Raw genomic sequence first — 144,179 nt, 5'->3', positions numbered from 1 at the left:
AGCCAAGCATATATACAGAAAGGGAAGAAGCGGTAAACAACGTTCTTAAAAGTACCATTGACTGGTTTTCTGCGTTGTCTCCCCCACAATTTAAAAAAGGCACGGCATATTTAGTTATACACGTGTAGTTTTTACTACACCGTTGATAGGTGCAAGACACGATGAGGAAATAGTTTTTATTTGTTTATTTTATTAATTCCATAACTTCTTATGTGTAACAAAGGGCTGCAACAAAGAATCGCCATCTTGATCTGTCTTCTGCTAATATTTTCACTTCTTCCCATCCCATTCCTTGCTGTGATTTTCTGCTTCAGATGATCGTCTCAACGTCATTTTGGACCTGCCTCATCTCCGTCGTCCCTGTGGGGTCCAATACAATGCTTCCTTCGAAATATGTTCATTTGGTTGGCTCAAAAGGCTGTGAGCACTATGGGACTTAACATCTGTGGTCATCAGTCCCCTAGAACTTAGAACTACTTAAACGTAACTAACCTAAGGACGTCACACAACACCGAGTCATCACGAGGCAGAGAAAATCCCGGGTTTTTCATTTGGTCTTTTATGTGTATGTCCTGCTTCTTACTTGTAGCTCAGTTGGCTTCTTGTTGGTTCTTCCCCAGAGTGTTTCGTTGGAGATGAGATTTGGCCATCGTATATCCAGGATGTTCCTCAGACATCTGTTGTTGAATGTCTGAAGCTTACAAATCAGCTGCTTTGTCACTTCCCATGTTTCACATCCATATAGAAGCATAAATTTTACATTACATTCAGTTTGGCAGTCAGTGTCATTTCCTTCGATCCCCGGATGGAGCGGAGAGTTGTAAAAGCGCTTTTGTCTTTGTTGATGCGGTTTCTAGTGTCCTCTGTGGCACCACCGTATGGTGCAATCATGCTTTCAAGGTAGCAAAACTTATCCACCCTTTCGATTATCTAGCTCCCAAGCTTAAGCGGTGTTGTTTTATTTGCCCGCACGTCTTTTGTCTTGTGGGCATTAATTTTCCAACCGACTTCAGATCTTCTACTTTCTCTTTCATGTCTTTGAGGCTGTGGGACAGAAGGCAGAAGTCATCTGCGAAATCTAGGTCTTCGAGATGTTTTTCTCTGCACCATTTTATTCCTTTCATTTTATCCAATGTTTGCGCAATTACAATATTCAGTACTGTGTTACATAATATTGCTGAGAGCATGCAGCCTTGCTTGGCTTCTGTTTTCACTGTTACTGGATGTGAAAGCAGACCTTGATGTTGAACCTGGCACTTGTAATTTTCATATATGCAACTGACAAGTGCAATTGTTTCCTGGAAGTTCCAAAAGTTTCCATTGAACTCCATATTTTAGTTATAATTATACTGTCGAAGGCCTTTTCAAAGTCTACCAACAGCATGTAAAGCGGTGACTGATGTTGGTATGAATGTTCAGCTATTATTGTCAAGGTGTTTATCTGGTCAATGCCAGAGCGAGCTTTCCTGAATCCTGCTTGTTCTCTTCTTATTTTCTTGCCTACATATGCTTTTATCCTATATAGGATTATTCGCGAGAGTATCTTGCTTGGGGCTGACAGCAGGGTGATGCCTCTCCAATTATCGCAAACGGGTAGGTCTCCTTTCTTGGGGAGCTTGACGAGCAAGCCTTTGCTCCAATCATTTGGTACCTTTCCATTCATCCACATGGCTGTCAGCAGTGGATATAAAATTTCTGCTGTTATACAGGGATGTACTTAAAGTAACTCTGGACTGATGTTATACGGGCCTGGAGCTCTTCCATTGTTTATTTGTTGGACGCTTCAGCGATTTCTTCTTTAGACGGCGGCTCTAAGTTAATTGACGTATCTTCTGGGCGTCCTTCCACATCTACATTCAGTTACGTTACACTGAAATCTGTAGTTTCACGGTTAAGAGCGTTCTTATAATGTTGTTTCCACTTTGCACGTGGTCTTCTCGATTTGTGAGTACTTTTCGTTGCTTGTCCTTGATGTGCAGCAATGTTCTTGGGTAACTCAACTTTGAGAATGTCTTCATTGTTTTGAAAACGTGCTGGAGGAGTAATATGTTGTGCTCACCCATGATCGTCTTGCAACATGTGTTAAAGAATGTGGGCATTCTGATACTGCTTCGCAGTACATTCATGCCCTCACGAAATTCGTTGTATATAACCCACTGCAGTTCCGAAGGAACAATGATGTACGCAATTACATCACCAGGAGGAAAAATAACATCCATTACCCTACGTCAAGATTGTCTTAAGCACAAAAATGATTGCACAATAATGCAACAAATGTTTTTGATCACTTGCCTAGTGATATAAAGTATCTCACAGGCAGCAAAATTTGAAAACAAATTGAAAAATTTTCTCCTTGATAACTCACTCTACTCCGTGGAAGAGCATCTTACTAACTGACATCCGTAGATTTAAAAATTATAAGACTGGTCGTGGGAGTAGAATTCACGCACTGAGGGTTCCTTACAAACTTTATATCAATATATAGACAGATCAATCATTCTGGGAACCGAGGAAACTGACTATACTTGCCCGTTATCGACATTTATACTGGCAAAATGTCTGTCCCAGGGATTCCAAGACTTTCGAGGATGTTTTAATTTGAAGTTGAGTGACAAATAAAAAAGAAATATTTTTTTGTGTTATATGATTAAAAGCTAAGAATTCCGGTTTTTTTCCTTTGCTTGTGTCCTTCGAAGCCTTGCTTCTAGCAAAATTTAATGAATATTAGAGAACAGGAAGTTTTTGATGAGGAAATTTTCGAGTATAGAGACGTGTGACATGAACTGACTTTGAAGCTTAAAAGTTTACACCACTGAGGGACCGTACACCTTACTATACACCCGAATGTGTGATATAAATCTGAAGTTGATACTCCAAACTGTTCCAGATAAACGCGTATAAACAGGCGAACAGACAAACTGATAGAGGGATGAAAAATGGCATGAAATTATATGTCTATATTTTTCGTGTTATATAACCACAAATTAACAATTTTCAATTTTTTTTTCTTGTGCTTGTACTGTGAAATATTGCTTCTTGTCAAATTTCATGATTCTAGATAAACGGGAATTAGTATATACGTTTTGCTGAGTGAGAGTTCGAGTATCAAAATACGTATGTGACAAAAATTGCTAATTTTTTGCACCTTTCAGATATCTTTTCCTTATCGTTTTGCGATTTGTCTTAATTTTCTGATGAATTTCCTAGATAATACCGTTCTGACAGGAAATCACGAATCCCGTCACATAACTGAGACGATATTCCATAATCACGTAATGTCATTGGAAGCCTGTTGTGCGGTACAGTGTCAAAAGCCTTTGGGAAATCTAAAAATACCGAATCAATTTGAAATCCCTTGTCAATAGCACTGAACACTTCGTGATAGTAATGAGCTAGTTGTGTTTCACGGGAATGATTTTTTTAAAATCCGTGTTGACTGTGTGTCAGTAGACTTTTCTCTTCAAGGTAATTCATAATGTTCGAACACAATATGTGTTCCAAAATGCTGCTGCATATCGAAAGATGACATGGTCCTGTTATTTAGTGGAGTACTCCAACTGCCTTTCTTGAGTATTGGTGTGACCTGTGCAACTTTCCAGTCTTTGGTTACGGCTGTTTTGTCGAGCGGTTTTGTATAATTGATAAGTTTGGAGCTATTGCATCAGCTTACTCTGGAAAATGGTTCAAATGGCTCTAAGCACAATGGGGCTTAACATCTGAGGTCATCATTCCCTTAGACTTAGAACTACTTAAACCAAACTAATCTAAGGACATGACACACATTCATGCCCGAGCTAGAATTCGAACCTGCGATCGTAGCAGCAGCGCTGTTCCGGACTGAAGCGCCTAGAACAGTTCGATCACAGCGGCCGTCTACTCTGAAAGGAACCTAATTGGTGTACTGTATGGATCGGAAGACTAGCTTTTATTAGGTTATTTTAGTTGCTGCACTACACTGAAGATATTTACTTCGAAGTTACTCAATTTGGCAGCTGTTCTTAATTCGAATTCCGGAATTTTTGCTTAGTATTCTCTGGTGAGGGATAAAATGTAATCAGCGAATCTTATGATCGATATCCCTTCACCTTGAACGTTGATTCCTCCCTTGACGCATTCTTTTATTCCCGTCACTGCTTCTCCGACGTGTATATTGAACAGTAAGGGCGATAAACTCGCACTCGTACTCTTTATTATTCCCCATTGGTTCTTGTACACGTTATATATTACCCGTCTTTCCCTGTTGCTTACAACTATTTCTTCTCAGAATTTCGAACATCTTGTACCGTTTGACACTGTCGAAAGCTTTGTGCAAATCCACTAGTCCTATGAACGATTATCGATTTTTCTTTAGCCTTGCTTCCATTATCAGCTGCAGTATCAGTATTGCCCCTTTGTTGCCCTTACCTTTCATGAAGCCAAACTGATCGTCATTTAACACGACCTCAATTCTCTTTTCCATTCTTCTGTGTGTTCTTTTCGTCATAGACGCATGATCTGTTAAGCTGATTGTGCAATAATTCCCGCATTTGTCAGCTCTTTTAGTCTTCGGAATTGTGTGGATGATATTTTTCCGAAAGTCAGATGCTACGTCGTTAGGCTCATACATTCTATGCTGCAAAGTGAATAATCGTTTTGTTGCCACTTCCCCCAATGGTTTTAGAAATTCTGATGGAATGTTACCTGCTTTATCTGATTTTAAATCACCTACAGCTCTTTTAAATTCTGATTGTAATATTGGATCACCTATCTCTTCTATATCGGCTCCTGTTTCTTCTTCGGACACATTATCATACAAATCTTCCCCGCCATAGGGACATTCAGTGTATTCTTTTCATCAGTCTGCTATTTTCTGTGCATTTAACAATGGAATTCCTATTGGAGTCTTGATGTTACCGGCGTTGCTTTTAGTTTCAACGAATGTTGTTTTGACTTTCTAATGTGCTGAGCCAATCCTTACGACTATCATTTAGTTTTTGATTTGTTCACTTTTTCATGCAGCCATTTCGCCTTAGCTTCCCTGCACTTCCTGCACATCTTAGTGACTTGTACTTGTGTATTCCTGAAATTTTGTAATTCCTCCTTTCATCGATCTACTGAAATGTTTCTTCTGTTACCAATGGTTACCTTCTTTGTACTGACGGTTTTCTTTCCAACTTCGGTGATTTCCCTTCTTAGAGATGCCCACTCACCTTCACCTGAACTGCCTAATGACCTATTCCTTATCGTAGTATCTACAGCTTCATAGAACTTCAAGCGTACTTCTTCATTCTATAGTACTTCTGTATCGCACTTCTTTTCACATTGACTCTTGCTGACTAGTCTCTTAAACTTCAGGCTGCTCTTCATCACTACCAAATTCTGATGTGAGCCTGTATCTGCTGCTGCTGCTGTGGACGATCTGATTTCCGAATCTCTATCTGACTATGACATAATACAACTGAAATATTACCGTACCTCCTGACCTATTGCAAGTATACCTTCTCCTCTTGTTATTCTTCAACAGAGCATTCACAATTACTAGCTGGAATGTATTGCAGAACGCAATTAATCTTTCTCCTCTCTCATTCCCCGCACCAATCTCATAGTGTCCTGTAACAATTTCTTCTACTGCTTCTCTTACAACAGTGACTATTAGATTTACGGACTGACTTTCTCGTTCGGTGTCCTCATATACTTTCCCTGTCTCCTCATCTTCGGCTTGCGACGCCGGCATGTATACCTCAACAACCGTTGTCGGTGTTGGTTTGCTGTGGACTCTGATGAAAACAACGCTATCACTGAACTGTTCACAGTAACTTACTCTGTATCCTGCCTTCCTATTCATAACAAATCCTGGTCCTCTTAACCCATTTTCTCCTGCTGCTGATATTACCCTGTACTCATCTGACCAGAAACCCATGCCTTCTTTCGTTTTCACTTCCCTGGCGCCCGCTATATCTTGACTGATCCTTGGCTTTCACTTTTCAGATTTTCTAAGTTCCCTATCACGTTCGAAACTTGTGACATTCCACAGCCATCTCGTAGAAAGATATCTTTCCGTTGGTTACTGAATCTTTTTCTCATGGTCACCTCCCCATTGTCAGTCACCTCCCGGGTATCTGGATGGGGGATTAGTTCGGGATGTTTTACCAGTGGAGAAGTTATCGTCACAAATACTGTGGATACCCATTCCGTGTCTTGACCACAGTGGTTTCCATGGCCTCCTGCATTCGCATACCGTTGATCATTGCTTTAAGGCAGTTTTCCACCCCAAGCGCAAGAGAGTGCCCTGAACCATTGTCCGCTCCTCCGCCATCTTTGACAAGACCGTTGACTGAAAGAGGGTGTCCCCGAATGCCGAAAGTCTTCGTTCGCCATTGCAATTGATATTTATTCAAAATTTAAGCCATGGCTTGGTTCTAGTGCGTTCCGATTACCAACCAAAGACGCTACCCCGAGACCGCGGGTGTACAGGGCACAAAATATGCGATATAAATAGCGGCATCTTTTGACTGAATTCATGTAGAGGCTTAAAAATTTCACACTGCCAAAGGATCACAAGCCTTCATACGTGACATAAATGTGAACTTGATACATCTACTGACTCCTGAGAAAAAGTCTCTTCAGAGTCGGGAGGACAGATAGACCAGCAGGTGGACAGCTAAACGATCCTATAAGAGTTCAAGTTTTGCAGATTTGGGCATCGAAACCTAAGTTTAAATGTTCAGGAAGAAGCCACGTCACGTTTAGAAATTAATCACCGACGTGAACGCAAAATGACTCGTTTCACGTCATATAAAATGACCAATGGATAGTGAAACGAATTAACTTTCTTTCTCATTAAGTTTAGGAGCCACGAGTGGAAGGAGGAAAACTGTAAATTATGATATCTACCTCACGGGGCAGCAGCCTTTTCAGTAGTTGCAGGGGGCAACAGTCTAGATGATTGACTGATCTGGCCTTGTAACACTAACCAAAACGGCCTTTCTCTGCTGGTACTGCGAACGCCTGAAAGCAAGGGGAAACTACAGCAATAATTTTTCCGGTGGGCATTCAGCTTTACGATATGGTTAAATGATGATGGCGTCCTCTTGGATAAAATATTCCGGAACTAAAGTCGTTCCCCATTCGGATCTCCGGGCCAGGACTACTCAGGAGGACATTGTTATCAGGAGAAAGAAAACTGGACGTCTACGGGTCGGAGCGTGGAGTGTCATATCCCTTAATCGGACAGGTAGGTTCGAAAATTTATAAATGGAAATAGATAGGTTAAAGTTAGATATAGTGGGAATTAGTGAAGTTCAGTGGCAGGAGGAACAAGACTTCTGGTCAGGTGAATACAGAGTTATAAATACAAAATAGAATAGGAGTAATGCAGGAGCAGGTTTATTAATGAATAAAAAAATAGAAATGCGGGTCGGCTACTACAAACAGCATAGTGAACGCATTATTGTAACCACGATACATACGAAGCCCACGCCTACCACAGTGGTGCAAGATTATATGCCAACTAGCTCCGCAGATGACGAAGAGACTGATGAAATGTATGATGAGATAAAAGAAATTATTGAGATATTGAAGGGAGACGAAAATTTAATAGTCATGGGTGACTGGAATTCGATAGTAGATAAAGGAAGAGAAGGAAACGTAGTAGTTGAATATCGAATAGGGGTAAGGAATGAGACAGGAAGCCGCTTGGTAGAATTTTGCTCATAGCATAACTTAATCATAGCTAAAACTTGTTTCAAGAATCATGAAAGAAGGTTGTATACATGGAAGAAGCCAGGAGATACTGGAAAGTTTGAGATAGATTATATAATGGTAAGACAGAGTTTCAGGAACCAGGTTTCAAACTGTAAGAAATTTACAGGGCAGATGTGGACCCTGACCAAAATCTATTGGTTATGAACCGTAGATCAAAATTGAAGAAACTGCTAAAAGGTGGTAATTTAAAATGTGAACTGGATAAACTTACAGAACCAGAGGTTGTAGAGAGTTTCATCGAGAGCATTAGGGAACGATTTACATGAATGGAGGAAAGAAATACAGCAGACGAAGAATGGGTAGCTTTGAGAGATGAAATAGTGAAGGCAGCAGAGGATCAAGTAAGTAAAATGACGAGGGCTAATAGAAATCCTTAGGTAACAGAAGAGATATTGAATTTAATTGATAAAAGGAGAAAATACAAAAAAAACAGTAAATGAAGCAGGCAAAAAGGAATACAAACGTTTCAAAAATGAGATCGTCAGGAAATGCAAAATGGCTAAGCATGGATCGCCAGAGAACAAATTTCAGGATGTAGAGGCGTATATCACTAGGGGTAAGGTAGATACTGCCTACAGTAAAATTAAAGAGACATTTGGAGAAAAGAGAACCACTTGCATGAATATAAAGAGCTCAGATGGAAACCCAGTTCTAAGCAAAGAAGGGAAAGAAGGAAGGTGGAAGGAGTATATAGAGGGTCTATACAAGGGCGATGTTTTTGGGTGCAATATTAGGGAAATGAAAGAGCATGTAGATGAAGATGAAATGGGAGATATGATACTGCGTGAAGAGTTTGACAGAGCACTGAAAGACCTAAGTTGAAACTAGGCTCCGGGAATAGACAACATTCCATTAGAACTACTAATAGACTTGTGAGAACCAGCCCTGACAAAACTCTATCATCTGGTGATCAAGATCTATGAGACAGGCGAAATACCTTCAGACTTCAAGAAGAATATAATAATTCCAATCCCAAAGAAAGCAGGTGTTGACAGATGTGAAAGTTACCGAACTATCAGTTTAATAGGTCACGGCTGCAAAATACTAAAAATAATTCTTTACAGTCGATTGGGAAAACTGGTAGAGGCCGACCTCGGGGAAGATCAGTTTAGATTCCGTAGAAATTTTGAAACACGTGAGGCAATACTGACCCTACGACTTATCATAGAAAGTAGATAAAGGAAAGGTAAACCTACGTCTCTATCAATTGTAGATTTATAGAAAGATTTTGACAGTGTTAACTGGATTAATCTGTTTCAAATTCTTAAGGTGGCTGTGGCAAAATACAGGGAGCGAAAGGCTATTTACAATTTGTACAGAAACCAGATGGTAGTTATAAGAGCCGGCTGGGGTGTCCGAGGGGTTCTAGGCGCTACAGTCTGGAACGGCGCGACGCTACGGTCGCAGGTTCGAATCCTGCCTCGGGCATGGATATGTGTGATGTCCTTAGGTTAGTTAGGTTTAAGTAGTTCTAAGTTGTAGGGGACTGATGACCTCAGACGTTAAGTCCCATAGTGCTCAGACAACTTATTAAGAGTCGAGGGGCATGAAAGGGAAGCAGTGGTTGGGAAGGGAGTGAGATAGAGTTGTAGACTATTCCCGTTGTTATTCAATCTGTATATTGAGCAAGAAGTAAAGGAAACAAAAGAAAAATTCGGAGTAGGAATTAAAATCCGTGGAGAAGAAACAAAACTTTGGGGTTCGCCGATGACATTGAAATTCTGTCAAAGACAGCAATGGACCAGGAAGAGCAGCTGAAGGGAGTGGTCAGTGCCTTGTAAGGAGAATATAAGATGAACATCAACAAAAAAAAAAAACGAGTAAAATGGAATGTAGTTGAATTAAATCGGGTGATGCTGAGGGAATTAGATTAGAATATGAGACACTTAAAGTAGTAAAGGAGTTTTGCTGTTTGGGGAGCGATCAACTGATGATGGTCGAGGTAGAGAGGATATAAAATGTAGACTGGCAATGGCAAGGAAAGCGTTTCTGAAGAAGCGAAATTTGTTAACATCGAGTATAGATATAAGTGTCAGGAATTCGTTTCTCAAAGTATTTGTATGGAGTGTAGCCATGTATGGAAGTGAAACGTGGACGATAAATAGTTTAGACAAGAAGAGAATAGAAGTTTTCCAACTGTATTGCAACAAAAGAATGCTGAAGATTAGATTGGTAGATCACTTAACTAATGAGGAGATATTGAATAGAATTAGAGAAAAGTGAAATTTATGGCACAACTTGACTAGAAGAAGGGATCGCTTGGTAGGACATATTCCGAGGCATCAAGGGATCACGAATTTAGTATTGGAGGGCAGCATGGAACGTAAAAATCGTACAGGAAGACAAAGAGATGAATACACTAAACAGATTCAGAAGGATGTAGGCTGCAGTAGGTACTGGGAGACGAAGAAGCTTGCACAGGATAGAGTAGCATGGATAGCTGCATTTAACCAGTCTCTGGACTGCAGACCACAATAACAACATCACTTGTGGCCCATTCTCTCCTCCATGTATTAGATCTCCAATTATTTACTTTTGTCAGTTATTTCTCAGGATCTTTTGGTGTCCACTGCTGAGTTCTAGCAGTAGTGGACACCAAACTATCCGGAGGAAGATCCCAGCAGAGTGGTCGAAAGGTCGAACATTTTAGAAGAAACATGACGGGTCCTAATAACACAGAAGATTTTAACTTCACATTTAACATTAATTTTTCTTTGTATCCAATAATGGAAATACATTTGATATTTAAAATGGTAACGTAATTCATAGGGGTATTTTAATTTGGAACATGACAGTGAAGAGCAATAACATAAGACAGACAGGAACACACGTGAAAAACAATCACGATAAAATAACACCGACAATCGCCCTAACAACGGAATGACATTTTTCTACCTCTAGCAGTAATGTTTATCCCTGTAGAATGTGTGGATGACGTATCACGAGGTGTCCTCTCTGCGCAGATGTTTGCACGTGTGAAGAAGTGGTTCTGCCGTCCTTCAGCAGAACAGGTCAGGGGGGAGGAGACCCGCGTGGAGAACTCCATCGTCCACGTGGCGCGCAGCTCGCAGGTGAGTTACGTCCTAACACAATGCTCGCGAAACCAAAGCACGACGAAACGATTGATACTCATTTAGTTTAAGCCGTGAAACATACACTGTAATGTAATCAGAAGACCTGGAGCTCAAAGGGAAGTTATCTGTGACTGTTGCTACGAATAACTACACGATAATGACGATACGCAGGAAGACGGAGACAGGAAGTGGCCGAGGGAAGCACCTGGTGGAGGTGTCGCAGGGTTTTGTGTCAGGGGAGCCTCAGTCACGTGATCTGGTGTAGGACTCGCTGTTGGATGACGCCAGCGCAGATTGTCTGGTCGATAAGGAGGTGGTCAGCTGCTCCATGGTTGAGTGGGAAGCAGGTGGCAAGCGATGTGGATGTCCCGCATGTCCTCGTGCTGCGAAGCGACTCTTTTTATGAGAGGTTGGGGGGAGACATGCGATAGTCTTCTGACTCGTTTGAAGCGGCTGCCACGACTTCCGCAACTGTGCCTGCCCCTTCATCTTAGAGTGTCATTTACACCCACAGTCTTCGATTATTTGTTCGATATTTTACAACTTTTATTTTATTTTACTGATTTCGCCCTCTGTATCTCGCCCGCGTAAAATGGAAAGCATTTCCTGACGTCAACAGGTGTATTGTAGTCCTTTCCCTTCTTATAATCATTTTTTTCATATACGCCTTTTCCGTCTTCGTGGAGCCTCCTCATTTCTTACCTTATCACCCTTCTCAGTTTTCTTTGTACCTTCGTAACACCACATACCAAACGCTTCGATTCTGTCCTTTTGAGATTTTCTCAGAGCGAACTGATGATTCTCAGAAACTTCTTCCTCAATTTAATACCTGGATTTGACATTAGTTGACTGCCTTTTAGTGAGGTATGCATCTTCATCTGTCCTAATCTTTCACTTGAATTCTCTTAGCTTCTCACGTCATACGTTATTTTGCTACCAATGTACCACAATTCCTTTCCCCCGTATGCCACAAGATCTCATATTTGATCAAAAGTTTGTCCCCAACATCCCATCTGATAATCTTCACTAATTTTTTTCTTCCATGACTTTACCCTCAGCCATAATCTTCACTATTTTTTTATCTTCCACGACTTTACCCTCACCCCATTTTCGTTGCTCATTACACAGTTTAGTGTGTTCTACATGCACTTTAATGCTTCCTCACTTTCACTGACGATATTTATGTATGTTTGCAGCTGGGGATATTCAGCCACCAAATGATTGTTAAAATTCGTGATGAACCTTGAGCTGTCCATTATTTTGCACAATTCACTTCGCTTTTACTTTCGATCAAATGAGCATTATCAAACAAACCTGGCATAAACAGCAGGAAAGTTATACCATAATAAGAGTAATTTCCTCTTTTGTGCACACCATACTAGATTTTTTTTACAGTAATAGCAGTGTAGAACAGTTTTCATGAAGAAGCAAAGTCCACTACGACACTCACCTTCTCAATTTTCTGCGTAATTCTGTGAGACCACATATCAAACGCTTCGATTCTGTCCTTTTCAGATTTTCCCAGAGTCCAACGATAGTTCACTTTAGCACAATATTCTCCTTTCTGAAAAGAAGACCTGAGTTAGGTTTAGTTGTGTTATTAGCTGTCGTTGTGGACTTTGCTTCTTTCAGAAAAGTATCGTACACAGCTACTATTACAGCAAATTACGCTTATTATGGTATAACTTTCCAGCTGTTTATGCCTGATTAACTTGATAATGGTCATTTGACTGAAACTAATAGCGAAGGGAATTGTGCAAAATTAATGACAGATGAAGGTTCACCGTGAATTTTAACACTGACGATATTAATGTCATCTGTTCATATCCTGAACGTTTCCATTATATCCATCGCTGCGTATTGGACGTAAAGAATGAACATCTGTGGAGAAACGCTGCATCCATGCTCTATTCTTTATCCCCTTTGATATTCTGTTACAACTACTCCCTCTTGCTTTTGGTAAATGGTATATTACCAGCCTTTTCCTAGAGCAACCATATGATTCATAGTTACTATTGCCCTTCCACTCAACATTGTGAGCTTCCAGATACAAATTGAGCAGTGACGACTCGAAACTATGAATGTGTCTTTCATACTTTAACCAGACAAAAGAGATACCGGTACTGTAATTAGCTCTAAAACGCACGATTCCCGTTATAGTGCCGAACTATCTACACTTGTTAACTATCACAACGTCCTAACACTTAATTAAATGATCGTGGTCTACAACAGCATTGTTTTTCCAACAGGTGCGAGCGTTCACTCTGGACGAGTTCTTCCTTCTGTTGATGGAAAACCGCCTGCATGGAGAGGAAGAGAGTGGAGGTGGTGGGGTGAGTACCACAGACCTCATGCTCTTCCATTATTAGAGTGGTCTGAAGACAGTTACTGGATATTTCTTCTCGTCATTAACGTTAGCAGTGGAGGTGTCATCTTGCACTCATTCAAGGATTTTTTTCCTGACGTACTTATTCTGCATCTGTAGATGACAGGCGCCATTTTCTGTGTATATGCGATTGTGGTGAGGGATCAAAATCGGTAGAAGGAAACCATTGCATGACTACACTAAGCAGGTTAAAGTGGATGGAACTCGTAGTAGTTGTGCTCAGATTAAGAGCTTTACACACTACTGATTAGCTTCGAGAGCTGTATCAAAGAAGTCTATGGGCTGAAGATAACACCAACAATAAGGACAACATTATCATCAACAACAACGACATATATCCCATTGCATTAGCTAACCTCTGACTCACTGCTACTACGACGCTAATAACGATGACAGTGCCATAGCTTTAAACACAATTACTCCACAGAAACTTTAACCTGACAGGCCTTGTTCGACACAACTTTTTCCCAAGTTTGTAATCACTTTGTCGGTAGCAAATTATTTTCAGTACTACCCCACAGACATGAGATTACTTTAGTGTTAAATCCTTACCAGACCCATTAAGCCATCCCACCACTGCCTGTTGGCATTCGTTCAGAATTTTAAATTTCTTCTCCAGGACGCTGCTGGCGCCTCGTCTGCCAGCTCGTCTAGTCTGGACACCGAGCCGTCCCGCTATTCAGAGACACCACACCGGGTGGCGCGCCAGTGGCGTTGGCGCCCTCAGCCCACCGGAAGGGGAAGACGCCACAAGGTACGTCTCACAAAACAGCTGCCATTATCGTGCGAATCCTCAGTTGCAGTTGCTATTCAGGCATAGGCAGAGTATCACACGGTCTTACTGCTCAGTAGGAATGGCGAAGTAAAAGAGAAACAGTCGCATGGTATTGTCGGGTGCGAGACCTTCAGGAACTAATGAGTATATCGCATCGATGACACAGAATATACTGGAATTTCTTTACAGAAGACAAATGCTGCTTGCTGATAACATAGTTACGTGGTCTTCATTTTCAACGTTTACTTGCAACACTGACAGTTATGTACACTACAAAATTATGGTCCCTCACACTCAAATCGTAGTCACGTGCTTTTCATTAAAGAGAAGAAAGCACGTAATTCTTGCAGGATCTGTTCTGTGCAACTTTAACCGGAAATATTACACCACATCGCTTACCGTGTGTTAAATAGCGCTGTAGTGTTTACTTCCACACGACGTCTGGACACAGTCTCACACGTTGTTCTCCGTACACAGATCTTCCAGCGCCTCAGGAAGATGAGCTGCCTGTGCGCCAGAGACCAGCAGACGGAGGAGGCCGCGGAGGAGGAGGGGCAGATCGTCGATCTGCTGTCCGACATTCTGCAGGTGAGGCCCATCATATTACGTCACTCACCAGAGGGGCGAACCGAACAGTGGGGATTGATGACAGCCCCATTGCTTTCAATACGGCTACTAGTCAGTAAACGCCGTCACGATTTGCTGTAACTCCACCCATCCTTTTGCTAGAATGACTTTGCGACAAGTTGTTAGAAACAACACGACTCGAGTAGTATTTCTCCTTTGTTTTCTCATCGCACCAATTTGCATCTGCATGTGTAGTATCAATCTGCGAATTACTTTCTCCAATTATTGCTTGCCTCCCGACTCACTGTAGTCTTGCTGTTTCATGAACATCTACATCTGAGCTCCGCAATCTACCTTGCCGTGTGTGAAGGAGTACACATCCAGTAGGCCGTTGTTGCTAAGTTTAATGTTCACAGTACCTCACTCAACAGTAGTGAAAGAATACAATATACGTAAGATAGGTATATAATTGCCTGATACGATGGTTAAGATATACCGATCTAAGATAAAAATTCGTTCCTTCTACCTCAGAAAGATATTTCATTTGATCAGTATGTTCGATAAAAGATCAAACTGTTGGCAATCTGATGCTGCTGCAAGTCTTTTCAAAAGGGAGAGGAGTGATGCATAGTAAAGAGGGCGACCATCATGTCAGAGTGATGAGAAGAACAGAGAATTAAACGCACCTCGTCCTACAAGTGATATTTGCTTTGGTCGTGACGGTCACCGGCTTGCATATTTACACAGATCTAGATGGAACATATCAAAAGTTGTAGATGTCGGAAATGTAGGACGTGTATTATAGTACTACGTTTCATCATGGGGACCAATAATTGTTTTAAATTTTTCCAGGGAGTTTTCAGAAACTGAAAATGGGTACATTAGATTAAAAACACTTAACGGAATTATTGGCTGCCAGTCATTAAAAAAATAGTTATGAAAGGAGACACCGTTCTTACTTGCATTATCAAACACTTTACCCTGTCGCAAAGAAGCGAATTCGAATCACTCAGAATTTATAACTGAAATCTCTTTTTAAGGAAAAATTTTCATACTTCTTTATTCTGACAAATAAACTTAATGTTTATACAATTTGAAAGAGAAACATATTTCAAGTAGAAAAAGCGAGGAAAAGCATCTCCTTAGAAAAGGATAATAATAATTTCGCCAAGGCTGTAAAACACACCAATATTGCTACGATGGCATATAGTCTACATATGTTAAATTAGAGCGCCCTACCTCTTCGACTACATTTTCTGTATCTAAACTTTTGTGCTCTTTTTCAGCATTGGCGCCTTCTCACTCTGGTCAAGTTCCTGTTGTTACTGGTGGAACCCGGACAGCAAGGGGAGGTAGTTCGAGGTGCTGATGGGGTGAGTACCTCAGAGTACAGTTTACTTGTGACAGTGGCTCGGAAATAGTTACATGGTTCCCTCGTCCGTACCCGCCGGCAGTAGTTTGTTGCAGTAAGCAGAATAACCACTCTTACGACCACAGAGTTCCAGTACTGTTAAACTTGGAGTTGAAAATAAAATTCAGTATCAATTTGCATCTATCTATTACTAGGAAAATTAGTCGATTCTACTGGATGTGATGTACTGATACCTGATGTGATGGCAGTTACGTTTTTAATCAAACAAGCGTATTCTGTTACTATCCCATTAGCATTCACTGTTAGCTTGATGTCAGGGTTCACCGACGGTTTCAGTGATGGTTTCGTATACATCCATACTCTGGAAATTACTCTGAAGTGCATGGCAGTAGGTGCTTGTCATTGCACCATTGCCTTACGTTTCCTTTACGTACCATTCACATTTGGAGCGCAGGAACAATGACTGCTTATATGACCACTTGCACGATATAATTATTGTAGTCATCAACATCAGTATGTAACACAGGAATCTTGTTTAATGTCTTAATAGTACCCAATTAAGATCAGAATATTTTTTTTTTATTTCAAATTCTGGTTAATACTTTCTGTCTCCAAGACAATATTCAGACCAAGGCTCCAGATGACGTGAGGGTTCAGTGCACGGATCTGCTTGTGGTACCGACTGGTACCTGTCACGAAGTGCAGTTGTCAACATTTTACTTCGTAAAACTTTTATAGTTCTGTCTAACAGCCCCGAGTGAGAGTGAAGTCACTACACAAATGTGTCTCAACCGTGAAGCCGATCAAACAGTACGCTTTCGGCAGTTTGAAATTCTGAACAGCATCGTTGCGACATTGACGCTAGCTCAAAGCCGTAGAAGTTACCGTATTTTCCTGAATGTCTTGATGTAATTTACTGTGTTGGTGGCGAAATTCTGAAGGTTCTGTATTTCGCTTACCAGGACGCCGTAGATCCCCTTCCGTCCACCTCGGCGGCTCTCCCCAACTGAGCGGCCAGCCCTTCTGAACCGCCGACACGCCCGATAAGTTTGCGAGGGCGTCGACGTCGTCATCGTCAGAGGCGAGTCATGCGGAAGCGAACCGGACACCAGGCGCTTCGTCTCAGAAGTCGCCGCCATTACCGCCTGTTTTAGCGGGTTCAGTTGTTGTAAAGAAGATGTGAGGAAGAGGAGTGAAAAGAAGAAAGGAAGAGGGAGGGACGAACATCGTGGGGAGGGGGGGTTATAGGGGGCCAACTCTGTCTTACTCTTCAATAAACTGTAATACAGACTTACTACTGTCTTTCATTTATTATGTATCTGCTTTTTGGTCTTTTAATTTATATTTCAAGTCTTTACTAACAATTACTAGATGCTGCTGTTGCGATGTCACATTACTATTGTTATAAAATGTCATTTCTTTTTGATTAAATAACGAGCAGCTTAGAAATTACCTGAGCACTTTGTTCACATTTAGATGTATGAGTGCCAAAAAAAAAAAAAAAGAATAAAAGAAAAAAATACAGGAAGTGCATGTGAACATTTTAATCGAAATGGTTTTTGTCGATTTTCACAGACACAAAATTCAACAACATAGTTCCGATTCCTTCTGTTCTACTTTAGGGAGTCAGCCACCTTCAGAAAAGACTTTACAATTGGTCTGAAGAGTTTCGTCGTCCTCGTATTACTGTCAGAGATGAATTTCGTGGACGTCAACCAAATTCGGTTTGTGTATGGGTCATACCATGATCAAGATGCATCGTTAGGCGTATGAAATTCCGCTGTGCATTTGATTTTGCACGGACATGTAGCTTTTAAAAACATGTGTTCCTGATGGATGTCATGCACTAAAAACGGAGCTCGTGTTCATTGGAATATGAAAACATACGAAAAATTGGACCGAGGAGTTACAAATCTTTATGCCACATCAAACCAGGAGACGAAATTTGGGTACAGATGTCCGAGCGCAAAACCACACAGCAATCGTCTGTTTGGTGCTTCGAAGATGAACCGAAATCTACAAAAATGCATCTTTTACACAATGCCTTCCAAGAAAATTATCGCTAGTTTCACAGACCTAAACTTGGGAGGATAAAGAACAGTTACGGCTGCATGCACTATTGTATTTTGTTCGCCACAAATCATCCATAAAACACGAAACAAATAGTTATACGCCTTAGTCAAACATCGACCTAATGTATGTTCCCGACATCCATCTGAAGGTCAAGCAGTGATAGTTGACACAAACGGACATTTGTAAATGAAACAGTACTCTAAATGCAGAAGCTTACATTGTGTGTGCCATTACTTGACAGCGTATGTGCCATAATTTAGCAGAGGATTTTAAAACAGTGTTTAATAATATCTGACGGTGTGTATGTGCAGTGGCTGACTGCCATTACCCCAAATACATTGCTGATAAGTGGCTCATGTAACAGCAAACTTTTTGCCATCCAAAATGCTGCAGAATTTCTAACATCGCATATGACTACAAAAACTGAAACACCCTATGTTACAGCAAAACCTCTAAGAACCCAAGATACAGGGGAGTTGTAACAAAACGTTCCATGACACTGCAAAATTGTAACCATACATAAACATCCCACACAAACAAAACTTACGACAAATAGTGATGTCTGATATAACTGTCGTTCAGAGTACCATTTCCAGTAGAAGCATTTCCCAGTGTAGCTGTTTTACATTGAAACCATTTTCTTGTGTAAAGGTTTGTCGTTGCTTTTAACTTTTTCCAGTCTTATTGCTTTTCAGAGTATCTTTCAGTCTAACCGTTTTCCAGCGTAATCATTTCCAGTGCAAACATTTTCCAATGTAACCTTTTTCTCATTTTATCATTTTAACCAAGTGTAACGATTTTCAAGTGTAACCATTTTCCTTTGAAACCATTTCCAGTGAAAGTGTTTCCAATATAATTGCTTCCAATGCAACTCTTTCCAGCTACACAGGAGAGTGGCTAAAGTGGAAAACTGTTACATTGGAATACGGTTGTACAGGAAAATGCTTTAACTGAAATTCTTACACTGGAAAATGGTTTAACAGCGAAATGTACACGCTGGATGCTTATACCAAGTATGGTTACACAGGATAATAATTACACTGGAAAACGATTAGACTGGTAAATTATTACAGTGGAAAACAGCTACACTGGAAGATGGATACAATGGAGAACTATAACAGTGGAAAATCGTTGCACAGGAAAATGCTTACACTAGAAAATTCTTACATGGGAAAATGGTTAAACTAGGAAATGGTTACACTGGAAAAGGTTAGACTGGGAAATGGTTACAGTGGAAAAACTTTACACTGGGTATGGTTAACTACATAGTGGTAATACTGGAAAAAAGTTTCAATGGAAAATTATTACAGAGAAAGCAGCTACACTGAAAAACTGTAGCGATAGAAAACTGTTACACTGGAAAATTGTCACATTGCAAATAGCTTGCACCGGAAAAGTGCTTACACTGGAAAATTGTTAAGTTGGAAAATCATTAAACTTTAAAATATTTACAGTGGAAATGGCTACACTACAAAATGGTTACACTGGAAAATCGTTAAACTGTGAAATGGTTGCACTGGAAATGATTTAACTGTAAAATGGTTATGTAGGGTATGGATAACTAGGTAATGGTTATACTGGAATAACTAGTAATGGTTACATTGGAAAATGGTTGCACTGAAAAGTTATTGCAGAGGAAAACAACTGTACTGGAGAACTGTTACAATGGAAATCTGTTAAACTGCAAAACTGTTACACTGGAAAATGCTTGCACTGGAAAATATTTAGAATGGAAATGGTTGAACTGGAATATTCTCGCACTCGAAAATGCCTCCACTGGAAAATGCTACTTGGAAATTGGACACACTGGAAAATGGTTGAACTGTAAATGATAACACTGAAATATGGTTACACTGGGAAAAGATTATACTGGAAATGGTTGCACTAGGGAACTACTACACTGGAAAAAGTGTACACTAAGAAATTAGTACAGTATAAAGCATCCACACTGGAAAATGGTTACAATGGAAAATTATTACACTGAAAAAGTGTCGTGCAGAAAAGTGCTCATGTTGGAAAATTCTTACACTTTAAAATGCTGACACTGGAAAGCGGTTAAACTCAGAAATGGTTAAATTGGAAAATGGCTACACTGGCAAACTAGTACAGCAGTAAAGATGCACACTGGAAAGTGGTTACAATGGAAAATTGTTACACTTAAAAGCTGTTGCACAGAAAAATGTTTATAATGGAAAATGCTTACTCTGGAAAATTCTTCCACTGGAAAACGGTTACTGAACAATGCTTACACTGGAAAATGGTTACACTGGAAATCAGTGAAACTCAGAAATGGTTACATTGGAAAATAGTTACACTGGCAAAATAGTACAGCAGAAAAAATGTACACAGGAAAATGGTTACAATGGAAAATTGTTACACTTAACAGCTGCTGCACAGAAAAATGCTTGTAATGGAAAGTGCTTACTATGGAAAATGGTTATACTGGGAAATGGTTACACTGGCCAATGCTTACACAGGAAAATGGTTAAATTCAGAAATGGTTACATTGGAAAATGTTTACACTGGACATGGCTTACCTGGGGATGGTTAACTAGGTAATGGATACTCTGGAAAACGATTACACTAAAAATTATTGCAGTGGAAAGCAGCTACACTGGAAAATTGTTACAATGAAGAATTGCTACGCTGGAAAACTGTTACACTGGTAAGCTCTTGCACTGGAAAACTTACACTGGAAAATGGTTATAATGGTGAATGGTTACAAAGGATAATGCTCGCAGTCGAAATAGTTACAGTGGAAAATACATTGGAAAGTGGTTATACTGAAAAAAGATTAAACTGTAAAATTAGTATACAGGGAAATAGAAGCACTGGAAAACAGTTGGCTGCACTGTTTTATGGTGTCACTCAGAAATGGTTGTACTGGAAAATTGCTACAATGGAATTGCGTACACTGGACCTCATCATCTATGTGATGAAGCAGTTATCACAAGAAGAAAGATTCCTCACAAGGTGCCTATCTAAAGGCCTGTAGGGGCAAAATACTTTATTTAAATGTTTCGCGTAAATACTAACCGAATTTAAAATTGTAAAATACTATTCATTGAGAGATATAATGTTATTTTAATGTTAACAAATTTAGACCAGTATTACAGTTATAAACTCTAAATATGTCTTGAGCCTGTGTGACGCTCACGCAGTATTTGAGTGTGGGAGAGCTTAGTGATCTGCAGCTAGGTTTACACATCATTTCAAACCTTTAGTAAGCTTATCATCTCCCACCCACTCAAAATGGTGTTCATGCAGTAAAACTGCCTCATCAGGTCTGATGATTAAATTTATTTCTTCTTTAGTACCAACCGTATATGCAACACATGTCACAGATGGAGTCCATGTATGGCACCAAATGTACCTGATAAACTATGTCATGCGCATCATGCTCGAAAAGCTGTGTGAGGTTACGGGCGAGTTGTGGTGCACTGAAAGTATTCCAAGTTCGGACTTGGCGTGGCTACAGGGGCGGCTCGGCAAGCCTAGGCTCGTCAGCAACAGCGTGGTGCTGCACTTTGGCCGGAGCAAGAGGGGTAGCCCCAGGATGTGGTCCAGGCCAATCTCGTGGCTGGGAATTCCATGTTGACTCTGTGTTGAGGACTGTGCTTTGTGTCTATGAAGGAGATTTGTATGTTAGCAGTGTCAGAGATGGCGGACTTTGTGAAATCATAATGGCAGATATTTCACAATTCATGTAGAAAATTAATAACAGCCATAGGAATCATGATGCCTTAAAAAAGAAACATGCACATTACCACTATGTGCATGACAACTCTGATGGTGTAATCAGATTATCAATATCTTTATTAGTTTAAAGTTTAATATGTGACTGTAAATTATACAAGTAACACCCAGCAACGAATTTCCAAAATCTAAACGGTTCATCAAATTCTGTCAATCGACATGTTTTTAGGAAGCTATTCATGGGGGCTTAATCAAAAAATAAAAATAGTATTTTTAGTAACTGTGTGTCCGGTTACGAAGTCTCGTAACCGGTTGGGCCTGAGTAGTATTAGTACGCAATCTGACAGCATAAAATAACAATAAAGAATGTAAGGAAATTTCCGTTAACGCAATTGATTAATTACATCAGCTGCAACTATTAAAGCTACGAAACAATAAAGCACAAGTGTAACTGTTCTGTGTATGGTAGTGTGGTTCAACGTACATGTATCTGGCACGGTTCTTCCTCAATACGACAATATATTTTAAATACCATTTACAATGAAGTAATTAAAAAAGCCAGAAATACTGTAATTGCACATAGAAACCAAAATTACAGTCTAATACATGAACACGAGCCGGATGCTTTGTTGACTGAACCTATGACCAAGAGGCACTATTATTAAGTAGATTTGAAATAAAAATTTCTGTTACCTCCATGTATATTGACGAAAAATACACTGTGATCATTGCAACAGCTTCCATATATACATTACACCAACTGAACAGCATCTACTCTCTCGCCCAACAGAACAACAAATACACACGACATCCTCTCAACAAGCACTGCTCACGACAACATCTGAACTATAACTGCCCTCGACATTCTCTGAACAACTACTGCCAGTGGAGGCCGCGGAATAATGCTCTTTGGCGCAATCTCTGGCGCTGTGACTCAGTGTAGCCACCTTTCATATGCCGCTCCTCCCCGGGCTAGAATTTGATGGTATTTTTGCCAGCATTGGTGGTGAAAATACCACCAAATTCGTCCAAAAAAATACAAACAAAAATAAAAGATGATATTAATAAGTAAATATCACATTACTTAATAAATTTTGGCTTTGCACTGAACCTTCAGTAACCTAATACATAAAATGCAGTAAGGAATACAAATGCTTGCATACATGTGATTTTACATAATAGTTTACACAAGTATCATTTGTTAAACAATGTGGTTAAGCAATTCAATCAATAGCATCAGCAATGACGCATAGGTACAGGTAAGAGTCTCATAACATTTCATAAATATTAAATACACAAAAAAATAATTTATACAAATATTCACATAAAATTATTTCAGTAGTTCAATAAACAAGTAGCACTCCTCATAGTAGTTGACAGTTCCAACAGTAGCACCCAGCAATGGTCAAAAGGTGCAAATAGCAGTCTCATAACATTTCATCAGCCGTATTTAAACAACTCCAACAGTGGCACCCAGTAAAGGAGAGCAGGTGCAGACACAAACAAGTGACATCATCTCAGGAGAAGTAGTTCCATCAGCGGCACCCAGCAATGTTGAGCAGGTGTAGACAGCAACAAGTGACATTATCTCAGTAGAAGCAGTTCCATCAGTGGCACTCATCAATGTTGAGCAGGTGCAGACACCAACAAGTGACATCATTTCAGTAGAAGCAGTTCCATCAGTGGCACCCAGCAATTTTAACCAGGTGCAGACACCAACAAGTGACATCATTTCAGTAGAAGCAGTTCCATCAGTGGTACCCAGCAATGTTGAGCAGGTGCAGGTAACAGTGCATAATATTCAGTATCAATAATTAAACAGTTCGTCAGAGTTCATCAGGGGAAATTAAACATTTCCAAGTGACACCCACCAATGTTGAACAAGTGCAAGTAAAGTCCATAATATTCACTATCACTAATTAGACAGTCCACCAGAGTTCATCAGCAGTAATTAAACATTTCCAAGTGGCACCCATCAATGCTGAACAAGTGCAGATAACAATCCATAATATTCACTATCACTAATTAAACAGTTCATCAGCAGAAATTAAAGATTTTCAAGTGGCACCCACCAATGTTGAACGGGTCCAAGCACGAACAACAGTTTGATTGCACACACAATTGCTTTTTCAAAATTATTATCAATGCTCTTACACTAAACATACAAATTATAATAAACACACAAATGATATCAGATAATTGTCATATTAACTATTACAAATACACAAATATCAGTAAACCTATAATATTTATGTGTGTCAGTGCAAGCCACAGAGAACAAATGAAGTAATATTTAGGAGATAAGTCGGTACTAATTATTTGGGATTAGCAAAGAAATACACACAAAACACACTCACTCACCTTTCATCCACATATTAAGTACCATGGTGTAATTGAATAGTGTTAACTCTGTAAATGCAATTGTGTCAAAATGTGATGTTCAACATGAGTATCAAGTAGTAGTGGCAACCATGTACAACAGTCAATAATAGTTAGTCAATGTCATAGTCATCATGTCAAGACCAATGTTTGCCAAGCCAAATCAAAATGTACGGTTGCTGAACAACTGTCAGTGTGCCAAGATATGCAATTACTTCCTCTCTCCCAATATATATATATATATATATATATATATATATATATATATATATATATATATATATATATATACTGCTTATTGATTTAACAAAGTGTGAGTATAGACCATCTTCCTTCCGCTTGAGTGTTCTAGTCTGCCATCTTGAGCCTCCTTGTTCCATATAAACCAACAAAAAAAAACCATGCTCCTCACTTACTTTACCCATTATCTACCAAAACTCCAATAATCATCAGCATCACATTATCTTAATACTTCAATAATACCTCTTACGTCGATACATATAAGCCTTATCATCAATACCATTTACCTCACCTCTTGTCCACCAAAACTCCAATAATCATCAACTTCACGCAATCTCAATACCGCAATAATACCTCTTCAACACGTCGATACATATAAACCTTATCACCTATATCATTTCACTTCCATAACAACTCTTTCCTCTAGTCAGTCTCCTCGAACAAGTACAGAAAAAATCCTAGTGCAAGCTTCAATTCATCATCCCGTACAATCCGAAGACACAGTGTCCACACACAACATCTGTGTGATCCACCTGACCCAAATCTTCTACTCATTATGAATTATAAAATACATTTTGTTTACCTTGTTCATCGTTAAATGAACGAAATGCATACATGACCTCTAACAGCCTTTAGTTTGAAAAACTTTCAGTAACTAAGTACGAGTACGGACTGTGAATGATCGTTATATTTCACAGTGAGTACACCACTTCAAGAATCATGGAAAAACAGAAGCAAACATGTGGAGTATTTCTTGTGTCAAGTGTCACTTGCTATTTCAATTACTCACGAAGAATGCAGTGTAATAACTGTCAATGTTCTAAACCTAGTGTTGGTATGTCATGTCGTTAACTTCCTTCCAATTAGCATAAATTTATACAGCTTCCATGAAACCTCCAACTCATGTGACTTCAATGAAGTTTCTTGTACCAATGTCGTTCGTAGAATTATAGCAGTTCATTTTCTTATCTTAAAATATAAAGCATTGAGCGTAAGCAAAACATGCAAGAGCGAGTAAATATACCAGTAGAGAACAGAATGTTAACAAATGGATGTAGCACAACCCCTACAACGAGGCTCTGCCAAGCGAACAATCTATAATTAATATCATAGTGTGACCTAAACTCCATGTTCGTACACCGTATATCAGCATTTCTATATACCAAATTAAAGAGTGGTTATGACAGCAAAACAGAAATGTGTAAATATGGAATCCATACGCAAAGCATCAAATATATATCTTACATAATAAACAGGTCATTAGCATCATATCAGCATAAGCAAATAAATGTTCATATGTAAACTTAATAAGTAAACATGAAGGCGCAAGCAGATAAATCACAAAGTATAAATCACGTAATCGCGAGCAACAAATTACGTCTAAAGTACGTACCTAAGTGGAAATATGTTACCTGAAAAATAAACTCAATTAATAGTTACCATTTTAGTTTATTACTTTCTTCTTCGAAATTACATTCTTCCTGAAATTTTCTCGATAGCAAGTCGTCTTAACATCGGACACACACAGTATTTACCTGAAGTTCTTAAATATTTTATACAACTGTATCCTGAAAAAAACTGAACGTTAATAACATAATTTTTCAAGTCAGTATAGCTTTATGCTGAATTTATTCGGAGAAATTAGACTGTGTATTTGTTTACGGCTGTCAGTGCATTCGCACTGAGCGCTCGATCAGCTGTAGGTACGCGTGACGTAGGAAGTAATTGTTTGCGGTCAACGACTGCCTTGTGCGGAGCGCAGACTTGACTGTTGCTTCGAGTATGTGCCGCCGCCAGAACACGGCGCGATATCCTTGCAATCTCCGTGTGTTTACGTATAACTGTTAGTTTCTCAAAAGTATGTCATTCCACAAAAGTTTTAACGTTCGATATATGATGTATTCCCTTAGAGCGCCGAGATTTAAGAGTTTCTACTTCGACAGTGTTATCATGGATAATTTTTGCGAATCCTATATGGACCGTTATAAAGCAGAAAAAATTGGCGACACAAGCCTTTTCCTTTGTGGGACAAACGATTAGACGTAATCAACACCTTTTGGCCAACGGACAAGGTTTTTAAACGACCAGGACGTTTAGCTGATTTCTGTCTTCTAGCAGCCGCAGATGTAACATTTTGTAGAGCCAGGTGGACAACTTCAGAATGCCGCAGTTTCCGTGTAGGCGGAAGAGGAACGATTTCAGAAATGCGATTTGTCGGTGCTTCATTTTTTAATACCAATATAGGCGGTAAAGAAGTTGAATCACTAGGGAGTTCATTCATAATGTTTTGAAAAATATGAAGATACTGATCCCACGTTCTGTGATTCTGATGATAATAAAGACGACACAATTTATTGATTTTCTTCGTCCATCTCTCTGAAGCGTTAGATTGAGGGTGAAAAAGTGAAATGAAAATAGGTTTAATCTTACGACGCCGTAGAGTACGAAGCCAAATTTTAGAGCGAAACTGTGATCCATTATCTGATATAACCTTATCAACATGATAAGATACTGAACGAGCTGTTGCTTTGCGTAAAGGTATAAAACACACATATTATGATGTCAATTCCACTGCTACCAAAAAGTACGCAAAACCATTAGTAAAACGAGCCACTGGACCGAACAAATCTCCTTTAATTTCGCTGTAATGATGGGAAACAATGGTGCTCTGTGTGAAATACACTCCTGGAAATGGAAAAAAGAACACATTGACACTGGTGTGTCAGACCCACCATACTTGCTCCGGACACTGCGAGAGGGCTGTACAAGCAATGATCACACGCACGGCACAGCGGACACACCAGGAACCGCGGTGTTCGCCGTCGAATGGCGCTAGCTGCGCAGCATTTGTGCACCGCCGCCGTCAGTGTCAGCCAGTTTGCCGTGGCATACGGAGCTCCATCGCAGTCTTTAACACTGGTAGCATGCCGCGACAGCTTGGACGTGAATCGTATGTGCAGTTGACGGACTCTGAGCGAGGGCGTATAGTGGGCATGCGGGAGGCCGGGTGGACGTACCGCCGAATTGCTCAACACGTGGGGCATGAAGTCTCCACAGTACATCGATGTTGTCGCCAGTGGTCGGCGGAAGGTGCACGTGCCCGTCGACCTGGGACCGGACCGCAGCGACGCACGGATGCACGCCAAGACCGTAGGATCCTACGCAGTGCCGTAGGGGACCGCACCGCCACTTCCCAGCAAATTAGGGACACTGTTGCTCCTGGGGTGTCGGCGAGGACCATTCGCAACCGTCTCCATGAAGCTGGGCTACGGTCCCGCACACCGTTAGGCCGTCTTCCGCTCACGCCCCAACATCGTGCAGCCCGCCTCCCGTGGTGTCGCGACAAGCGTGAATGGAGGGGCGAATGGAGACGTGTCGTCTTCAGCGATGAGAGTCGCTTCTGCTTTGGTGCCAATGATGGTCGTATGCGTGTTTGGCGCCGTGCAGGTGAGCGCCACAATCAGGACTGCATACGACCGAGGCACACAGGGCCAACACCCGGCATCATGGTGTGGGGAGCGATCTCCTACACTGGCCGTATACCTCTGGTGATCGTCGAGGGGACACTGAATAGTGCACGGTACATCCAAACCGTCATCGAACCCATCGTTCTACCATTCCTAGACCGGCAAGGGAACTTGCTTTTCCAACAGGACAATGCACGTCCGCATGTATCCCGTGCCACCCAACGTGCTCTAGAAGGCGTTAGTCAACTACCCTGGCCAGCAAGATCTCCGGATCTGTCCCGCATTGAGCATGTTTGGGACTGGATGAAGCGTCGTCTCACGCGGTGTGCACGTCCAGCACGAACGCTGGTCCACCTGAGGCGCCAGGTGGAAATGGCATGGCAAGCCGTTCCACAGGACTACATCCAGCATCTCTACGATTGTCTCTATGGGAGAATAGCAGCCTGCATTGCTGCGAAAGGTGGATATACACTGTACTAGTGCCGACATTGTGCATGCTCTATTGCCTGTGTCTATGTGCCTGTGGTTCTGTCAGTGTGATCATGTGATGTATCTGACCCCAGGAATGTGTCAATAAAGTTTCCGCTTCCTGGGACAATGAATTCACGGTGTTCTTATTTCAATTTCCAGGAGTGTAGTTGGCGGCTTAGCATTTTGACATAATTTGTATTTGACAAGAACAAATCGAATACGTTTTTCCATATTACTGAAGTAGCAATTTCCTCGTAATTTATGTAAGCATTTTCTGGGACCAAAGTGTGCATAACTGAAATGTGTGTACCAAATCAGTTTATTAACCCACTCATCAGGAATGCAAACTAACGAAACAGAGTTGTCAACCGATTTTCGTTTAAAAAGAATATCATTGCGAACTAAATAATACTGTCTAATCGCTACGCTCTCCTTTGTCGTAAGGCTGGTATCTATTGTCCTGTCTGTTTCGTCTGTCATTTTCAAAATTACCGTTATAACGTCCGTTCCGATCATTATACCATTTGTCTGAAAATCTATTGTGATTACTGTTACTGAAAAAATTACAAGAAGTTCCGTCGTCGTTGTCAGACTCACGTTCTTGTAGCAAAGTCTTAAAAGTCTCAGTGTCATCTTTACATCTTCCGGCTAAAACAATTTGTCTTATCAATTGTGGTAGCTTAGTTAAGCAAATTCGAATTAGTTCAGTCGGGCTTTAAGGGTTAGAAAGGAATTGACTCCTTCGCATCATGTCTTCAAAGTATTCTGCTGGCGTGCGGAACTCAGACTGTTTAAAATTACGCTACATAATAAAACTATGTTTGACTCTCTCTTGCGTGTTGTCGGACCAATATGCCGATAGAAATTGGTGATAAAAATCATTTAAATTATTAAAATCTCTAATAAGTGCGCGCATCCGAGTCGCCGGTTCGTTTTTCAGCAATATCATGAAAACTGACTCTTTTGGGTAAAATAGTCATATCCGTTTATTCTTTACTGACTCCTTTTCTAGATAGATTGATAGTTGAAGAGTTGTTTTGATAGATACAAAGAATAGTAAAAGAGTAGGCAGCAGTGCAGAAAACTAAAAGGGAAATAGCACCACAACAGCTCGGTGCCCTGTGCACGCTGCGGCACATATTCACTTAGTGTAGTGAATCCCCTGAGGACTGAAATAGCCGCACATAAATTCCAGTTTGTGACTTAGTGGCCAATTTGGTGGAAGTGCGTGCATAAAATTGACCTAACCATGAACATGGATGTATGTCATTCTTAGAATTGCGAAAGATCTTAAATTTCCGAACAGTTAAAAAGTGTTTATAGCCAAAGTTTCCGCCTCGTGGTAACAAAGGCGTACCGCGTCTGTCCCAGTCCCAATGTCGATTATTGTCAAGTTCGTGCGCCTGGCGCTCTCTTGCTGCATCTCGTAAATGAAATAAATCATTTTCTTCAAAACCCGCTGCTACCTGTGACTCTAAATTTTTTCTACTGTCTCTTTCCACGATTCACTTTCAATTTGTTTGACTTACTTTCGTAACGCCTCAAATTCCCCTTTATCGCGTTCATTAAATTTTCCCTGATTTTCAACGTGTTTATGTATGTTCTGGTACTCTTCGGATTCTGCAAATGCAATGGAGCTGTATCATCTGAAGCTCAGTCCCCATTTAAACTAAGACTTGTCAATTTATCTGAAATCTCCTCAACTCTTTCCGATAAGTCACCTATTTGTTGTTTATGTTTATTTACTTCTTCCGTAAGTGTCGTGACTCGGGTTTTAGTATTGACACATTTAGTAATTAACTGTTCATATTGTTGTGTTAGGTTATTTATTCTTTCATTTGGTCGGATTCCTCGATTCTTTCAAATATTTCTTCCTTATCGTGTGCACGTTGTAAATTTAACTCTGAAAATTTTCTTCCTGTTCTCTATCCTGTTCCTTTTGTCTAATTTCTATTGAAATTAATCTATTATTGTGAGCATTCAAAATCGGTGTACTTCTTCTCTAATTTCTTTTTTAAAGTCTTCTTTCATCTTTTTGAAACATGTCCCTATTCGTGAGTCTAACCGTGTTTCCATTGTGCCTATATCAGTTTTAATTGTTCCTATTTGTGATTCTAAGCGTGTTGCCAGTGTCCCCATCTCGGTTTTAATTGTTCCTATTTGTGAGTCTGGCCGTGTTCCCAGGGTTCGAAGCGTGATCCTGAATTCAACATTGCACTCATCAACTGATCCATATTAACTGGTTCGAAATTCTTTTCATCCCTAATTTGATGGAGAGACTGGAGGGAAGTGGAGGAATAGCAGCACGTCACACAGTACAGGGGAGGGCTGGACGGGAAGGTGCAACAGACGGACACAGGAAATATTAAGAGAGTGTGGTCATGGGAGACCTTGTGCACTTGTGAGATTTCCGCGGCTTCTGCAGTGAAGACGTATAATGCGTTTAGAAGTATCTCACAAGCTATGTTGTTGCTCATAACTAATTACGTGAAGTAGGAATCTATTGTTTTCCTGTTATTCAACTTATATTTTATTCAATTGCTGCACTATGGACACCAATAAGTGTTTTGCAGTAATAAACGGCATTGTTAAAGTTATTTCTGCCATCGTAATCATCATTTGAAGTCGTTAAAAGAATACTTGCAGATTTTATTTAATTGCTATCTTTCGTTTATAAATTTCTATGTTACATTCAAAATTCGCAATTTCCTAGTGTTAGCAACATTCGACTATTCTATTCATGTGTATATTCATATTGTATACTGTAGACGCAGCAGTACTTGGCTTGTAATGCACCAACTACGTATCCCAGCTCCCAGACAACGAAGCCATCCAAAACTTTTAATATTTCGAATCTGAGTTTCAGGGTACGTAGTTGAAGGTCACATTGTTTTGAAAGCCCGCAGGTATGACTGTCATAACTACTGAGGTGCATGTAAAACTAGGTTTTGCTTAAAACAGAGCGCAAATTGGCGAGAATATACTTATCCATTGCTTCATAATGAGAGCATTTAATAACGTCCAAGTACCTTTAACATATTTTCTAACCTTTCCTAAACTTTTTCGCGCCTACATGTACATCAATATTCCGTAAGCCACATGAAGTTGTGTGGTGGAGAGTACTTTTGGTGCCATTAATTAATCCTTCCGACCAGACTCTGTTTCATTTGCGATTGGTGCGTGGGAAGAATGATTGCCTGTAAACCTTCGTTTTCCTTCACATTTCTCGAATTTTATCGTTGTCGTCATTCCACGAGACGTATATGGAAGGAAGTGAAATGTCGTCCGACGCTGCCAGAAATAGACTCTCTTGGAATGTCAGTAATAAACTTCTCTGTGATGCATTATGTATATCGATATTATGTACATAGAAATATTCAAGAATCGGTCGAACAAATGTTTTCTATGTCAGTTCATTCGTAGATGAGTTACATGTCCTTAAGAGTCTTTCTATGAATCTCAATCTGGCACCTCTTTTCTGCACTACATGTTTTATGTGTTCACTCCCCTTAATTTCGCTCCGGATGATTACTTCTTGATATTTTACGATATATACTCTTTTCAGAAGTTTGTTATCAGAGGTGTAGTTGTACAGCAGTGGATATCATCTCCTGTGCATGGGCTGTACGTTACATTTATTTACTTTCAGGGTCAACTGCCACAGCTCGTACCACTTACCAATCCTCTACAGCACCTTTTGCAAATTGCCACAATCTTCCGGCATTGCTATTTTCATGTAGACAGCAACTTCCTCTGGGAACTGCCTCATCTCATTTCTGCTTTGCTCCGATCTGTGATGTGGAAATATTTACGTTACAATACGTAGAACACACGATACGAGATACGTTCAAAAAATCATCAATTTTGCCAAAAAGTTTTTCTGCTCTTAACTTTTACTTATTATGCATGGCCTCCTTCGAAATACTCTCCTCCGCAATTGATACACAGCTCTCGACGCAGTTTCCTCTCCCTGAAGCAGTGTCGGTACTGTTGTTGCCGGATCGCGCGAAGCACCGTCTGCGAATTTTTTAATATCTCTTTTATCGTCGGCAAATCTTCGTATTTTCAACGAAACAGTTACCTTAGGAAATAAAAAAAAAGTCCGCAGGTGCCAGGGCTGGAGAGTACGGAGGTTGAGGCAGCACGTTGAGGCAGCACTGTGATTTCACAGGCGAAGGTTTTTCTGGTCTTGATTCATGAGCCGTGGGACGAAATGGCGGCTACATGATGCATTCCAAGATGCTGTGCCAGGATGACGTGATCCAATTGAAATATTACATTCCTCTGCAAACTCACGGACAATCAGTCTTCGATTGGAACGCGCAATTTCGTTGACGTTCTTGGAGCCGGCCGTGCTGGCCGAGCGGTTCTAGGCTTTCAGTCCGGAACCGCGCGACTGCTACGGTCACAGGTTCGAATCCTGTCTCGGGCATGGATGTGTGTGATTTCCTTAGGTTAGTTAGGTTTAAGTACTTCCCAGTTCTAGGGGACTGATGACCTCAGATGCTAAGTCTCATAGTGCTCAGAGCCATTTGAATCGGTAGACGTCGAAGCGTATCCTGAACGAGAGTCATCATTAACTTCCGTCCGGCCATTTTTACGCCGTGTGAACGATTCCTAACACCGAGTACGGCTTAAGGGAACCACGCCGTGGTTCAGGTCGATAAAGATCGATTTTCGGTTTTCATCATATTTCTATAGACTAAGGTTTCATTTAAGTACTCTGTAAACAATTTTCCTGAAAATTTCTTTTTCGAGCGATTGAAGAGTATTTTCGTACCATGGGTGGTTATGTGTCACGCCCATTTTTCTGTCACCCACTTTTCTGCCTATATTTTAGATCTTTATATCACCTATATTCCACGTTAGGGATTCTTTTTTTTATTCTCGAGTGTGTTGCTATTCTTGGAATGCAACGGTCGGTATTCTTTTGTTTCTGCTGTTTGTAAACAACACGCTTTGAAACACACGGTTAGTTTTGTTCAAGTGTGATTGCGAGTAGTTATAGAAAACTTGCAGCTATACTATGGGCAGGCAATTAGGAGAAATAAAGAAATTCTGGAGACAATGAAGAGAGATGTTTCGGCCATATTCTTCCATAAGTCCTCTACTGATGATAAGCCATGTCATGCATTGTGTCCATCAGGAGAAAATTCGTGGTGCAAATATAACAGGGCACAGGCAATTATAGAATCTTATTCTCACCAGCATTCTCTTCCTGCTGCTGTTATTACAGCAATTAAACATATTTTCAGAGACTTGGCTTATTCTGACCTTCTAAGGAAATTTCTGCATGGGCAGACACAGAACCCAAATGAATGTTTCAACAGCATAATTTTGAACTGCCTCCCTAAAACTGTATTTGTAAGCATGCATACAATGAAACTAAGAGTTCATTACATCCAACTGTGGTAATACTGGAAAGTGTTGGGTACTGAAAAAGCTGAGAATTAATCGTGGTGAAAATAAAGGGTGTTTCAAAAATGACCGATATATTTATAACGGCAATAAAAACTAAACGAGCAGCGATAGAAATACACCGTTTGTTGCAATATGCTTGGGACAACAGTACATTTTCAGGCGGACAAACTTTCGAAATTACAGTAGTTACAATTTTCAACAACAGATGGCGTTGCAAGTGATGTGAAAGATATAGAAGACAAAGCAGTATATGGCTGCGCTATTCTGTACGTCGTCTTTCTGCTGTAAGCGTGTGCTGTTCACAACGTGCAAGTGTGCTGTGGACAACATGGTTTAGTCCTTAGAACAGAGGATTTTTCTGGTGTTGGAATTCCACCGCCTAGAACACAGTGTTGTTGCAACAAGACGAAGTTTTCAATGGAGGTTTAATGTAACCAAAGGACCGCAAAGCGATACAATAAAGGATCTGTTTGAAAAATTTCAACGGACTGGGAATGTGACTGATGAACGTGCTGGAAAGGTAGGGCGACCGCGTACGGCAACCACAGAGGGCAATGCGCAGCTAGTGCAGCAGGTGATCCAAAAGCAGCCTCGGGTTTCCGTTCGCCATGTTGCAGCTGCGGTCAAAATGACGCCAACGTCCACGTATCGTCTCATGCGTCAGAGTTTACACATCTATCCATACAAAATTCAAACGCGGCAACCCCTCAGCGCCGCTAGCATTGCTGCACGAGAGACATTCGCTAACGATATAGTACACAGGATTGATGACGGCGATATGCATGTGGGCAGCATTTGGTTTACTGACGAAGCTTATTTTTACCTGGACAACTTCGTCAATAAACAGAACTGGCGCATATGGGGAACCGAAAAGCCCCATGTTGCAGTCCCATCGTCCCTGCATCCTCAAAAAGTACTGGTCTGGGCCGCCATTTCTTCCAAAGGAATCATTGGCCCATTTTTCAGATCCGAAACGATTACTGCATCACGCTATCTGGACATTCTTCGTGAATTTGTGGCGGTACAAACTGCCTTAGACGACACTGCGAACACCTCGTGGTTTATGCAAGATGGTGCCCGGCCACATCGCACGGCCGGCGTCTTTAATTTCCTGAATTAATATTTCGATGATCGTGTGATTGGTTTGGACTATCTGAAACATACAGGAGGCGGCGTGGATTGGCCTCCCTATTCGCCAGACATGAACCCCTGTGACTTCTTTCTGTGGGGACACTTGAAAGACCAGGTGTACCGCCAGAATCCAGAAACAATTGAACAGCTGAAGCAGTACATCTCATCTGCATGTGAAGCCATTCCGCCAGACACGTTGTCAAAGGTTTCGGGTAATTTCATTCAGAGACTACGCAATATTATTGCTACGCATGGTGGATATGTGGAAAATATCTTACTATAGAGTTTCCCAGACCGCAGCGCCATCTGTTGTTGACAATTGTAACTACTGAAATTTCGAAAGTTTGTCTGCCAGAAAATGTACTGTTGTCCCAAGCATATTGCAACAAACGGTGTATTTCTATCGCTGCGCGTTTAGTTTGTATTGCCGTTTCAAATATAACGGTCATTTTTGAAACACCCTATATGATCATTCGGCTGTAACAATGAGATAAAATGAGGATAGCCGATGCAGACAGGTCAGCCTCTAATATGACCAAGAAAGCAAGACAAACATCCAAGAAGGTGGAGAAGAAGCAGGAAGACCTTTTAGAGGCCAAAGAAGAGCCATCATATGCAGAAGGACAGTTTTAATGAACTATAAGTAACAAATTTGAAAAGTTTTTTCTTTAAAGTCAATTTCCCGCAAACTAATGTTGTCAGTACATGTGCCCCTTTCTAACAGAAACTATCATAGATAAAAGAATTAAATTTTCAGAGACTCTGCATACCATAAAAAGCCACCTCTGGCACTACATTCATTAATATTCTCCATTTAGGAAGATCAAAAGAAATATTTTCTTCAGGAAAGAATTTACTATTTTTGTTAATACATTTAAAAATGTCTTTCTTAAGAACTATAAAATGGGTAAAGTAGATTTTACTACAGTTGACTCTATTGGCATGACGTAACATACAGCAAAAATATTAAGCTCCTGCATCAAATGGTTTTAACAAAAATGGGTCAAATACTTGCCTAAATTAATATGGGTTAGATAGGCATCGAGTTGTTCCGTTAAGCACTCATCACCATAGGCTTACTGCGTCATTTGGTGTGTTTTTTGATGCTCACGCAAAATTAAAGACAGGCTCTTCGCTCCTCTAACTGTGCCATCTGGAAACCCGCAAACTGTGAGACACAACGTTCTACACAACACATCACTGTACAATATTTTGCAGACAGAAACCAATAAAGCGTCCAATAGTTGCACATTAAACACGGGCGTTTGCAGGGATGCCAACCGCATTTCGCTCCAACACACCATAACATAAGCATGTTAGATGAGGTAAACCTTTGATTTGTTACTACGGCAGACAAGCTATGCCTCTGTAGAGCGTAGGGTTCTCTCCGGAGTTTGCAGATACGCTAGAAGGATACGAAATAGCACATTCTGGTGTTAGTTATTTGATTGGATGGAAGTGTTCTGAATTTTGTGTGATAATAATCGAGTCTATTAGTGACAATCAGCTATTTTGTGATATTTTGAAATTCTAGAAGTTATTGAAAGCAGAAAATCGAAATGAATTTAATAAGAAAGTTAACGATTATTATAAGAGAATAGTGTGGAAATAAGATCCTTTGTTTAATTTGAATATGTAGCTCGGTTATATTTTTAAAGTTTTACTGACTGTCTGAATTCCGATGTTTTGCACATCGGTATAGGCTTTCGGGCGGTAGGACTCCACGAGCCAGCGCGAAGTGAGAACTCTGCTAGGAGAAGTTTTGTTCACTGTTGAAGTGTGTTCCTCTTCTGTGAGGTTTCCCTCGGACTGTAACGGTATCAAATATCAGTCTCAAGTCACGTCGTTGCACTGTGTACTTTCCAATGTTCTAATGCGAGTCATCTGATTTCCTTTGCACTCAAAGCCTGCCGTGGACTTACCTGCGAGACTTTATGCATCAGAAGAGCGACTTCTGCAAACTTCAGAGAGCAAGTACCGTAATTAAGCTCCGCTTAATAATCTCACGCATAACCACACAACCATTACGTGAATACTGAGGACATTACCCTTGATATTGACGCCAGATTCTAACATAGAACAAATAATATCAGCTAAATTACAAAAACGTATAGCGTGGCCCATTGATCGAGACGGGGCCAAATATCTCACGAAATAAGCGCCAAAACTACAAAGAACGAAACTCGTATAGCTTGAAGGGTGAAACAAGATGGCGCTATGTTTGGCCCGCTAGATGGCGCTGCCATAGGTCAAACGGATATCAACTGCGTTTTTTAAAATAGGAACCCTAATTTTTTATTACTTATTCGTGTAGTACGTAAAGAGATATGAATGTTTTAGTTGGAGCACTTTTTCGATTGGTGATAGATGGCGCTGTAATATTCACAAACAAATGGCTCACAATTTTAGACGAACAGTTGGTAACAGGTAGGTTTTTTAAATTAAAATACAAAACGTAGGTACGTTTGAACATTTTATTTCGGTTGTTCCAATGTGATACATGTACCTTTGTGAACTTATCATTTCTGAGAACGCATGCTGTTGAGCGTGCTGACCTGTAAATACCACATTAATGCAATAAATGCTCAAAATGGTGTCCGTCAACCTCAATGCATTTGGCAATACGTGTAACAACATTCCTCTCAACAGCGAGTAGTTCGCCTTCGGTAATGTTCATACATGCATTGACAGTGCGCTGACACGCATGTTGTCAGGCGTTGTCAGTGGATCACGATAGCAAATATCTTTCAGCTTTCCCCACAGGAAGAAATCCCGGGACTTCAGATTCGGTGAACGCGCGGGCCATGGTGTGGTGCTTCGACGACCAATCCACCTGTCATGAAATATGCCATGCAATATGTGGATCACGATAGCAAATATCTTTCAGCTTTCCCCACAGGAAGAAATCCCGGGACTTCAGATTCGGTGAACGCGCGGGCCATGGTGTGGTGCTTCGACGACCAATCCACCTGTCATGAAATATGCCATGCAATACCGCTTCAACCCGCAAGTGAGTTATGTGCCGGACATCCACCATGTTGGAAGTACATCGCCATTCTGTCATGCAGTGAAACATCTTGCCCTAACATCGGTAGAACATTACGTAGGAAATCAGTCTACATTGCACCATTTAGATTGCCATCGATATAATGGCGGCCAATTATCCTTCCTCCCATAATGCCGTAGCATACATTAACCTGCCTTGCTCGCTGATGTTCCACTTGTCGCAGCCATCGTGGATATTCCGTTGCTCAATAGTGCATGTCATGCCGGTTTACGTTACCGCTGTTGGCGAATGGCGCTTCGTCGCTAAATAGAACGCGTGCTAAAAATATATCATCGTCCCGTAATCTCTCTTGTGTTCAGTGGCTGAACTGTACACGACGTTCAAAATCGTTGCCATGCAATTCCTGGTGCATAGAAATATGTTACAGGTGCAAACGATGTTGATGTAGCATTCTCAACACCGACGTTTTCGAGATTCCCGATTCTCACGCAGTTTCTCTGCTACTGATGTACGGATTAGCCGCGACAGCAGCTAAAACACCTGCTTGGACATCATCATTTTTAGCAGATCGTGGTTGACGTTTCACATGTGGCTGAACACTTCCTGTTTTCTTAAATAGCGTAACTACCCGGCGAACGGTCCTGACACTTTGATGATGTCGTCCAGGATACCGAGCAGCATACATAGCAAACACCCGTTGGGCATTTTGATCACAATAGCCATACTTCAACACGATATCGAGCTTTTGCGCAGTTGGTAAAGGGTGCATTTTAACAAGGGTAATGAATCACGAAGCAAATACCGTCCGCTCTGACGGAATGTTACGTGATACCACGTAGTTATACGTTTGTGTCTATTGCAGCGTCATCTATCACAAAGCGAAAGAAGTGGTCCAACTAAAACATTCATATTTCTTTCCGTACTACACGAGTATCTAATAAAAATTGGGGTTCCTATTTTTAAAATATGCCGTTGATATCTGTCTGACCTGTGGCAGCACCATCTAGCGTGCCAACCATAGCGTCATCTGGTTTCCCCGTTCAAGCTAGACGATGAATGGACCACCCTATATATAACCACCCTATATATAACATTTGCTTACATAGTTGATAATCTCTTATATATCTCGCTAAATGGAAATGCGAGATGGTGTGAAATGCCTCCCTGAAGTCAAGGAACACGGTGTCAACCCGAGTACTGAAGTCTACAGCACTGTGGGTGTCATGATGGAGGAACAGACCGAACAGAGTTTCTCAAGACCTCTTTTTGCGAATACATGTTGATTTTCATACATGCGATTGGAGGAATATTATGTTATCTTTACTAGTTCGTCAGTGGACAAAGGGCACGGCTCCAGCAACGAATATGAAGAAAAAAAACCGTTCAATACAGTTTGTGAAAATACGAGAATGTTAATCTGGTTGTTGATTATGAACTCATAACATCTACAAAACTACTGGGTTGTGGGTGCATACTTAAATAACGTACAAAGGATGACTAATGAAACTCACAGAGACAATCACTTCAAGCTATTTTGCTCTTATACAATCTGAAACGTTTGTATGACGGAGGGTGCCAGCATATGAGTGCTTTGATTTCTTACGATCCCTCACTAATGTATGAAATTACATTCTTGGGTAAAATCAAATGTATTTTTCAAATCAAAAGAGGGCCATCCAAATATGAATAATCAGAGTGTTTATTGTTGCTATTTGATAACACACACATTAATCGAATTTGCAGCGGTATGTGTTTAGTCAGTAGGGCAGCTCTGCATTTATATAATGTTAACAGGTTTTTAATCACCAACTGTCATGTGTCAGCTTGAAATTGTCCGCCCCCGGTAGCTGAGCCGGCACGGTAGCTCAGCGTCTTCGGTCAGAGGGTTTAGCTACCCTCGGTAATATATATAGAGTGAAAAAAAGTGGTCAGCATGACAGCATGTCGATTTCCTGCTGGTTCGGAGATTTTTCTCCTCTCCGGGTCTGGGTGTTGTATTGTCTTAATCATCATCATTTCATCCCTATCGACGTGAAAGTCACCGAAGTGGCGTCAAATCGTAAGATGTGCACTCGACGAACGGTCTACCCGGCTGGAGGCCTTAGTCACATGTCATTTACAGTAGGTTGAAACTTTTGCTCGCATTACTTCACCGCTCACCACTGTGGCTTTAATTATCATCCGCAGTAGACAGTACTCTACATATAACAGGTCTTCAGCAACTTGACATTTCCCATAACAGCATAATTTATGTGTACTTAGATATTTCTTTCTTTAGTTGACATGTGTTATATGTCGCGTATTAACAAACAGGACACCACGTCTATGTTTCACGGCTTTAGTCTGGTCTCCAGTCAAACAAATATGATACGAGAGATCGACAACAGAGTATTTGTTTAATCCTCAAAAGGCTCTCCGCTCTGGACAGTCCAACCCTGGTCAGTGTCAAGTGGGACGACCAGTTCCATTGGCTGGCTAATATATTCTCCGTCTGGGGTTTGAAGAAGGAAGGTCCGCACTATTCCCTCTCTACCTGGTTTCCTTTCAACAGTACGGGCTCTCTTGCGTATGTGTCTCGGCTGTCTACCTCCCTGCAGGAGTATGGTACCTCCCACTGCGCACTTAAAAGGGCATTACTTCATGAAAGTTCCTGAGCTGGAGCAGCTGTCCATTCTCCCATCTCTTCATGAAACAGCCAGCCACATCCACGCCACCGGCTCCATGCATTCTACCATTCGGAGCTTTCAGTACACAACAAGAGAAATGGAACAAGTGGTACACTGATTGCAACGCTCATTGTCCTCGACATCAAGTGCAAGGTACAGCGGAAGGTTCTTAGTTCTTACCAACGGCCGGTTCAAGAGTTTACCACCTCGCTCAGAATTTATCCCCGACTAGTAGGCTGGAGTTGCTAGTGTTTGAGGATTTAATTTCCGGCCTCACTTAGTATTAAGATCAGGTACAGGTACAGGTTTCTGCTGCTCATTACTAGTTCTTTCGATTGAGGAAAAGGCCAGTACAGACATTCAATCAGTGGGTTAATGAACCCCAGGGCTTGACACGAAAGTGTCGTTGTCAATGCAACTGTGGACAGTGCTGTACTGACGAGGCGATTTTTGATGCAATTTACTACAGTGTGCCAGACAGAAGGTGTTGTAGTTGGCTGGAGAGCCAACACCGTGTTACTAGAGGAGGCCGAAAGGCACGCGTTTTAGCTCACGCAGGCTGGCGTGAGGTCTGGAACAGGACAAGGAAATTAGACTTCAGAAAAACGGACGTAGCTGGTGGAATACTTAACTTTAATCCATTAATGACGAACGTCGCTCTTTATGGTACATGATTCACAATATCAATAGTACGGATACTGGCGCCTTGCTTGGTCGTAGCAAATAACGTAGCTGAAGGCTATGCTAACTATCGTCTCAGCAAATGAGAGCGTATTTTGTAAGTGAACCATCGCTAGCAAAGTCGGCTGTACAACTGGGGCGAGTGCTAGGACGTCTCTCTAGACCTGCCGTGTGGCGGCGCTAAGTTTGCAATCATTGGTAGTGGCGACACGCACGTCCGACGTATACTAACGGACCGCGGCCGATTTAAAGGCTACCACCTAGCAAGTGTCGTGTCTGGCGGTGACACCACAGTAGGATTCGTGAACAAATTCTTAAACACTGTGATCCTACTTTGAAGAAGCGTTACAAATTATGGTACATCAGGACTCGTGCCATAGTGCAGTCAAAACTATAAGGTAGGTCCCGGCTGCAGTTTAACGCAAAGTGACAAAAAGGTCCAGCCTTGCGAACGACGGCCGCGCAAATAGGCCACCGTACCACGGCAAGAGCGAACAAGTGTCAGTGCGTGAGGCCCCTATGAAACCGTGTCCCTGTTGCTTTTTCACACATAAAAGGCGAAACTGCTCTTCACGGAATGTGAGTGACTTTGCTTATGGGAAGCCAGGTCACGCACAGTCCTTATGCTTGCGGCAGAAAAGAACTCTAGCCACGCTCGCTCTCGTAAGCGCGGAGCAGCTTCTCACTCAGTGAATGTAGTTTTCTCTAAACCGGCTACCGGCATTAGTAATGACCAAGTTCAGTATGTGTCTTCACCCAAGTACTGTGCATTTGTTATCCAAACAAACTGATTGTGACCTTAGTCATTGCCGGACGCTATATGTAACTTCAGCTTTCTTTACATTGCACAACTGCGCCACTTATGAACATTTGGGGTCACCACAGTCGGCAAAATCTTGCACGCAACTTGTTGCGTACAATGGTCAGCGCATGCTAGTACTTGGTACATGTAGTTTGCCTGTCATATTCCAGTCTCACATCGGAACAGTGACACTTACAATTTTGGGTTCACGAGAGTGTGAAAATATTTTTGGGTTAGATTCATTGTATTTGTTGGATCTACACATTCAGGGCAATGTACTTTCTGTTTCTGGTTTCACCCCAAAAGACAATGTTACTCAATTGACTGTGGGAATTTCTGATTTATTTTTTGACGCACGGCAGAGCAAATAATTTTGTGGCTCCCTTTACAATGAAGAACAATGCACAACATTAGTTTCTTGAGAGAGTCCCGTCCCCCATGCACAAAGTTGCGAGTGAACTTAAAGAATAGCAAGACAGTGGCGTTATTGCTGCTATCCAGGCTCGTCAGTTAACTTCTGGCTTTGTCATCTTACCAAAGCCTTCTACAAAACTGCGTGTTTGTGTTGACTTTCAACCCACTGTGAATCCACAAATAGTAATTGACACTTGTTGGTTGCCTCGCACTGAGGAATTAATGCACAGGCTTGGTGCGGACTACCGTTTTTTAAAAACTGGCTTACGCGATGCGCATTTGCAAATTCAGCTACATGAGGAGTCTCAGAAAGTGTTTATGGTCAACACACGTTGTTTAAATTTAGACGCCTGCCATATTCCAACGCTATTTAGAACAGGGAGACGAAAAGTTAATAGTCATGGGTGACTGGAACTCGAGAGCAGGGTAAGGGAGAGGATGAAACATAGTAAGTGGATATGGATTGGGGGTAAGAAATGAAAGAGGAAGCCGTCTGGTAGAATTCTGCACAGAGCATAACTTAATCATAGCTAACACTTGGTTTAAGAATCATGAAAGAAAGTTGTATACATGGAAGAAACCTGGAGATACTAGAAGGTTTCAGATAGATTATATAATGGTAAGACAGAGATTTAGGCACCATGTTTTAAGTTGTAAGACATTTTCAGGGGCAGATGTGGACTCTGACCACAATTTATTGGTTATGAACTGGAGATTAAAACTGAAAAACCATCAAAAAGGTGGGAATTTAAGGAGATGGGACCTGGATAAACCGAAAGAACCAGAGATTGGACAGAGTTTCAGGGAGAGCATAAGGGAACATTTGACAGGAAAGGGGGATAGAAATACAATAGAAGAAGAATGGGTAGCTCTAAGGGATGAAGCAGTGAAGGCAGCAGACGATCAAGTAGGTAAACAGACGATTGCTGGTAAAAACCCTTGGGTAACAGAAGAAATTTTCAATTTAATTGATGAAAGGAGGAAATATAAAAATGCAATAAATGAAGCAAGCAAAAAGGAATACAAACGTCTCAAACATGAGATTGACAGAAATTGCAAAACTGTTAAGTAGGGATGGCAAGAGGACAAATGTAAGGGACGTAGAGGCTTATCTCACTAGCGGTAAGATAGATACTGCCTACAGAGAAATTAAAGAGACCTTTGGAGAAAAGAGAACTACTTGTATGAATATCAAGAGCTCAGATGGAAACCCAGTTCTAAGCAAAGAAGGGAAAGCAGAAAGGTGGAAGGAGTATATAGAGGGTCTATACAGGGGCGATGTACTTGAGAACAATATTATGGAAATGGAAGAGGACGTAGAAGAAGATGAAATGGGAGATACGATACTGCGTGAAGAGTTTGACAGATCGCTGAAAGACCTGAGTCGAAAACAGGCCCCCGGAGTAGACAACATTACATTGGAACTACTGACGGCCTTCGGAGAGACAGTCCTGACAAAACTCTACCATCTGGTGACCAAGATGTATGAAACAGGGGAAATACTCTCAGACTTCAAGAAGAATATAATAATTCCAATCCTGAAGAAAGCAGGTGTTGACAGATGTGAAAATTACCGAACAATCAGTTCAATAAGCCACAGCTGCCAAATAGTAACACGAATTCTTTACAGACGAATGGAAAAACTATTAGAAGCCGACTTCGGGGAAGATCAGTTTGGATTCCGTAGAAATATTGGAACACGTGAGGCAATACTGACCTTACGACTTATATTAGAAGAAAGATTAAGGAAGGGCAAACCTACGTTTCTAGCATTAGTAGACTTGGAGAAAGCTTTTGACAATATTGACTGGAATACTCTCTTTCAAATTCTAAAGGTGGCAGGGGTAAAATACAGTGAGCGAAAGGCTATTTACAATATGTACAGAAACAAGATGGCAGTTATAAGAGTCGAGGGGCATGAAAGGGAAGCAGTGGTTGGGAAGGGAGTGAGACAGGGCTGAAGCCTATCTCCGATGTTATTCAATCTGTATATTGAGCAAGCAGTAAAGGAAACAAAAGAAAAGGTATTAAAATCCACGAAGAAGGAATAAAAACTTTGAGGTTCGCCGATGATATTGCATTTCTGTCAGAGATAGCAAAGAACCTGGAAGAGCAGTTGAACGGAATGGATAGTGTCTTGAAAGGAGGATATAAGATGAACGTCACCAAAGCAAAATGAGGATAATGGAATGTAGTCGAATTAAGTGGGGGGATGCTGAGGGAATTAGATTAGGAAGTGAGACGCTTAAAGTAGTAAATGAGTTTTGCTATGTGGGGGAGCAAAATAATTGATGAATGTCGAAGTAGAGAGGATATAAAATGTAGACTGGCAATGGTAACGAAAGCGTTTCTGAAGGAGAGGAATTTGTAAACATTGATTATAGATTTAAGTGTCAGGAAGTCGTTTCTGAAAGTATTTGTATGAAGTGTAGCCATGTATGGAAGTGAAACGCGGACGATAAATAGTTTTGACAACAAGAGAATAGAAGCTTTCGAAATATGGTGCTACAGAAAAGTGCTGAAGATTAGATGGGTAGATCACGTAACTATTGAGGAGGTGTTGAATATCTTTTTGCAACGCTTTAGTAATAAGCACAAGCGGTTGTCCTGTAGTTTGACAATAAAATCACACCATCCTGGACAGAGAGGCGATGCTGACGAGTAGAATAGGGGAGAAGAGGAGTTTGTGGCACAACTTCACTAGAAGAAGGGACCGGTTGGTAGGGCATGTTCTGAGGCATCATAGGATCACAAGTTTAGCATTGGAGGGGAGCGTAGAGAGTAAAAATTGTATAGGTAGACCAAGAGATGAATACATTAAGCAGATTCAGAAGGATGTAGGTTGCAGTTAGTACTGGATGATGAAGAAGCTTGCACAGGATAGAGTAGCATGGAGAGCTGCATCAAACCAGTCTCAGGACTGAAAACCACAACAAAATTTAGAACAGCTTACACCAAAAGTTCCATTCTGTTCAAATTACTTGGACGGTACTGTGGTGTCACGTTGTATGCTCGAAGAGCACACCAGTAACCTGCCTACGATTTTTCAAGTGCTTTCAGCTGCAGGTTTGAAGAGGCGCCTTGATAAAAGTGTCTTCGTAAGTCTGAAATTCAATACTTAGACCATGTTCTTAAACAGCCAATGTGTTCATCCCCTTCAATCACATTTTCTGGCCATCCAGGACCTCCATAGCCCGCGCAACGTGACGCAATCGCATTCAGTTAACGGGAAGTTGACATATTATATCCGGTTCATACCCAAAGCAGCCCAGATCGCGGCCTCATTGCATCGTCAGCACCAGAAGAATGTGCCTTTTGTCTTGACCACAGAGTGTCTGGATGCATTCCAGAAACGTAAAAAATGCCTTGTTGAGTGACACTTTCCTGTTTATTTCTATTCCGCTAAGTCTGTGGTCCTGGCAGGAGTTACTTCTTCGTACGGAATCGGAGCTGTGCTGTCGCGCAGATTTGCTTCACAGGAATGACCTATCGCTTTCCCTTCCAAGTCACTGACCAAGACTCAGTAGTGTAACTACTCCCAAATCGAAAAGGAAGAGCCTGCTACTTCTGTGGCGTGACAAAGTTTCACCATTATCTGATTGGTCAAAAGTTATCCCTAGTGAAGTGTTATTAGAGACTTCAGTCTTTGTTTCATCCGTCCAAACCTGTTTCGCCACGCACGGCTCAGAAGCTGCAACGTTGGGCTTCATTGTTGTCACAGTATCACTACAAAATATCGTACCGGCCCACGTCGAGAGATGCAAATGCTGACGACCTTTCTCGCCTTCCATCTGGTCCTGATTGTGAAATCCATTCTTCAGCCACGTCCGATCGATGCCCACGACACTGAACCTTTACAGACTTTTCCACTGAACTATAGGAGAATACCACAGGCCACAGAAACAGACCCTGAATTGATCCTTTTGTTGCTCTACATCCGTACTGCTCGGTCTCGTTCAGTAAAAAACATTCTTAATTCTTTTATGTGCCGATTTTTTACTCGTCAGCATAGCCTCTGTCCATTATGGTGTGATTTTATTGTCAAATCACAGGACAACCGCTTATGCTTATTCCTATAATGTTGCAAAAAGATGTGTTGTTGTTCCTCCGTCAAGGACGTTAGGGAATTGTACACACAAAACAGTTAGCGCGTCGGCACTGTACTTGGTCGGGCATGGGCGTCCACATCGGACAGCCGACATCACTGTGTCGCGCTTATGCTGAAAATCTATCGGACCTTCCACAAACGTTTCCGACTTGGCCAGAGTCTCAATCGCCGTGGCAACGAGTGCATGTTGACTTTGCTGGTCCCTTTGGGAACGCTCGTTTGCTTCTTGTTGTAGACTCTTTTAGCAAATACTCGTTTTCAATGCCCGTGAACTCGACAACGTATCGTAATACCATTCAGACATCGTCATCTGCTTTTTGCTTGGAAGGTTTGCCTGAAATGCTTGTTACAGACAGCGGACCACAGTTTGGGTCCAGTTTTGTACAGCCAATAGTTTCATTCATCTTGCCAGGGCTCCGTTTCATCTTCAGTCGAACGGGGTAGCTGAACGATTTGTGGGTACGCTCAAGTAACAGATGAAGAATATGCGTACCCTCTCCAATGCGCGCCCTCTCCACTTTTCGTCGGAGCGGTTCAGAGGGAGGGTGGGAGCCTTTTCGGGGGTTTCTCGACAGAAGCCGGGTGCCGCCCGGAGTCGGCGTCGATCCCAGTTGTGGCTCCCAGCTTCTCACGCCACACAGTTTCCCCCCCCCCCCCCCTCCCCCCCGCTCATCGTCATAAGATGGAACCACACACGACAACGTTGGGGATTGGGCAGTAATGTGCAGTGCTAAAGCATTGGCTGGACACCGACCATGGCAGCTACGTAAAGTGGCATCAAGTAGGCACTGATACGCGAGACAATGGAAAGAGCGGGGAACGCCACACCTCCAGGAGTTCAGCGCCCCCTGTCAACGATGAATAAACCAACCGCCCGCAGCTAGTCGGCCCCTTTTCGGTCGTTGGCTTCAAGAGCATCAGTACTGAGTATTAGAGCGGCGATACTTAGCCTGCTTTCTACGAGTGGTAACAGTGCACAGTAATTGCTTGTAGGAGGCACATCCATCACCTCAAGTTAAGTTATCTTTATTTTCTTTTTAGAAATAAAGCACTGTTACCATCTGAAAGTTTGGTACAGATGATTTGAATTCCTGGTATCTGCCGTCGCATCTTATTTCCTTCCTTGTTTGTGTCCTTGCTGATTCTCATAGTCTCAGACACAACATTCCTGACGATACTCTAGTCTCTGGTGAAAAAAAAATTCGAGAACAAAGTAATTAAGAAGTCTTCGAGCCTCTCACATATCTCGGAAGCTAATCCGTATGTTCGTAACTTCGTTAAGAGTGTGCAGTGGGGCAAAGTGTCAAACGCTTTTCGGAAAAGTAGGAGTATCTAATCAGTCTGTTGTCCTTCAATCACAGTGCGCAATGTACTCTGTGAGGAAAGAGCGAGCAGAGTTTCGCGCAAGCGATGCTTCTTAAACCCTTGCTGATTTGCGTACAGGAGCCTTTGCGGCACAAGGAACATTATTACATTCGAACTGAGAATATCTTCTACAATTCTGGAGCAAACCGATGATAAGGATATTGGTCTGTAATTTTTCAGTTCTTTTATGCTTCTTATGTTTCCTGGCCGACTTTTGAAAACAGTGACAGATTTTAGAATCACACAAAGTCTGTTTTCGGCATTTTGTACTGTTTCTGTTGTTGTAGGACATCAGACTGTATTTTGTCCTGCATTTGTAAATATTTTTGGTTCTTCACATTTACATGCTGTATGATATATTTAAGTTACTTGGAAGGTACTGTTAATACTTCAGTTATAGAATTTTGTGGTGAGTAAAATTCTATATATTTTTATAACTATTTCTATAACGTCATGCATTGTCGGTTGCGCACCATCTTTTACTGGGTGAAACAACGAACTTCTTCCCCATCTAACAGCTGACATTTTATAATGAACTGACTTTCTTTAACGTCTTAATAACTTTGAAATCTCTTGCAAATGGAAACGTATGCTACTTTCCCATGGCTCCTATTTGAAAATGTAATGTAACAGGCCTCTGGTAATACTTCTACTTAATTTGATTTCACTGACTGATCAGTGGTGTGTATCAAGGTAGCAATGTAGCATACAACCTATTAAATACAGTTCTGACACGATTTGCTCGATTTCAACAATAAAATATTTGTGTCTAGGTACTAGACCAAGTTGTATTTTGGAACATTTTTTTCACATTTGGAATAACCTTTTACTTCCGGAGATATGTTCGAAACAGGCTGTAATACAGAAAAGCGAATGCAGTCACTTAAAAATGGGATTAAAAAATACAGGATGGTCAAAAACTGTTTGAAAAGCTTCTTCGGTAGGTTGTGCTGAGAAACAATTGTTAAGAAAGAAATTAGAAACGTTGCGCCGCTGCCCGAATTAATTAGCATTGTAGTTAGACAATCAGAACGTTGTGCGGGAAAATTCAAACGGTTTTCCAGAGAGGGTGTCGATGAACGCGTGTTTCGTTTGATTTCCTAAATCCGAATAAGAGAAATGTACAAAATGTTGACATGAGACGATAGTAAGGATCGAAACCGAGCCAAGGCTGACCAGTTTCGTCCGCCCTCCCATGTGCCCTCTCAGAACAACTGACACCAGTATTGCATGTGGCAGGCGCCTTGAATTTCTTCTATAAAGAGATATTCTACTATAAAGAGAAAGTGAAACAAATAAGAAGGTACGAAAAGACTAACTGAGAACCAAAGTATTATGTCATTAAAAGGGCGATAAACTAAATGTAGTAACTATCATGATACAAGTCTCCTGGATACTGTCTATAAACTATATGCCAAAATCCTGAATGAAAACTTAAAAATATCATGGAAAAGTTAATATGTGAAGATACCCAAATTTTTGAGAAGGACGATCAACCATTGACAACGTTTTCACACTACAACAAGTTATAGAAAAGAGACGAGAGTTCAGTACGAAAACCTACCTTGCTTTTGTGTGGACGTTGAAAGATGATTCGAAAATGTGAATAGCGAAGAGCCATGGAATATCATGGTTGAACGAGGTTATCCATCTCAACTCATCAGTGCTATTCAGAGTCCACACACAACCACTGAATTTTCTGTAGATGTGGGAAATGTAACAACAAAGCCAATGAACACTAACAAAGGACTACGATAACGATGTAAATAAAATTACACTCATATATATATATGGATCCTTCCTAATGAGTTTGCAGAATAAGACCAGGAAAGCAACCCAGCGCAAGTTCTGTAAAACAATATCAGCAGCAACTGATATTTACGGAAGTGAAGCACGGGCAAAAGCAAGACACTTAGAAAGTAGAACACAGGCTCAGGAAATGAGATTTGTAACATGAGAGGAAGATGTACAGGGGAAGATCGAGGAACAAATGAAGATACAAGGAATGATTTAGGAACATGTAACCCAAACGACAAAATAGAGGAAAACAGGATAAAGTGGAAGAAACAATTAGAGCGTGTGGATGCAGAAAGCTTCCCGGTGAAGGCTCTATATTATAAGTGCACTGTTAGAAAAAATATAGGAACACCGTACAAAAGATGGGTAATTTGCTTAATATGTGATATAGATAATAAGAAGGAGAAGAAGAAGAGGAAGAGAGAAAATTTGAAATGTGTTCCAAGGTTCAAATGTTAAGGGCAGCACAAATTATGTCTCTATTAAGAAATATATGGAATGATACAACTTCATCACAAAAGTACATTCTTCCATTAATTAATAAGTGGCTCTACTGAGAAAAATACGGAGCGTCTCACTGAGTATGGCGCAGGCTAGAGGTCTCCTGTAGTGACAACAAACTCATAGAAAGATAACACTTTACTATTGAGAGTGATAGCAATTGTAATCCTTGTCGTACGGCAAGCATTTTCTTCCTCATCGCTCGTTTATCGCGCTGTTGATTTATCGCCCCATACGAGCAGCACTCTGCGATGCGGCCATTATTTCCGAACGTTCATCCCGGAAGCAGGTCGTCCCGATTTTTTTTTTTTTTTTTTAGACCCTGTCGGAGTTATCGCTGCCGCAGCAACACTAATAACGAATGGCCGCTACAACAGATACTTTACTCGTCGGTAAGGTAGCACGAGATTTAAAAGAGCCGAAACAATTTTTTTCGCTTAAAGAATGCGGAAACACGTCTCTCTACGCAGATTATGCGTCTTGTGGAAGAGGGGAATTTAAGCGCGGGTGTAGCATCTGGGACGTTTACCTTTTTCGCTTTTAATACCAGAGCGAATTTAACGAACAATAAATTCCCACTTTTTTTTCCTGTCCAGTATCCCACTCTCACTAGCTGGAAAATTGCAATACATCGTTCTTACCAGTAGCGCGTAGGACGTTAGGTACTTTACTCAAAACAGGGCGAACTTAAAATTTACTGTAGCTGAAATGTAAAAACGAGCCACGTATATCTGGAGTTCCGTTTGTCACACGAAAAATGGATCTTTCTCTAATAAATTATTCCTCTAAAACTACAGTTTATGATCTCTTTTGTGAAAAATATCATCAGGCGACCTCCAAATAAGGCCTGTCTCATCCATTTATTTGTGTTGGAGATGAGCAATTTGTCAATATGTAATCAGTCGAAAGAAATCATTTGTTAACATGGAACGCCTAGGATTGATTGAAAATGGTTTTAAAAGGCGAAGATTAACTATTCAGCCACCCATTAAGGTCGTCTACCTGTTTAATTGTGCTATTAAGAACAGATGGGAGATGAAGAAGCTTGCACAGGATAGGGTAGCATGGAGAGCTGCATCAAACCAGTCTCAGGACTGAAGACCACAACAACAAACAACATTAAGAATAACCAATATTTGACGGTTAACGAACGGAAAGACTACAACTAAAACGAAGTAGCTGCAGAACAACATTGTATAACAGCGAATAAGGCAAAAATTTCTTTGGGGCCAAAATGAGTATAATGCGTGACGTGGAAAATGCCTCGCAACACGAAAGTTAGGTTCAATGCCAAAGAAAAAATTCGTTAAGAAAAATTTTGTATCCTTGGTGCTCCGTGACTTATAAATATTTCTTATAAGACGTTTTGCAAACTGCATGATCTCTATGTAAAATATTTATCAGTCAGTTCCCTGTTTACATTATAAGATACTTACGTCTAATGTGACCTGAGAAATGTCACTGTACAGTTGTTAATAACACATTGACAGTTGTGACAAGTATGCACGGTGACTTCTGGACTGTGACATGAACATAGAGTCTTACATCATAAAGAATTTACAACTTAACTGACTTGCACATCATTTGATACAGAGGAACGTAATATGCCACTGGCAATGGGTTCTGCACTAGAATACCTCACTGGCTGTTAAATATTTTGCATGCAGCTTACGGTGTTTACAAGATGTCTCTTAACACAAATTTTGTTGTTTGAAGTATATAAATTGTAGTGTTTTACATATTACTAGTTAATATGAAGTTGTTATTATAGTATTTTAGAAGATTACATGGTGAATGGAATTCTCAACTTGACAGAATTGATTAACGATGCAGCTGATCTAGAGTTTGACCTGGGTGGAGGTTGATGAATAAGCCTAGTCACGGAGTAAAAGTTAACCGCTATAAAGTCAATGTAGAATCAGTTACTTGACTTTTGTAGTTCACACTCCGAATAAATTTGTTGTTTCAGTTTTAAACAGACTGGGTGCGTTGCTCAGTTACTTATGGTGATGCAGTTGGTAAAAGGAAAGCAGTTTCTTTATTTTTTTTTTTTTTTTTTTTTTTTTTTTTTTTTTTGTAAATCGTGACCATCTAGCGGTGTTCATTAGTTCGGATCCAATATACGGGATTTCCCGATTTAGTTTATTTCAGTTTCGAAAAGAAGAGACAACTTATCAATTATCGCAGCAACATTTAAACTGTGCAAAAGGATACAATGTTGCACAAAAATAGTAATCATTTGTCGATATCTAAGTGAACTAAATCTCGAGTGGGTTTGGAAGTACGTTAATGGGAATGTGTTTTGATCAGTAATTGCATCGTTTATTATCCAGAATTAGTACCTGTCTATAAGTAGCGCTGTGTTCTTTGAGAAATGGGTTTGTTTTCCTGGATAATAGTTGTGGTAGATTGATATGACTACTGGAATAACCGCAATTGTAAATGGTGACAAGTGTTTTACAGTTAACGTTTTCTACACAGTACAACGTCGTAAAAGAAGTTGGTAGTATTTGACAGTAGTGGAACAAACTATATACAAGCACATTTTGTTAGTGCATGTTGCCTACATCAAGGGTAGGTATGCACTAAGGGACAAACTTATAGTTCTGCTTTGATTGACATGTACTTAACTTATTGTTCTCCTTTCATTGACAGGTAGTTAACCTATTGTTCGGTTAAGTGCTTTTCCATGTCACCTCCATTTCCTTTTGATTAACAGGCACTTAACCTATTGTTTTCCCTACCCCCTCCCCCTTTCCAAACCCCCTCACCTCTCGCTGATACAGGTACACTTTCAGGTCTATTGGAATAGGCCCGCCTCTCACTATTATCAGTCTGAATGATTACTTAATTAAACTGATCAATTAATTAACCTCTAAACCACTGGTAAATCCCCTCCACCCTCCTACCCCAGAAAACAGCGGGAAGCTCAAGTTCCATCAGGACTAAGCAACATACCAGGGCTACCACCGCTAACCTAAGAAACTGGTGGGAAAATAGAGCACTATGGCTACTTGCACTAACCTAAATCATCTGACGACCATCTATTCCTAGGAATGACTGGAAAAGGACTCAGCCGTAAGTCTTACATAACCTATTGTTCCTGTAAGTGGTTTTCCATGTCACCCCCATTTGCTTAAACGATGGCACCACCTTAGATACCAAATTAAGTAATTATTTAACGCCATTTCTAGTGCATTCTTCTCTATCATCCATCCCCTTAAACTACTGTACTGCGTTTTACATAGAAAATATTCAAATTTACTTAGTCTTCTGCACTTAACCTGCAGTTCTGCTCCATGTCTACTTCCATCATGATGGAAGTATAATGCCATTCTGTCATATCTTGTAATAACATCAGTAGAGCAATACGTAGGAAATGAGTGTACATTTTACCATTTAGATTGCCATCGATAAAATGGGGGCCAATTATCCTTACTCCCATAATGCTGCACCATACATTAACCAGCCAAGGTCCCTGATGTTCCACTTGTCGCAGCCAACATTGATTTTCCGTTGCCCAATAGTGCATGTTATGCCAGTTTACATTACCGCTGTTGGTGAATGACGCTTCGTCGCTAAATAGAATGCGTGCAAAAAATCTGTCATTGTCCCGTAATTTCTCTTGTGCCCAGTGGTAGAACTGTACAAGACGATCAAAGTCATCGGCATGGAAATATGGTATGGGTGCAATCGATGATGATAAAGCATTCTCAACACCGACGTTTTTGAGATTCCCGCTTCTCGCGCAATTTGTCTGCTACTGATATGCGGATTAGCCGGGACAGCAGCTAGAACACCTACTTGGGCATCATCATTTGCTGCAGGTTGTGGCTGACGTTTCACATATGGCTGAATACTTCTTGTTTCCTTAAATAACGTAACTATCCGGCGAACGGTCTGGAAACTTGGATGATGTCATCCAGGATACCTAGCAGCATAGATAGGACACGCCCGTTGGGCATTTTCATCACAATAGCTATAAATCAACAAGATGTCGGCCTTTTCCACAATTTGAAAAGGTCCCTTTTAACATGGGTAATGTATCACGAAGCAAATACCGTCCGCACTGGCGGAATGTAACGTGTTACTACATATTTATACATTTTTGAGTATTACAGCGCCATCTATCACACAGCGAAAAAAGTGGTCCAACTAAAACATTCATATTTCTTTATGTACTACACGAATATGTAATAAAAAATGGGCGTTCCAATTTTCTAAAAAAAAAAAACAAAACGCTGTTGATATCCGTTTGGGCCGGCCAAGGTTAGTTAGGTTGAAATAATTCTAAGTGGTAGGGGACCGATGACCTCAGAAATTAAGTCCCATAGTGCTCAGAACCATATCCATTTGACCTATGGCAGCGCCATCTAGTAGGCCAACTATAGTGCGATCTCGTTTCCCCTTTCAAGCTAGAAGAGTTTCGTTCTTTGTAGTTTTTTCGTTTGATGCTTATTTCGTGATACATTTGCCCCGGTCACCATCAATGGACCACCCTGTGTATCTTCGGAATAATGTTTGCTCGAACGATCGGTAGACCACTGCTGTGTGCTTGTTATCGAAAAGTACCGTGAAAATGATATATCATGGCAAACCATTCGAAAATACATTTGTTCATTTATTTCCAGAGTCTGGAGACGGATGTAGAAAAGCAAGGGAGCGAGCAGGTGTGGACCAGAAACAGTAACGCATTTGTGCCGAGGGGGAATGAGTGCGAATTTGTGGAACAGTTTTGAGAGTGACTTCGGTCCACTGAGGGTGCTCAGATAACCTGTCTGGAGTGGAAGACTACCAAACCTCGCCGGGAAATATCTAGTACTGCGATGAGTATATACGGTGCTGTGTGTCTTCATGGTCTATGTTCAAATGATGTAAACGGAATGATTTTGTATGGCGCAGGATACAAATTGTACGTTTACTACATCGACATGGTTGGACATCGGTTTCACGCTCTAATATTCAAGCTCGTGTCCTCAGTGGGAGAGCAGTGTAATTGAGTAAGAGTCTTTCCCTATTTGACAATATGTAGGTGCACTTTTCAGGGCTTAATTGTCGGTGCAATATGGTGATATGTACAAAATCCAATCATTATGCTCTATTAATCTACAAGACATCCTTTCTGTCAGGATGCAGGAATGTCTACAATCTGGTACGTACAATAATGGAGGTAAGGTATGTACAGAAATTTCTGAGAAAGCAAGTGTTCATAGACTAGGTGAAGATGATCATCCATATCTGCAGGAATGTCGTCACTCAACCGCCACTGTGCCATTAGTACATCACCAGATCTGTAGGTGTCGGACACAGAAAATTTGTGACTTCTCCTCTTCTGTATGACAGTGCTTCGAATTTAGATAGTGCAATTATTCTGATTTTTCCTAGTCTCTTCTTAGACAGTGATCCTTTTCCAATAAGAATGATTTTATGATTAATGGTGTTTTCCAATGAGTGCGGAGGCTTTTTAGCGATGTGAACGTTAAATGTTTCTGAGACGTATATTGACGGCAGGACGAACATTTCACCATGAAGCGTTAGCCGCGCTGCATATGCATGCATGTTAGACATAGCTCGCAAGGTCCGTTAGAATCACAAGAATAAATGTACCCTGTGCTTTTCTGGGAAGTATTGCAACAACTCCCTCCCTGCCCTGGACCATATGCACATCGCACCAACAGCGGTAACCAGGTGAATACGTATTTCGACAGGAATTCCTCAGGGGTGAAGTGTGCGAGCGATGCCAGCGTCTCATCCTTCCGGGACCCGAACAGCTGCATCGTAGTTTCGCCGGCACCACCGATGCACCCCGACTCCGTTGTTGGCATCGGGTGGTAGGATGCATCTTTTATTAGCGATCTTTTGTTTAATCTATATCCCTTCTACATCTATATCTACATATATACTCCGCTAGCCACCAGGAAGTGTGTGATGGAGGGCACTATCCGCGCCAAATTCATATTTCGCCCCCTCTGTTCCACTCGCAGCATACACGAGGGAAAAACGATTGTCTGAACGCCACAGTTTGAGCTCTAATTTCCCTTACCTTTGAATAGTGATCATTGTGCGATATGAAAGTTGGTGGTACTAACATATGCTCTACATCCTCGGCGAAGATAGGATTTTGGAATTTAGTGAGCAGCCCCTTCTGTTTAGCTCGTCGTCTATCTGGAAGTGTGTCCCACTTCAGTGTTACAGTGACATTTATAATGCTCTCCCGATGACTTACCAGTCACAAATCTTGCAGATCTTCTTGGACGTTCCCAGTCACTTTAATCATACCCAACTGGTAAGGACTCCCCATACAGATGAACAATACTCTAAGACCAATAGGATTTTGCGAATTAAAAAAATCTACCGCATACATGTGATGAATATAGATTTAATTAATTTGCATAAATTTTTTATACCTACATGATGTTAACAGTATAATAGTTAAGGGGAGGCTGTGTGTGAGAGGTTGACATGGAGCAAAACAGTAGGTTAAGTGCAGAACGCTAAGTTAATTTGACTAATTTTTATGTAAAACGCAGTAAAATAGTTTAATGGGGTGGATGACAAAGAAGAATGTGCGAGTAATGGCGTTCAAAAGCATGTGAAATTCGTAAAGGTTATCAGAAAATGGTGGGAGGAGTTGACTAATTCCTTAATTTGGTACCAAAGGCTGTACAATAGTTAAGGAAATGGGGGTTACATGGAAAACCAATTAACAGAAAAGTAGATTAAGTGCTGACAAAGGACCAAACATTAGATTAGGATACCCAGGGTAAAGTGCTGAACATTAGGTTATGCAATATGTTTGCTTCATGTAATTGCAGATGTTTCCAAACAGCAGACAGTGATGAGCAAGAGAAATCCAACCACCACAAACTGAATTTCTTATATGTAAACAATATACCCTTTACATGTATTCCACACATTGTCTAAATTGTTTAAACAATATTGCATACAGAGCAATCGATTTCCCTCCAGATGACCGATCAACTGGGCCTTTTTCCCGCCATTTTCTGGGGCAGAGGAGAGAGTGGAAGGGGATGTGGTTCACTGGAGGGGTAGGGGTTAATTAATTGATCAACTTAATTAAGTATGAATCAAACTTAAAGTAGTGACAGGGGTATTCCAATAACTCAGAATGAAAGTGTAACTGTAGCATTGATAGGAGGTTTACTGAGAGGGAGAGGAGTGGAATGGTGTGGGGGGGGACAATAGGTTAAGTGCAGTGTCATGGAAAACCACTTAACAGAGCAACAGGTTAAGTAAAAATTATGTCCATAATATCCAGTGCAGGCTGAGTCCTTTTCCAGACATTTTCTAGGAAGAGGTTGCGGTCAGATGACTTAGGTTAGTGGAGGTAGCCCAAGTGTCCTTTCAGGTTAGCGGAGGTGGCCTTGGTATGTTGCATTGTCCTTACGGTACTTGAACTTTCGGCTATTTTGTGGGAGAGAAAGGGGGTGAGCTGATTTATCTGTGGTTGACAGGTTAATTAATTGATCAATTTAATTAATTAGTTAAACAAATTGATAAGATTGACAGATGGGCCTATTCCAATAACACAGACCTGAAAATATACCTGTAACAGCGAGGGTGGAGGTCGTTTTTTGTGGGTAGGAGGTGGGGATAACAATAGGTTACATGCCTCTCAATCAAAAGGAAATGGAGATGACATGTAAAAGCACTTAACAGAACAACGGGTTAAGTACATCTCAATCAAAGTAGAGCAAGAGATTCAGTACTTGTCAATAATAGGAGAACAATAGTGTCCATACCTGCCTGTGATGTAGGCAACCTGCACTAACGACATGTGCTTGTACACAGTTTGTCCCCCTACTTTTTACCCATCATAGGTTCAGTTCCTCCCCCCATGAACCATGGACCTTGCCGCTGGTGGGGAGGTTTGCGTGCCTCAGCGATACATAGGGCTGTATTGTAGGTGCAACCACAACGGAGGGGTATCTGTTGAGAGGCCAGACAAACATGTGATTCCTGAAGAGGGGCAGCAGCCTCTTCAGCAGTTGCAGGGGCAACAGTCTGGATGATTGACACATGTGGCCTTGTAACATTAACCAAAACGGCCTTGCTGTTCTGGTACTGCGAACGGCTAAAAGCAAGGGGAAACTACAGCCGTAATTTTTCCCAAGCGCATACAGCTTTACTATATGATTAAATGGTGATGGTGTCCTCTTGGGTAAAATATTCCGGAGGTAAAATAGTCCCCCATTCGGATCTCCGTACGGGACTACTCAAGAGGACGTCGTTATAAGGAGAAAGAAAACTGGCGTCCTATGGATCGGAGCGTGGAATGTCAGATCCCTTAATCGGGCAGGTAGGTTAGAAAATTTAAAAAGGGAAATGGATAGGTTAAAGTAAGATATAATGGGAATTAGTGAAGTTCGGTGGCAGGAGAAACAAGACTGTTGGTCAGGTGAATACAGGGTTATAAATACAAAATCAAATAGGGGTAATGCAGGATTAGGTTTAATAATGACTAAAAAAAATAGGAGTGCAGGTAAGCTACTACAAACAGCATAGTGAACGCATTATTGTGACCAAGATAGACACAAAGCCCATGCCTACTACAATAGTACCAGTTTTATTCAGGTAGTGAAGGGAGACGAAAATTTAATAGTTATGGGTGACTGGAATTCGAGAGTAGGAAAAGGAAGGAAACATAGTACGTGAATATGGATTGGAGGGAAGAAATGAAAGAGGAAGTCGTCTGGTAGAATTTTGCACAGAGCATAACTTAGTCATAGCTAATCAGAAGGATGTAGGTTGCAGTAGGTACTGGTAGATGAAGAAGCTTTCACAGGATAGACTAGCATGGAGAGCTGCAGCAAACCAGTCTCAGGACTGAAGACCACAACTACAACAACAACAGATTCAGTTAACTCGAATAGTGAGTTGATATTTTGGAACTGAACAAAGCAGAGTACAGCGTTATTTTATGCTTAAAGTATCGGCTACTTCGAGTAAGTGTCACATATTGTAACAATTCTGTTTGGGAAAATTACGTGTTGTAACACTGCAATTCCGGAAGTGGATGAGGCTGATGCAGGAACACTGTGATACGGGAAACCAGCGAGTATATTCGGGGAAAGAAAGATAAGAGGTATATTATTTTTCCGCATACCAGTCATAAAGGTACTTGATTAAATTATTTCCCTAGTTATCGCAAAATGGACCTAATATTTGATTATAAAACGAAATATACTGAAAGTATACTTCACCATCCTCTGAAATGATTATAAGGCGCCCAAAGTAGTTATTTAATTGAGAGATATTAGTTGAAGCAATACAAGAGGAATAATCAAATTCGGTAATAGGGAGAAAGTGATGAACCGTCAGATGCATGCTGAAAACTTTTCTTCAAAGCATAATAATCACTATATCAAAAAACATTGTCTATCAGAAGCCAAGTATACAGGGAATTATCCCTGAAAGTAGCCACATCAGTGGATTGTTGATAGCTTCCCAGTGAAAAATAAAGGATGATAATCGATTGGCTCTGTTTCTGCATCTGATGAAATATTAATTAAATAATACTCAAAAAGAGAAGACTTAACCCACCACTTAGTAGAAGACACTGATAGATGCACAAAGCATGAATGGCCGATGTTGAGATATCAGTTTACATATTTTCGTAAAATTCACATTAGAGACTGTATTTGCACTCAGTGACTTTAAATGGATAATTCTGTAGCACTGTGCAACGCTTCGATTGTTGGTTGTCCAGAAGTAGTCATTTTTTACACGTTTATAACATAATTATAACGAACCATCTCCTGCACTCTTATGTTTCTTTTAATATAGCAGAGGTTATAGGTTTTCTGTAAGTGTGTATGATAAGCACTGGCAGGGTGAATACTTGTTTTAAAGTGTTTTTAAACTATAAAATTTCTAGAAGCGTTGATTCTATGTGTTGCTAACGAGGGCTAATAAATATAGTAGCACCAGAGCACGCCAATGTTTCATCAGAGGTATCATAAAGTAGGTATTATTTAGCAAGAAACAAAATGTTTCTTTCATTCAATATGTGTTGACATATACATTCCAAGCTGTGATATTCCCCAAATCACAAGTTGCTGTGTCACACCCTTCAGACCAAATGCTGTAATTAATGTTCACATCGGATTGATTAACATAATTAAATATTGTGGCCCCAGCAGTGAATCTTCAGACGGAGAATTTGCACTTTATTAGTGGAAACGATTTGATGCAATATTAAACACCAGATTTAAATGAACTTTGTAGTTCATTACAAAAAGAATTTGAATTATAAAGCATCCACAGCAATCAAGAAATTACTAAAGTTGCAATCACAGAATTAACCATGAGAATTTCCACATTGGAACTATCGGCTGTAAAGTTGGCACCGTAATTACGTAATAATCTCGCTTGTGACTTCGTGAAATTTATCTCATCCTGACTACGTAACAATGAAAGCGTCGGACTGTTTCAATAGAGAACCAAATAAACTCATAGATCATAGATTCGAGGATGCACCGATGACTGCGGGACTGTGAAACGTATAATGAACCAAAACTTGAACTCTTGATTGTAGTAATATGCCAGAGCTGATAGGTATGCTCACCACCATCTTTGGTGTAATACGAGCAGTGTGCTGACACCATGTCATGCCTCCCACGAAGTCTGACACTAGGATCGCTCTCCCTAGAACTTGATCACTGGACAACAGCGGACTTACCTCAGTCGACAGTGTTGATATGTTCACCAGTAGGGAACGGACTCAGTTACCAACCCTTTTTAAAATTACATCAGTTGGTCAATGGTGTAACTGTTTTTTAAAAGAAAACATCCTGCAAAGAAGAGGCGAAACATAAAAAGAAATGAAAAGAGAAAAAACACAGTGATTTCAGTTCGTTCCCTCTGTTCTTAAAGATTGGTGCCTTCATGTAACATCCTCTTGACGCAACTTTTTTTTCATCACTTGTTGCCCTCTGAACCACCAACTAGCCTAGTATTATAGGTAATCTGAAAAACCAAAAAACTGTGCTTGAGGCTAGCTGCCCGCTACTTGGCGTCTTCTGAACCTGTAGTGTGTGAGATATGTTCCACCGTGTTATTTTGGGAAGCTGAGAGATGTCTACATACTGAAAGTAAGTTTCTTAACATGGTCAGAGTGTCTACCTCCTGATGGCAGCCTTGTGTCACCTGGAACGAATGCTATGAACTCGGCTGTCCAGAGTAGATATGGGCAATTAACCATACTGTAGGCAGTGCGTTCTTGTGATAGTTGAGGAGACTTTCTCCAAGACGACACAAGAGCATCTTTACAAGCCAGTCCTCTGTTTGGAGTTCAGTTAAGAGTCGCATCACCCCATCCCACTGGACAGCGTTTCGACCAGCCTCTTTATACCTCACCTGTTTCGTATCTGAACCACTCTTCAAATCAATATCTTACCCAGAAAGCTAACTGATAAAGCCAGCACCAAGTTAGATTAAGGAATGTTAAAAATAGGAAATGAAATCAGTGCAGACAATCTCTGTAATCTCATTAACTCATTTAAGTTAACTAAACTACGGTTACTAATATTAACAAATGAAAAGAGACAAGTCGCTATCCACTGATTGTTTTTCTTCTATGCTACAGCCATTCTTAAGTACTTAATCATTTCATACAATCAATCCTTACGTTCTGCAATTTACAGTAAGTATTATGGAAACCAACAATATTGTTATTGACAACATCTCTGCAGACGAATCCAGGTTGCAAAGTCATGGTTTTCATGATGAAGCAGTAGGTAACACCTTTATGCATTTATAAAATACAGAGTGGAAATATGTTTACAACACACTTCACGCTGGTAAAAAAAGAAATATTATACTGTCTATGGCGTTTTACATTACTTCTTGCAATAACCATTTCATGGTTAAGGTTCAATAAGAAGTACGCTGTTTTGTTCAACTGGATTTTGTTTATTTCGAACTAGGTTTCGATTTGTTATGCTATCTTCAGGAAACAACTGACTAGCGTAGGCAATAGACACTGGTTCTTAGGTAACAAACATTATAGGCCAAGATAAAATAATTTGGGTACAGTGTTGTGCATCAAACTTGTTTATTAACGTTAAAATTACACTTTCCACCACGCACAATGTTAATCGCAATAAGTAATTATACTACACAATATTGCAAGTTAAATGGTTACGATGCTCCATGTTTTGGTCTTGACACTAGCTCAGAGACTATTAAACTGAGTACCCTTCATTTTCGTTGTGCGACAAATATGTTTCTTAACATTGTAAGCCAAACTTTAAGCAATGGACAGTATTATACACAATAATCAGAATACATAATTTTACAGTATTCAGGTTATTTGGTTACAGTACCATAATTTGTGAGGTCGTGACATTAGTTGAGAACTATCTGACTGAATACAAGTACTTTATGTTGAGCAACAAACACATTTTACATTGTAAAATACATTTTTATGCAATGGATAACATTAAACGTAGTACATGTTTAAAGTACACAATATTCAAGTGTTACAAGCTACATTGTCGAAGTTTGTGGGATAAGGAACAGGAAATTCTACTATGTGTTAATATTATGAATCAGTATGTGTCACTGTGGCAGTCTATGGGTATGTGGCTTTTTGATAACGCCATGTGAAGCTTAAAAGTGGGCAGGTGCTCAGTTGTAATTGACCATTTACAACCAGATGGGTATTTTGCGCTACGTGTGTGTTTACGCCACACGCTTCTTATAGTCCTAGTTTTGTTCCTTTGTTGGCTGTGTGTGGTACTCCATTATAGACTTGGTATTTGTCTCCTTCCTTCAGCACATGTTCTGCAAAGGTGGAGCCTGACGTATGTAATCTCCAGCTGCGTTCTTGTTCAGACCGCCTAGTTGTTATGTGTGACCAATATACAGTCCACTGCTGTCATTGCAAGCGATTTTGTAGACTCCACTCTTAGTTAATAAATCTGTTTTGTCCCTGCTCTTGAATAGGATAGTGTCTCCCACATAAAATGAAGGTTTTTAATGGCAGGATTTGAGGATTTTGGCTAATTTGTCGTGAAGCTACCCTCCCACTTTCCGGTTAGTACTGGCTTGCCAACAGGTCTATTGATTTTTTTACAGCTGCTTCTCTTTTCTCCAGAGATCTCTTTCATTTTTCTACAGGCAGCATCTATCCTTCCCCGAGCTATGCACACTTTTGCAGCCTTCCATTTGTCCTGTAGGCTTTCCTGCTTAGTCATGTTGCACACTTTGTGTCAGTTTGTATTACGTTTCGCCTTCTTCGTCTGATGCATTTTGTATGAACTCCTTTCGTGCATTAAGCTTATCGTCTCATGCGTTTTCCGGGGTTTTCTACTAAGCCCCTCCCTTTGACCCATCTCATTCTCTGCTGCTTTTCTTCTCTCATCCCTCAAAGCTATCCACTTTTATGATTAATTTATTTCCTCTGTTTCAGTCCAATGTTTCCTAATGCTCTCTCTGAAACGTTCGAAAACTTATCTTTTCTTCAGCATATCTTGGTCCCACCTCCTTAATTCACTGTCATTTGGTATTTTTTCAGTTTTACTCTGCATTTTGAAAGCGATAAATCGTGGTTAGACGACAGTTTCAAGTCTGGATTCCCAATCTCCGTCCTATGATTCTATATTCAATCTGAAACCTTCCAGTGTTCGCAGGTCGCTTCCACGTAAACAACATTCTTTCCTAATTCTTAAACTGTGAGTTTGTTCTGATTGAACTATGCTTTTTATAAAACTCTGCCAGGTGGCCTCCTCTTTTATTCCTTTCTCCTAGTCCATATTCTCCTACTCTTTTTCGTTAGCTTTTTTTCCACTACTGAATTTCAGACACCCATTACGATTAAATTTTCCTTTGCCTTAACAACATGAGTAGTATTCTTCATCTGATGATTCATACTTCCAATCCCTGAAACATCTGCGAAAGTTGTTGGCACATAAACCTTTTGCTTATGTGATGGGTGTTGATTTCGTGTTTGTCTTAGCTACAGCAATGCGTTGACTGTGCAGTTCATAGTAGCGTTCCCTCATTCTTATTTTCTCACTCACTAATAACGTTATTTCTTTATTACGCATATTCGATTTTGTGTTGACAACCCTGCACTGAGTTGACCAGAAGTTCTGATCCCTCTGCCACCGCACTTCACTAGTTCCCAGGACGTCCCATTTCAGTGTATCCGAATATCTTTTTAACTTACCTAGATTAAGCGATCTAACATGCCATGCTCCAAACTGTAATATAGCAGTTTTGGTTTTCCTGCTGATGGCATCTTCCTGAGTAGTCCTCTGGGAAACCCTATCGTATCTCCGGATTTCGACTCAAAAGGATGACATCATCATTACAGTAGAGCTGCATGTCCTCAAAATAATGTCTGTAGTTTCACCTTGCTTTCATCCGTTTGGAGCACCAGCACAACAAGGCCAAGTTACAAAGCTAGATCAGTCATCCAGACGGCGCATGCAGCTAATGAAATGACTGCTGCCCTTCTTCAGGAACCATGGGATAGCTTCAGCTCTCTCCAGATTCCCTCGGTTGTGTTTGCATCTACTGTACGTCTGTTTGTATCACTGAGGTACCCGGGTAACATCAATATGGCAACCTCCTTGGTTCATGATGTTCCTTGGGGTATGTTTCAGAAAACATACCGTTCATCTTGTAGATATCTGAAAAAAATTAACTTCTCAGACCTCAACATAGATACAGTATCACCACAAATACACAAAGTTTCAAAGTTACAAAAAACCCACCACAGCAGACGCTGTAGTAACCTTATATTGAGAACACCCAGTATCATATAAACCTGCTGCCTTCCATTCCATGGTACATCGTCTTACCCTCATACCAAGGTGAAAACATAATTTTCAATCAGAAATAGACACCATTAACTCTTAGGTTACTATGTGGCATATATCCTACATTGAAATTTTAGTTTTTTTTAGCTTAGCGAATAAACCAAACTTTCTGTGCGTACTCGCAACATAGATTTTACACCGTGCGCTTTCACTGCTTCGATTGTAGTGCCTCCATGTTCCCAGTAGGTTGCACAATATGTTTAAAAAATATGTTAAGCGCTGTGTCAGCACGTCTTCAAAAAATAAAAGTAATTTCACTTTGTTTTCAATAATTTTGGACAAGAATGCGTTTAGACCCTGCTTGAATGTGCAAATAGGCCGTACACTATAGAATATATGTCGGATTACTTCATGATAACAGTAGAGCAAGGTATTGCTTTCGATGTAGCAGTGGAACTACATTTGAAAATTTCCACATTCCAGTGACGTTGTTTTCATAGCTTTTAGGTGTTTAATATTGAGTATTCTGGATATTGTGCATATTTTAATTACAATAGTACTCCCTTTCAACATGTTCTAATATTTTTATTGGGCACATTTTTTTTATTTCAGTATCTCAATCTTATTTTGCCAAGAAGAATGTATTGAACAAAATTTAAGCTCAGGACTGAAGAGATTAAATGTACTGCATTGAACAAAGGCCCTACCCCTCAATTAATTGACAACATTTCACACAAGAAACAAAGAAGAAAATTTTACCCCATGCGTGTGTGCCCTACGCAGCAACTAGCATATCTAAAACCAACTTCAGCATATCTGGGTCCCCAAAGGGATGGGCTCAGTAGAAAACCCTGGAAAACGCATGAGATGATATTTAATGCACGAAAGTAGTTCATACAAAGTGCAGCAAACGAAGAAGACGAAACGCAATACAGATGGACACAAAAAGTGCAAAATGACAAAGCAGGAAAGGTTACAGAACAAATGCAAGGCTGCAGAAGTATGCATAACCCAGGGAAGGATAGATGCTGCCTGCAGAAAAATGAAAGAGATCTCTGGAGAAAATACAAAAGGGAAACAAACATAGGGACAACATTATAGAAGTACAGGAGTAGGACGGGGTGGGAGATATGATAGTGAGGGAAGAATATGACAGAGAGCTAAGAGATCTAAGTGGAAATGAAGGCTCTAAGTATTCGAAATTCTTTATAGACTGACTGAGAACTTTGGGAGATCAAGCTATGATAAGAGCCAGACGAAATACCTTCCAATTTTATGATGAATCTTATAATTTCAATTCCAAACAAGGAAGATTGCAAAACTGGAAAAAGCAGATATTGGGAAAAGTCAGATTGGGTTCCGGTGAAATGTAGGAACTCTCACGGCAGTACCAACCCTTCAACCTACCCTAGGCTGAAGAATGGCCAACTTACGTTGATAGCATTCGTACATTCAGAGAAAGAGTCTGAGAATGATTATTGATATGCACTCTTTGAAATGTTGAACGTAGCAGCGATAAAATACCGGGAGTAAAAATTTATTTACAACATGTACAGGAACCAGACTATCATATCCATGTTGTTTTCGAAACTGTACATTGAGCAAGCAATAAAGAAAACTCAGTAAAAATTTGGAGAAGGAGTTATAGTTCAGGAACTTGAAACAAAAACTTCGAAGTTTGCCGATGGCACGGTAATTTTTTAAGAAACGGAAAATTATTTGGAAGAAAAATGGAGTGACCTTATAGCATAACATGCGTATGTCCAGTATAGTCGGATATATTTTGCGTCATGTGAGTGCACGGTAGTCGAAATAAGTAGTGACTTATGACGTCATATCAACTTGATATTTTTTTGTAAACGTAATGAATTTGTAATTTTAATTGATTATTTGCAAAGTAAAGTATTTAATTATGTACAACACATAATAGGTAACGAGTTTTAATGAGATAGATATAAATGTGTTTTGAAATAGCAAATCACTTTTTTGCATTATGCATAATATGTTCTCTCTTTGTAAGGGAAAAAAACTTCCGTGTTGCTCGAGTGCGCGGTCAAGTATTCGTCGATTGCGGATCATGAATGGGCACAGAAGTGTTAATTTTTAACCCGGAGTTGATTTACAAATTATTCTAGGGAACCACGGCCCGACTTTGGTGCGAACATATCGCGCGCGAATTCTCAAATATCGGAGCGGAGATTAACATACGCTCCTGGATATCGGACTTCATCGTCGCGTGCAGAATTCAGTAACATTAACCGCAATTTACGGACATTAGCTTGATAATAACTATCAAAGACATATATGAGCGGAATAGTAATCGTCTGCAGGCTTAAAGCAAGCGGGAAGCGATTTACTGTCGGAATATGACAAATATTAATCATTGTATAGTCACCTTGTTTATACGATGCTTAGGAACTCATAAACGGACAGTGATAGAATTACTGAAACTGTGGTGTCACCGCCAGACACCACACTTGCCAGCTGGTAGCCTTTAAATCGGCCGCGGTCCGGTAGTATACGTCGGACCCGCGTGTCGCCACTATCAATGATTGCAGACCGAGCGCCACCACACGGCAGGTCTAGAGAGACTTCCTAGCACTCGCCCCAGTTGTACAGCAGACTTTGCTAGCGATGGTTCACTGTCTTCTACGCTCTTATCTGCCGAGACGATAGTTTGCATAACCTTCAGCTACGTTATCTGCTATGACCTAGCAAGGCGCCATTACCTGTTACTATTGATACTGTGAATCATGTAATGTAAAGAGCGACGTTCGTCATTAATGGATTAAAGCTAAGTATTCCACCAGCTACGTCCGTTTTTCTCAATTCTAATTCCCTTGTCATGTTCCAGACCTCACGCCAGCCTGCGTAAACTGAGACGCGTGCATTTCGGCCTCCTTTAGTAATACGGTGTTGGCTCTCCTGCCAACGACAACAGAAACGATCTTTTAATTGTTAGTGACCACTACACACACATCAGAAACTAATTACTCTAACTTTGAGTGACTTCTGGATTGGATTTGTCTTTTTTTTATTTCAGCTAATTGCTATTAATAAACTTCTTTCGATGTTGAATCATCATCAATGGTTTCGCTCTCATTCAGTTTCGTAGAACAATAGATAATACTGGTTACGCTATTATTTATAGTTTTAAAATAAAAGAGAGCACATAGCGGTTTTTCTTTATAGAAATTTTCGTATTTCAGTAATCAGTCTTCTCAAACCAGAGGCACGAGTGATGCTCCCTCACAGCACTACGATATCGTGAAACACCACACATATGTGCCCCCTTCTCACTACATTCTGCATTGAAAAGCCTGAGATAGAGCCGCGGTGCGAAGAAAAAGAAAGAAGAGGAAAGATCAGCGAAAGAAGCGGACAACACGGACAGTATAGCGAAAGTGGGTTGTAAGACGAACATAAAGAATTATATAACGAGGGTAATTGAATGTACTCGAGTTAGGTAATGTTAATCTCAGGGGCAATGGTGAGGAAATAAGACACTGAAAGTGGTGTGTGAGTTATGCTACATGGGCAATAAAACAATTCATGACGGCCGAAGAAGAGAAGATATAAAATGTAGACTAGTAACCGCGAGAAAACCGTTTCTGAAAACTGGAATTTGTTAACATGTAACACAGGAAGTTTTTTCGTGAAGGCTTTTGTCTGGAGTAATACAGGAAGCAAGTCGAAGTAGATGCAGGTTGTTTTAATTATGCAAAGATGAGGAGGCTTGCTGCATCATATCAGTCTTTGAACTGAAGACCACAACTAAAAGCACTCGAATATTCTCACGGAAGTCGCTCCAATGCAAACTGAATAAATTAAAATTCTTTAAGCGGTTTTTGTTTCTTTTTTTGTATATACGAAAATTAATACACCTGTTCAGCAGAGTTCATTTTCGATAAAAGTAATTCATTCCACAGTAACGTTGGAAATATAGAGTGAAAGTGTTTGCTTAATCACAAGTGCCCGAAGTGGTCGTAGCGGCGAGTGGTTACACACGACGTCAGCGGCGATATATCTCCATCAATTGTTCCCTCGTAAGCGAATACCCTTACCTGAGGTTGACCACGTTGGTGCAGTTTCTGTTACGCTTTTGCTAAACTCTCATATAGCTTTCCTTGAATTTAGGTCAATAAAAACCAAACCTGTTATTGGCGCTATTAAGGGTCAAACTTGCTAAAATAAATCAGCTTTTCTAAAAAATGGATTTGCAAACACTAAAAGTCGGAATAACCAGATGTAATTATTATGTGCAGTTTACTCATAATTGCAGGTTTTCTGGCACATTTGATCCTCGCCTTCGATTTATAATTGTACGGACATGATCGTTTATTACACAGGAAAATTATTCACTATACACGCTATCCCTTCAAAAAAATCCGCTATTCAATTAAAAGCAGCCTCCACGAAGTCATTACCGGCATTTACAGCCGAGAATGTAATGTCCTTATGCTCAGAATTTTCCAGCAGAATCTCAATAACTCTAATCAGATTACATCCCACAGTAACTCTTGGGTAATCCAGATTCACATTTTCATTTGTCCCGGCAACTAGAAAGACAGTCTCACGCTAACCTCTTCGCTCTCTCCCCTTACAACTGTCCTAGTAGTAGGACCTCTCTTGTATTGCTTTTACATTAAGAAATCAGCTCCGGGCATGATATTTAACAATAAACAATGAACACATTAATTCCTACAAAAGTTCATTTAAATAAGAAGTAGTGTGAAAATATTTTATTATAGATGTTCATAATGAGAGAAAGAGACATAATGAGGGAAAGAGACATTAATTATTTAAATGAAAAATCCGTCACAATCATAAAATAAGAACCGTGATGAAGTATGTCTTCTCGACCTCTATCTTCTCTACGTCTTTCATCATTCAGCAATGATTCTCTCTATTTGTAAATGCGATAACTTAAGTGACGCAAGTCGTTCTACACTATCGATCTACAGATAAGGAACGGGCTTGTACGAAACTGTTTCTGGGAATGATAGTACTCACAGCTGACCAAAAATCATTGAGAAATATTGGTGTACCAGTAGATGGTAAATGTGATGCTCTAAGTAATAACTCTAAATTTTCAGTACATCTCTTGCAAGAAATGTACCACGTGATTATAACTAAAGTACACCTACTCACAGAGGTCCCTTGTGGCCTGAAATATTTCTGTGCGTCTTTTCTGTATTCACAGAGCCAAAGCGCATCTGGTGGCCGAAACTGGAACTAAATTTCTTCCAGCGTAAATCGGTTCCACATTAACGGATTGGAATATCTACCAGATTTAGTTGCCGTACTACAATTACAACGCACATTGGAGCTCTATGAGTAGCTGCACTTTAATTATAACTTAGTCAGTAACAGGTTGTCTCTGAACTCCTACAGTCATTTTCTATAACTGTTCAAGAGGAAAGTATAAGTGCAAATCAATTGATGGTAAACTACAAATACAATACAGCAATGTAAAATGTACGAGGACTATTCTGAAAGTAAGGAGCGATCGGTCGCGAAATGGAAACAACAATGAAATCTAAAATGTTTTATTTGGCACGGTTAGCTACAGCTTCCGCCTACTTCTCTACATAGTCGCTGCTACGAGTTGGACATCTGTCGTCCAACCTTTTAACACCCTCGTCATAGAAGGCAGCCTCCTGCGCTTTCCGACAATTGTCTGCCCTGGACTTCTCTGTGCCATAATGTTGCCTTCTTAGCCAGTGGTTCATTTGAGAAAGATGATAAATGGATGGAGCCAAGGCCGGGCTGTATTTTGGTCCATCATACACTTTCCATCGAACACGCTGCAGGAGTGTACGGCCGAGAATCGCCATGAAGACTCACATGCAAGAAAGTTACGATAAGTGGGGTTGCATGAAATTAGAAGAAATCTCTTGGCAAGCACCCCTACTTGGCGAGATACTGATTTCTCAGAACTGAGAAGAGCGACGTAAAGCCATCTACGGACGTGCTAGAGACACTGGCCAACACATCTGTGCAAAGCGTCATCGGATTTTCACTGTGGTTTCCATTTCGCGACCGATCGTTCCTTCTTTTCCGAACAGCCCAAGATACAACGATCAGTGGAAAGTGTCCGTGGGATACAAAGAAAGAAAACTGATGATAGTTGCAGCTGTAGGTCAATGTTTTTAACCTAACCGTCAAGTTTGAAGACTTGTTACAGTAATCTTCCTTTTTTTCCTGCCACATTTAGTAAAGCCCTGTAGAGAAGAGAATAGAACCAGTTGAGATGTGATGTTGTAGGAGACGTATGAAGATACAAAAAGAAGAAGTTTTGAATAGGATCGACGAGTAAAGAATTATGTGGAAACCAATAGATATAAGAAGAAATGAGATGGTAAGATAGGTGTCAAAACCTTTCATGTTTCGCTCAATCCGAGGATTCTTCGGCAACACTTTGGCTGGAAACATGAACGACAAAGGCATATATGCGTTCCTCATGTCTTTCTGCCTAGTTCTTCATTTCTGTACAACTGACATGCTTTACTATACTACCTGTACGACATGTTCTACCTCAGCCGTGGCCTACCTCTGTATTTTTTTCCATTTTGTGAACAAGGTATGGTCAGGTACACACATCAAGAATATTCATAGTCCCAAAAAACGGCCTTCAGACTGATCTGGATCCTCAGTTCGCAAACTTCGTGAGGGTGTTTCGGAATTCTGACTCTGCACTCGCTGTGCATATGTTCCACCATAAGATTTATCGCTAAAAATACTGACTCATTCCCTGAATGGTAGACGATAAACATATTTCCACTTGGATAATAATTTCTCACGCTTTCAACAGGATGACCAGCATTACGTATCTGATTTCAGTAGGTTTACAGAATAAATAAAAAAAACTGAACGATAAACTCTGCGTCTTCAAATCCAAGATGAAAACTTTGCTTGTGGAACGCTGCTTCTGTTCTCCATAAGATTTCCCCGCAGTAGATTCGGACTTTCCTGTGTAATATGTTGTTTAATCGTAAACTCTCTCACAAACTCTGTTTATCGTGTCGCATTAAATTTAAATTTCAAATCGGCACTGTGTGAACTATGTATTCCCTCGTTCCACGAACATTTCGCCTTGAACCCGAAGATCAGACTGAACGTGCACTACTTGACATTAAAATGGCTCCACCAAGAAGAAATACAGATGATAAACGGGTTTTTATTGGACAAATATACTAGAACTGACATGTGATTACATTTTCATGCAATTTCGGTGCATAGATCCTGAGAGATCAGTACCCAGAACAAACACCTCTGGCCGTAATAACGTCCTTGATACGCCTGGGCATTCGGTTCGAATGAAGGGTACAGCCACAGGTCGTAACACATCTGAAATGTAACGTCTACTGTTCAAAGTTCCGTCACTGCGAACAAGAGGTGACTGAGACGTGTAACTAATGGCACCCCACACCATCATGCTGGGAGAAACGTCAGTATGGCGATGATGAATACACGCTTTCAATGTGCGTTCACCGCGATGTCGCCAAACACGAATACGACCATCATGATGCTGTAAACAGATCCTGGATTCATCCGAAAAAATGACGTTTTGCCATTCGTGCACTCAGGTTCGTCGTTGGCGCTCATGCCTGTAATGCAGCGGCAAGGATAACCGCAGCCATGATCTCCGAGCTGATAGTCCATGCTGCTGCAAACGTCGTCGAACTGTTCGTGCAGATGGTTGTTGTCTTGGAAACAACCCCATCTGTTGTCTCAGGGATCGAGACGTGGCTGCACGATCCATTACAGCCATGCGGATAAGATGCCTGTCATCTCGACTGCTAGTGATACGAGCCCTTTGGGATCCAGCACGGCGTTCCGTATTTCTCTCCTGAACCCACCGATTCCATATTCTGCTAACAGTCATTGGATCTCGACCAACGTGAGCAGCAATATCGCGACACATAAACCGCAATCGCGATAAGTCGAAAACGTGATGGTACGCATTTCTCCTCCTTACACGAGGCATCATAACAACGTTTCACCAGGCAAAGCTGGTCAACTGCTGTTTGTGTATGAGAAATCGGTTGGAAACTTTCGTCATGTCAGCACGTTGTAGGCGTCGCCACCGGCGCCACCCTTGTGTGATTGCTCTGAAAAGCTAATCATTTGCATATCACAGCATCTTCTTCTTGTCGGTTAAATTTAACATCTGTAGCAAGGCATCTTCGTGGTGTAACAATTTTAATGGCCAGTAGTGTAGTAAGTAAATTAATAACTATATAAGTTTCGCTCTATAGAATTCTTTGTACAGTCTAGAAGTAAACAAGTGAATATGGCGGCCTCCACAAATCTGTGGCGTTACTGAACCTTCATTATGAAACTAAGTTGGTGTAACACACACCAGTAGGTGCTAAATGTGGACATTCAGTGCCTACTCTGACTTTTAAAAACATTTATTGCAAGAAATGTAAATTACTCAGTCCACAAAAAGTTGTCTCTGAAATCGTATATTCACTGTATAATTAACTCCGAATATTATATTTTTCTTTTACTCAAACCAAGTAAAAGTGTTTTAAATGCTACAGTCGTTATCGGCTGAATTATGGATAAAATTTTATATCAGAAACAATAGGAAACATATATTCTTCAAATAGTATATATTCCACACCACAGCTGAAGTGAATCACAAAACCTGTTGAGTTCACCCCGCCTTACGCATCATCGTGATATAAAATATTATGTTCCCATTCTATATCAGGACAGTCAAACACGACAAAAGGAAACTGAAAACGATCAGAACGCGTAAGTCATGAAATATCATTTGGGAAAACAAAGGACACCTGTTGCAAAAAATTGGCACCCAACCAAACCAAATACGAGAAAATCACGAGTATTTCTAATTTCAAATACTTAGGCGAGACCATTGAGGAGTCTCGTCTGGAGAAGACTGATTACGGAACTCGTTACTTCAAAACGGGAACAGGCTTTAGAGATGGTAAATATACCTATAAGAGAAGACAAACTTGGGCACTGCTACACGGTCATCAAACTATAATGTTTGTATGGGGCTGAAACGCTCACTTTAATCAGAAAGAGAAACATTGATTAAAGCCAAACGAGAGAAAAGAAAGCAATCAGGACAAATTTAGGCCCAAAGTACACTGAAGAAGGGACGTACTGGGTAAAGCAAATAAAGAAACTGAGAAGTATAACAACATTCATTCTATGGACATATTAAAAGGATAGAAGCAACCAGATTAACTGGACACATTGTGGAATTCTACGAAAGTCACAGTAATGCTAGAAGTGAAATAATAAAGTGGCTTGGTGCAGGAAAAGAAGACTTGAAGAAAGCCAGAATAACGCAACTTGATAAAATGTTTAGGCTCTATGTTCCGAGTTGTAGTGGCAGAATAATCGTAAATACGGTAACAACCTCGTGTGACGGCAAGGAAACAGGCCATTCCGAGAGAAAAAAGTTATACGACCCAGGGGAAAATCTAAAGTAAACTTTGATAACGCAAACTGTTGCAAATCGCTTGGTCCAATGCTGACCAACTCTCACTTTAACTGTCATACATCTTTAGTGCTTTTGTCCGTCGTCGCACAATCGCCGATGAAGGAGCAATACTCTCAGCGGATGCTACCGAGAGAAAGTTGAGACGCTGATAAAATCGTACTGGACTGTCACCGCCTATTAGCTCTGCTGTACAGCCAGATACTTGGACACCACACTGCGCCTCCCGTTCCTGTAGGGAGTAGAACCCGTCTGGTAACTGATACGTCGAAACCGGACACCTCCCCATCCACGCTTACACGCGCAAGAGGCTACCCCTCTACATGTATCTCTCTCTCTCTCTCTCTCCCTCTCCCTCCCTCTCTCTCTCTCTCTCTCTCTCTCTCTCTGTGTGTGTGTGTGTGTGTGTGTGTGTGTGTGTGTGTGTCGGTAACATGTGATCCCACCCACCCACCCACACACACAAACACACACACACACACACACACACACACACACACACACACATACTGCACACACGCACAAGCACGCACTCACACGCATACAATGGCTTCTTCACCTGGGGCTACTGCATTACGTGCGTACACATCTATAACTATTACACGTGTCATGTGTTATTGTACTAACTTATATAAAACAGCAACCTGTACACCAGGACGCTCTACCAGCAGTGATAAGGAACACGTTCCAGCAGACGGTAGAAGTGACCACATGCTGTGCATTCAGAAAAATAAAAGGTTTACCCGGAACATTTTTAAGGCCGGGAGAGTCTTCTACGGAGAGGATAGAACACCTAAGAACAAATGACGTTTCTTGGTCAGCACCTCACTCTGATTACTGCGGTAAGAATCATATGAAGGAACACACACAAAAAAGCGGTGTGCAATTTCCACCATTCTTTTTATTGTTCTCATGCATGGGGCTGTGTTTTGTGAAGCATATACACATTTAAGTGCTGAGTAATACAAGGGTGAGTCAAATGAAAACCCCTAATTTGTAATAACAAATCGAAATTTCGCGCCGTTATCCTGTAATCTGGTAAGCGCGCTACAAACAGCTTGCAAAATGGCCTGTAGGTGGCAGCATAGTGCAAATGCACACATACCGCCACAGTATCAGTCCGCGTTCGACCATGCTGATTTATGTTTTCCGTGATTTCCCTAAATCGCTCCAGGCAAATGACAGGATGGTTCCTTTGAAAGTTCACGGCCGACTTCCTTTCCCATCCTTCCCTAATCCGATGAGACCGGTGACCTTGCTGTTTGGTCTCTTCCCCCCAAACAACGAAACCAACAGTATCAGTACAAAGATGGCCACCTCACTTACGACTTGCACCAGGGAAGGACAGCGTTCTGTTATTCGGTTTTTGCGTAGTAAAGGTGTGAAACCTATTCAAATTCATGGAAGAATGAAGATTCGGTACGGTGAAGCACAGCAGCAATTCTACAACTTGAGTAGGAAGTTCGCAAATGGTGTGACTTCAGTGGAAGATGCCCCTAGTCCAAGTCAGGCACAACGAGTTGTGACTGCACAGAACATTGTAGCAGTTGAAGCCATAGTAAAGGAAAACCACCGAGTGACACTGAATGACATTTCAGCATGTTTACAGATTAGTCATGGTTCAGCACACAACATTGTGCCTCATGTGCTCCAGATTCACAAAGTGTCTGCAAGATGAGTGCCACGGCAGCTGACTCCTGAAATGATAGAACGGCGTGTTGATGCTTGGTGAATAACTTCTTCGGCGCTTTCAACGAGAAGATGATGGCTTCCTTGCAAGAATCGTTACTGGGGACGAAACCTGGGTCCACTTCCACCAATCGGAAACGAAGAGAGCGAGAAAGGAATGGCGCCATTCCTTATCACCAAGTGATTTCCATGTTTGGACCACTCAAAGAAGCAATGGGAGGAAAGTAGTTCCGTTCTTATGAGGAGGTACGCGAAGCGGTGCATGAGTGGTTGCGTGGACTACCAAAAGAATTTTATTCTAAAGGAATTTATGCAGTTTGTAAGAGCTGGAGGACTTGCATTGAGCGTGGGGAAGATTACGTTGAAGAGTGATACAGTTCTGTACCATTTCTGCATAATAAATAACATTTAAAAAATATTTAAGGTTTTCATTTGACTCACCTTCGTAGAAGATATTGAGAAATTCTCTCTACGAACTTCTAGGACTTCTAGAGGTGAGTGTATAGATAATATTTTGAGCTGAAATCCATGCCGGAAACATACCATTTGCGTGCTACAACGATTTGCAAACACGTTGGTAACGCGGCCACTTTTGGAAGTAAGTCAGTAGCCGTGATCCAGTCCATCAATTGTCTTAAATTCATCCACAGGCAAAGAAATTGCTCGTGTACCTACGGACAGGTACTCCTCAACGTGATGCTACGGCGTCTCCTTGGAGCACCGCAGTCACGCCTGCCGATGCTTTCCAGGTGCCGTTGCGTGATTGTGACGAAAAGAGTGTGCTGTGGAGTCGGATGTCGTGGTGGACGACATTGGTAAAGGTGACGAACAACACTTCCATTATAGCGTGCTCCGCGATTCAGATGGATCATTCAGTGTATCCTGAAAACGTGTACTAATCATTTTGGACCAACACGCACAGACACGTAAACGAAGGCTCCAACCGGGTCAGAGAGGTAGGACAGACTTCAAGTGACATCAGATGACCCGACGTAACCTCCCCCCTACCATGACTACTCTGCTACACACCTCCGAGCAAACATGTTCTCAAACGGCTGGAGCGCAGAAGCGGTAAGTTTCCGGAATTGGGTTCGTATTCAAAATATCATGTACTCACTCCCCTCCAAAAGCTCTAGAGGTTAGTAACAGGAATATCCGAATACCCTGTATAGTGAAGCTATTTGGGATATATTGCTTATTCTTTAGCTACAGAATTTTGTAATCAGTGAAATGCTGTACATTTTTAGAACTGTTTTTATAACACTTGACAGCTAAACGATACTTCGTCAGTCGCGCACACTATTTGTACCTCGAAGCAGAGGAAGTTTTCTCACCATGGGACATGTCGTACTTGCAAATGAACTGATATCCTTTAATGTCTTCACAATTTTACCAGTGTTGAAAAGGAAAATTTCTATTACTTAATAGCTTGTGTTCCAAAATGTACCTCACTTGTGACTGGTTTCTGATGATACTTTTGCTTGATTTGACTTCACTGACTGACTACTTTTGGTGTGTACCAGAGTAATAATCTAAGACATAGACTATCAAATGCAGTACTGACGAGATCTTTTCGACTACAACGCTCTTAATATAGTTGTTCCTAGTTACGTGACCATGTTGTACCTGGAAACGTGTTTTCACATTTGGAAAAACCGTAATTTTCCAGGGCAATTTTTGTAGGTTAAAAAAATTGCAGCAGCTAAATTGTGAACGCTGCGTTTTAAAAATGGTGTAAGAAAATTCTATTACAGACATGGCTAGAGATCTGAAAGTTCCGCAAATTGCAGCGAGCTAAAATACTTTTTCCTACCAACAAGGTTGCAAAGCAAGACAACGCATATATACTGGCCTTCCAGCAAAGATCACATCGCCAATCTCAGTTCAATAATAAGGCACTACAAGATGACAAAACTATGTCATCATCTTTGTGGATTCTTGAGAAAAAGCTTACTACACAACAATACTATTCCGAACACTGCTAAAATGTGCAATATATAATAAATTCCTTAATTTGATTGAAGAATCCTCACGAACTTTAAACTAAAGTAAAACTCCCAGACGAATTGCCTAAAGTTTTAAATCTGGAATCTGACATGGGGATGAATTGTCGACTGTACCCTTCAATTATACACTCCTGGAAATTGAAATAAGAACACCGTGAATTCATTGTCCCAGGAAGGGGAAACTTTATTGACACATTCCTGGGGTCAGATACATCACATGATCACACTGACAGAACCACAGGCACATAGACACAGGCAACAGAGCATGCACAAGTCGGCACTAGTACAATGTATATCCACCTTTCGCAGCAATGCAGGCTGCTATTCTCCCATGGAGACGATCGTAGAGATGCTGGATGTAGTCCTGTGGCGTGCCATGCCATTTCCACCTGGCGCCTCAGTTGGACCAGCGTTCGTGCTGGACGTGCAGACCGCGTGAGACGACGCTTCATCCAGTCCCAAACATGCTCAATGGGGGACAGATGCGGAGATCTTGCTGGCCACGTTAGTTGACTTACACCTTCTAGAGCGCGTTGGGTGGCACGGGATACATGCGGACGTGCATTGTCCTGTTGGAACAGCAAGTTCCCTTGCCGGTCTAGGAATGGTAGAACGATGGGTTCGATGACGGTTTGGATGTACCGTGCACTATTCAGTGTCCCCTCGACGATCACCAGAGGTGTACGGCCAGTGTAGGAGATCGCCCCCCCACACCATGATGCCGGGTGTTGGTCCTGTGTGCCTCGGTCGTATGCAGTCCTGATTGTGGCGCTCACCTGCACGGCGCCAAACACGCATACGACCATCATTGGCACCAAGGCAGAAGCGACTCTCATCGCTGAAAACGATACGTCTCCATTCGTCCCTCCCTTCAAGCCTGTCGCGACACCACTGGAGGCGGGCTGCACGATGTTGGGGCGTGAGCGGAAGACGGCCTAAGGGTGTGCGGGATTGTAGCCCAGCTTCATGGAGACGGTTGAGAATGATCCTCGCCGATACCCCAGGAGCAACAGTGTCCCTAATTTGCTGCGAAGTGGCGGTGCGGTCCCCTACGGCACTGCGTAGGATCCTACGGTCTTGGCGTGCATCCGTGCGTCGCTGCGGTCCGGTCCCAGGTCGACGGGCACGTGCACCTTCCGCCGACCACTGGCGACAACATCGATGTACTGTGGAGACCTCACGCCCCACGTGTTGAGCAATTCGGCGGTACGTCCACTCGGCCTCCCGCATGCCCACTATACGCCCTCGCTCAAAGTCCGTCAACTGCACATACGGTTCACGTCCACGCTGTAGCGGCATGCTACCAGTGTTAAAGACTGCGATGGAGCTCCGTATGCCACGGCAAACTGGCTGACACTGACGGCGGCGGTGCACAAATGCTGCGCAGCTAGCGCCATTCGACGGCCAACATCGCGGTTCCTGGTGTGTCCGCTCTGCCGTGCGTGTGATCATTGCTTGTACAGCCCTCTCGCAGTGTCCGGAGCAAGTATGGTAGGTCTAACACACCGGTGTCAATGTGTTCTTTTTTCCATTTCCAGGAGTGTATGTTGTACGAAATTTTTAGAAAATGGGGAATTGTTTTACATGTTGTACGAAATTTTTAGAAAATGAGGAATTGTGCTAGGAAAAACTGGAACAAATCAACAGAAAAATCAGAAACGAGATACAAAAGATTCACTCGAAAGAACAACTATACTGATTAATTATTTTAAGTGCTCCCAGTTTCCACGGAATCGACAGAAGAAGAAGAAGTGTGATTCCGAATGTTGCAGTGTACACTATGAAATTTCCTTTGTACACTCATCAAGAAATGTTAAACGTATTTGTTTGTCCGTGCGCCTCACAGTGCAGCACAATACCTCGGAACAGCCTCTCCACAGCACACCGTATCAGAAGCATTGCACAGCTGGGACAAAACATTAGACAAGTCGACAATGCGAATATTGTTCACGTTTATCAAAGCGTTGTCTCCATAGTGTCGAAAACGTTACAGGAAATGCATTCAATAGCATATCGGCATCCCGAAGGCAGTCTACGCAAAACTACAGCAACTCAGGTGTGGTGCGTAACGATATATGCATGGAGACATCTTACGAAGTCGCAATTGCTCTGCGGTACGAGCTTTGAGAAGCCAAAGAGGTTACCATAAGTATCCGAAATGTGTGCAGCAGACTTCATGATGGGGACGGGGGAAAGGGGTGGGGGGGGGGGGTGTTCAGCTGAAGACCTCTCAAGACTCCATCCACCACTCCGCCCACATCAGAGGCGCGCTCGTGTAAGATGGGCTAGAGCACACGAACATTGGACACGAGACCAATGGACCATAACGTTGTTCGCCTTAAGTGCGAATGGTCTTGCACCCTGAAATAACAACTCCGTTTGCATATGGAGGCGAACACGGGAACGTAATCATACCTCAATGATTGTGGAACAGTAGCAACAATCCGGTGGCTCAACTTTATTCTGGGCAGATATCACTCATGGACGCCGTCAACTATTCGTTCCAAGTTAAGGCAACACAATTGCTGCAGTATATGAAAACAACATTCTCCGACCCACAGTTAATGATTTTGCAGCGAGTGTAGGGGAAGCATTCACTCTAAACTAACACTAAACTCCTCCCGAACAGGCCATGAAGGCCCAACGGCACCGACCGGCCACCGTGTCATCCTTAGACCACAGGCGTCACTGGATGCGGATATAGAGGGGCAAGTGGTCAGCATCCCGCTCTCCCGGCCGTATGTCAGTTTCCGAGACCGAAGCCGCTGCTTCTCCATCAAGTAGCTCCTCAGTTTGCCTCACAAGGGCTGAGTGCTCTCCGCTTGCCAACAGCGCTCGGCGGACCGGATGGTCACCCATCCAAGTGCTAGATTTCAGCCCGCCAGGGCTTAACCGGTGTTACCGTTGGCAAGCATTCACTCTACAGGATGACAAAATCCGACCTCATCGTAATTGCAGCGTGTGTGTCAGCAGCTGACAGGACGAGGGATCTGAAGGATGGATTGGCCAGCATGCTCGCCGGATATGAAATACATAGAGCATGAATTGAGCTTTCTGGAAAGCGCGATTTTCAGACGCCGACATCCTCCATCAATGATTGAAGCAATCAGGAACTCTGCCATTCAGGAGTGGGACAATATGTCTCAAACGGCCTGCAGTCAATTGGTACTGAGCATGCCCAGCCGCTTTTAAGAGTACCTGAGGGTTCGTGGAGGACCTACACGTTACTGAATGGTACACTAAGCACACCGTTTTATGGTTTTTTGAAGTTGAGGGACATTGTAACTTTTTGATTATTCCAGATAATGTTCTTTTTTCATTTCATAATCGTTAATATTCTGTATTATCAAAAAATACAGTAGAAGACATTTATCTCATTTCAAGATTCAAGAACCAATTATATGCTTAACTTTCTTTATGGGTGTACTTTAATTGTTCGCTTCCGGTTATTGCTGTCATCCCTTCCAATTTAAGCCCACCAAGTTAAGTGTATGCCTGCCACATAACGCAGTTAATAAAATTGTAATTTTTGCACTCTTAATGTTGATGCCCTTGGTTTCAGTTTCATTGAAAATTATTTTGACATTTCCTTATGCTAAATCTATCTTTCTGACAGCCATTTAGTTTTCGAATTTCTTTCCATTTCTTTTGTAGCTGCCTTACATTTTCTTTCCAGCACTGCCTGTTGATTTCATTACTGTGTGACTTACATTCCTGTATTCATTTCTTTTTCTGTGGACTATATGAGGGTTGCCGGGAAAGTAATGCACTGCATTTCTTTCAACAATTCTTCATTGAAATTAATGAGAATTAATCACACGAAAAATGGTGTTTTATCTACACACCCTATTTTTCTACGTAATCTACATCCCGTTCTATGTTCTTCTTCCAGCGCGAAACAAAGACGTGTATGTCCTGTCGGTACCAATCCTTGTCCTCGTGGCGGAGCCAGTGCATATCTTTGTGAATCACCTGCTCATCACTCCCAAAATATCTTCTCCACTCGTAATGCGTCTGTCCTCGCGAATGACAACGTAAGATCGCTGCAATGTGTCAAGTGTGGAAGCCGTGGATGGTCTCTCCGACCGCTGCAAATCGTAAAGATCTCCCGAAACGCTTCTGATGGTCTCACCCTCCGTGCCCAGCAAGTAACTGTACTTCCGTCGTCAGCAAATGCTCCACAGATTTTGCAAAAGTGTTTGTGAATATTCCCCACAGTTTCTTTATCTGCAGTGAGAAATCCAATGATAGCACTTTGCTTGTAACGTATATCACCTACAGACGCCATTTTGAAACTGTCCTGCAGGTACGCTATCTGTCGGAAGTGACGGAAACTTGGCGCATTCACTCAGGAGACTTCAAATAACACATACGTAACATTTCGCATTCGTAGCATTGTTTTCAGATGAGAGAAAAAGTGCACTGCATTACTTTCTGGGCAACCCTCATAATACTATCCACTTTGTTTGGTCCATAGAAGTGTTTCTTCTGTCACAATAAAGTGCCTTGAACCTACTATAGTCTATCGTACTTCCGTAATTGCCATTCTCAGAGTCATCGTTCCCTTTTTACTAAAGTGCTATTGTGGTATTTACTATCGTTGTATCTACAGCCTCAGAGTAATTCAACTGCACATCAACATTCCCCATTCAAGATTCCTCATTCAACATTCCTCATTACTTAAATATCTCACTTCCTTAGACATTTACTCTTCCCGACGATACTCTAAAATTTAATTCTATTCTTAGTAATTAGCAAACTGAGATCAGTGTCCGAATCTGCTCCTGGATACGCCTTACTGCCCAATATTTGGTTTCGATATCTGTGTCTCTCAATGATTTAATCCACATCTCAGTGTCTCAAGCCTTTTCAATTTATACTCTCTTGTTGTTGTTGAACAGTGCATTTCCCAATACTAGCTGAAATGTGATGCAGAGTTCAAGGACTCGTTCTCCCATCTGATTCCCCCTATCAAGCCATCACTCTCACATAATACTAGAGTTCCTTAATGGCCACCCATCTGAGCTTGAGGTAAACCAGGGTGTTCCCAGACAATCATTTTGTGGTGTCATGAAAGCCCACCGAGATAGACACACTCATTCAACTGAGTAGACTTTATCCTAAGATAAACTGCTTTATCATTTTGATAAGGGGATAATTTAGAGAAGACCATCATGCAGAGAGCAGGCCGCAGTGGCCGAGCGCTTCTAGGCTCTTCAGTCTGGAACCGAGCGACCGCTACAATCGCAGTTTCGAATCCTGCCTCGGGAATGAATATGTGTGATGTCCTTAGCTTAGGTAGCTTTAAGTAGTTCTAAGTCTATGGGACTTATGACCTCAGATGTTAAGTCCTATAGTGCTCAGAGCCACTTGAACCATAGTGCAGGGAAAATTTGAGGGGAGAAGACCACTCGGAAGAGCAGCAAGCAGATGGTTGGATCAAGCGAAGAATATTACCAGCCTGCCGCTTCACGTCATATTATGAAAGGCCGAAGATTACTATGGATGGAGAAATCTGGCTGCAGTTTCAGCTACGTAAGAATGAACGAGGAAATGAGTTCACGACACTCAGAAATGAGTAAAACGACTAATGATGATGATCATTCTTTTTGTTTTTGTATAAAAACGTGTTTCACCTATTCATGTTTCGCATCGTCAGTGGTCTGTAATACAGGGTGGGGTAAATAAAAATGGCCCAGACAACAGAGTTCCAGGGTATAAAGAAACACAGCAGAGAAAAGGAAACACACTACTAACCTGACTATCGTATGTGTTGAAAGTGACCACCATTCATCTATTGGCACTACTGGGCACTGGTCAGCAAGTTGTTGAAGGCGGATCGAAGCTGCAGTCTCTTCCGAAATGTTCTGCTGCAGGTCTTGAAGACTATGAGGGTTGTTATGAAACACCATAGACTTCTGGACTCCCCACACAAAAGTAACCGCACACGACAAATCAGTTGACGTGGGTGGCCAGCTAGGGCCGCGACCATACTGATCTCTGCTAACAAGTCTTTCAGGCGAGAAAATTGTGATAATGTACCCCAATGCTCGGCCGGCTGCATGGGCAGCTCCACCCTGTCAGAAGTAACTGTAGGGTTCTTCCTCGTCCGTTAATGCTGCCACGAATGATTTATATTTGTCCGGGCTACTTTTATTGGCCCCATACTGTATAAAAGACAATACCTAATTACACATATTTTTATGAGGAATTTGTAGTGATTCATCGCAGATCATTCAGCTATCTATTTATACCCACATGTTTTTTTTTTTTTACATTCATTTCATGTGCTTAACATGTATCCACATGACCTTCATTATTAGTAGATGTATTTAGTGTAAGTCTCTTTCAATTGCAAAGTCACATTTACATTTTTCACTGCACACAACCAACGCTGTAACACATTGCACATATTGTTTGTCACATGTTTAGGGCCGTTTGACGGGTTATGGAAGCAGCAGAGTACGGTGTTGGGTGGGTATCAAAGGAAGGTGGGGCACCGTGTGTGTGTTTGTGTGTATATGTGGGTGAATTTCTCTTCATTTTATTTCTTATGTTTACTTATTCTTATTTTAGTTGTTCTTGTTGTGGTTTTCAGTCCGAAGACTGGTTTTTTACATCTCTCTATACTACTCTATCCTGTGCAAGCCCCTTCCTTTCCAGATAACTACTGTAACTTACCTCCTTCTGAATCTGCGTACTGTATTCAGTTCTCGCTCTCTCTCTAAGACTTTTACCCCGCAGACTTCCTTTTAACAATAAATTGGTGATACCCTGATGCCTGGAAATGTGTCCTATCTACATATCCCTTCTTCTAATCAGGTTGTGCCTCAAATTTCTTTTCTCCTGAATCTATTCGGTACCTCCTCGATAGCTACATGATCTACCCACGTAACCTTCAGTATGTTGTGTAACACCAGATTTCAAAATTAATTATTTTGCTACCCAAATAACAAAACTCGTCTACTACTTTAAGTGTACTGTTCCCTAACTTATTTTAACCTGATTTAATTCGACTTAATTCTGTTGTCCTTGTTTTGCTTTTGTTTTGCATTTTATATATGCCTTTCAAGACTCTGACGTTTCCATCAACTGCTCTTCCAAGTCCTTGCTGTCTGTGACATAACGCCGTCGACAAACTTCAGAGTTTCTGTTTCCTGCCCATAAACTTTAATTTCTACTCGACAACACTGTCAGAAATTTCTCTTCGAGTCTAAAGATGATATAAACGTAGGTTGCCTTTCCTTAACCTCTCTTCTAAAAGAAGTCGTATGGTCAGTATTGCGTCGCGAATACCTGCATTTCTCCGGAATCCAGATTGATCTTCCCCGCTGTCGGCTTCTACCAGTTTTTCCACTCTCCTGTTATTAATTGGTGTTAGAATTTTGCGCCGCGCGGGATTAGCCGAGCGGTCTCGTTCGCTGCAGTCATGGACTGTGCGGCTGGTCCCGGCGGAGGTTCGAGTCCTCCCTCAGGCATGGGTGTGTGTAAGTAGCGTGTAAGCTTAGGGACTGATGACCTTAGCAGTTAAGTTCCATAAGATTTCACACAAATTTGAACATTTTTTTCTTAGCAATTTGCAACCATGACTTGTTAAACTGGTAGTTCGGTAACATTCACATCTATCAGCGCCTGCTGTCTTTGGATTGGAATTATTACATTCTCCTTAAACTATGATGGTATTCGCCTGTCTTATTCGCTTTGCACACAAGACGAGAAAAGTTCTGACGAGCTGGCTCTCCGAAGACTGTCGGTAGTTCCAACGAAATGTCGTCTACTCTCGGGACCTTGTTTCAACTTAGGTCTTTCAGTGCTCTGTCAATTTATTCTCGCAGTATCATATCTCCCAGCTCATCTTCATCTACGTCCTCTTCCATTTCTACAATATGGCCTTCATATTCCTTGAATAGACCCTCTATATACTCCTTCCACCTTGCAGCTTTCGTTCCTTCGCTTTGGTGTCGTTTTCCATATGAATTCCTGATATTCATACAGCTGCTTTTCTTTTCTCCAAAAGAAAGCCTCTTTAAGTTTCCTGTAGGGGGTATTTGTCTTTTCCCTAGTGAAATGTGCTTCCAAATCCTTACGTTTAGCCTCTAGCCATTCCTGTTAGCCATTTTGCACTTCTTGTCAATCTCGTGTTTGTATTCCCTTCCGCCCCCTTCATGTCCTCCTTTCATCAATTAAATTCAGCCTCTCCTGCGTTTCAAAGTATTCTTATTAGGTCTTGTCTTTTTATCTGTTTGATCCTCTGCTACCTCCACTATTTCATCTCTCAAAGCTATCCACTCGTTTTCTGCTGTATTTATTTCCCCTTTTCCAGTCAAACATTGCCTAATCATCCCTCTGAAACTATTAAAAGCCTAATAGCCTCTTTTTCTTTCAATCTATCCGTGTCCCATGTCCTTAATTTTCTACCTTGTTGTCATTTATTTAGTTTTAATGTACAGTTAATAACTAATATATTGTAGCAGAGTCCATGTTAGCCCCTGTAAACGTTTTACAATTTAAAATCTGGTTCTGAAATCCCTTCTTCCAATTATGTAATCAATCTGAAAAATTCCGGTGTCTCCAGGTCTCCTCCACGTATGCAACCGCCTTTCATGATACTTAAACTAAGTGTTTGCGGTGATTAAATTATGCTCTGTGAAAAATTCTAGGAGGAGACTACCTCTTTCATTCCTTACTCACAGTCCGTAATCACGTGCTATTTCTAATTCTCTTGCTTTTCCTATTTTAGAATTCCAGTTAAATTTTCGTGTACCTTAACTATCAGAATAATTTCTTTTATTTCATCATACATTTCTACAGTCTGTTCACTATTTGCAGAATTAGTTTGCATATGAACTTGTAATACTGCTGTAGGCTTGGGTTTCGTGTCTGTCTTGGCTACAATAATGCGTACAGTAAGCTATTCGTCGTTGTTTACCCGCATTCGTGTTTTCTTAATCATTATTAAACCCACTTTAACTTTAACCTCATTTGACTTTATATTCATAACCCTGTATTCGCCTGACCAGAAGTTCTATTCCTCCTGCCACCGAACTTCACTAAATCCGAATCTATCTAACTTCGAACTATCCATTTCCATTTTGAAATTTTCTAACCAATCTGTCCGGTTAATGAAAGTAACATTCCCCTTCCCGAGCCGCTGAACGCCATTGTTGTTTCTCCAGATGACGACTTCCTCCCGAGCAGCCTTGCCCGGAGATCCGAATGGTTGGCTGTTTTATTTCCAGGATATTTTATGAAAGAGGATATCATCATCATTTAATCATATTGTGGAGCAGCATGCCCTCGGAAGAAATTACGACTATAATTTCCTATTGCTTTCAGCCGTTAACAGTTTATTTGCAGCAAACCTGTGTTAATTTGAATACTATTCTTCTCTTCTTGCTATTTTGGTCACTGAGCATATTTTTTTATTTATGTCTTCTGTAAGAAATGTGAGCATTGTTTTTCTTTTGTAGATATTGGCTAATATTTCTACGTCTGATATAAGGGCACTAAATAGCGAATCTATCCACTTCCCTTGTGGAAATGTTATAAAAAAAAGGTACCACTACACCACTATAAAAACAGATATGGCCGTCAGTTTTATGCTGTAACAATAAAATAAAGATAATGCTCACTCTATAGAAAGTATCTGTCCAACCAAAGACCGGGAGACAAATAAAATATGTACAGTGACCAAAACAGCAGTAACTGCAGAACAATATTCAAACTAAAAGAACCGCCCTCACACACACACACCACTCCACTCTCCTCTCACCCTCTACAGATTCCAGGATTCCTGGGTCACCCCTAAAGAACGTGATCAAGAGCATGTTCTGCGTGCAACAGCATGAATTAAGTACAGTGAAAGGTTTAAATAAAACCTATTAATTATAATAAATCCCTGCAAAGTGCATGTAGTACGAAAGCAGATCGCACGGACACTTGGAAAGGGTCGAAATGAATGTGAGTATAATAAATACAACCCCAGTAATTGGATATTTTCTTTACATTATAGACCACTGATGAGGAAAAACTGTAGTCGCTCTGTAATATTTTGTAATATTGTTTCCTGCAGGCCTCATTTATTAGCTGTTAGGCATAGGCGTCAGGCATCAGTCCGAAAATGTAATCATTGCAATGCTGTGTGTGTGTGTGTGTGTGTTTGCATATGTATGTTCTACTGACTTGATTCTTTAAAATTACACTCATCTAAAATATGGCATCTATATACACTACACAGCACATCTAGGCTATCTCAACGCATACTGAGTGTACTTCATAGCCGCTCCTCAGTCTGAACTAAAAGGTGTATTTATGCACTAGCCAACTTTTGTGAGTTCTGATCATCACAAAATGACGGAAGTGTCTCATGGCGTCATTGATGAATGATCGTCAGTGATCACTGATGATCTTCAATGTGTACAGAAACCAGAATAGAACAGAACAGAGTAGAAACTTCATTGTCGCATAACTCGTCATATACAATGAAATGACTGACATACAGGTGACTCGTCAGTTTAAGGCCAGTTTCTAATTATAAGTATACAGAATAATTTAAAGGTGTTCTGTAATTTTAAGTACCACCAAAATGATTTAATATAATCATATTGAAAACAAGGAAAAAGTAATATTCAGTCAAAATACGTTCTTAGCAAGAAACAGAACAAAATTAAACATCAAAGATATTTACTTGTGACAATCGGTCATAAATGTTTCTACATTGTAATAATATTTACATGCTAAGTACTGTGTTAAATGACGTCCAAAATCTTCCGTTTTGTAATTTTTAAATATTTTAGCAGATTTTATTTCTCAACCTGAAACCCACTTCTAAGAGTTGGTAACTTATACTGAGAATTGTTTCTTGTTTCATAATCATGATTACATCCACATTTACATACATACTCCGCAATACACAATACGGTGCGTGGTGGAGAGTACCTCGTACCACAACTACCATCTTCTCTTCCTGTTCAACTCTCAACAGAACGTGGGAGAAATGACTGCCTATTTGCCTCTGTACGAGCCCTAATCTCTCTTATCTTTGTGGTGTTCCAGCGAAATATAAGTTGGTGGCAGTAAAATTGTACTGCAGTTAGCCCCAAATGCTGGTTCTCTAAATTCACTCAGTAGCGATTTGCGTAAAGAACGCCTCCTTTCCTCCAGAGACTCCCACCCGAGTTCCTGAAGCATTTCCGTAACACTCGCGTGGTGATTAAACCTACCAGTAACAAATCCAGCAGCCCGCCTCTGATTTTCTTCTGTGTCCTCCCTCAGTCCGACCTGATAGGGATCCCAAACGCTCGAGCAGTACTCAAGAATAGATCGTATTAGTGTTTTATAAGCGGTCTCCTTCTCAGATGAACCACATCTTCCCAAAATTCTGCCAATGAACCGAAGACGACTATCCGCCTTCCACACAACTGCGATTACATGCTTGTCCCACTTCGTATCGCTCTGCAATGTTAAGCTCAAATATTTAATCGACGTGACTGTGTCAAGCACTACACTAATAATGGAGTATTCAAATAATACGGATTCTTTTTCCTATTCATTTGCATTAATTTACATTTATCTATATTTACAGTTAGCTGCCATTCTTCACTCCAATCACAAATCCTGTCCAAGTAATCTTGTATCCTCCTACAGTCACTCAACTACGGCACCCTCCCGTACACCACAGCATCGTGAGCAAACAGCCGCACATTGCTATCCGCCCTATCCAAAAGATCATTTATGTAGATAGAAAACAACAGCGGACCTACCACACTTCCCTGGGGCACTCCAGATGGTACCATCACCTCCGATAAACACTCACCATCGAGAACAACGTACTGGGTTCTATTACTTAAGAAGTCTTCGAGCCACTCACATATTTGGGAACCAATCGCATATGCTCGTACCTTAGTTAGAAGTCGGCAATGGGGAACCGAGTCAAACGCTTTCCGGAAGTCAAGGAATGTGGCATCCATCTGATACCCTTCATCTATGGTTCGCAAGATATCATGCGAAAAAAGGGCGAGTTTCGTTCTGCACGGGAGATGCTTTCTAAAGGCGTGCCGATGCAAGGACAGCAACGTCTCTGTCTCAAGGAAATTGATTATATTCGAACTAAGAATATGTTCGAGAATAGTGCAACGAACCGATGTTAAGGATATTGGTCTGTAATTTTGCGGATCCGTCCTTCTACCCTTCTACCCTTCTTATGTACAGGCGTCACCTGTGCTCTTTTCCAGTCACTCGGTACTTTACGTTGGGCAAGAGATTCGCGGTAAATGCAAGCTACGTAAGGAGCCAATGCAGTAGAGTACTCTCTGTAAAACCGAATTGGAATCCCATCAGGACCTGGTGATTTATTTATTTTCAACCCATTCAGCTGCTTCACAACCCCAGGGATGTCTATCACTATGTCCTCCATACGGCAATCTGTACGACACTCAAACGGTGGTATGTTTGTACGATCCTCCTGCAAGAAAGGTTTCTCAAATGCTAAACTTAAAATTTCAGCTTTCGATTTGCTGTCTTCCGTTGCCAGGCCAGACTGATCAGTGAGTGACTGGATGGAAGCCAATTTGACGTAAGACCAGAATTTCCTTGGGTTTTTAGCAACACGTTTTGCTAAAGTGTGACGGTGGTAGTGATTGTGTGCTTCCCGCATCGCTCTTTTTACAGCAGTACGAATCTCTACTAACTTTTGCTTGTCCTCATTCTCCCGATCTTTCTTGTACCGCGAGTGCAACTGTCGTTGCTTCCTGAGCATTCTCCGAATCGTGCTGTTAAACCACTTTTGGGCTTTTCCGTCCGTAACCCACTTTTTCGGCACATGCTTCTCCAATGCGTGTTTTACAATGTGTTTAAAATTTGTCCATAATTCTTCCACGTCCAACGTACCGGAAGTAAATGAAGTCATTCATTTAATAAGTGGGATGCTAACAACTGCTTATCTGCTCTTTATAGTAAGAATACTCTGCTAGCCTTCTTGAACGACTTTTTAAGTTTCTTAACCTTAATCGTACTGACAACATCATGATCACTAATCCCTGGCTCAACACTGACACCGTCGATGAGGTCTGGTCTTTTCGAGGCTTCCACATATAAAATATTTCCATTACGCGTTGGCTGTCGATTTAGCTAATCATGACAGTTTTCGGACAGTGTGTTCAAAAGTAATTCACACGACGGCTTGTCTGTACCACCTGTAATGAATCCATACACATCCCAGTCTATAATAGGTAGGTTGAAGTCGCCTTCTACTAATATAGCATGATCCGGGTACTTCTGCGATGCAGAGTGTAGACTCCCTTTGAATGATTCTAGAACTGTCACGGTGGAATCTGGTGGCCGGTAATGACACCCACCAATTAACTGTATCTCTCCTAGCCCTGTTAAACGTGTCCAGATAACTTCACAATTTCACTCTACTTCGACCTCAGTAGACACAATATTTCTGTCATCTGCAGTGAAGACACCACCTCCTAGGGTGTGTAATCTGTTTTTCCGATACACGTTCCAACCCTCACTAAATATTTCAGAACTTTCTATCTCAGGGTTCAGCCAGGTCTCAGTCCCGAGAATAATTTGCGCGCCACACGCTTCCTGGAGGGCTCTAAATTCAGGAACTTTATTCCGAACACTCTGAAAATTTACTGCTAATATCTTGATAGCTGAATTGTCTTTATACTGAGGATATCCTGATTTCCTTGCCTGCATGTCGACTGGTGAGTGTTCATCAGGACACCTCGCACTACTGCCTAGCATAAAAAAAAAACCATGTGCACGCCACAAGTACTCTGCTACCCGAGTAGCCACCTCCTTTGTGTAGTGCAAACCTGACCTATCTAGGGGCAATTCCCCACCCAATAGCACAAGTCTAGAAATCTGCAGCCCAGACCGTCACAGGATCGACGAAGCTTCTGGTTGAGATCCTCCACTCGGCTCCAAACCAAAGGACCCCGATCCACTCTGGGAACGATGCTGCAAATCTCTGCTTGCACCCCGCGTGAGGGGCCAGCTGTCTCACCAAATGCGCCAGCCGCCTGTTCGAACTGAAGATCACCTCAGAACCTAAGCGACAGGCATCATTATTGCCGATGTGAGCAACTACTTGCAGACGACTGCACCCCATACTCTCGATAGCAGCTGGTAAGGCCGCCTCCACATCTTGGATGAGGCCCCATGCAGACAAACCGTGTGCACGTTGGATTTCTTTCCAGCCCTGTACGCTATTTCCCTAAGGGGCTCCATCACCCGCCAAACGTTGGAGCTCCAAATAACCAGCAAGCCTTTGCCCCGTGTGCCTGCTCGGGCCCTGCTGAAGGAGCGGCCACCTGCCCACTGACAGGATGAAGGAGCGAGACCAGCCGGCCAGCCTCCACATTGATTGTCCCTCCGCCTTGAGCGACGCGAACGCGTTGCAGTCCGCCACTCACCTTGAGGTGAGGACGGCCCCAACGCGCCTGGTACACTACAAGATGCCTCGGCGGCTGAGTCAGCGGTCGCAGCAAGCGACACGTGGGGTGTCTCAAGCGACGCGCCAGACCCTACGCCGTCGCTGGACCTGGAGGAAGCAGCCTGACGGCGGCTGACCGTGGCCAGCTGCACGCTCAGCTGCTCGCGAACCGCGGCCAGTTTGTCCTGCGCCCGCACACAGCGCACACACACCCTATCCATCCTAGTGCTAATATCTGGACGTATAAAACAACAATATACGACTGCACAGTTGCGTCACCAGCGCCAGACAGAGCTGCGATATATGAACAATTACTTACGAACCAAGCTATGAAATGACCACGACTACGCCACTATACAGATATTTACAATGCGATCCTATCCGTGTCTTCGTACAAACGACAACCGCCTATGCGATGTTACGCTCTACCGTTATTAAAATTTGATACTACCCCTTTCTAATTCGAAAATACGCAAAGATCCGAAAAATTTCACCGCCCAAGCACACAAAAACACAAAGTAATTTGAATTAAACCTGAGGAACTAATACGAAAAACTGAATATGCGACTAGTTTCTGCTACTGCTGCTCGCACACGTCACTCTGCAAGCACAGATGAATGTATTAGTTTGTGGTCTGCAGTGTCGGAGGGTTTAGGAATTCACAAAAGATGCTCAATACATTCATTTTATTATCTAAACTACTACTATTTTCTATTATCTGTGCTTATGGAAGCATGGGCCAGTCTATCCCCTCTTTCTCACCTGTCTCTTACGCAGACGCTGACGCTGTAGGCTGTTCTGCGTGTGGTCATACCAGAGATCCTAACACACCCATCAACCCTTCTTCGCAGTGAATTACATACTGCTTCACATATAGCTAGCTCCATTCGAACTGCATTACGTGCATTGGTCACACACCGTGGTAACATCTGCACATTATAGGTGGCCTGGACATACGCCATCAAATGAAACTATAGCTAGATATTCAACAGATGACGTCCGGCAAGCGCAGAGGCCATGAAATTTGCCATCTACGACCAATTCAACGACCATGAGACGTTGCTGCGAGATACTGTCACACGATCCAGAGACATTGACGTGTTAATTCACTGTGCGTAAAACACAGTCGTTGTGTTTCTACAAAGTTAGCGATCAGTGTCCTGTTAATTGAAACCACTCAGACCTGCGCAACGAACTGGAATAGTAAGATGACCTACGCCAGCAACTACCACATAGTATCCGCCATTGTTAAATGACCCATATCTCAACAGGCAGATTCCAGAAATACACTGACGAAAAGCGTTCCAACACCAAAACATAAGTAATGTAGAATAATAAATTTTAAAAAATACATTTGTCTGCGTAACACATGTACATTATCAAAATTACAATATTACACGTTAATGTAAGAGCGAACTAAGCCATTGTAAATGTTAAATACTGATATATTAATAACTGGTCTAAAGAGAAGGAAGTTGAATGCAAGCACGAGAAAGTGCATGCCCTGTGTTGTGCAGATCCTGGATGTCAGTTTGTGCCATGAAATTCCGTGCCTGTTACACTTGGTCTCTCGATACAGAGACGGTTAATGCAGCTTCTGGGCGACGTTAGAGTTGTTGCCCGATGTCGTCCGATACGTGTTATATTGGAGACAGGTCTGGTGATCGAGCAGGCCAAGGCAACATGTCTGAACCGAGAATTTACTTTCATAATTTTTTCTTAAGAATTTACTTTATTTACTAGCGATTCATAAAGAACATTAACACATTTAATCACACAACGTGAGCGTGAAAGTAGTTGCCAGTGGGTAACTGATGAAAACAAATCAAATTTCTTTCAACAAATGGAAATTTTATTCTTAAAAGTACTTTTTCTAAAACAGATTTAAAATTATAATCATAAAGCACACTCTAAAGATCAAGTTACAATTTATTCAGAGGCAGAAATAACAAATTTTTGACTGTATGAGCTCTCGGGCTGAGAACCTTGCCGCTCCCTTTTCACACGGCCATAGTCACGACCGCTCACAACAACCTCTGAAAGACTACACTGCTGCAAAACTGCACACCACATTACTTTAAACTAAATATTTTAACAACTCACACAAGCACATAAACTATGCACCCTGTAGGAGGGACGGAAATAGTACAGAACACTAACATTAAAAGATTAACTTGCCACCAAAGGTGCAATTTCATTTTAGAAAAACTCTTATGGTGGAAGAATGGCAACTTTATATACTAAAATGTTCTTGTTGTTGTCTTCAGTCCTGAGACTGGTTTGATGCAGCTCTCCATGCTACTCTATCCTGTGCAAGCTGCTTCATCTCCCAGTACCTACTGCAACCTACATCCTTCTGAATCTGCTTAGTGTACTCATCTCTCGGTCTCCCTCTACGATTTTTACCCTCCACGCTGCCCTCCAATGCTAAATTTGTGATCCCTTGATGCCTCAAAACATGTCCTACCAACCGATCCCTTCTTCTAGTCAAGTTGTGCCACAAACTTCTCTTCTCCCCAATCCTATTCAATACCTCCTCATTAGTTACGTGATCTATCCACCTTATCTTCAGTATTCTTCTGTAGCACCACATTTCAAAAGCTTCTATTCTCTTCTTGTCCAAACTAGTTATCGTCCATGTTTCACTTCCATACATGGCTACACTCATAACAAATACTTTCAGAAACGACTTCCTGATACATAAATCTATATTCGATGTTAACAAATTTCTCTTCTTCAGAAACGCTTTCCTTGCCATTGCCAGTCTACATTTTATATCCTCTCTACTTCGACCATCATCAGTTATTTTACTTCCTAAATAGCAAAACTCCTTTACTACTTTAAGTGTCTCATTTCCTAATCTAATTCCCTCAGCATCACCCGATTTAATTTGACTACATTCCATTATCCTCGTTTTGCTTTTGTTAATGTTCATCTTATATCCTCCTTTCAAGACACTGTCCATTCCGTTCAACTGCTCTTCCAAGTCCTTTGCCGTCTCTGACAGAATTACAATGTCATCGGCGAACCTCAAAGTTTTTACTTCGTCTCCATGAATTTTAATACCTACTCCAAATTTTTCTTTTGTTTCTTTTACTGCTTGCTCAATATACAGATTGAATAACATCGGGGAGAGGCTACAACCCTGTCTCACTCCTTTCCCAACCACTGCTTCCCTTTCATGCCCCTCGACCCTTATGACTGCCATCTGGTTTCTGTACAAATTATAAATAGCCTTTCGCTCCCTGTATTTTACCCCTGCCCCCTTTAGAATTTGAAAAAGAGTATTCCAGTCAACACTGTCAAAAGCTTTCTCTAAGTCTACAAATGCTCGAAACGTAGGTTTGCCTTTTCTTAATCTTTCTTCTAAGATAAGTCGTAAGGTCAGTATTGCCTCACGTGTTCCAACATTTCGACGGAATCCAAACTGATCCTCCCCGAGGTCTGCATCTACCAGTTTTTCCATTCGTCTGTAAAGAATTCGCGTTAGTATTTTGCAGCCGTGGCTTATTAAACTGATAGTTCGGTAATTTTCACATCTGTCAGCACCTGCTTTCTTTGGGATTGGAATTATTATATTCTTCTTGAAGTCTGAGGGTATTTCGCCTGTCTCGTGCATCTTGCTCACCAGCTGGTAGAGTTTTCTCAGGACTGGTTGTCCCAAGGCCGTCAGTATTTCTAATGGAATGTTGTCTACTCCGGGGGCCTTGTTTCGACTCAGGTCTTTCAGTGCTCTGTCAAACTCTTCACGCAGTATCGTATCTCCCATTTCGTCTTCGTCTACATCCTCTTCCATTTCCATAATATTGTCCTCAAGTACATCGCCCTTGTATAAACCTTCTATATACTCCTTCCACCTTTCTGCCTTCCCTTCTTTGCTTAGAACTGGGCTGCCATCTGAGCTCTTGATATTTATACACTTGGTTCTCTTCTCTCCAAAGATCTCTTTAATTTTCCTGTAGGCAGTATCTATCTTACCCCTAGTGAGATAAGCTTCTACATCCTTACATTTGTCCTCTAGCCATCCCTGTTTATCCATTTTGCACTTCCTGTCGATCTCATTTTTGAGACGTTTGTATTCATTTTGGCCTGCTTCATTTACTGCATTTTTATATTTTCTCCTTTCAGCAATTAAATTCAATATTTCTTCTGTTACCCAAGGATTTCTAGCAGCCTTCGTCTTTGTACCTACTTTATCCTCTGCTGCCTTCACTACTACATCCCTCAGAGCTACCCATTCTTCTTCTACTGTATTTCTTTTCCCTATTCCTGTCAATTGTTCCCTTATGCTCTCCCTGAAACTCTGTACAACCTCTGGTTCTTTCAGTTTATCCAGGTCCCATCTCCTTAATTTCCCACATTTTTGCAGTTTCTTCAGTTTTAATCTACAGGTCATAACCAATGTCTTACAACTTAAAACCTGGTTCCTAAATCTCTGTCTTACCATTATATAATCTATCTGATACCTTTTAGTATCTCCAGGGTTCTTCCACGTATACAACCTTCTTTCATGATTCTTAAACCAAGTGTTAGCTATGATTAAGTTGTGCTCTGTGCAAAATTCTACTAGGCGGCTTCCTCTTTCATTTCTTAGCCCCAATCCATATTCACCTACTATGTTTCCTTCTCTCCCTTTTCCTACACTCGAATTCCAGTCACCCATTACTATTAAATTTTCGTCTCCCTTCACTATGTGAATAATTTCTTTTATTTCATCGTACATTTCTTCAATTTCTTCATCATCTGCAGAGCTAGTTGGCATATAAACTTGTACTACTGTAGTAGGTGTGGGCTTCGTATCTATCTTGGCCACAATAATGCGTTCACTATGCTGTTTGTAGTAGCTTACCCGCATTCCTATTTTCCTATTCATTATTAAACCTACTCCTGCATTACCCCTATTTGATTTTGTGTTTATATCTCTGTAGTCACCTGACCAGAAGACTTGTTCCTCCTGCCACCGAACTTCACTAATTCCCACTATATCTAACTTTAACCTATCCATTTCCCTTTTTAAATTTTCTAACGTACCTGCCCGATTAAGGGATCTGACATTCCACGCTCCGATCCGTAGAACGCCAGTTTTCTTTCTCCTGATAACGACATCCTCCTGAGTATTCCCCCCCCCCCCCCCTGAGATCCGAATGGGGGACTATTTTACCTCCGGAATATTTTGCCCAAGAGGATGCCATCATCATTTAATCATACAGTAAAGCTGCATGTCCTCGGGAAAAATTACGGCTGTAGTTTCCCCTTGCTTTCAGCCGTTCGCAGTACCAGCACAGCAAGGCCGTTTTGGTTAATGTTGCAAGGCCAGATCAGTCAGTCATCCAGACTGTTGCCCCTGCAACTACTGAAAAGGCTGCTGCCCCTTTTCAGGAACCACACGTTTGTCTGGCCTCTCAACAGATACCCCTCCGTTGTGGTTGCACCTACGGTACGGCCATCTGTATCGCTGAGGCACGCAAGCCTCCCCACCAACGGCAAAGTCCATGGTTCATGGGGGGGGGGGGGGATACTAAAATGACCATTTAAATAAAAACCCATGAAATGCAGTCTTACATAAAATATACAAGGTTGGCCAAACAGGCTCTACATTACACATATGCCGCCTCTCAAGACTATAGGCAAGATAAAAACATATTTCAGGAATTCGGCCGTTACACTTCAAGCAATAAATTCTTTAACACCGAATCTGACAAACAGGACAGAGGCAGCTATTAACGTATGGCAGACCGACAGACAGACAGACAGACAGTAACTGCCTAACAAATGCGGACGAGAGACAGACCCAGACCGACTTGGCTGACCAAATGACTGACTGCCGAGTTGATAGCGCCCCTTAAATACACGTGAACAGGCAACATTTCCCCTTTCCCAAAAGACACCAAAGCTGAGATAGCTACAGCGGTGCCACCGCCAGAAATGGAGGGCGACTGCTTCACACGAAGCGCTGCGGCGCGCTCTTCAAAACAGCAATTTTTTACCATGGCTCAATGTCGACACCGTGTAGAGCTTGTTGGCTTTCAACAGTGCCACGTGGGCGAGCGTTATTCTATTGAGAAAAACCCTCTGGAACGCTGTTCATGAATGTAAGCACAACAGGCCGAATCAATAGCCAGGGTGGGTGGATGGTTCAAATGGCTCTGAGCCCTATGGGACTCAACTGCTGTGGTCATCAGTCCCCTAGAACTTAGAACTACTTAAACCTAACTAACCTAAGGACATCACACACATCCATGCCCGAGGCAATATTCGAACCTGCGACTGTAGCAGTCTCACGGTTCCGGACTGCGCGCCTAGAAGCGCGAGACCACCGCGGCCGGCCAGTGTGGATGGAGTATGTGCTCGGGTTGTCATACGAAATCGCGTATCAGACTACAACTCCAGGTGTAGGCCCACTGTGTCTAGCACGCAGACGGTTTGGTTCCAGGCCCTCAACTGCCCTGCTTCTAACCAACACACTGTCCTTGATGTCACCGATTCAAAATCGGCTTTCATCAGATAGTGTCGAAAGTTCGATGTGGCTTTTCGCGGATGATGCTGTAGTATACAGAGAAGTTGCAGCATTAGAAAATTGCAGCGAAATGCAGGAAGATCTGCAGCGGATAGGCACTTGGTGCAGGTAGTGGCAGCTGACCCTTAACATTGATAAACGTAATGTATTGCGAATGCATAGCCAGAAGGATCCTTTATTGTATGATTATATGATAGCGGAACAAACACTGGTAGCAGTTACTTCTGTAAAATATCTTGGAGTATGCGTACGGAACGATTTGAAGTGCATATAAAATTAATTGTTGGTAAGGCGGGTGCCAGGCTGAGGTTCATTGGGAGAGTCCTTAGAAAATGTAGTCCATCAACAAAGCAGGCGGCTTACAAAACACTCGTTCGACCTATACTTGAGTATTGCTCATCAGTGTGGGGTCCGTACCAGGTCGGGTTGACAGAGCAGATAGAGAAGATATAAAGAAGAGTGGCAGGTTTCGTTATAGGGTTATTTGGTAAGCGTCACAGCGTTACGGAGATGTTTAGCAAACTCAAGTGGCAGTCTCTGCAAGAGAGGCGCTCTGCACGCGAGTGGAACATGAAAGGGAGGTAATGACAGTGACACGTAAAGTGCCCTCCGCCACACACCGTTGGGCGGCTTGCGGAGTATAAATGTAGATGTAGATGTAGATGTAGATGAACACAACAGACCTCCACCCGGCCCTCCAATTAGTTCTCGCTTCACACCACTCAAGTCGCGAATGGCGGTCTGACGCACGTTACAGGACCTTTGGCTCTTAGCTGTCCTTGAAGTAACCAATTTGTAACAGTTAGTTGTGTTACTATGGTGCTAGCTGCTCCTCATATTGCTGCTGCAGATACTGTACGGTGCGGCAGAGCCCGACGCGCGAAAACGATGATTTTCCCTCTCGGTAGTGACCTACGGCCGTCCGGAACTTGGTCTTCTTACGCCCGTGTACTCACATGACCATCGCTGTCATGTGCAGTGGCTACATTCCTGCCAAGTCTTTTTGCAATATCGCAGATGCAAAATGCAGCTTCTCGTACCATTATTACACGACCTAGTTCAAACTCAGCGAGTCGTTGATAATGGCATCTTTGTCGCCGTACAGGCATTCTTGACCATCATCAACTCACCACGTCCAATCTCAGACGTAACTAACGCCCACGACGGTGACAGCAGGTATTTAAAGCAAATCTGAATTGTATCATCAGGGCTGCGCCACCACCGCCAATCTTATGCCACTAGACGTTGAAACACACCTACCAACTTTCGTTTATGTCGCACACCTCCTTCTTGGTGTTGCGATTTTTTTTCCGCCAGCGGATAACTATAGTAAGTTCGGTTTTATTTTTGAACAATGCAATCACCTCAGATATTTTTAAAAAAGCTCTTTGTGTTGTCCGTTTCGCATATAGTTGTCTTATGTTCCTACCTCCCCCCCCCCCCCCCCCAAACTCCTCACGCGATAAAAGCTGGTGGCTTACTCATGATGAATTGTGCGCTAGTATGATTGGAAGGAACCCAGTGATGGCACTTGTTGACTGAGAGGACCAAAGCAACTGAGATTTGTGTTGATGTACTACGTAAAGCGACTGCAGCCTTCTGATGTGCTCATCTACGTGGAATGGACAACACCAGTTTCACCAGTTTGGGAACACGGCGAGAAATGCATGCTTCGATGTAAATGCAGATGCCACCCTAACCTCCAGGTTGCACCGTTATATTTGGCCATCAACGGCACCGGTACAATGCCCTCAACACGCCAGAAGTGTCAGTCGTGGTAACAAAAGTGTTCTGCATAGCTGTAAGTCCATTATGTCGGGGCTCAGCGCATTCCAACGTGGGAAGATTTTTAATGCTCTGATGATGCGTGCTTTCGTAACGAAGATAGCTGACGTGACTGGTGTCTCAAAAGGCACAATATCGAAAAGACACAGCTCACGCAGGGAAAGAGGGAAACATCATCGTGTACGAAATTGTGCGTTGAGTGATCGTGATGGTTGTGACCCTCAAAATAAGAGGACGACAGCTGAAAGGTCACTGCAGAACTGAATGTTGTTCGCGTCAACACTGTCAGCGCCAAAAAAAAAAAAAAAAAAAATAAAATAAATAAATAAATAAATAAATAAATACTAAGCGAGCTCCACAAGCAGGCAAGCTGGAATTCCAAAACTAATCATCAGTGACATAATTGCCGGTAACGGGGTAACATGGATCCGAAGTCATTTACCTGTACTATCCAGCAATGGAAAAATGTCATTTAGTCGGATGAGTCTTGACCCACACTGTTTCCAACTTCTGGCCGTGTTTACGTCCAAAGACTGGAACGCGGCGGGTGCTCGATGATTATTTTGGCAGCCTCGTCGTGGTATTCTATGGGCCACATGGGTAATCTCCAGGGTCGCATTACTAGCAAGGATTATGTGACCATTCTGGTGGCCGGCCGAGGTGCCCGGTAGTTCTAGGCGCTAAAGTCTGGAATCGCACTACCACTACGGTCGCAGGTTGGAGTCCTGCCTCAGGCGTGGATGTGTGTGACGTCCTTAGGTTAGGTAGGGGACTGATGACCTCAGAATTTAAGTCCCATAGTGCTCAGAGCCATTTGAACCATTTTTGAACCATTCTGGCTCGTTAGTTCCATCCCATGGTACAACGGTTTCCCCCCCAGTGGAGGTGGTATATTCCAAAACGACGGGGCCCACGTGCACACAACGTGCATCGTACAGGACTAGTCTTGTGAGCACGAAAATTAAACTTCGTATCTCCACTGCGAACCAGAAGCCACTCTCCACTTTGGAGAGAACGATGCATGATCGCTATCCACCTCCATCATCCTTGCCTCAGTTTACCACTATTTTCCTAAAATATTAGTATAAATACCCATGAAAAACCACGCAGGACCTGTATTACGTTACGAGATGACTAGAAGATATTTTTAATTGTACCGGTTTTCCTACACCATCTTATACTTTGCATATTAACTAGATTATGTTCCAGTCATGTGGGATCATTGTTTCAGTGCATTTATTATTCATTTTCCGTTAATTTAGAACTGGTAATCTCATTTTGCGTTGTCCTTTCGGTGCTTCCATATTTTTGACAGCCCCATATGGATCAACAGTTCAGTGACCAATAAATTGTGTGACATACCAGAACAGCGCTTTTTAGGTTATCAGTGTCAGCAACACCACGAAAGATATCTTTCTCCTCGTCTTCATCCGCTCTAGATAAATAAGCTGTACTTTACCATGTAAGAGAGTCTATCTGTTAGTTTAAAGCGTATTATCACAATCTTATGCTCTGCATATTAACTGGATTATACTTAAATCACGTAGGGTCATTGTTTCAGGCTATTTATTATTCATTTTCCATTAATGTAGAACTGGTAACCTCATTTTGTAGACGTCATCGGCATAAATTTTGTCGTCTGATGTAATATATACGTCCTTAAGTGTTGCACGTCTTCAGAAAAGACCGAAATTTCTTTAACAAATTATTATTTATTAATTCATCTCTTGGATTCGTAGCTCTTATATATTTTCCGTGTTCGCATTTAAAATTATTGGGTATAGAGTCCGTCTTTTATGCAAAACACTGATTTTTCTTGTTTCTCAAACATGTTTCAGCACTTCCGTGACAACATCAGAGAGTTCTGTTTATCAAATTAACTGTAAAAAGTGAACATATTTGAAGTTGTAACCTATCTAACAAAATGAGGCCTACACACAGTTTTTGTTCGTTTTTGTCCTTACCTTGTTTTACATTATATAGTTTTACAGGACCATCTGTATGGGGTCCTGCACTTATAGCTTGTCACCTGTGAATCAAACGAAGTCAATATTAATTTTGTCAGCAAATTAACACATCTCTTGATTTTTAAAACATGGTTTTAGTGTCGGAAAACGTTTTGAGTATGTATTTGTTATTATGTTTTGTTGTGACTGGTCCTTCTATCGGCTCTGAGTGCACTGCACACACATGTTAAACGAGTTTGTGTAATGTAGGTTTCAAAAAAGGCTATTCGCTTCGCAAAACGTGGTGTATACGATGTTGCGTGTGTATTCTAATCTCATCGGCGTTCATTTGATCTCGACTGAGTTTGGCACCAAATTAGAATTTTGTTTACTTCTATCTGTCTTTCCTCCCCCCCACTCCTTCTCTCTCTCTTTCTCTCTCTCTCTCTCTCTCTCTCTCTCTCTCTCTCTCTCTCTCTCTCTCTCTCTCTCTGTGTGTGTGTGTGTGTGTGTGTGTGTGTGTGTGTGTGTGTGTGTTGTGAGGGTAAGCTCCTTTAGCTATTTGTGTTGGCTTTTCTGTAAAGTATCTTTAATGTGCTAAATAATGTGCCTTTACAATGTGTTGTTTACTCATTTAAAAATTGTTCGTATTCAGCTATTGCCTTCTTTGTGTGGAAGTTCTACTGCCAGTCTGTGCTACAGGCCGTGGCTGGATTTCAGTATTTTTCAATCTGTTGCTGCTGTAGTTTGGTGGTGGTTAATGGCTATTAGGTGGTCAGCAAATGTGCCATGGCTGCTGTTACTTTTAGACCTCTGAGATATCCTACGAATTTTATTTTAAAGTTCCGGATGTTTGTCCTACGTATATTGATCGAAGTGTGGGTAGCTCCTATATTCTGAGATTTTTTTCTGAGCTGTGTTGTCTATCGTGTATGCTATTTGAACTCCCTGTTGCTTCAATACGTTGCCTATTCTGTGGACATTTCTTTGATTGTAGGTGAGCATGTGCTATTTTGTTTTTTGTGTGTTTATTAATTATGTTGAATCATGATATCATATATGTTAAACGATGTGAAATATTCTTTTATATATATATATATATATATATATATATATATATATATATATATATATTTGGGACCCACTATGTGAAGGGGTCTTCGGAAATCTCGTTGAAACGAACTTTATTGAAAGGACTTAGGATATTTGCACCCTACTTTATTCTGAGAATCTCTCGAGGACCTAATGGCAGAAAGACGCCAGAATATAGTACGTCACCAAGGTGTTCGATGCCCACGAGAATGATAGGCCGTGGCCCGTATGTCCCAGCACGTACATCCCAGGCCTCTTGAGTGCCAGCAGCGGTCTCCGATGGGGAGCGAGCAACTATTTCAGACGTGTTTAATAATTCTTAAATGCGCGTTTAAAAGCATACAAGTTCTCCATAGCATACGACAAAATTAAGACCATTGCGGAGGACCTCTTCAATTATATATTCATTTTCCGCTGAGCCTGAACTGAACCAACCTTTCCGGAGTGTGGCAGGCAAGCCTAATAGTGTTACGGCACAAGTTCGTTGCAGGGCCCCGGGTGAGTTCTGTACGAAAAGGCTGCCTGTCCATGGTACGTGACAGATAACGTTCACCCACAGCAACTGAAACAGCACAGTGTCACTAGAACATTCGGATTTCGTCGCTTTTTTGTTCCGGTTACGTGAACTGGTAAGTAGAATGTATCACCGTTACAAACACGTCGATGATAACAAACTGAAATAGTAACTTTCAGTTCTTTGCGGTGTGCGAAACCACATTTGGCGACGTGTATCGCTTTTGATGAATATATGTAATGAACGCACTCTGAAAATAACCTGTGTGTGTAATTTTTTATGATAATAAAGTTTTTTACGTGCTTACGCAAGTGGCTGATTCTCTCTGTATTCCCTTTTTCTCCTCTTTTGTGTTTATTTTTCACTTCCGCTACCTGCATGTATGAATCAGCTGTGAAACAAAGCTACCGCAATAGACCGCTACATTGAAATATAATGCAAATATTCGATTACAACATTTATTTTTATTTCGCCTGTTTGTATCGCAGTTGTTTTAATGCCACAATAGCTGTACATCATTACGCACACGATTGTCTGAAACTCTTTGACGCCCAATTTTCATATCGCAGTGTAAATTTCTATTGTTGCCTTACATTAAACACACAAGAGCGATATATAGAGATGTTGGTCTCGTCCATATTCCTTCTATAAAACCAAGTTACACTGCAGTCAGTATGAAATATGGTATTAACCAGCATTTGTACTAATAAGCCAACAGGACGAAAAATTTGTTGCTCTAGACACAACCAACAGCAGGATCCCCCCCCCCCCCTCCTCCACCGCCGATTCTTTAGAGAATAGAGCTCCCATATACAGAACCTTTGCTAGCGAGAAGAATTCTAAAAAACTTTTGAAATTGTGTTTAAAGTGTGTGGCAAGTCGTCAGGTCCTCTCGTGATAATTCAGTGGATATCTCCACACTGACTAATTTGCATTCCGTTTTAAGAAAATCTAGTTATTGAGGCACGTTAGTGATTGTAACGTCATTTCCCAGCAATTGTGTGTCACACAACGATATAATTTTGCAAAAAAATCGTTCAAATGGCTCTGAGCACAATGGGACTTATCAGCTATGGTCATCAGTCCCCTAGAACTTAGAACTACTTAAACCTAACTAACTTAAGGACACCACACAACACCCAGTCATCACGAGGCAGAGAAAATCCCTGACCCCGCCGGCAATCGAACCCGGGAACGCGGGCGCGGGAAGCGAGAACGCTATAACTTTGCAGAATCATTCCGTGGTATATCTGGTACGTATGGATACTGTCTCTAAGGTATATTGTCAATAAAGTTAGCAATAAAGGAGCAACGAATTAAAACACCATGAGCCGCGGTGGGACTCGAGCCAGTAGTATCTCTGACATGAGTATGGTTGATTTCCTAGTGCAGAGGTTTGTCTTTGGGCTTGGGCCGGCTCGAGATATAAGGGCGTGCCGACTGCGAGCAGGAAGAGGACACAACGCTTTGCGAATGTTACGCCGCGGCGCGCGAATCGGCTATGGGCTGGCGGACAGAAGCGAAGATGGCGTGCCTGAGGCCGGGCTGCGGTTGTGACGTTGCACTAGAGTCGGCGGGATTTGGACGGCGCTGTGCATTCTCTGGGAAGCTCGTGAGCTGTGGATATGCCCGGTTCCTTGGAGGGACGTGCTGTTATGGTGTTGCGAAGCGATGGTTTGATATCTTCGCAAAATCGCCCCAGCATAAAGACACCAAAAGTACGCTATCTACTAAGAGCGCTTAGTTAACTGTCATTGAGATCGCTCTCGGTACAGTAAGACGTTGCAAGGCATGTGATGTTATGTTTGTTTGATTTTATTTGAGGCCTCATACTAAGAGTGTGCTCCGCTTACGCATAATATCTATGTATTTGGAGATGTGTGTCCGTAAGTTCTAGTCAGTGGCGGTACTCGTTCAAAATGGTTCAAATGGCTGTGAGCACTATGGGACTTAACTTCTGCGGTCATCAGTTCCCTAGAACTAAGAAGTACTTATACCTAACTAACCTAAGGACATCCATGCTCGAGGCAGGATTCGAACCTTCGACCTTAGCGGTCGCGCGGATCCAGACTGTAGCGCCTAGAACCTCTCGGCCACCCCGGCTGGCTTGGTACTCGAGAACCAGATCATTTCCCACTCTTAGCATTTATCTACATCTACTCCATTACTCTCCTGTTCACAATATAGTGCCTGGCAGAGGTTCAATGAACCACCTTCAAGCTGTCTCTCTGCCGTCCATTCTCGAACGGCACTCGGGAAAAACGGGCACTTAATTTTTTTCTGAGTGAGCCCTGATTTCTCTTATTTTATCGTGATGATCCCTATGTAGGTGGGTGGCAACAGAATGTTTTCGCAATCGGAGGATAAAACTGGTGATTAAAATTTCATGAGTAGATCCTGTCGCCTTTGTTTTAATGATTGCCACTCCAATTCACGTATCATGTCTGTGACACTATCTCCCCCATTACGCGATAATACAAAATGAGCTGCACTTCTTTGTACTTTTTCGATGTCATCCGTCAGTCCCACCTGATGCGGATCCCACACCGCACAGCAATACTCCAGAATAGGGTGGAAAAGCGTGGTGTATGCAGTATCTTTAGTACACCTGTTGCACCTTCTAAGTGTTCTGGCAATGAATCGTAGTCTTTGGTTTGCTCTACCCACAATATTATCTATGTGATCGTTACAATTTAGGTTATTTGAAATTGTAATCCCTAAGTATTTAGCTGAATTTACAGCTTTCAGATTTGTGTTACTCATCGCGTAATCGAAAATTAGTTGATTTCTGTTAGCACTCATGTGAATAACTTCACACTTTTCTTTATTCAGCGTCAATTGCCACTTTTCGCACCATACACTTATCTTATCTAAATCATTTTGCTAGTCGTTTTGATCATCTGACGACTTTACAACACGGTAAATGATAGCATCATCTGCAAACAATCTAATACGACTAGTCGGATTGTCTCCTATGTCTTTAATATAGATCAGGAACAATAGAGGGCGTACAACACTTCCTAGCGGGACCCCGGATATTACTTCCGTTTCACTCGCTGACTTTCCGTCTATTACTACGAACTGTGACCTTCCTGGCACGAAATCACGAATCCAGTCGCACAACTGAGGCCATACTGGGTAGGCTCGTTGTTTGGTTAGAAGACGCTTGTGAGCAACGTTGTCGAAAGCCTTCTGGAAATCATAAAATATGGAATCAATTTAACATCACCTGTCCATAACCATCATTTCTTCATGAGTATAAAGAGCTAGTTGTGTTTCACAAGAAAGATATTTCCTGAATACGTGCTGACTATGTTTCCATAAATCGTTGTCTTCGAGATACTTGATAATGTTTGAAAACGGTGTATGTTCCAAAACCTTACTGAAATCGATGTTAGTGATATGAGCCTGTAATTCAGCGGATTACTTCTCCTTCCTTTTTTGAGTATTGGTGTGACTTGAACAATTTTCGAGTCTTTAGGTACGGATCTTTCTGTGACCGAGTGGTTATATATAATTGCTACATATGGAACTATTTTATCAGCGTATTCTGAAAGAAACCTAACTGGTATAGAATATGGACCGGAAGTCTTGCTTTTATTAAGTGATTTAAACTGCTTTGTTACACCGAGGACATCAACTATGTTTCTCATCTTGGCAGTTGTTTTTGATTCGAATTGAGGAATATTTACTTCGTCTTCTTTGGTGAAGGAGATCCGGAAAACCGTTGTCGCTAATCCCTGTATTCGTCACAATACTGATTATTTGTCCACGATTATTTGTTGCTAAAAGGTCAAACTTTCGCAAACATTTAAGCTTCGAGTGGGCTCGTGTACTAATTGATCAAAATTATTTTCTGAGAAAGCATTCACTACAATTTCAGATGACGTTTTATGCCTGCCGCAGGCTTTAAACGTATAATTTTTCCAGCATATCGAGGGTAGATTGAAGTCAGCACCAACTATAATTGTATGAGCCGGGTACTTACTTGAAATGAGACTCAAGTTTTCTTTGAACTGTTCAGCAAGTATATCTTCTGAGTCGGGGCGTCGGTAAAAGGATCCAATTAATATTTTAGTCCAATTATCAGGTATAACCTCTACCCATACTATTGCACACAAACTATCTACTTCAATTTCGCTACAAGGCAAACTATTTCCGACAGCAATAAATACTCCACCACCACCAACTGTACTGAATCTATCCTTTCTGAACACATTTAGATCGTTTGAAAAAATTACAGCTGAACTTATTTCCAGCTTTAGTCAGCTCTCTGTACCTACAACTATTTGAGCTTCAGTGCTTTCTATTAGGGCTTGGAGCTCTGGTTCCTTCCCACCACAGCTACGACAATTTACAACTACAATACCACAACTACCTTACTGTGTTTTACCTGCACACTTTTTAGACTGACGCCCCTTCTGTGGGAGACCCTTTAATCTACAGAACCCGCCCAGTCCCTTCCAAACAGCCCAAGCTACCCGTGTGGCTGCCTCTTGTGTGTAGTGGACTCCTGTCCTATTAAGCGGAACCCGGAAACCCACCACCCGATGGCGCAAGTCAAGGAATCTGCAGCCTACACGGTCACAGAATCGCCTGAGCCTCTGATTCAGACCCTCCACTAGTCTCTACACCTAAGGCCCACAGCCGGTTCTATCGACGATGCTGCAGCTGGTGAGCTCCTAATCTCTGAAGCAAAAGTGGCAGTCATTACCATTTCTATTAGCCGCCTAAAACCAGACAGAATCTGCTCCAATCCAATTCGACACACGACATTGCTACTGACATGAGCCACCACCTGCAGTTGGCTACACCCTGTACTCTTCATGGCATCCGGAAGCACCCTTTCCACATCCGCAATGACTCCCCACAGAATGCACACGGAGTGCACACTGGCTTCCTTCCCCTCCTTGGCAGCCATGTCCCTAAGGGGCCTCATTACGCACATAACGTTGGAGCTACGAACTACGGGAAAACCCACCCTCTGTGAATGTCCAGACCTTGCGGGCCGAGAATAATCCTCTGGAACAGGGTGGACAATTGCATCTGGCTCAGGCCAGAGATAAGGCCAGAAACCTCTTCATCAAACGAGCTGGGGAGGCCCTACCAATGGCCGCTTGGAAAATTTTTCGACGCCTGCCAGACTTTGGAATTATCTCCCACTCAACCATGGGTGAGGGGTCAAACTCAGTGCAGGCAGTACCCAGGACAGTCACAGCAGTGGATCGATCAGGGAAAACTTGAAGCGTGCTCGACATGCCTCGAATCGCTGTGTCCTATCCCACACAGTGATGCCCCTTGGCAGCACCCTCAAGCTGTGTGACAGAAGCCAATGCAGCCTGGAGGTGTGAGCGAAGGGTCGCCAACTCAGCTCGCATCTGTATACCACAATCACAGTTCCTATCCATTACTGCAGTCGCTCCTGTTTTAAGCTCATAAAAATATGCAACAAACGAATGGTGTACTTACCTTTTTAGCAGCGGGAAAACGAAGTGCTCTCTCACTGACAGTCTAACTGACACTGAGCTGTTATAACCAAAGAAACAAGTACTGTTTCACTTGAAGTGCTTGTGAGTGAAATTAGTTGTTGTTTAGCCTTGATTTTATAGACCTAATTTACTGGTCTATCTTAGATATTAATGTTAAGAAAAGTTCCCTGCCTCCATTTGTCGGGTGTAGTCTGTGTTTCAATGAGCTGAGGCAGCGGGCAACAGAAGCATAGACCTTCTCTTTAGATAACAAGTTTGCCTTATAGGCGGTGGACTTCGCCTGAGGTCTTGTGTTCCTCTTTAGTAGCGTTTTCTTGGTTCACATTTTGGTGGCCTATTCGACGTGGGGTAGCAAATGGAGACACGTCTTGATTTGAAGTTAAGTATAACTTCTCTCAGTTGGTTTCACCGTTCGTGGTTAAACTGCGGCCTTATAAGCTTGGGCCTTGCTTCGGATAGTACACATTTTCTGTTCTATCTTAACTAGATTTGCTTTGTTAAAGTTATGGTCATATTTTGCCTGAGTGGCGGTTCTCAATGTTTGGCTAAATTTCTTAAATATTTTGCCTAAATGGCGTTTCTTAATCTATGCCTAATGATTTATTAAGTTGCTTATTATTTTATGTCATATAAGTCTCTTAAATAATTTTGCCCGAGTGACGTCTGTCAAATTTTATGTGATTGTTGTTTGTAGCTAATAAACCCACTGAAATTGAAATGTTCGTTTTATTGTGTCAGCCATTCCACACCTTTTAGATTTAAAGGTTAAACAAACAGGTGTTAAGTAACATCCGTGCAACACCATAAATGATCCTGACGTTTTACTGCAACAACAGACAAAATATACACTGAGGAACACAATTAAAGGATCACTTTTTCGAAACCACGTAATGATCTCCCACTGCAATGCAGAAGTCTGAAAGACGCCTGCATCTTTCCACTGCAACAGTTCTAAAGCGTGGGACCCTGCAGCGTCCCCCTTTGACTCAGTGAAGCTTCTGTGACGACACATGCGCAAAAACGGCCTTGGGTCACAGGTTTATGGGTTAATGTTGTGATAGTAGCACAAAATTTCTGCACGATTTTGCCGAACGCCACTGTGGATGTGACAAAGATGGGACCCAGACTTCACCTCTTCTGTTGACGCCGTTGCGATGGAGGTCAGAACTGCGACGCCCGGCATTGAAACCACGGGGTTTTCTGATGGGTGGTCGAGAAGAACATATCAGTCACACCACCGCTTAAAATCGAGACGCCAAGGCCTCATGGGGTGGCGTAAAGGGTGTCAATGAAACCAATCCTTCCTTTGGGATGTTCGTTCCTACATACTTCGCACTCTAATACGACCGCAGCTTGATGAGCAGCAGGGCGAAATTATTGGCAGCCTCTGTCACTGCTGACACCTGTTCTCTGAGCCCTTCTCTAACGTTATTGTAGGACACGCAAGCCCATTGAACGTCATTGCATCCCTCTGTAGTGCAGTGTGACTCCATTCATTTTTTTTAAAATTTTTTGTACAGGGCGGAACCTCCAAGAAACTTTCATAACCATTCGACGAAATTTTGACATCATTCAAATCACGAAAGGGTGCTTATGCTTTTTGAGCCCTATTCTTTGTCCCCCTCCTCTGGCATGGTAAACACCTTTGGTGAGAACTTTAAAAATGTAACTGTGTAGACAAAACCCGTGACGAGAAACATCAGTCCCTGCTGTTCTCATGCCTGGTAGTAAGCCATCCGGAGTCGGAGGGTTGTCGAATGGGTTGCCTGTCATCTGGGGCCTAGGACAGTATCTGAGGCTGTCTCTGTTCAGATACATTGTAATATGCCAAGCAAAAGCTCTTTGATAGCACCGAGAGTCTTCCCGACGTTGCATCATTCTCTGACCATGCAACAGGGGAACGCAAAACAGGAGGACTGAAGAATCATAAGCGCCATTTTCTGCTTCGAATAGCGTTTAAATATCGTCGAATGGTTTTGATCGGCCCCTAATGGTTCCAGTCAGTACACTAGAGCAAAAACTACTGTCGCGTTGCGCTCCGAAAGGGTTAGATCCCGCATATTTAATTGCAGCCCCAGAGTGTCCTTAGAGGGGCTGAATCGTGCAGGTCATGCCAGCAGTGTCAAAGGTTGTCGTCCTGTTGCTGATCACATGGCGAACTGTCGTTTTCGACAAAGAAATGTTTGGGAGTCAACTCCCCAAAGGAAGGAGCGGTTTCCTGATGCCCTTTGTGACACTCCTAGGAGCCTTTCGTGCCGTTTCTGCACAGCAGCGTGTCTGAAATGTTTTCCTCGGCCACTCGTATGAAAACCACATGTTTTCAACGGGTTTTCTGACTTCCATCGCTGAGGCGTCAAAAAGAAAGTGGTACGAAGACCTATCCGTGACACGTCCACGATGCTGTTGCACGGAATTGTGGTGGAATTTGATGCCAGTGTGAGATCATCAGCCTACCTTACACCTCACGTGAATTTCTGAACTCTGGCCATTTCTCGCAAGTGTCAATACCTTTCCGTTTGTTCCACTGCCGACCACGGCGTGGAATCGCTTAGAGACACGCATTTTAACTGCTACAGAGGAAATTTATGGGCACCTTGTAACGAAATTTCAAACCTACACATCGCAATGGGAGACAATTACTACGTTTCGAAAAAGTGATTCTTTATGTTGCTCAGTATGTAAATCGATAAAGCCTTTCTCTTTTATTTTTTGTGGGAGTTCTCAACAAGAAAAGTTTTGAAAAGATTTGAAGTTACGTGCGAGGTTTGTCGGAGGTCGATAAGTGCTCACATTCTCAAATACTGTACGAGTACAGTCTGGATAAAGGGCACACTCAAGAATTACGCTGCTTTCTAACTTTAATGCATGACTTATAGCGTTTAAACATCTAACGTCAGATTATTTAATGAGGTGATTATGGCAGCATAACAGATTTGAAGATTCGACCAGTACCTATTTTACCAAATATTGCTACTCTGATAGTGCACCATTTAGTAATATAGATATCGTTAGACATATACAAGAGTCATTATAGTAACGGTGACTTCGAGAGAAACAAACGATGTTCCGGATGTAGGTGACGTCTAGATTTCAGACAGACACCGTGCAGGTTGGTGCGGTGTTAAGACACTTCCTCGCACTGGGAGTAATGGCGGTTCAAATCCCAGGCTTTGGTTTTCTGTGGTTCTCGTCAATAGCAGTACAAATATACGGGGATGGTCTGTTTGAAAAGTACACCACCAATTTCCTGTTTCACTCTTTTCCTATGTGAGATTATGTTCCGTCCGTAATGACTTCATGGTCGACTGCAGTTAAGATCATAATCCTCCTTCAGTTTTCTTTTCTAACCAGAAATTTCACAAGGCCGACATATTTCATGGATTTCCTGCCGGAAGTTTGGCAAGTGTGGATCTTCCACCAGAAGATTGGCAAGTTATTCTTGTGACAGTCCTGATGTAATGTGTGAGTCTTTCTTCCTGTTTTTCCCGCCAAGGTATCGAAGTTTCAATATTAATTCTAAGACAGTAAAAAACCACACACCACGAAGAAATTATCCAAATGTGTCCGATATCTGTAGATGTGATGTACATGTACAGAAAAACCAATAATTAAAATTTCAGAACATTGGACGATTTAGTGAAGAGAAATCGCTTTACAAAGTGAGCAAACGACCAACGTGTTGATCAACCTCTGGCCCTTATGCAACCAGTTATTTGGCTGGAATCTCATTGGCTGGAGTAGAATTGTCTTCAGTGATGAATCCTGCTTCGAACTGAGACCCAATGAGCAGCGAAGACGTGTTTGGAGACGTTCTGGACAGCAATGAGATACATGCCTGGCTGTAACCCGCCACCAAAATTGATGGTTTGACATGCCATTTCATTTCATAGCAGGATCCCTTCGGCTGTCATCTGCGGCACCATTCCAGTGCAGAGATAAATTGCGCATATTCTACGCCTTGTTGTGTTCTCGTTGATTGCAAGTCATCGCCGACTTACATATTAGAAAGATAATGCCCACCTGTAAACGGCGAGAGTTTCTACTGCTCGTCTTCGTGTTTGCCAAACCCTGCCTTGGTTACCAAGGTCGCCAAATCTCAATTTATAGCATTTTCAGCACTATAGGCAGGGCCTTCAACCTGCTCGGAATTTTGACGATCTAACACGCCAACTGGACATAATTTGGTACTATATCCCTCACAAGGACGTCTAACAACTCTGTCAATCAATGACAAGCCGAATAACTGCTTGCATAGGGATTAGGTGTGGACCAAGGAGTTATTGCATTTGTTCAATTTGTGAAGCGCGTGCTCTTGAATAAATCATCCAGTTTTCCTGAAATTGTAATCATTTGTCTTTCTGTACTTGAAGAAAATTCTTTTTGGTCTTAGAGTATATTTCATGCAACTTAACACAGGAAATCCTGAACCACCTTCCTTCGAATTATTTCGGCTGTGAGATGTTCTTGTTCTCGCGGAGGCGATGGTCTAGCATCGGCAGCTACATTTCTACGACCAGTGGCCACGAGAGGGCGTGACCGGTGGTACGACGGACTGAGTGCCGAATGCAGCTCAGTGGTATGCAGCTGCTCTGGTTAGATGGAAGTGGAAGTGGGAGCAAGTGCGCGACAGCGAGAACGGACAAGAGGCGGCCCCAAAATTTTCAGTACGAGAGGCCGTCAGATGCTTGCTTTCAGTTGAAGGGAATCATCGTCTGTTGTGGTCGTTTTCAACTACTTAATGATGTTCTTCAACTTCTGGTGTTCGCTGCCGTGCCGTGATCCCGGACACTGTTTTAACCCTAGGTACAAAACTCTGATGGCTTTGCTGAATTCCCGAAAGAATGAGCCGGGATAGTGTCGCTTCGGTCGCAGTAGTTTCATATCTCAAGACCCACACGGTGTTCTTTTCTAGGTATTTCCTGACGACTTAGATGTAAGGTGTTGCTATCCTTAAACTTCACTCTTGAACTGTGCAAATTGTTGTCTTCTCTGGAACTGACCTAAGTTAGGTGGCTATTCGGTTTAACCTTTGCATCTGTCTGCCAGAACTTGAGTTGTTGTGAGTCTCCGTTGTGTCTCTCCTATGTCTCCTGCAAGGGAATTGCGGTCTTTGTTTCCTACCCGCTGTCTTTTGAACTCCTGACAGCTCAGTGCATTCATATTGACTGTTGTTTCCCAAAGACACTGTGCAACTTCGCATCGGACTTGTATGCCCCTCCCATTTGTATTTATTAAAAGTACTTCTGGACAAATGGTATGGAACCGAACCATAACACGCGCCTTAGTGTTTTCTAGTTTTGCCTGCTTTAAGGCCACACCTTGTGAAAGACGACGCAGGTCTCAAGAAGTGGAAGGACGCAGAGGCTTGTGACAGCCGAGGGATGACGGCTCTGAAAATGGCTTACCGAATCAAGAGTTACGTAAAGCAGTCTAGTTAATACTTTAAAAATCTTTCAGTTTGCTTAACTGAACGAGATCGTAAGACTTTGAGTGTGGTGGAATCACTGAGACTTTAATGTTTAAAGTAGTTCCACATAACTGGAAGTTTGCCATAAAAACACATTGGAGTTGTCCCTTAAATGATTGTTCTTCTTATATGTTTAATACCTTTCTGAGAAAGAATCCGGTTGCCTGTTTATCGATAAATATTCTGGAGCCATTGGGAGTTTTAAGGGATTCGAAAACACATTTTTAAGGGAGTCTCTTAAATTGCTTTTTCACTTCATTCAGGAAATGGACAGTTTTAAAACCTTTTTTAAGCGCTTGGGTAACGCTATAGCTACGTTACATCTTTGTTTATTTAAATTCTTTAAACATTGTTATTATATTTATTGAAACACTGGAAATGTTTTGTTATTAAAAGTTTATGGGTCTTGTTTAAATGAAGTGTATAAACTAAAGGGTGCAAGAGGTTTTCCCTGAACTTTGCGTAACCCTTCCTGGACCCCTTGATCTTGTTTCTATAACTGTTATTACGTTTTCATTGGCCATGTCAAATCCGAGTTACATAATTCGCACCCGCTCTGAGTTGGACTCCCTATATTTAGGGGCGTGAAATTCTTTCCGGACCTCTCTTATTTTGGCTATCCTCTGCGAGGTATCATTCCAACGCAATTCAAACATGTCGCTCTCGTAATTCACGATCTGTAGCACCCATTATGTGCAGTCTAGTTAAATACATTTTAGACTTGGCGTCACACACAAATAGGTGAAAATATGTACTGTCTGATCAATACGTTTCTTTTCATCAGTGGTGTGAGTGACTTTAGAGCCCGTTTGTACAGGTGTCTCATGTGATCCAGACTCCTTCAGATGGCACCGTTACCCAGTACTTCATAAATGTTTATTTACTTTACTTAATGATACGTCTTGATCCCAGTAAGTTTTATACTTCACTGTTAGCGATTTCGGCTACTTTCGTCTTCAGATAAAAATATATAGTAAGTGCAATTACTATGTACCTACAAGGATAATCTGACTCTGATATCGACATGAGAGTATTTTATGATCTGAAGAAAGCAGTAGCCGTAACCGTTAATAGTGAGTTGAAAAGGTTTGTGTGATGACGGTGGATCTTGTGCAACAACGTGGTCACAGCCACATTTTCAGACTTTGTCCTCAATTCATAAACGTTTGTTTAGTAAGGATGGAATCTGATGTCACAATGGGAGACTCTTAACAGCGTTGCCATATCGTCACAACTGTCTCCCAGGTGCAGGTTTGACGGGCGCTCCGAGTCGATCTGGATGTATGAACTATGTCGGTAAAGTCGTGTGACAGCATGTGGCGGTAGATCTGCGAAATGCGCTGCTTCAGTTACAGTGAAGCAACTGATAGTTAGCATCCTATTTTGTTAAGCCGTGACCACGTTTTTAAAAACAAATTACAAAGCATGAAAGAAAAAAAGACCTCGGTGGACCCTAAAAATACGCCTACACTCCCCAAGCGGTTGTTGTCATTTCTCTTCTCATATTACCACCTATAACCTGAAAGAAAAAAATACCACAACAAGTTTCATTTAAAATGTCTGGACTCTGATCATTTGATGGTCATGAACTTGGTCAGCAAAATGTGTTGCAATAATTAGGAAAGTTACTGTTTACCATAGATTGCAATGTACAGGGTGCTTCAAGGGGAAATGTATACTCTTTATGAAGTGGTAGTACAGACTTACTCGAATAAAAGATTCCAAATAAATTGTGGCGACTTTTTTTTAGTAATTTAGATACAGCTGGTTACAGAGATAAGTTATCATTTCGCGTGCTGATACTCAAGTTGCTACTGTCTTATTTATGTATTTGCATTTTTGTTTTGCAGCTGAAATGTAAAGTTGTACTTGAGTCTATGTACCTGAATTTTTCATCTGTAATCATGGTTGTAATCTTCTGGCCGATTGTATTATAACGCTTAAGCACGCCAGATGTGTTCACAAATGCTAAGTATGGCATCAATTTACAGGCTGAAAGCTGCTTGTCACTTATATCAAATTCCAACTTTTACTAATTTAAGCGTTTGCCAACTCGCAAGCTCTTTTGCTAATGTAAAATGTGTCAAAGAGTCGATGGCGGAGATGAAGACAATCTTTGCTTAGTCGAGATACTTTGGCGAGGAGATTCTGAGCCAGTGAGAGGTTGGACCGCTACAGCGCTGCCAGGATTCGAATGGTAAGAATGCGGTTTATATCGTCCTTGGTCTGTACCAGGTCTGGTGTTTGCAGACGGAGTGGGTGGCCGCCGTTTGCCTCTTGGATTTGTACATGCAAACTCACAATTTGATTTGCTTCGCTTCCTAGGTTCAGTTGTTACGAACTACGAGTTACAAGGTAAAGGCGCTGCTCAGCGCTGCCTAGCACATTTTATTTCAGTGCAAAGAAATCACATCTGTACTGAGTCGTTACGGGTGACAGCATTCAACATGCTCTGTACCTCACGGAATTAAGTGTCGATTGGCGTGGTCCAGAATTGGGTTTCTCTATACAGCATACCAGAATCAGACTGCTTACATAAATATTTCCGTCATTCGTTTGACAAATACTGATATTTCCGCAACTCTTCTGAATATCTTGTGGGTTAAATCTTGCTTATGTAGCATTCCAAAATGCCAAGTATTTCAAGCAGAAGGTACTGCGTTCTTCCGTGCACTGTGAGATGTGTTTTGAGTTGAAACTATCAATAATTTTAACACGATCTCAGTGAATTTATTTACGTATCTGGCCACTACTAAATTGATAATTCAAATCTGACCATTCCAAATGTTTCAAATGGCTCTAAGCACTATGGGACTTAACATCTGAGGTCATCAGTCCCCTAGACCTAGAACTACTTAAACGTAGCAGACCTAAGGACATCACACACATCCATGCCCCGAGGCAGGGTCGGAATCCGCGACCGTAGCAGCCGCGTGGTTCCTGACTGAAGCGCATAGAACTTCTACGCCACAGAAGCCGGCTCTGACGATTCTAGCCGGCCGCGGTGGTCTCGCGGTTCTAGGCGCGCAGTCCGGAACCGTGCGACTGCTACGGTCGCAGGTTCGAATCCTGCCTCGGGCATGGATGTGTGTGATGTCCTTAGGTTAGTTAGGTTTAAGTAGTTCTAAGTTCTAGGGGACTGATGACCACAGCAGTTGAGTCCCATAGTGCTCAGAGCCATTTTTTTTGACGATTCTATTTATTTTCCCACGTGCTCATGTACTTTACAAATCAGACTGTGGCAGTGGTTCTACCGTGATTATTTGCCTTCAGCAAATGCGTGTATTGACTAAGAGTTGCTTGCACAGTCGGCTCTCGTATATTCAGGAGCAAGATTGTTACTAGCATCCATGTATGAAGCTTCCAAAATTCTTACGGTAATTTTACATCGAGATCCTCGCTTTAGGTAACGTCAGCTCTAGATCAATGGATTTTTTCTATTATTCAGATCTTTAAATCTTGTGTTTAGCTCACATCTGTATGCCCATTGCACCTGCTTTGTCTATGAGATAAGGCATTCGTACGTTTTTAAGTCAACTTATGAACTTGTTGGTAGGAAACTGCATCATTAAGGTCTTTTCAGACGCTTATTTACACCCATAGGTTAACCGTTGCACTGACTTTCATGGGTCATAGTGCACTTTAATCAGGAAAGTTTTGTATAGACATTCTAGGAGACTTGTGTTGACGTCCCGTCGTGGCACAAATTTTAACTCACTTCTTCAGCTTCCATCATTATCGTAGATAAAGATGAGCCTCAAAAGATTCGAAGATAATTTAATTACAAGGTCTTTATGATCACCTACACTTGAGGTACAGGATTTTCCTATTACGTCAACGCTGGGGTTGGGGAGAGGGGGGTGGTAGAGAAGAGGGGCTATGCCGGAGAACCTCGGCAATGACGATCTGAGAAGGGGAAAATAAGTCGGAGGTATGAAGTTTGTGTTGAGGTGAGTAGCAATTATAACCATTGTACAGCGGTGGTGTAATGGCCAGCATTATTGCCTAATGACCGTATGAACTGCGTTCGAGTCCACAGTCGCCTTTCGGCACGCTAGCGGCACGGACGTCTTGTTTACGTCCTCGCCGCGCAGCTCGCTCGCGGAGTTGTTTACGTGATTCTGCCGTCTTAGCGCGCTATATTTCATTCGACAGAGAATGGCTTATGCCCACCGAAAATCGACACTGAAGATTAGCTTTGCACCTGAATATGCCCGACCAAAAGCACTGGAAATCGAACAGTTTATCAGAGATGAAGTCAAGATTGACTGCAACGATCTTGTTGGCATCCACCTTTCTATAGTGAGCAGTGTGGTATACGTGAAATTGGTCAACGAAGACATATGTGAAAAAATTCTAGATGCAACTCGAAGTGGTCTTAAGTTCCGTCACTCTGATGGACACATCGGTGACGTAACTGTGGAACATGCGGGACTTGGACTGCGCACGATACGTGTTTTTGAACTCCCTTTCGAGGTGCCTTCAGAGGTAGTGGTATCTGCATTCCATCCATATGGAAAAGTGATTAGCCACACAGCTGAGAAGTGGGTTCAGTTCACTACATACCCGGTTATCAATGGAGTACGGCAGATCCGCATAGAACTAACCAAACATGTGCCGTCCTACTTATATATTGGTGGCTGCCGTGCAATTATTATTTATGATGGACAGCCGAAGACATGCTCGGGATGTGGCAAAGAAGGACACCTCCGTTCCAGCTGTCTGCAGCGCAGAATCACACAGTTACCGCCTGGGGACCTACCGGCCACGACCGCTCCGACGTCGCTACCGCTGACGTTTGTCGAAGCTCTCCATAGCGACCCCCGACCGCGAACACCACTGGCTCCTACTACTGGTACATCGTCGTCTCCGGTACTGCCTCAGGCTGTTGCGGACGGACCGACGCCCTTGCCTCCTCCTCCCGACGTGTGCAGTGGTGAGCAATCTCAAGGACAGGGGATGGCCCTTGACTCCATGATTGTGCCTACCGATGCTTTTGTGCCTGAACATCCGGATCCCCAGGCGTCTTCGGACACTGAAGATCACGTGCGCAAGCAACGGTCGCCGAAGAGACGTCGGAAACGGCGGATCGCCCCGTCTGACACCTGCAGGACGCAGTCTCAAGACGATGAAGATCAAAATTATCAAGTTGTTCCCCCGAAGGACGAATCCGTGGTGGAAGCACCAACTTGCACTCCGTCGGACGTACAACCATCCTTGCATGCACCAGGCGCTGTACCTATGGACGTTGAACAACAGCTGAGCCAGGACAACTCTTCCACCACCGACGTGACACTGCCTTCGGACTCTGCTGGTACTCCACTGGACGCACACCATCCACGCACCCTTGCGTGGTATGACGATGTAGCCGACGAAACACCAACTAGTGAGACAGCCGCGAATGCCGCTGCTCCAGCCCACGACTCCTAATCGACAGGGTTACAGGATGGGGATGTGCAGCCTACTGGGACAACATTCTTGTTCGCTGCTGCTCTTCGTGCCTCCATGAGCGTCCCTGTAGTCCCAATTCTACGACAAGCTTACAGGATTGGCTCCATCAATGTCAACACCATTGGCACCCCTGTCAAACTACAATTGCTCCGTGATATGTTGAGGGCGTCGAACCTAGATGTTGCCCTTTTGCAGGAAGTTCGCCTGGCGACGTTTCCTAATGTCTATGGCTATGTTTCCTACCTCACGCCGTGTGCCGACGGTGGCAGTGGGACAGCTATTCTTTTAAAGGAAGGCATTGATGTAGATGACGTGATTTACCTACCATCGGCTAGGGGTCTTGCTGTGACTTTCCACGGTGTTCGAGTCATCAATGTTTACGCTCCCTCGGGCACGGCCAAGCGACGGGAGCGGTCGCGATTCTATTCAGAACAGATCGCTCCTTTGTTTGTCGGACGCTACGACCATATTGTTCTTGGCGGCGACTTCAATTGTGTGCTATCCCAAAAGGACCAACATCCCCATCTCACCACATGCCAGGAACTCAAGCTGCTTGTGCATGAACTGAAACTCACCGATACTTGGGACCGCGTGCATGGCGATCGGCCTGGGTATACGTACGTCACCAGCCATTCAGCAAGTCGTCTTGACCGTATCTACGTGTCCCCAGGACTCGTAACTGCCACGCTTGACGCTGAGTTATGGCCTACCGCCTTTTCCGACCATATCGCCTACATTTGCACTGTTTCGCTCCAGAGGCAGAAGGTGTGGCGCGGTCGAGGCCTGTGGAAGCTGAATGTGGCCCATCTCAAGGATCCGGAATGTAGGTAGGTCGTAGAGACGACGTGGAACAACTGTGTGAGACGCCTTCCAGCGTATCCTTCAACACTTCGGTGGTGGATCGACTGCGCCAAGCCTGCTTTACGTCGTTCTATGATGAATTACGGTCGCGATAAAATGTTATGGCACCGACATACCATGGAATACTATTTCACAATTCTCCGGGAACTCTCAAACCTTGCCCCCTCAGTTCAACGACAGGTTGAAATTCAACGTATTAAGGCGAAGATAATTTCTCTTATGCGTCACCGCCTTGAAGGCACAGTAGTACGCGCAAGATGTCACGAATGTGTACCAGGAGAGCTCCCGTCCATGCATCATGTTATCCGAGAGAAGCAGCGGTGTCGTAGAAAGTTGATCAACGCCCTCGACATGCCAGATGGTCGTCGATTGACGTCCCAGAATGACATCGTAAGAGCCTTTGTGGATCACTACAACGAGTTCTATGCAGCAGAGGACCGGAACGTGGCGGTAATGTCTGATGTCCTCCGTTCCTTGACAGATACCCTGGACGAGTCTGCTGCGGAGATTCTCACGGCGACAGTTACGGCTGATGACGTCGCCGATGCTCTTCATAAGGGTGCGGCAAACAAAGCCCCAGGTCCAGATGGGTTCCCGCTGGAGTTTTACCGCACATTTCATGACATCATGGGCTCACGCTGGACTGCGATGTATGAAGAACTGATGAACCCTGACTTTCCTCTCCCACCCGAATTCGTAGAAGGCTTGCTTATCCCGGTCCCCAAGCCATCGGGAGGTCAAGGAGTGGAACATTATCGGCCGCTGACCATGTTAAATTGTGACTTCAAGATTTTTACCCGGATTCTTGGCGCTCGCATTAGGTGCGTCGTCCCTCAAGTTATCTCTCTGGATCAAACGTGCTTTGGAGGTGATAGTAACATTCAGACGGCACTCAGCGATTACCGTGACGTTATAGCCCTGACCATGACCTGTCGCAGTCGTGGTGCCTTAGTGACAGTGGACTTCGACCACGCCTTTGATAGAGTGAGTCATGACTTTCTCGAAAACGTACTCCGACGGATGGCCTTTCCCCACATGTTTATACACCTCGTCTTGCGGCTTCTCCGAGGTGCCACGTCGCGGGTGCTGGTCAATGGCCGTGTGGCGGGCCCTATTAACGTCATGCGGTCGGTCCGTCAAGGATGTCCGCTGTCGATGCTGCTTTTCGCCATTGCCCTTGAGCCACTATTACACGGTTTGAGGAGCCGGTTGACAGGCATAACAATGAGGGGGACTTCTTTCATCTGCCGCGCCTATGCAGATGACTTGGTGTTCTTGGTTCTATCGGAGGATGAAGTGCGAGAGGCACTGGCGTGGATCAACCAGTACGGGGCTGCTGCGAAATCTAGTGCTATGTCCGTCGGTAGAGGCCTTCCAGCTGAGAGTGTGGCACCATTGCCATTAGTGGACAAGCTCAAATGTTTGGGGATCACCTTCACGCGTGATGTACAGCGCACGATCTCATTTAACTACAAACGCCTGCTTCAAGCTATCCGCACGAACGTTCGTGGCAACCTCCTGAGAGCACTGGACATGTTACAAAGGATGGATTTTGTTAACACTCATCTAGTCTCGCGACTACCCCATTTAGCACAGATTTTACCGATGCCAAAGGCAATGGCACACAGACTTCAGGCGGCGTTCGGCTACTTTGTTAGCGCGGGTCTTATCTTCAAAGTCCGCTACGACACGCTGACACTTCCTCCTCGAGATGGCGGCCTCGGCCTTGTCAACGTCCGAGCGAGAGCAGCTGCCCTTTATGTAAGTACGATGGTTAAATCGTGGATCCGCCGCCGAAACGGATTATCGGGAAGCCTGATTGATGAAGTGGCCCCTCCCTCTCGAGTGGCACCCGTTGCAGTAGCCCATATTTCTTCCCCTCTCTCACATATCCGGACCTTTTTCATCGAATACAGTTATGTCCACGCCGACTTGCCTAGTACCAGACCCCCTATGGCACGTGATGTTTACCGAATCATGATGAGAAATCACACTCGGAATGTTGTGGAAAGGCGATATCCTACGATCGCATGGCCCGTGGTATGGCGTTCTGTACACCATATACACCTAGACACGAGCGCACGTGCGACCTGGTATTTGGTCGTTAATGGAAAATACATGACACAACTTCGTCTACATGCCATAAAAATGACAGATTCGCCGCTGTGTCCTCGCTGTCAAACGCTTGATACGGACGAACATCGAATGATGTGTGGATCTTCTGCAGAGGTGTGGCAGCTGATTCAGAAGATGCTTGCCTTTCTTCTACGTACGTCTCCCCATGCCATTACACGGAAATCTCTTCTGTTCCCAGATGAGACATACTTCCCAAGTACGAAGACCAACGCTGTGATCTGGATAAAAGGTCTCTCGATCTCTTATTTGTTCCATGAAGGTGATAAGAGTGTTCTTGATTTTTGGACATTCCTGCAAGATCGCTTTACTTTTCTCATGCACCATCCGCGATACCGTCAGTACTATGCCAACTTTTTGGGTAGTGCCTTCTTCCATCCCCCCTGCAGCTGGGGTGTCCCAGGTAAGAGAAGATGACTTCAATGAGAGTGTGTAATACCAGGACTCAGTCCCATGTACCGGAAAATGCAATATTCTTCGTGAAGACGTGCCTGGAACATGCCTGACTGCCTTGGGATTCGGTGTGCGTCTACCCACAAGTTGGCGGGACGCCGATGCTGCTTTGTCTGTTCTGCCAGGAGGGCGTTTTCTTTAATTCCTATAATTCCCTTTCTATTTTATATGTTACTGATGGTAATTCCACATAATTTTTTTTTCGCCTGGAGGGCGTCCTATGTGATATGAACAAATATATGTAAAATAAATAAATTAATTCATAAAAAAAAGGTCCCGGCCATAGTATATATTTTAATTCATTTCTTCAGCTTCCATCAACACCGCAGTATTCAGAATTTTAAAAAGAAGGGGCATTATTAGGTTTTTGTAATAGGAATTAACTTTGTTTGTAGAAAATACGGTAGATGATATCGTACTGAATGGTGCCAGATTAAAGTGTGTTCACTCTTGTTTTCCCTAAACTGCGAGAAACTGGTGCAGAGAGTAGCGATAGAACGTAGTCCTTCAACCAGCAAACTCAAGATTTAAGCACATATTGGTGTTAGACATATACGAATAAGGCGAATATTAAGCATGCTTGGACTCCATACACGTCATTTAGAGCGGATCCATCAACTTCGGAAAGGAGAAGAAGGTAGACCACTGGATTTTTGTCGTTGGCTGATTGTAAATCGTCGGAAATTTCAGTTAATGCTGTCTATAGATAAAGCAAATGCTATTCGTAATAGTATCAGCAACACTCGTAACTCACGTCGGTGATCCGGTGAAAAGCCACGGACCCTTCTGCAGACTCATTCTGCTCTTTAAACTCCTGGTTGTTTCGGTCTATTGTGCCGCTTGCGTCCTCTTACAGGATCCCGTCATCTAGACATCCTTGAGAAAATGCTTTCAGAAATATTCGAAGAAATTATTTTGGCTACAAGGATGTGTATCTTCTCTCCGTGTAACGCAATCTGTTTTAATTCTACATTCTGTTCATTATTTATTATTATTTGAGCTTTTCCTCATTACAGAGGCTTATCTCCAAAATAATAATTTACTCGGAAATTACAATACAAAGAATAAATGTTCGTAAACTACATTTTCAAAACATTCTTCCAGGTGTTTCGATCTTGTGTGTCCTCTTCCTCTGCACCTATTCTCCTCATTGTGTACTGTACATTTTGGAGCCAGGTGGTCATAGGTCGTTCTCTTCTTCTTCTCCTCTTCGGTTCCCACTCCAGCATCAATTTTGGTATTCTGGTTTTCTCCATTCGCCGTACATGCCCGTACCACTGTACCATAATTTCTTCCTATCCGTTACCTCAAATATTATTTCTTTTATTTCTATTCTCCTTTTTATTTCGGTGTTCCTTATCTTTTCTTTCGTGGAGATTCTTGCCGATCTTCTCCAGAAGTCCGTCTCTAGACATTGTAATTTTTTTAATGTGCTTCAGGTTAATTAGCCAGGTCTTAGTTCCATACAGAACCACACTCTCTAATATGGATTTGTATATTAATTTTTTAGTTCTGCTCATTACATTCCTGCTCCATAAGACTGAGTTAAGCATCCCAATGACATTCCGTCCACTACTAATTCATTTATTGATTTCTGATTTTTCCTATATTTCTGAAATGGATCGCAAATAACATAAACTGTTTATCTTTTTGATTTACTTTCCTTCAGTGTATAACTCATCTGAATAATTAGTCAAGTATAATTAGTCAAGTTTGTATGCAACTGCTAATTGATTGCACATATAGTTAGCATCCACCCCATCTTGTGCTACGACTACTTGATCATCAGCAAACAATAAATGATGTAGGTATTCTAATCCCATACTACAACATTTACGAGACCATGTTCTAAGTTTAATATCTATATAGGTTTTTAAATAATGATGGTGACATGGGACAGCGCTGTAAATGGCCTTTGCTTGTTTTAAATTTCTGTTAAAGTTAATTACCAACTTTCACTTGGAAAATGTTATCCTTATATATCTGTTGTATTATTTTAATCAAGGAAGGGTTTATGTGCTCTCCAAAGTAATTTTCTTGGAACAGTATCATACGCTTTTTCTAGATCTATGAAAATTAACCATATATTTTTTTGATTTTCCCTATGTTTCTCCAAAATCAGTCGTAAAGTGAAAATATGGTCTGTACATGATCTCCCAGCCGTGAATCCACATTGTTCTTGTTGGGTTTTAAAATACTTTTCCAGTTAGTTTTTAATTACTTTAAATTCTCATTAATGTGTTTGTAACACAAATTCCTCGATAGTTTGAACTAATTTTGAAAATCTCCTTTCTGAAATATGGTATTAATGTAACCTAGTTATGTTATTCTGTTCATCATAAGAATAAAACTGACGTAAACATTACACCATGTATTCTTCCATGTTTGATTGAATCTCATTGGGTTTCGTTTCACGTGGAGCGGAAGCTGAGACGTGTACAGTATGGTCAAGTACGATCACAAGGACACATTTTATGCTGTGTTACACACACATAGACTGTGTAATTATACAGGACAATAGCTTTGGCGGCGCATTCGGCAAAACTCCAGTCCTAGCGCACGCTTCTTAGGTGAGCTGACGGAAAACGTAAAATGCTCTCGTTCTCACCTAACGTAATGTTCTAATTACAAACAAAAGTGGTGAAAATTCTTTCCTTAAGCACAGGGTAATTTTTGTGAACGAGCTACGTGTGATGCAAAAAGTATACTGCAAGGAATTCACCGTACTGTTGAGTACTGAAGCCACTGAAAGTATTAATTACAATAAATCGTCTGGTAATCTTAGTTCCTTATCCGAATCCGAGAAAAACATTTCAGTTTCAGTGGAAGGTTCCTACCCCATTCTGTGGCATTTAGTAGTCAGGCCTACGAGATGAGTGGCCTGCCAAGCGAGTGCATTTATTATTCGTACATCAGAAATATTTTCATGATTATCATACCCACTGCAACTATGCTTGAAATATGAGATCTAGTGCCTATCAGTTAAGCTATAATTTATTCACGGCCTTACTTTTTAATGCAACTGAATGGATAACGCACATTTCTGATGGACTCACTCCACCCTGGCAAGGCCACATTTCCTTCCTCTGGTATATATTTTATCCAAATCTTAGACATCCCAGCAAGAAAATGGAGGTTATGGTAAAATACTTCAACAAAATTGCTACCCACAACTCAATAATCAAGACCACTATTTGTCTCACATATCTCCTCTTTTACTACAGTAAATTCTTTCACGCTAATGTTGCAAAATCTCTTGCATTTCTCTCAAACAAGGGATTCTGCACCCAATGGGCATGACATAACATAAGCATTTTTCTATTTTATTGTATCTTAATGTTTCTGTCTATTGCTACAGTGCACTTTCTAGATTGGTAAGGAATGTTTTGCTACTTCATTCTCTCCCACCCTCTCGTAATCTCATTCATTAGCAACATAACGAATTTACTGACTTTCGTGCTGTATTGGGAAAAATCATCCTTGTCCCACGGTATTTGAAACTAATTTTCTACTGTCTCATGCAAATCACACAGATTAAATACACATAATAAATCACACTGCAGTGGAAAACACATCTCCAAAAAAAATTTTGGTTTCCTACTCGTTCTGCTTTCCCCTATCAAACAATAGTCATCGCAGATTCACTCGTCACTGACCCACGTAATAATTTTCCTACTACAAACTCTGGACAATTTATGCACATCTCCCTGTGCAGTGTAGCCCACATGGTGTTGTCGGGTAGATGGCGGACTCACCTTAATTCACTTTCAGAGTATCTGAATATCATGGTGGCGTCACACGAATGTACTTCGTAATGGAAGTTTTGGTATCCTATTTAACTTACACACGGATCCTCAACTGAATTCTAGGACAAGCACTTCTGATTCATTTTTATTGTCTCCTAGTCAGGTTGAGACTCATACTGTACTCACCACGTGGAAATGCTTGTCTCCAATTCAAGTTCTCCGCACGGAAATCTTAATTATTTTTAACTTAGATTTACACACGCAAGTATTTCATCTTAATACTACCACACGCTAAAATTTCGTCTTATGACTACAACACGTGGTTTCTTTGTCACTTCCGAAGAACCCTACATACCCATGATTTTTTTTACCTGCCAATGTTTTTCCGAACAAATTATATGAGCCTCCCACCAAAAGTTTCTAAAAAGAGAAATTATTAGTTAATCTTCTCCTAAATATTCCACATGCATACCATTTTCATTAAAATTTATTTTACTGGAGCACACATAGAGCACGTCCTTACACCTCAGGAACCAGCGACAGAGTGCTGAAACATGGCCGTTCATCCGGTCATTCCGCGCGTCCGCAGAACTGGAGGAGGACCTTGCCACCGTGTTGGTCAGCCACATTCCAGGCCCTCTGGTGCTATGGTATACTTACTCTCTTTGGCTCAGCCAAAGATGACCAGAGAACCGTCTCAAAGATGATTATAGAATCTACCTTCACTATCTGTGGTCAGCACACGACCAGCCATTCATTCAATTCATAAATATTGCCAAACTGTATTCAATTGATCTCATTTAAGGAAGTGAACATGTGAATAATTAAACGTACAACTTGCCCTTCTTTCCTACATTGGTAACTGGCTTCTGTGTATAAGTAAAATTGTGTTATTCCACAAAAAACGCTGTTCTGACAAGAACAACGAAGCATAAGAACTTTCAGCATTGCAGCGCGTCAGCAATCGTATCGAAATAACTATAAAAAATCCACCTCGATTGCAGGAGCTACCTGGTGTTTACCTAGGTTTCAGCGTGGGTAACCACGACTTCTTCATAAAACAGCTTGCCTAAATAGGCACAGTGAAAGGCTAAAATCAACACCTACAGCGTTGTAGGTGTTGATTTTAGCCTTTGACTATGCCAAGGTAGGCAAGCTGTTTTATGTTTGTTCTGAAGAAGGCGTGGTTACCCACGCTGAAACCTAGGTAAACACCAGGTAGTTCGTGAAATCGAGGGGGATTTTTCATAATTATAACAACAAAGTATGTTGTTGTTCATCTTTTCTATGTCGGGTAGTACTGTACCCTTTCACCAGAACTGTTCATAACGAGTCGATCAACAACAGCGTCCACGAAGCCATCCAGGTAACGCATTTTCTCCTCTTCTCTCATGACGTTCCGTTCTCCACTCCGCCAGGGATCGGTAGTGACATGCGAAAAAGCTGCGTGTGTTAGTTCCAGCTTAAGAGTTTTGCTACTTCTCGCAACAAATCCCTTAACTTGATTCCGTATTAGTTCTGTTGGCTTCATATTGTAATGGTACAGCGGCAAATGTAAAACTGCAGCATTTGTATGGTGTGGACTTTGCTGTCAAAAAGCGACGCTTATCAATCTGCTTAGTGTGGGACTACATCTGTGATACAAAGCAACGAACATATTCGAAATGAAGAGTATTTGGTTTTTCATTTATGTTGTAAAAATTAAATTTTTATGTTTTCTTAATTTAAGCAACCTTTGCTAACGATCTTTCATAAAATATCGATGATTAATAATTTAAGTTTGAAATTAAAACAGCAATTTTGTCTGAAATATGTAATTAGAAACAAGAAGACGTGCATTATTCATAAAAAATGACGAATTTGACAACTACGAGATATAGGTACCACAAAAGGAAAAAAACGAACAACGTGAGACTTGATCCAGCGATCCGTGAACGGCATCAGATTATGAATCTACACTACCGTTTCCGCTATATAGATATCCACGTGCATATGTATCTCAACTGTATTAAATTTATTAAATAAAGTCAGTAGAAAAACTTAAAAGCGGACTTTTTCTGTAAATTTATATGAAAAACATTAATAACAGACAATTTCTCGGCACTATTTCACCGTGTTCCACACGCATGTTTCACTACAAAGCAGGAAGCAGCCTCAGCCATTTTCATACCGGGAACCATCAGTGCGACAATAGGAACACAGCAGTTCAGAGGCTGTGACTCTAGACGAATTTTTAAATAAAAATTACGTATCTAAAGCGTAATTCAGGAAAACGTTGGTAGCTGTTAATATTTGAGAATACCTTAAAGTTCCATTTAACACATCTAAGTAATAAGGTGAAACATCATTTGGAACTAACATTCCCAGGAAGGAAGTGCAAGAAATTTAGAAATACTGACGGAAGTATTTTTTGTTCAGGCCAGTATCAAGCGATACCGAGTTCTGAAGTCCGAGAACGACCTTTACAAAATGTGCCTACGGACTTAGATATACTGCTTCCTACTTCGGATCTCCTAAAACACTCCACTGTATTAGATCGCATTGCAGTCTATTTCTCCAACATAGTTTCACTCGTTATTTTAGCTTCTTTGCAGGACTTTACCACAGGATCCAGCCTACTGAAACCTCTAAATAACAATTTAAAATACGTCATATCACACAGAACCGCTCTGGAAACCTGTGAGTAGGTCATTACGGATATCAATTTTTTGACATGCTGTCTGTCAAGCATAAACAAACATTTCGTAGTCTATGGCGAAATCACTGCCAATACTCTAGGAGATTTGAGCAAGACAGGCGATTTCGAAACATTGTCTTCTACTGACGGACTTCAGCAAGAAAGCTTCACTTGGATGGAACACAGAAACAGACCCACGGCTCTGTAAGTATCGTACCCAGTGTAATGAAACACTATCACAGCAAATATAGTCTCTAATCATGATGAACCGTTGGTTATCTGCAGAGCGTTACAAGTCATAGCGCTGAATAACGGTCCTGGAAATCAGTGAGCCCACTGAATTTACCTACAGCAAATAACTTACGTCTTTAAAACTGGCTTGAAGTTTGTTGAATCAACTTGCAAATACTAAATTACAATGTTATTCTTTGTAAATTAGTGTCAGTTATAGACTGTATCTTTCCAAATACATTAGAAACTATAAATTAAATTCATATGTAACTTAAGATACATTAAGTACGTAAGTGGTTAACGTATCTTGCATAGAAAAAGTTACAATCACATAATTTGAACAAGTAATGGTGGTACTACACACACACAGTTTAGTCAAACACAGTTACCACTATTTCATCAGATTTTATTGATGGCATTCCCAGAAGAATATTTTTAAGTAATATACAATAAATTAATTACTATTAGTGTCGGACAGCCTAAGAGTGTCTTGAGCCATTTAACTTTTATCGCTGTTAAAATGTGTTTACGAGTATCATTCGCAGAAAATAAGTAATTGTGGCTAGTTTTCGTTGATGATAATTCACTGAGCAAATATTAAAACACCTAAGTTACAGAATATTTCAATTCTATGTTTTGTTGAACCCCTCCAAAGAAACTGATCGTTCTCTAGAAAAAAAAGGAAACCAGAACAGATGGATCTCAAGTTGGTTGGTTCACATTAAATTTAAGAAAAACCTCCAGGAGGGGTCTAAACATACCTTGAGCTACCTTTACTATTACCGTAATAAATAAAATCAACTGACATGGAAAGTTTAAGAAGGTTTTATACATATACATGTACATATACAAGACAATGCCATCTCATAATATACAAAAGTTACAATTGTGGTTCCCTTCCTTAAATGATGAATTCTATCCGCCTACTCTTCCTGGCAAATTGGTTAATTACATCGTCGATATGCGTCCTATTCGGCGAATAGTCTGTATTTATAACGCTACATATCTAAGGTTCTCTGTACAAGAAAACAGTAGAATATTCGTGAGTTTTTTCGAACAAATGCCAGAGACAATATCGTATCAATATCACTGGAATGGCCGCGATGTTTCTCATTGGTATGTGTTAGCCATATATGTGCCAGACAGAAACGTATAAAATACGATAACGCGGACGCTCGTGCTACATCGTAAAGTACAACTACTCGATAACTCGATTCAGTCGAGTCGACTGACAGAAGGAACGAACGAATAGCGTGCGGGCTGACTGGCGAGGGAGGGGAGGGGGAAGGGGGGCCCACAAGGGGTGGTCGCCCCCCCAAAATGTATACGCCACTGGGAGAAACAACATTCTTAACGTCGATCACCGTGGTTCCACCTCCAAGAAAGTAATTTGAAATATTTATCAAAACTGGACATTCTTGCGATGTGGAGTCACCGACAATCCTTATTAATTGAAAAATTCTTACTTTTAGACTGTCGATTGCTGTTTTGCTATCTCAGAATGAGTGATCTGAGGCAGAGTAGCCCCACTTCAAATTGAGCTCTTTACACGTACTAACAGATTTGAAATTATAACATTGAAATAATTTACACATAAAACATTGCGAAGGATTGAGCAGCACAGCGGATTCCAGGATTGCCTAAAATATTTCATTAAACGGGAGCTGTCAAAACACTTTTAACATGTGTCCACTATTCTGTTCAAATTAAGCCATGGTAGAAGGAGCCGCGTAAATGCTAGGTAGAAAGTAGAACAACGGCGGTGTTTCTTCTGTCGTGTCAAACTCAACGTCGGCAGTGCTCGTCTGGCCACTGATGTAGAAGCTTCGTAAAACATGCCGCCCCATCCCTACACGATGCCCTGATGAACGCTAAGACATGGCCTTAAGAATCTGTAATAGCTACTACGTGCAAAAACACTGTGTTCGTCCACGAGTTGTCCTTGGGATTGTAGTTGGTGGAAGTAAATCTCAGATCTTTTAGACTGTTCCATTTAAGGAATATGACGGCGTTAGTGCTGCGCATAAAATGCAGCAGATGTGAACTTCACACATTAGAACCGATAGAAACACTGTTCATAGCTTCATAGACGTGTTATTTGTATTCACTTGAATCACGTTTTCCTTGTATCGCCCGATTATTGAAGACAGTATCACTCATTGGCTATTCTGACACAATAATAATCAACTCTGTTGGTCATACACCTGCAATGAAAATTGACTCCACCTCTAGGGATTGTTTGATATCTGTGGATATCTTTTAGCCTCAGTAGGGTGCATTAATTGTCCCATAACAAAGCTGAATAATTGCATAATCATATTTTCACGTAATTATCTTAGATCTATGAGAGTGGTCCACTGTAAGCTGTAGGAATCTCTTTAGTCTTAGCAGACTACGGGGTAAAAGTATCTAATTCATTCTGCAGTTAGCTTCAGTTTTCCTGAGTGGCAGCCTACACCTAGATGGAGTTTTATTGGCTCTCGCAACTGGCCTTGTTATTCACCTGATGAAACTCTGCGCTTATTGTTTCTCCCTAGCAGCCTCTTCATTTCCGTTCGATTATTGGTACGGAAATAGAGGACCAATTGCTTCCCGAGTTTCTGGACGTTAAGCGACGCGCTGGCTAACGAAAGCTCAATCTTCACCGTCCGATGACTCGCGGTAATTAAAATGTCAATTTGCGGCAGCAGAAGCGCACTGCCATGTCGCTTCCGACAGAGGACGAATATTTCTGCCAGCGTATCAAAATATTCACGGCTGTCACGTTATCTGGTGGTTGTATAAGCCACGCACTCAATACTTTTCGCTCTGTGGGTTCCTCCTCGACCATAGAACTAATCGAAAGTAGCTCGAGTCACTGTGAACGTAAGACAGGTTATCGGCATTTCCTTGGACACAGACCTGCCATAGGAATTGTAGGTGTGAAATGACTTGCACATGACAGTGAGAATCAAGTGTGTAATTCGTTTTTACTGTAGGATATCTTCTTTATATTTTTACGAAATTATCTAGAAATACTTTATTTATTGCTGTTTTTACATAGGTACACGACAAGCTTGTTTCGGTGTGTGCGCGTTTCAAGTGTTCCTATTGGTATCATGTTTATAAAGCATTTTACTCTACGGCTGTCAAACAGTGCTATGAGATTTTTACCTTATATTATACTTACGTGTAGATGGAGTGACGGCCATAAAACATCTTGGACGTAATTTCTTTTATTTACTGTGTTGTTAATACATGGTACGTATTTACCTGCTATAGAAATTTTGTGTAACTTTTTGACAATTGTCAAATGACACACTAAACAGTATAAATACCAAACTAAGAACAGAAAATACTGTAACAGTAAATAGGACAATGTAATAATATAATAATTACAAACCTGAATGACTATATTTATATTTTTTTCGGAAGAACATCACAGAAACACAGCATAACCCTGCCAACAAATATAATACTCAGACCAGAAACGAAATAAAAAATTGTAAGTCAGTTTTCACTGAGCAACACGAAAATGATAAAAAATTGTAAGTCAGTTTTAACTGAGCAACACGAAACTCATGCATTGTAATGAATCCACATACATTAGCTCTGCAAACATAACTAAAGATACACAAAGACCATATGCAAGACCATCTAGTAATAAATCGTATAGAAGTGCCCGACATGCAGCTTAAGTAAAAAGATGAACACATTATTGAACAAACGAAACATATACAATCGAAAACACATTTCAAAAATTCATGCCCATAAAATAAAAAAACATAAGTTCCCCAAGCTGACAAGTTCATCTCTTTTGGTATAACAAATTGGTGTACAAACATAGTATTAGCTGAGACAACTGAAATTATAAAAGACAACCTCTTCAGATATAGAAAAGCAACCCGTGTTGAAACTTAAGAAATCATAAAAATACTACAACCTACTCTACCACAATACTACATTGAATTTGATAAGAAAATACGCTCACAGGAAGATAGGGCTGCAATGGAAAATTGTATAACAGGTACAACTGAAGACATTTTTCTCAGTGCGCTAGGAGTCAAATTATTCACTTCTAATTTTTCATCCCTCAACAAAATTATCTGCTGCTACTAGTATAGAGGACATTACTACCAATAATGGACCAACAAGGATGTGCAAACAATTCATCAGCACTTAAACAATCTACACCCAAAAACGAAATTTGCAATAGAAACAGAAAACAACACCACCATCACTTCCTTATAACTAAAACTAAGCAATGATAATATCAAATACAAATTTGAAATTTACGGAAAATGTACAACTACAGACATTGTCATCAATAAAAATTCATGCCACCACAGATCACAAATATGCGCATTTTAAATCAGTGATCGATAGAATCATAAATTTACTGGTGGAAGAACAAGTAATAAAAAATGAAAGTACATTACTACAGTCTGTAGCATAGCAAAATTATTTCGGTCTAGATATAATACTCAAAATCTACGAAGATGATATTAATCAGACAACATACGTTAAAAAAAATAAAACGGGAAAGAGGAGGCAAAACCAAAGCGAAACCGATATATGTACCAACCGTATATTGGCAGCACGTCACACAAATAAACACACTGTTAAAAAAATACTAAAATACAACTTCGATTTGGAGCTACCAACAACTTACAGACAAAGATGAGATCAGAAATATCAAAACTCGTATTTTTCACAGTCCAGGTCTATACAAAATTTCCTGTGAAGATTGCAATAGTTTCTACTTCGACAAACAGGACGAAGCTTCAGTATATGACATGAAGAACACACAACTGCGAAAGCAACAATAATGATCTGCCCCAATAGATCCTTCTACAAGAAGGTCTCCCTTTTCGTCACGTGGATCCGCTAGCTTTGCATCTTGCACCATGGCCGGAATTTCTGCATCTTGTAGGTTGATAGACGAGTTTGTAATGACGTTCACATGGTTTAATCGTTACTTCGTTACTTGAGAGTTCGTCAACCACCCTAACACGTCGAAACAGACCTTTCTCCGTGCTAAAAATTACGTGAAGGCTGAATCGAAAGGTGTTACTTCCATACATGTGGTTTCTTTAACGCTGATTTCTATAATCTCTAAAAGAAAGTGATGAATGGAATGCGATTGACTTTCCGTGTACAATATAGAACCTGTCACTTTACTTTAACCGCTTGCTCTTTACGTTTCGTATTTGGCCTTTGCATAATTATGTAAAGCCATTCGTAAAATGTTCCTAATTGTTGTGGAGTGGCTGTCACAAAGCAAACGTGATATTCGCCCTTATATTTTTAATTACAGCGGTGTCCAAGACTCCGGAAAAAACTTAATTTTCTTACGGTTGGCCTCTCTAGCGTTTAAGTTCGTTACGCGTTGGAAACCTTGACCCCACTGCCCTTTATGCTAACATTATACGCAAAACCTTTTTAAGATTTGTGAATTGCTCTCTTTGCATTGCTTTCCCGTAACTCTCACGAGACGAACCAGTACTACAGTTGTAGAAATCCCCCGAGAATGAACGCCTCTACGTATTCCACGTGTGAGAAGAACGCTTTCAAATTCTTCATGTAAGGACACCCACTAAACGGATCAGATCTTCTCCATGAATATTTTGCTTCCGTACGTGGACAAGCTAACGTCTACAAATTTCCACCAGGAATGCTCTTATCGCTTTTGGTGCCAAAACTCTCCCTAAGTGTCTACATTCTCGCACAATACTCCCAGCGCCTGAACTCGCTAATAACATTCAATACACCTTTCACTGAGTTTGCCTTGCTATCCGAAACAATTTAACTGATCTTTTGTGAATAAGCTAGAAGTGATTTGATGAATGTGTTTTCATGTCCATATTTAAGTTTTACAATCTGTTAAGTTTTATCACTGGTGTGTGAGTGGAATGCTACACGATAAAAAATTTCTTTAGATCCTCCTCCTATTTACCGTCAGAGGAATACGTGCTTTTTGACAATTCGAATATTATGGTTTCTGACAACAGCATCGCATCTCTCAACTGTTCGCACAATACAGACTGCGTTTTTATACCTCGTACAAATTGAGGAAGCTTGATATCGGATAGCTTCAGGTTTACGAAATTATTATTCACATCCCTTGAGTAGGTTTATCCACTAAAATGTTTGGCCAGTAGAGTAACCCATTTTCATTTATCTCCATACTGTTCACAAATCACTGAGTCGACCCTACTCAATTGAATAGTTAATGGTGTTTAATTCCTCAAAATACCCCACAGTTCGCCCTGGCAATATTTTCTTCCTCGAATCCTCTACAGGTATCAAACTCATAATTCTGACTTGCAAATCTTATCGTATTTGCGAGTAACATGGTCCGTTTGCTTTTTACCGGGTGTAGAAGCATGAAACCGCAATTTGGTTGCAATAATTACACATCTGTTGTTTGAAACTGATAAACAATATTTTATTCAAAATAAACTCCATTGCTATTTATACATTTTCAACTTTCTAGCTCCATATGCAACGTCAAAAAAAGGGCAGTTTTTTTTAAGCTTACCAGTCAGTGAGCCAGTTTCATACATTTCCATACGAGCTGAAGCGTTGTTCAGCGAGAGCCTGTCCCAGAGACGCAAATACATGATAATCGGACGGAGCGAAGTCCAGAGAATATCGATCATTTGCTGTTGGTAGCGATCAGTGTTAACGGTATCACCAGGTCTTAGCAGCTCATAATAGGTGACACCCTTCTGTTCCCATCGAACAAAGAGCATTGTCTTCTTTCAAAAGCGAATTGGTCTTCCAGTGGACGTCGACAGTTTTCCTGGGTTCACCCATGATTTTCGACGCTTAGGATTCTCAAAATATAATCCATTTTATCATCACCTGGCACTATTCGATGGAGAAACGACTTTCTTTTGTATCTACCGGTAGCGTTTCACTCGTGGTCTTTCAATTTGTTTGCTGTCTCATTCAGTTCATGTGGAACCATTTGCCCACTTTCTGCACCTTTCCCATAGATTTCAACCGAAGTGAAACGGCTTTCTGTGTCCGCTCCGCGGAGTATCATCTTCATCCAATAAGGCTTGCAATTCGTTGTCTTCGACATTTTCGGTGGTTTCCCGCGCTCGTCGATTCTCACGTCAAAATCACCCCATTTGAATTCTTTGAACCACTTTCGATGCGATTCTGGCAGTTTTCTTCAAATAACAGAAAACCAATGCTACCCGCAAATTGTAGTTCGTAGGCACCAAACTCGACATGTTTGCAGGTTTGAAAGAGATACCGATGTATGGAACTTAGGTTAATCTGTGTTGAAACTCGTCGTCAGTCGTTATAGGAAGGAGATGGGGCTACAGACGCGGTCTCACGGGCCCTACACTGACGGCTAGCACCGTCTATAGGGAAATTCCTGTTTCATACTTCTACAACTAATACATTGGAAAGACTCGCTGCTCCTCAACAGTAGTGCGAAATTCTCCCAATTGCTGCTCTTATATTGTTTGAATTATCGATTAACGACGAAAACACCCGTCTATTGCCAAGATTCATCACTGCAGTCTCAAAGGTATGCACGTGCGTGTATAGATACATACAGGCTACAATGCAAGAGGTATGCGTGTAAATTCGGCAAAGTGAATGTTGCGACATTATCTGATTTCGGAGAGTAAGCTAGCAAGTTGTTATTTTGACTTCAAGTCTCCGTAAATTCTTCTCAACGTTCTGAAATTCTCTTCCATTCACTCCTATTTCACAGGTTTTCGAAACCACAGTTTCAAATTTTTCAGACTATTAAAATCAGTTATATTGAGTGAGAAGATTAACAGATATTGTTCAGTGCAATTGTTGTTGTGCCAAAAAACAAAGGGCTTAAATACTCACTTCCCTTATCTCTGGCACTGAAATAATTTCCGTGACAGCAGCTTACGTACACCGTACTGTTCACAAATGGACAGATACCAGTAAATGACGTCGTCTCTGTTTATTTCGCTCCTCAACAAGTTCATTGTGTCTAAAAACATCCCTCTAACCACTCATACAAGATAATCCCGAACTTCATCTCCAAAAATCTAAATTTGCTCATGGATATTTTCTGAGTATTTTGTACCGGGGTCTCGTGGTCTTCAGTTCCTCGTAACAGAATAATAATACAATTATGACTTACACAGATAGTGACCATTGTAAGCTGCTTCCTCCCTTTGAAATATGTGCCATGAAACATACCATGTATAACAATGCCCTCTTCTATGTAAATATTAGAGGCAAAAACTGATATTTTTAAGACTGTATAACTGTGATATTTTAAAAAGAAATACAACAAGAAAATGACAGAAGTAGCTTATTTTGTGCAGCGTAATAATGAAGGGTATAAATGAACATTAAACTTAATTATATAGACGTAGTAATCCTAATAAGCTCATGGCCTAACCTAAACAACGCCTAAGTAACCCCGTTTATTGGCAAGCAATGTACGGTGAGCATCCTTGTTTCAAACTGCTCGTATAACTTTTCTGTTCATAAATTGTAAGTTTAAATATTTAATATATAGGAAGGTTCTGCTTCCCCTACTTATGGGATTTGGTTCTCCGTCTTCAGGCCACGAGAGGCCTACCGGGACCATCCGACCGCCGTGTCATGCTCAGGGGAGGATGCGGATAGGAGGGGCGTGGGCTCAGCACACCGCTCTCCTCGTTGGACTAATGCACTGAGGTGACAGAAATCTTGGGATACCTCCAAGTATCGCGCCGGACCTCCTTTAGCCCGGCATAGTACAGCATCTCGACGTATCGTGGACTCAACAAGTCGTTGGAAGTTCCCTGCAGAAGTATTCAGCGATGCTGCCTCTACATCCGTCCATCATTGCGAACGTGTCGCCGGTGCTGTATTATGTGCACGAACTAACCTCTCGAGTATTTCCCATAAGTATTCGATGGGATTCATGTGCGGTGATCTGGTTAGCCAAATCTTTCTCTCGAATTGTCGAGAATGCTCTCCAAAACAATCCGGAACAATTGTGGCCTGATGACATGGCATATTGTCATCTATAAAAATTTCATCATTGTATTAGAACACAAAGTCCATGAATGACTGGAAGTAGTCTGCGGGTAGTCGAACATAACCGTTTCCAGTCAAAGATCAGCTGGACCAGATGACAGCCCATTGCATTATGGAGATACCACCAACTTGCACAGCGCCTTGTTGACAACTTGGTTCCATGGCTTCGTGGTGTCTGCATCACACTCTAACCATACTATCAGTTCTTACCAACAGGAAATGGGACGCATCTGACCAGGGTCCGACCTATATTGTCCTGAGTCCCTGGAGAGGCGCTGCAGGCGATTTCGTACTGTTAGCTTAGGAACTCGCTGCCATAGCCCATTAACGCTCAATTTCACCGCACTGCACTAAAGGATACGTTCATCGAATGTCTCATATTTATTTCTCTAGTTATTTCACGCAGTGTCGCTTGTTTGAAATCAGTGACAACACGGAAACGCCGTTGCTCTCGGTCGTTATGTGAAGGCCGTGCTGACAGTTAATACCTGTAATCCTGTATTCTAGGCACACTCTTGACACTGTAGATCTCGGAAAAGGGAATTCCCTAACGAATTCCGAAATCGACTGTCCCATGCGTCTAGCCCAAACTACGATTCCACATACCGAGTCTGTTAATTCCCGTCGTGCAGCTATAATCACGTTGGAAACCTTTTGAAATGAGTCAATTGAAGTACAAATGATAGCTCGGCCAATCCCCTGTTCTGTACCGTACGTAGAAAACAGTCCGTGTTATAAGACAACGGACGTATCGTCGGAACACAGAGAAGTCTCGTTAAAGATCTGGAAATGCTGTGGACACCACCACACCAAGCCTCACAATACGAACCAGAACTTAGACAAACATTCACAGCCCGAGGTTTTAGAATGATCAACAGAAATTGACATCACATCTGTTTAATATCTAGCTCAAACATGGTAACATTTCTGCACCGAACGAGAACAATCTATGTGGGTTTAAGCTAAATGAACCACGCAGCGCGCTCGCCCCTAATTGGCTACCGCTACAGCACTCCAAATAGTTTCCACAAATACTCCTATTCATCATGTCAAAGAGAGGCATAGTTTCAGAGATCGATAACTAGGTTCTGTCTATCCGAAAGAAAAGAATTTGGGCTGAGAGTCACGATATTGACAGACACCTTTGAATTTGAACCCAGTTACCTTTGTTTCTGTTAAATCACTTTCACAACAATGGAAAAGCTTGTAATATGCAGGTGCCGGCCGGTGTGGCCGAGCGGTCCTAGGCTCTTCAGTCTGGAACCGCACGACCGTTACGTTCGCAGGTTCTAATCCTTCCTCTGGCATGGACGTGTGTCATGTCCTTAGGTTAGTTAGGTTTAAGTAGTTCTAAGTTCTAGGGGACTGATGACCTCAGACGTTAAGTCCCATAGTGCTGAGAACCATTTGAACAATTTTTGTAATCACCATCAGCCAATTCATTCATTAAATGATGTGGCCTCCTCGAGTCGTGGATTCAGGTGGGCTTTCAGCAGTCTTCTCCAAGTGGGACAGTCTTGGGCAGTTCTCTGCCAGGTGTTACCAGCGATCTTCTTGATGTCTTTGTCCCATCTGTCTGGTGGTCTTCCTCTAGGCCTCCGGTGCTCTCTCACACTCCACTCAAGTACTAGCTTCGTCCTTCTGTTGTCTATCCTTCTTGCGCTGTGGCCAGCCCACTGCCATTTCAAGGAACCTTACTGTCTCTAAGATGTCATTAAGCTTCTTCACAGACCGAATGCCATCTGCCCCTTTGCTGTCCTTTCTTATAGAGCTCAGCATTGATCTCTCCATGGCTCTATGTGCTGTCCTAAGTTTCCCTTTTCTAAATGAGTTCAGTGTCCATGTTCGCAGCCATACGTCATCACAGGAAGAATGCATTGATCAAATACTGCTTTCCTCAGATTTGCTGGCATTTTTTATATGAATACTGTTGAATTCTTCCCAAATGCTTGCCGGCCAACTTCATGCGTCGATAGATTTCTGGTCTTATGTCTCCCTTCATATTTATAATCCGGCCAAGGTAGACATATTCACTGACCTCTTCTAATAGACTGTCCTTGACTTTCACATCTCCAGCTGGGACCCATTTGTTGGACATTACTTTTGTTTTGAAAAGGTTCATGTTCAAGCCAACCAGCTGACATTCGGATGCAAGATCTGTAACTAAGCTTTGGAGCTCTGTGAAGTCTTTGGCCAGTAAGACAATATCATCACAAATCTCAAGTTGGTAAGCCTTCTTCCATTAATTCTAATTCCCTTACCTTCCCAGCTCAGCTTTGACATAGCCATTTCCAATACAGCAGAGAACAGTTTTGGGGAGATGGGATCGCCTTGCTTGACACCCCTCATGATGCGGAATTCTTGAGTTGATTCGCCGATGTTGACATAAGCTGAAGAATTCTCGTAGATTTTCCTGAGAACTTCAATGTCTGCTGTTCCCACTCCTTGCTCACTCAAAGCTTGGAGGACAGCTACATGGCTAACGGAGTCAAATGCCTTTTCAAAATCAACAAAGGAAATGCAGAGAGGCAGTTGGTATTCATTCGCTCTGCTTATCACTTCACTAGCGGTCAGAATGTGGTCAATAGTGCTAAAATTGCTTCGGAATCCTGCTTGTTCTATAGGTTGGGCTGAGTCTAGTGTGGAATTTATTCGGTCTAACATGATTTTTGTGAAAACTTCGTACAAAATTTAGAGCAAGCTGATAGAACGGTAGTTTTTAACATTGTGAATACTTCCTTTCTTGTGTATCAAAATAACCTTAGCCTTGTTCCACGATATTGGGATTGAAGCATAGTGCAGGCAGTAAGTAAATGCTTTTGCCAAGTGATTTATTGTTACCTCTCCTGCCAGTTTGAGGGTGTCAACACTAAGCTCATCATCACCCGGCACTGTTCCCTTCTTCATGCTATCTAGATCACACTTGACTTCCGATGGAGTATATCTGGAACACTAGGTACATCATTTAATTTTGATACACTGAAATTTTTCCTTGGATTGCCTTACAAATTGCTGTAAAAGTCTCTGATGAACTTCAAAGCCTCTTCCTTTTCAGTGATCAGACTGTCATTTCCATCGAGAGGGATAATCTGCTTTTTACCGATTGTGAGTTTGCGTTTGGCTGACTTTAAACTCGTCTTGTTCTCCAAGCTTGCTCGTAAGGTGACTTCAGTGAATTTCTGTATGTCAGTTTTCATTTTTCTTCGCACTGCCTTACACAGTGCGCTACCATGTCACGATCGGTTTGGATTTTCATTTCTCTACTCTGCTGTAAAAGGGCACTGAATTTCTTTGGTTGTTTATTTTTTTGGCATAGGCCACAGACGTCTTGTGCACTTGAAACAATCATTTCCGCCAAATCACCATCTTTAGTTACGTGGAACTTGCCTTGGAGAACTTCTTGGAATTTCGAGGGATGTTCTTCCAGGCTCTCACAAGACGGTGATCACTGCCAGTGTTGAACTGATTTAGCACTGATATGTCTTTTACAATCTGCGGAATGTTTGACAGAATGAAGTCTATCTCATTTGTGACACAGAAATTTGGGCTCCTCCAAGTCCATTTTCGGTCAGGGTGCGTCTTAAAGAACGTATTCATGATGGACATATTGGTGTACTCAGCGAACTGATCTCTCACCTCCATCGTTTCTGTCGTCAATCTCATACTTGCCCACCACTGTGTCGCCTTGTTTCTTGGTGCCAACTTTTGCATTGAAATCGGCAATGACCATCTGGAAGTGACAATCGCTACCTTTTTTACAGGTTATATCCAGAATTTCATAAAATGATTCAATTTCTTCGTCAGGGTGTCTTGAGGTGGGAGCGTACACCTGAAAAACACCTGAACAATCTGTATTTTATACCTATTCGACACCTTCAGGACCATTGGAGCTGTCCTGCTGGAAGTTCCTTCTAAGACAGATACTTTATCAGCAATATTCTTGTTGATTAGGAAACCAACTCCATTGAGTCTTCCTTCTGGGTCGCCACAAAAGTAAAACAAGTTGCCAAAGTGCAAATGGAGACAGTCTTCCCCTTTTCGGCATACTTCGCTTAAACCAACAATACTCCAGTTTATTTTTGTAAGCTCTTTCTCGACCTCTTGTAGTCTGTTTTTGTAATATGCAGGCATAAATACATACTAAACAAAACTGAGAGTAATGCATTAACTTTCAGATGCTAAAGTGAGCTGATGTCTGTGTTGTCGTTATGGGAATAGCTCAGCTAAGGAATTTTTACCGCTCTAACATAGCACT

This window comes from Schistocerca gregaria, chromosome 4, assembly GCF_023897955.1.
Source record: "Schistocerca gregaria isolate iqSchGreg1 chromosome 4, iqSchGreg1.2, whole genome shotgun sequence".
NCBI lineage: Eukaryota > Metazoa > Arthropoda > Insecta > Orthoptera > Acrididae > Schistocerca > Schistocerca gregaria.
This window is presented reverse-complemented; position numbering follows the sequence as displayed.